At 48.8% G+C, this 141985-nt stretch overlaps 2 protein-coding genes and 1 non-coding gene across 3 annotated transcripts; all 3 read left to right on the top strand.

The window, feature by feature from the left end:
* Nucleotides 1-21548: 21548 nt before the first annotated feature.
* On the top strand, nt 21549-41021 carry UTP14A (UTP14A small subunit processome component). Its single transcript, XM_032428355.1, has 15 exons — nt 21549-21646; nt 22639-22714; nt 23918-23988; nt 25168-25232; nt 26886-27025; nt 27323-27478; nt 32605-32724; nt 32823-32917; nt 33514-33637; nt 33722-33799; nt 34272-34659; nt 36582-36988; nt 37772-37965; nt 38095-38194; nt 40584-41021. Exons 1-15 carry the CDS (start codon nt 21621-21623, stop codon nt 40854-40856), a joined length of 2313 nt encoding a protein of 770 aa, XP_032284246.1. The 5' UTR covers nt 21549-21620; the 3' UTR covers nt 40857-41021.
* Nucleotides 41022-72851: 31830 nt separating this feature from the next.
* TRNAK-CUU lies at nt 72852-72924 on the top strand. Its single transcript has one exon. It is a non-coding gene; the product is annotated as a tRNA-Lys (tRNA).
* A 7591-nt stretch (nt 72925-80515) lies between these two features.
* BCORL1 (BCL6 corepressor like 1) lies at nt 80516-140594 on the top strand. The gene is given in 15 exon segments (XM_032428326.1): nt 80516-80638; nt 97472-97603; nt 102220-102310; nt 102548-104101; nt 104103-105824; nt 110507-110672; nt 112009-112089; nt 114086-114475; nt 118426-118649; nt 122691-122912; nt 125024-125190; nt 126119-126264; nt 133609-133686; nt 134867-135020; nt 138528-140594. Coding segments are annotated over 14 exon segments (5364 nt in total). The 5' UTR covers nt 80516-80638; nt 97472-97517; the 3' UTR covers nt 138811-140594.
* Nucleotides 140595-141985: the final 1391 nt, after the last annotated feature.

The raw sequence follows: 141985 nt of genomic DNA, 5'->3' as shown, positions 1-141985 counted from the left end.
AAATAATTCTTTTATATGACTGTAAAATATAATGCAGTGAAATATAAAGTCACCTCCTATAAATTACTCTACCTTGGAGCTGTTTGGAAATATTTTCTTCTATTCTTAATTAAGCTAACTACAGATATCGGATACCATGGCCCATATTATCAAACAAGTACTAGATTTTTATGTTTTACACCATCTTTCTTAGCATTAGCAACAAATTGCTAATCTTAATATTAGTAATAAATAGAATCACAGATCATCACTGAAGAATAAAAAAGTTTTTTTTCTATCATATAGAGGTAGGCCATTGTAGGGATTAAATTAAGAACATTTAAAATTATCTCCATCATTGTGATGGTCTATTAATTGAACATCTTACCACGGGGATTTATCATGTTTAAGTGTTAGGAGCTTCTTTGGAATACTTCCCAGATAACAGAAAATGTCCGTCTTAAACACGGTGATGGAATGTTGATGGGGTAGTGTAAAGGACTGAAATGGGAGACTTTCAAAGATCTGTGTTCTGATATCAGTTTTGCCACGTCTAAGCTTCTGACTATAAGTAAATCACTTTACGTTGCCTCACTTTCATTATGTATAGAGTTGGGAATATTTACCCTAACTACCACCTTGGGATTGCTGTGCAGATCAAAGGTACTTACTAAACATTTATTTATTTACTTCTTTATACCTTATTTCCCTCTGAAAGGGTGCCACTAAATTTAGAGGTATAAAAGCAACATCCACAACATGGAAGATGAAAATAAAAGTTAAACAGTTTTGCAAGAATTTGTGACTAAGAAAAACTCTAGCTTTAAGCTTTCTAACAGCCAGCACAAAGAAGGAATGAGCTACATAGCTCTCATTAGTTTTGTAGATGGAATACACAAGTAGTGAAAAAGTTTTCCTCGTTCCCTAGTTCCAAGCTCTGAAGATAATTTGTCATGAGAGGTCTTATAAGAAGGTGCAATTATTTATTGCAATAATCAGAGCAAAAATGAGAGTTTGGGATCCTTCTTTGTTTAATACTGAAATATGTATTAATATCAGTATTTTTAAGTTTAGAATTCATAAAGCAAAAAATCAGTAAAACAATATTTAGTATATTTCAAATTTTTAAATGTCTAAATGTATTACAAAATATCAAGAAATACCATAAAACATAAACACAGATGTTGCTATAATCAAAAAGACAGATAATAACAAGTATTGGCTAGGATATGGAGAAATAGGAACCCTCATACACTGCTGGTGGGGATGTACAATGGTGCAGCCACTTTGGAAAACAGTTTGGCAGTTCCTCAAAAGGTTAAACAGAGTTATCATATGACTCAGCAATTCTAGTCCTACGTATATACCCAAGAGAAATTAAAGCCTATGTCCAGGGGCGCCTAGGTGGCTCAGTCAGTTGGGCGTCCGCCTTTGGCTCAGGTCATTATCTCAGGGTCCTGGGATCGAGCCCCACATTGGGCTCTCTGCTCAGCAGGGAGTCTGCTTCTCCTTCTCACTCTCCCTCTGTGCTTCCCCCCACCTCAAATAAATAAATAAAATCTTTAAAAAAATAAATCCTATGTCCACATAAAAACCTGTACGTGAATGATTATTGCAACATTATTCATAATAGCCAAAAAGTGGAAGCAACCCAAATGTCTGTCAACTGATAAATGGATAAACAAAGCGTAGTATAGCCAAACAATGGAATATTATTCAGCAATAAAAAGAAATGAAGTACTGATATATGCTACAACATGGATGAATCTTGAAAATAGTAAGTGAAAGAAGGCAGTCACAAAATACCACATATGGCACAATTCCATTTATATAAAATATCCAGAACAGGCAAATCCATAGAGACAGAAAGTAGATTAGTAGTTGCCTGGGGCTGGTGGGGCCAGAGGGAGGGTAGGTGATGGGGAGTGACTGTAAAGGGTACAGGGTTTCTTTTGGGGTGATGAAAATGTTCTAAAATGGTGATGGTTGCACAACTCTATGAATATACTAAAAAACCACTGAACACTTTAAGTGAGTTAATCATATGTTATATGATTTATATCTCAATAATGCTGTTATTAAAAAATAATCTTATATTTACTGAAATAACCCTTAAAAAATGAAGGCCTCACAGAAAAAGACATTCCCGGGAGAAAAAAAAGCCCAAGAGAACTAATTGCTATCAGACCTGCCTTATAAGAAATTTTTGGAAGTTCATCAGGCTAAAAAAAAATAATAAAAAAATTTTTAAAAATTAAAAAAAAGAAGTTCGTCAGGCTGAAGAGAAATTGTAACTTGAACCCACACAAAGAAATAGAGCACCAGTAAAGGTAATTACATAGGAAAACATAAAATACAATGTAAACATATTTTTCTTTCCTTCTCACAACTGATTTAAAAGATATCTGCATAAAACAATAATTATTAAAATATTGGTAGATTTAGAATATATAAAGATAGCACAAAGGAAGGGAGAGGAAAGGAAGCAATATTAAAGCATTTCTGTACACTACCAGAAATAAGTTAGGATTAATGTGAAGTATATTTTTTTTGGTTAAGATGTATATTGTAATCCCCATACCTACCACTAAGAAAATAATTCAACAAAGAGAATAAATAAAGAGAATTAAGATGGCACACTAGAAAGCATCTATATAGTGCAAAAGTAGGCAGTAAGGAAGAAATAGAGGAGAAAAAATACACGAGGCATAGAAAATAGCAAAATGGGGGCACCTGGGTGGCTCAGTCTTTAAGCATCTGCCTTTGGCTCAGGTCATGATCCCAGGGTCCTGGGATCAAGCCCGCATCGGGCTCCCTGCTCCACGGGAAGCCTGCTTCTCCCTCTCCCACTCCCTCTGCTTGTGTTCCCTCTCTCGCTGTCTGTCTCTGTCAAATAAATAAATAAAATCTTTAAAAAATAAAAATAAAAAAATAGCAAAATGGTAGTTATAAATAATTACATTTATATGATAATCAATACTTACATTAAATGTAAATGAAATAAGCATTAAAATAAGAATAGATGATCAGACTAGATTTAAAAATGGGATCTGGGGCACCTAGGTGGCTCAGTGTCAGTTAAGCGTTCAACTCTTGATTTCAGCTCAGGTCTTGATCTCAGGGTCACGAGTTTAAGCCTCACGTTGGGCTCCATGCTGGCGGGGAGCCTACTTTAAAGAAAGGGGATCTAATTGTATGTTGCCTAGAACAGATACTTTAGATTCAAGGCACAGATACGTTGAAAGGATGGAAAATGATACGCTGTGTGCAAACCGTAAGCAACCATAAGAGAGCTGGAGCAGCTATCCCAAGGCATTAGTTTTCTATTGCTGTGTAACAAAGGACCACAAATTTAGCAGCTTGAAACAATAACCATTTATTAGTTTACAGTTCTGCAGGTCATAAGACCAGGCAGGTTCTCTGCCTAGGGACTCAAAAGCAAAAATCAAGGTGTTGGGCAGACTGGCTTCTTATCTGGAACCCCTAGGGAATAATCTGTTTCTAAACAAACAAAGCATCTGCTCCCAAGTTCAAAGAATCTGCTTCCAAGTTCAGGTTGTTGGCAGAAATTCCGTTCCTGGCAGCCATAAAACTGAGGCCCCCATTTCCTTGACACATGGTCCCTACTATCTTTAAGCAAGCAATAGAGCTTTAAATCCTTCGTGTGCATTGAATCTTTGTCAACCTAATTTAGCACCAGCCAGGAAAAAAACTTTGCATTTAAAGGGTTCACCTGATTAGGTCAGGCCCACCTAGACAATCTTTGTATAAGATTAACTGACTTGGGGCTTTTTAAAAAAAGAATTTTTTTTTAACATTTTAAGTAAGCTTTATGCCCAATATGGGGCTTTAACTCACTATCCCAAGATCAAGAGTCACATGCTCTACCGACTGAGCCAGCCAGGCGCCCCTGACTTAGGACTTTAATTACATCTGAAAAATTGATCACTTCATAGCAGTATCCAGATTAGTATCTGAATGAATAAGAAGGGAACAGGAATCTTGTGGAGCCATCTTTAGAATACTGTCTACCACAACTAACATCAGATAAAATAGACTTTAACACAAACAGTGTTACTAGAGAAAAAATGACATTTTATAGTGATAAAGAGTCAATTCATCAGGAAGACATAACAATTATAATACACACCTAACAAAGAAGCCCCAATATAAATGATTCAAAAACTGAAAGAACTGAAGGGAGAATAGTCTCTAATATCTTACTCTCAATAGAACAAGTAGCAATGTCCACAATAACCAAAATATGGAAAGAGCCCAGATGTCCATCGACAGATAAATGGATAAGGAAGATGTGATACACACACACACACACACACACACACACACACTGGAATATTACTCAGCCATCAGAAATGAAATGTTACCATTTGCAATGATGTGGATGGAACTAGAGGGTATTTTGCTAAGCAGAAATAAGTCAGTCAGAGAAAGACAATTATCATGATTCCACTCATATGTGGAATTTAAGAAATGAAACAGGATCATAGGGGAAGGGAGGGAAAAATAAAGTAAGATGAAATCAGAGAGGGAGACAAACCATAAGAGACTCTTAACTATAGGAAACAAACTGAGGGTTGCTGGAGGGGAGGTAGGTGGAGGGAGGGGGTAACTAGGTGATGGGCATTAAGGAGGGCACTTGATGGAATGAGCCCTGGGTGTTATATGCAACTGATGAATCACTAAACTCTACGTGTGAAACTAATAATACACTATATGTTAATTAATTGAATTTAAATAAAATTTAAAAACAATTAATAGAACAATTAGAGAAAAAAATCAGCAAGGATAAAGAAGACCTGAACAACACTGTCATAAAATTTACTCTAAATGATATCTATGGGACATTCCACCCAACAACAACAGAATACACATTTTTTTTTCAACTGTACATGGAACATCCAATATTGTTTATGTTTATGGCCTATCATAGGCCATAAAACAAGCTATAATAGATTTTAAAAGATTGAAATTTTAAAATATAATTGAAATCATACAATATATGTATCTGACCACAATGGCATTAGAAATCAATAATAGAAGGAAATTTAGGAAATCCAGAAATATTTGCAAATTAAACAATATATTTCTTTTATTTATTTTTTTTTTTTTAAAGATTTTATTTATTTATTTGAGAGAGAGAATGAGAGACAGAGAGCATGAGAGGGAGGAGGGTCAGAGGGAGAAGCAGACTCCCTGCCGAGCAGGGAGCCCGATGCGGGACTCGATCCCGGGACTCCAGGATCATGACCTGAGCCGAAGGCAGTCGCTTAACCAACTGAGCCACCCAGGCGCCCTAAACAATATATTTCTAATAACCCATAGGTAAAAGAAGAAATCACAAGGGTAATTAGAAAGAAATCTGAACTGAATGAAAACCAAATCACAATGTGTTAAAATGTATGAGGTAGAGCTAAAACAGTGCTTGGAGGGAAAATTATAGCTTGAAATTATAGGAGAAAAGAAGAAAGATCTCAAATCAATAACCTAAGTTTTTGCTGACAATGAATCATGGAACACTACATCAAAAACTAATGATGTAATGTATGGTGATTAACATAACATAATAAAATTAAATTTAAAAAAAGAATCTAGAGAAAATACAGCAAACTGAGCCCAAGGCAAACATAAGATGGAAATAATAGAATAATAACAGAAATTGCAAAATATCAACTTCATGCAAATGTAGGTACTACAGAAGAAATAGAAAAGAAAAAATACATGAGACATAAAATAGCAAAATGGCAGTTATAAATACATTTATATTATAATCAATAATTATATTAAATGTAAATGATATAAGCACTATAATAAAAATAGATGATCAGACTAGATTTAAAAATGGGATGGGGGGGTGCCTGGGTGGCTCAGTCAGTTAAGCATCCAACTCTTGATTTCAGCTCAGGTCATGATCTCAGGGTGGTGGGATTGAGCCCTGTGTCGGGCTTCTCGCTCAGCGGGGAGTCTGCTGGAGTTTCTCTCTCCCCCTTCCTCTGCCCCTTCCCCCCTCTCTGTCTGTCCAAAATAAATAAAGAAATCATATTAAGAAAACTTTGGGGTGCTGATAATAGAGGTTTTCAGTAGTAGGGCTCAAGTTGTTCCAAACAACCATAGACATTTTATTATGGGAGTAAGAAGAAGGAGGAACACAAGTAAAGTTATTGAATCCTTGTAGGCCAGCCCATAACTAGGTTTCTTATTTATATGGCCTTAGCTAAGAAAGTGGATTTGAAACTTCAGAGGTCTCTAACGATATGTTGGTGGAGTTGTAAAGTGTGTTAGAAATATGCTCATATTAAGGTGGCGGGCCTGGCAGTTGGGTTGTTGGAGGGTATGAACTGGTAAGTCTATGTAAAGATTAGTGGTATTTGTGTGTAATTAAAGGGAAGGAGTGGTTGTGGTGGTCATGGTCAGAGATGCAAGGTGGGAGATTGTGGTGGATAGGGGGAGGAGAGTAGTAGAAGGCACTTGGGAGTGAATGGTCCTCTCCCCAGGAGGTCCAGGGGTTGACTGATAAGAGGCAGGTGTCTCCTGGGGAAAGCAATAATCTCCATTACTTTTTAGAATGACACAGATAGTAGTAACTGCTACCAGATTTCCCTTTAGGCATGGGAGTATAGGAGTGTACATTTTAGCAAAGAGCAAGGAGTATAGCAGGATCATGAGCTCTGCAGACAGTGAGTTCAGGAACATAATAGGATCCCTAATATCAAAGGAAGAAAAGCAAAAATGTCCTAGGTCCATTTTGTGCCTTAGGAGAGGCAGTTCATGCGCAGTGTTTGTTTGGAGGTCTTAGCGCCTAGGGTGAAGTTGTCTCCAGCACAGGGAGTGAAGTCATCTCTAGTGGTGAGGTCTTGGATTGAGGCAATGTTGTCTGAAGTGATGTCATCTCCAGCAGTAAGTTCCTGGACCAGGGCAATGTCATCTAGGGACTTGGGATATACTTTTTAGGGGGATACCCACTCAGGTTGATGTGGGTCTTAACATTTGCCATGTTTGGTTGAAACAATGGCTTACTTGGAGAGTTGGGCCTCCAGATTATAAACCAATGAAAGTATCCAGACCTGTGGTAAAAGACTACAATCACCAGCATGGCGTGCAGCTACACTTAACAGGCTTTTTATTTGGGGTGGAAGTTTAGGTTCAAATGGGTCATATATCAGATGAGCAGCTGCCCTGCCTATGGAACAATCTATGGTTAATGGGTCCTAGGAGAATATGCACCCTGGATCTGGCCTCCAGCCCCTATGGGATGGAGCAAGATCAAAATTTATAAAGATTGGTTAAGGCCTGGAGTAAGACAGAGACTCATGGAGACTGAAATTTGAAAAGGAATTGTTTGAGAAGACCATTATGTCTCTTAGTTAAACAGGCTATTTGGGACCTACTAGAGTCATAGAAGTTCTATTGAGCGTCTTTTCTAAGAGCGAGGAATTGTATATTTTAGGAAATGAAATGTTACCTTGGTTATTATTATTGTTTCTAACTCCAAAGGTAATGAGTGTCTTGGCAAGGCCTTATATTTAGAGGACATGGGTCCTTTTATATTTTGGGTGTCTATGAGGCAAGAGACTCCCAGAGTTCTTTAACCTGAAAGAGACCATTTTTAAGGCAATGCCCATCAGTTTACAATAAATGTAAAGATAGTACCATTCCTTGGCTGGGACATCCAGTGTTAAGATGACTGCCTGAAGTTTGGCTAAGTGTGTTGTTTTTGGGGTCCCGCCTTTCATAAGGGATATCCTGGCTAAAGGATGGGAAGCAGCAACATTTCACTTAGCTCCATCACGTATGACAGTCAGCAGTGCCATTGGGCTGGTCTGTGCTCTCTGTTGTTGTTCACTCAGTTAATCCCAGGGAGTTTCCGAGGTATCCAAGTGTCTGGGGGAGGGGTGACTTCTTCTAGCACCTCGGCATCTGGCAAGGGACTGAGGACAGGGGAAGCCTCCTGCAAGTAGAATATGTCAAAGGGCCCAGGTGTGGTTGCGTCCTGTTTTAAGAAGGCCTCTATAGCTGTGCCAAGTTTGTGGGATGCTGTTTCCATGACTCAAAGTATACTGGGCAGCAGAGTATGTAGGATCACACGCTCAGGTCTACGAAAGCCTCTATTTTTAGGGAGGCCTGGTAGGTAGCCAGTCATTTTTGTTTGTTTGTTTTAATGGTGTATAGTATAAGATTAGAGGGGACAGTTTCTTGCACCTGAAGCCTTTGGTCAACTTATGGCCATCAGAAGCGGCCCAGACTCCAGCAGGTACAAGAAGACATTGCCAAAGTGTCTTTGGTGAAGGAGCTTGGCAGGGGGAGGGGGAGTGACTAACAAGAGTGCTTGTCGATTTTAATTTGGGAATAAAATTTGTAAATGAGGAATATGTTGTCATCAGAACCCAAGATGGACTAAAAGATGTTGGACTAGTATGTCCTTAATGAGTGTTTAATGAATCTCCTTGGAGGAGGGTTATCAATGTAATGTCATACCTGTGCTCCTATAGGAAGGTGGATGTAGTTAAGATCTCGTCTGTAGGGTGCCTGGGTGCCTCAGTTGGTTAAGTGACTGCCTTCAGCTCAGGTCATGATCCTAGAGTCCCAGGATCGAGTCCTGCATCAGGCTCCCTGCTCAGCAGGGAGTCTGCTTCTCCCTCTGACCCTCCTCCCTCTCATGCTCTCTCTCTATCATTTTCTCTCTCTCAAATAAATAAATAAAAATCTTTTTTTTAAAAAAAAGATCTTTTCTGTAAAGACTGTGTGTGATGGCACGTCTGTTGAGGTGCCCCATGGGTAGCCTGGAGGTGTATTGTGTCCCTTCAGAGGTAAAAGCAAACTGCAGCTGAGAGGCTGTTGAAATCAATACTGAGCAGAAAATGGTAGCCAAATCTATAAGAGCAAAATATTTGCCAGTTGTTCACTGAACAGAATTAGTAATTTTAATAATATTGGATGTCTGGTGTGGGGGCCTTGATGGATGGGACCACAACATAAAGACAGTAGTGATCTACCATGAGGAATACCCGCCCACACACAACTTTTTTATTTTCTTTAGATTTAAGAACAGGCAAAATTGGGCTGTCAAAGAAGAGGCAGTGAAGATAATCACCCCTTTATTAATTAGATTTTATATAGTGAGTTTTAATCTTTGATCCCCTTGTTTTAACTTATATTGGGACAGGTTAACTATTTTAACTGGGGGTCTATGGGGTTCCATTTCATTAAGCCAATTTGTAAGTCTCAAAGACCTACTTTAATTTTAATTTACTATTTATTGTATCAGACCATGTATGTCCAAATGGAATATTTTAAGTCAATGCATATTATAATTTTGGAAACTTAGGCAAGGCTATAAGCATCTCGGAATCTGGCAAACCAATTTTTTTCTTCACTTTATATTTAGTTACCTTCTTAAGATTATAGGGGACACAATGCTTAAGTTCAGTAGGATTCCCAAATACAACTATAATTTGAGCCCCATCTTGATTAAGTCCATAAAGGTCTTATCAATTGATGTATTTCAGCAAAAGTTAAAGTTAATTTAGAACAAAGGTTGTAGAGGCACAACAGCCAATCAGCAATCCTTTTATCATTTAGTTATATAAATTCTTTAGTACGTAAATTTTGGACTTCAAACTGGATGAAATTTGGGGCTTTGTTTTAATTTAGTTATATATATATTACATATATGGATACATATACAATTCATCTATTACATACTTATATTAAAATCTTATATAGGTGTACATAATTTCTTTTTTTAATTTAATTTTATTATGTTATGTTAATCACCATAAAATACATCATTAGTTTTTGTTGTAGTGATCCACGATTCATTGTTTTCGTATAACACCCAGTGCTCCATGCAGTACGTGCCCTCCTTAATACCCATCACTGGGCTAACCCAACCCCCTACCCCCTCCCCTCTAAAACCCTAAGTTTGTTTCTCGGAGTCCATAGTCTCTCATGGTTCATCTCCCCCTCCGATTTCCCCCCCTTCATTTTTCCCTTCCTTCTCCTAATATCCTCCATGCTCTTCCTTATGTTCCACAAATAAGTGAAACCATATGAAAATTTACATCAACATGGATGGGACTGGAGGAGATTATGCTAAGTGAAATAAGTCAAGCAGAGAAAGTCAATTATCATATGGTTTCACTTATTTGTGGAACATAAGGTATACATAATTTCTTAATTACATTTTATTTTCTCCCCCTGTATCTAGAAGTTTGTTTTAAAATCATTAAGTAACCTAGGGCTGGGGCACCTGGGTGGCTCAGTTGGTTAAACATCTGACTCTCGAATTCGGCTCAGGTCATGATCTCAGGGTTGTGAGATAAAGTCCCACATCGGCTCCATGCTGGGTGTGAAGTCTGCTTGAGATTCTCTCTCTCCCCCTCCCTCTGCCCCTCCCCTACCTTTCTCTCAAATAAAGAAATATATCTTTAAAAAATATAATAAAATCAATAAGGGTTGGGGCGCCTGGGTGGCTCAGATGGTTAAGCATCTGCCTTCAGCTCAGGTCACGATCCCAGGGTCCTGGGATCGAGCCCCGCATCGGGCTCCCTGCTCAGCGGGGAGCCTGCTTCTCCCTCTCCCTCTGCCTCTCTCCCTGCTCATGCTCTCTCTCTCTCTCTCTCTGTATCTCTGTGTCTCAAATGAATAAATAAAAATCTTTAAATAAAAAAAAAAAATCAATAAGGGTGCCTGGGTGGCTCAGTCTGTTAAGCATCCGCCTTGTGCTCAGGTCATGATCCTGGGGTCCTGGGATCAAGTCCTGCGTCGGGCTCCCTGCTCAGGGGGGAGTCTGCTTCTCCCTCTCCCTCTGCCCCTCCTCCCCACTTGTGCCCTCTCTCTCTCTCTCAAATAAATAAAAATCTTAAAAAAATAAAATCAATAAGTAATCTAGGGATAGTATTATGTTTGTTAGACCTGAATTTGCTCAGTACATAAGGTTTAAAATTCCCCCTTCTTTCCCCTTGGGCTTGTATCTGCCTAAAACTGCAGTCTTTTTTTCTCCTCTGTTTTAGACTTGTAGCCACCTGAAGCCACAGTCTTCAGTTTTTGTCTCCAGCTGATAAGAGGGAAAGAAGGGAGAGAGAAAGGACCTCATGGCTCTAAGCAATCTTTCTCATTGGGATCATCCCTGTCCCCATTTAAGCTTTTTTTTTTTTTCCTTTCAAAATGACCTGTATTTCTAGGTAGCTAAACTCTCTCCCCTTTTTTTCTTTTGGAACCTAAGTGTGTCAAACCAGGGAAATCCGATTTGGACCAGTGGACCAAGCTGTCCAAGGTAAGTTGATAACTAGTGAATTGGCAACCACTATCCAAGACTTTAGAACCTGAGACTAAATGAGGAGCGCCATGGAAGCGCATGCCTCCGAGGTCCTCCTTGATTTAGCTGGAAGATCATGGCAGTATTCAGCAGATGTATCATGAACCAGTGGCATCCAGAGTGCCAGCATGCCAACAGCCAGCCACACCTTCCCTGGTAGCACTCACTGTTTGGTAAAGCCAGTAAGCCAAGAGCAGTCTAGAAGCAAGCCCCCTCCATTGACCCCTGAGTCACCTAGCTCACTGTGCCAATTGTTCTATGCCCAGGTCTTAATTTATAAAGGTGACTGTGTGATAAGAGGGATAGGTTTAGGCCACTGACTTAATTGGGATTTCTGTGGGAAAGGCAAGACAGGCAGTGTGAACAGTTTAGGAATGGCTAGTTTGAATAATTTTGGCAGTCTCTAAACTATAGGAATATTCTCTAGTTGCCTGGTACCTGGCCATGGAATGATTAAGGCAAAGGAGTATTGCCTCTTGTTTCTAGAGGAACTGTAAGTAACATTAAAATGTTCTTTCAATGGCATCGATCTTTCCATGTTGCCACTCAGTAACCTTTATAAATTAAGACCCAGGCACAGAACAACTTCACACCCATTAGGATGGCTATTATTAAAAAAAGAAAGAAAGAAAGAAAGAGTAAACAAAGAGTATTAGCAAGGATGTGGAGAAATTGGAATGCTTGTGCATTGCTGCTGAGAATGTAAACTGGTGCAGCCACCGTAGAAAATGATACGGCAATTCCTCAAAAAATTAAAAATTAAGGACAGAATTACTGTATAATCCAGCAATCCCACTTCTGTATATATGCCAAAAAGAATTGAAAGCAGGGACTCCAACAGATATTTGTACACCGATGTTCACAGCAGCATTATTCACAATAGTCAAAAGGTGGTACAGTGGTCTGAGTGTGTCCCCCAAAATCCATATGTTGTAATCCAAATTCCCAAATGTGATGGGCCCCACCCACATTGGTAGGTGGGGTCTTTGGGAGATGATTAATTTATGATGGTGGAGCTCTCATGAATGGGATCAGTGTTTTTATAAAAGAGATCCCACAGTGCTCCCTAGCCCTTTCCGCCCTGTAAGAAAACAGAGAAAAGGCACTGGCTATGAACCAGGAAGAGGGCTTTTATCTGACCATACTGGCATCTTGATCTTGGATTTCTAGCCTCTAGAAATGTGAGAAATAAATTTTTGCTGTTTATAGGCTACCTAGTCTGTGGTATTTTGTTACAGTAGCCCAAATGGACGAAGACAGGTGGCAGCAACCCAAGTGTCCAATGACAGATGAATGGATAAACAAAATATGGTGTATATATATATATACAGTGGAACATTATTCAGTCTTATAAAGAAGGAAATTCTGACACATGCTACAATAGGGATAAACCTTGAAGACATTATGCTAAGTGGAAACAAGCCAGTCACAAAAGGACAAATATATGATTCCCCTTATATGAGGTACCTAGAGTAGTCAAAGTTATAGAGACAGCAACTACAATAGTGGTTGTCAGGGGCTGGGAGGAAGAAAAGCAGGGAGTTATTGCTTAATGGGTACAAGAGTTTCAGTTTGGGAAGATGATACAGTTCTGGAGGTAGATGGTGGTAATGACTGTGCAACAATGCAAATGTACATTATGCCATTAAAAGCATACTTAAAAATGGCTAAAATGGTAAATTTTATGTTATGTATATTTTACCACAATTAAAAACAAATTCTCAGCAAAGTCAGAATAGAAGGTAAATTTCTCAAACTGAAAACGGACATGAGAAAAGTCTATAGCTCACATCATAACATCATCATAGTATCAATTGTGAAAGAGTGAACACTCTCCCACTTTGATTGGAAACAAGTCAAAGATGCCCACTCTTGCCACTTGAATTAAGCACTGCACTGAAGATTACTATGCCAGTGCAATCAGGAAAGGAAAAGAAATAAAAAGCATCCAGATTAGGAAGAAAGAAGTAAAACTGGCTTTTTTGAGAGATGACAATCGCCAATATAAACTCAGACGAAATCCCCAAGAAAAGTGCTACTAGACTAATAAGTGAGTTTAGCAAGAATGTGAGATAAAAGATAAATATAAAAATAAATTGTATTTCTATATACTAGCAATGAAAAAACTGAAAATGAAATGAAGATAATTCTATTCACAATAGCATCAAAGAAAATAAAACACTTAAAAATAAATTTAACAAAAAAGCGCAAAACATACACAAAAAACTATAAGAACATTGCTGAGGGAAATTAAAGATCTATATAAATGGAGAGAAATTCCATGTCATGAATTGACTCAGTATTGTTAAGATGACAATTCTCAACAAATTGATCTATAGGGCGCCTGGGTGGCTCAGTCGTTAAGCGTCTGCCTTCGGCTCAGGTCATGATCCCAGGGTCCTGGGATCGAGTCCCACATTGGGCTCCCTGCTCAGCAGGAAGCCTGCTTCTCCCTCTCCCAATCCCCCTGCTTGTGTTCCTGCTCTCGCTATCTCTCTCTCTGTCAAATAAATAATCTTTTAAAAAAAATTGATCTAGGGGCACCTGGGTGGCTCAGTCGTTAAGCGTCTGCCTTCAGCTCAGGTCATGATCCCAGGGTCCTGGGATCGAGCCCCACATCAGGCTCCCTACTCTGCGGGAAGCCTACTTCTCGCTCTCCCACTCCCCCTGCTTGTGTTCCCTCTCTCGCTGTCTCTCTCTCTCTCTCTGTCAAATAAAATCTTTAAAAAAAATAAAAAATAAAAAAAAATTGATCTATAAATTAAATGAAATCCCTATAAAAATTCCAGCAGGCTTTTTTTTTTTCTTTTGCAGAAATTAACAAGCTGAAAAAAAAAAAGAAATTATCCAGCTGATCCTAAAATGTATATGGAAATGCAAAGGATCCAGAATAACAAACATGACTTTGAAAGAGAGTCAATGGGAGAATTTTGTCTCCATATTTCAAAAGTTACTATAAAGTCAATTATCAAGACTGTGATACTAACATGAAGATAGAAATATAGATCAATGGAACAGAATGGAGAGTCCAAAATGAACCCTTATATTATGGTCAATGATTTCTGACAAGGTACCAAGGCAATTCAGTGTAGGAATGACAGTCCTTTCAACAAATGCTGCTAGGACAACTGGATATCCATAGGCAAAAAGATACATTTAGACCTTTATCTCACACCACACACAATAAATGAACTCGAGGGGCACCTGGGTGGCTCAGTCGGTTGATCATCCGACTCTCGATTTCAGCTCAGGTCATGATCTCAGGGTTGTGGGATTGAGCCCCACGTCGGGCTCTGTGCTCAGCACAGAGTCTGCTTGTCCCTCTCCCTCTGCTCCTCCCCCCCCACTCTCTCTCTAATAAATAAATAAAATCTTTTAAAAAATGAACTCGAAATGGATCAGAGCTAAAGTAAAAGCTAAAACTATAAAACTTCTAGAAGTAAACACAGAAAAAAGTCTTTGTGACTTTGGGGTTTATTTCCTTGTGGCCATATGACTGAGGGCCATACCAATTTGACCTATCAACCAACTAAATCAAATTGACTTTTTTTAAGATTTTATTTATTTATTTGACAGAGAGAGAAAGACAGAGAGGAAACACAAGCAGGGGGAGTGGGAGAGGGAGAAGCAGGCTTCCCGCTGAGCAGGGAGCCTGATGCGGGGCTCAATCCCACAAGCCCAGGATCATGACCCAAGCTGAAGGCAGACCCTTAATGACTGAGCCACCCAGGCACCCCTCAGATTGACATTTATACAACACTCCAACCAACAATAGCAGAATACACATATATTTCAAATGCACATAGAACATTTACCTGTACATACCATATTTTGAGCCATAAAACAAATCTCAATGTATTGTAAAGGATTTACATTATAAAAAGTATGTTCTCCAATCACAATTAAACTAGAAAGCAGTAACAGAAAGAATATTTAGAAACCAAATAGCACATTGCTAAATAACCCAGGAAATGAAAGAAGAAATCAAATGGAAAATTATAAAAATTTTTTAACTGAGAGAAAATTTTTAAACAGTATATGAAAATTTGTGAGATGCTAAGGAGGCAGCACTTGAAGGGGATTTATAGCAATAAATGTCTATATGAGGAAAGAAGAAAGATTTCCAATCAATGAACTCCTATCTCCAGCCCCTCTCCCCTCCCTAGAGGTAAGGTCAGGGGCCCGACAGTTTCAACCCATTAATCATGGTTGGTTCCCTGGCAACTAGCCCCCACAATTAGGGTACTTAGGGGCTTTCCAGAAGTCACCTCATTAATAAAAAACTCAGGTGTGATGAAAAGGGCTCCTTAAGAATGATGAAAAACACTCCTATCACTCAGAAAATTCCAAGGGTGTTGGGAGCTTTTTGCCAGGATCCAGGGACAAAGACCAAATATATTTCCTATTATATCACAGGGGGAGATGGCCAAAGAGGGTACATGGTTTGTTCTTGGGGTGATGAAACTTCTAAAATTTACTGTGGTGGTGGTAGCACAACTGTGTGAATATACTGAGAACCACTGAATTCTACACTTAAAAAACAAAAAAAGAAGAAACTACTGACATATACAATAATCTGAATGGATCTCCAGTGAGAAAATCCAATCCCAAGAAGTTGCATCCTGGATGATTCTATTTATATAACATTCTCTTTTTTAAAAAAAGATTTTATTTATTTGACAGAGAGAGACACAGCGAGAGAGGGAACACATGCAGGGGGAGTGGGAAAGGGAGAAGCAGGCCTCCCACCGAGCAGGGAGCCCGATGTGAGGCTCGATCCCAGGACCCTGAGATCATGACCTGAGCTGAAGGCAGATGCTTAACCAACCGACTGAGCCACCTAGGCGCCCTATATAATGTTCTTGAAATGACAGAATTATAGAAATGGAGAGATTAGTGGTTGCCAGGGGTTAAGGAGGCAGTGGTGGGAGGGAAGTGGGTGCACTGTAAAAGGGCAACATGACTGATCCTTGCTCTGATGGAATTTTTCTGCGTCTTGACTATATCTCAATATCAATATCCTGGTTGTAATATTGTATTAGAGTTTTGCAAGATGTTACCATTAGGGTAAACTAGGTAAAAGATACACAGCATCTCTATATTTTTTTCTTACAACTTGTATGTGAATCTACAATTATCTCAAAATAAAATGTTTAATTAAAATGGCACCATGGATGTAAAAGCACTTAGTCTGTTCAGGCCGCTATAACAAAATACCACAGATTGGATGGCTTATAAACAACAGAAATATATTTCTCACAGTTCTAGAGGCTGGTGGTCCAAGATGAAGATGCCAGCCTGGCTGGGTGAGAGCCCTCTTCCTGATTCATAGCCTTCCTTCTGTGTCCTCACACTGCAGAAAGGGCAAAGGAACTCTCTGAGGGCTCTTATAAAGTTGCTAATCTCATTCATGAAAGCTCTACCCTCAAGACCTATTTACCTCCAAACTGACCCACCTCTTAATACCATCACCTCAGGGATTAGAATTTCAACATATGAATTCACACCATAGCAAGCACCCTGCAAACTCTAAAAATTATATACAGGCAGACTTTGTTTTTATTGTGCTTCACTTTATTGCACTTGACAGATATCATGTTTTTTACAAATTGAAAGTTTGAGGCATCCCTGTGTTGAGCAAGTCTATCAGCGCCATTTTTCCAATAGCATTTGCTCACTTGGTATCTCTGTGTCACATTTTGGAAATTCATGGCAATATTTCAAACTTTTTCATTATTATTATTTGTTATGGTGATCAGTGATTGATGGTTTCTTGAGATGAAAACTATTCCTGGTGAAGATACTGTGAAGATTGTTGATGTGACAACAAGTGATTTAGAATATTATATCAACTTTGTTGATAAAGCAGGGGCAGGGTTTGAGAGGACTGACTCCAATTTTGAAAGTTCTGCTATGGGTAAAATGCTATCAAACAGCATCACATGCTACAGAGAAATCATTTGTGAAAGAAAGAGTCAATCGATGCAGCAAACCTCATTGTCTTATTTTCAGAAATGGGCACAGCCTCCCCAACCTTCAGCAACCACCACCCTGATCAGTCAGCAGTCATCAACATCAAGGCAATACCCTCCACCAGCAAAAAGATTATGACTCACTGAGGCTCAGATGATGGTTAGCATGTATTAGCACCAAGCATTTTTTAATTAAGGTATTTACATTTTTAGACATAATGCTATTTGTACACATAACAGACTACAGTATAGTGTAAACATAACATTTATATGCACTGAGGAACCAAAACATTCATTTGACTCACTTTATTGCAATATTCACCTTATTGCAGTGGGTCAGGATCCAAACCCGCGATATCTCTGCATGTACAAATAGTTATTACTATGCATCTTTTATGAGAATGAATAGCATGGAACTATTACGGCTTTATTCAATCATTAATTCAAAAAAAAACACTTATTGAGTCCCTTATTATTGTTCAAGGACTATGTTAGATGCTGCAGGGCATACAACATCATGAATTTATGGTAAAATCACAATTGTTGCCATGTTGCAAGTTTTGGCTGAGCCTGGGTCATTTTTGTGAAATATAAGTCAGTTAATATGTAAACATACTTGTAGGGAGAAAACATTATTTTATTTACTGATAATCACTAATAGCCATTGTTGAGATCAAAGGCTCTTAACTAATTATCTTTCACAACTCCTATAGCCAATTACATGCTTGATATCTCCACTTAGGTACCTTGCATTCAAACCTCAAAAGTATTAAACTGAACTTGTGGTCTCACTCTCCGAATCTGTTCCCTCCATCGTTAGTCTTCTACATCTTAATAGTCTACTGTACTTGTTCACGCCAGTAATGTAAGCATAATCTTTCTCTTTCCCTTACCTCCCACATTCCTCTGGTGGGTCCATCAATGACTCCATCTCCTATTGCAAACCACCACCATCTCCTGCTGTACTACACAATAGCAGCTTCCCGACTGGTCTCCCTGCTTCCACTTGTGTCCCCTCCCACCCCAGCCAATGCATTCTCTGCACAATAGCCAAAGTGTTTTTAGTAAAATTTACATTATGTCACTCTCCTACATAACCCCTGCATAACAAATAAATTGTGGCCCATTTTATGTAGAGTAAAATTCAAATTCTACCATGGCCCTACAAGACCTGAATCCTGCCCATCTCTCCATCCCTCTCTGTTATATTTACCTTCTTGTTCACTACCATTCAGCCACAGTGGCCTTTCTGTTGCTAAAATATAGCAAGTTCTTCACAGCCCAGAGGGCCTGAGTATACATTGTTTCGTTGCCCAGAACGCGCTTCCCTGTTCTCCACAGTGCTGGTTCCCTCTCTTCCTTCAGGTCTCAGCTGAAACGCTGCATTGCTGTTTCATAATTCTACATAAGAGGGAAATGGGGCAGCAATTTGGTTAGAGCTGGAGAAGGGGAGTACCTAGGGAACTTGCCTCAAAGCTGCATTTGCATAGCAAACACACTGTCTTTACTTAGATTAAGTATAGATCAATAAAAAATGTCAATGTTTTCTTAAAATGCTTTTATTCATACTTTCTGTAAGATTAAGAGAACATCATCTGTCCATAAAAATATAATTTGGGCCCCACATCAGGCTCCTGGCTCAGCCGGGAGTCTGCTTCTCCCTCTCCCTCTGCCTCTCCCACTGCTCATGCTCTCTCTCTCTCTGTATCTCTGTGTCTCAAATGAATAAATAAAATCTTTAAAATATATATATATAATTTGGAGTGCCTTGGGGGAAGCGGCAAGCAATTCCAAAGAGGTTGGAGAGGTAGACAAAGACTAAAGAGATTTTTTTAATTTTATCTTGAAGGTGATGAGGGTCTATTTGCATCTTTTCAGTAGGGTTGTGACATGATCAGACTTACAGGATTGAATGAGGAAAGACTAAAGACTGAAAAGTCAGTACAAAGTAATTATTATAGCTAACATTTATTGAGCATTTAATGTGACAGGTATTATTCTAAGGGCTTTCCATTTATTCGAGTGTTTTATGTATATTAATTCATTTAATCCTCGCAACTACCCAATGTACTATCATACCCATTTTTTTTTTTTAAGATTTTTTATTTATTTGCGAGAGAGAGAATGAGAGACAGAGAGCATGAGAGGGAGGAGGGTCAGAGGGAGAAGCAGACTCCCTGCTGAGCAGGGAGCCCGATGCGGGACTCGATCCCGGGACTCCAGGATCATGACCTGAGCCGAAGGCAGTTGCTTAACCAACTGAGCCACCCAGGCGCCCCTATCATACCCATTTTAAAGGTGAGGAAACAAAGGCATGGAGAAGTGATTTACTCGAGAATTACAAAGCTAGTAAGTGGCAGAGATAAGACTCAAACCCAGAGAGTCCAGTTCACAACTCATGCTCTTCAATATGTTATAATGCTCCCCTTCACTATAACAGTTTTCAGCAGTACCACACGCTTGAAATTGCAAGAGTCTGGTGGATGATGATGGGAAGGTGGGGAGATATTGGAGAGAGATTTGGGAAGTCAAACCAACAATATGAAGATCAGGGGCTCCTGGGTGGCTCAGTCGGTTAAGCAGCCGACTCTTGGACTCTGGATTTCAGCTCAGGTCATGATCTTAGGGTCGTGAGATCGAGCCCCAGGTCCGGCTCCGCAATTAGCGGGGAGTCAGCTTGAGATTCTCTCTCCCTCTCCCGCTACCCCTCCCCCTGCTTGTGTGCTCTGAAATAAATAAACAAATCTTTAAAAAAAAAACACAATATGAGAAGCAACTGTGAAGTATAAGGTAGAGAGGAATCAAGGATGACTCGCAGACTTTTGACTTGACCAACTAGTAGTTGATGGTGCCAGTCATAGAGATGGAAAGTAAGGACCTCTGGTGGAAAAGATAGAAGTTATTAGACACTTCATGTTTGATGTGCCTGTGGGACAAAAAGGACTGGCAGGAAGCCATCAGAGATACTAGTCTGGAACTCAAGAAAAAGATCTGAGCTAGACATATAGATTTTGAAGTTCTCATACAAGTGTTAAAAGCTTAAGAAGAGCATGTGGAGGGGCATCTGGTTGGTTCAGTTGGTGGAGACTGCGACTCTTGATCTTGGGGTGATGAGTTCAAGCCCCACGTTGCATGTAGAGATTACTAAAAAAAAAATTAAAAACTTAAAAAAAAAGAAGAGCATGTGGAATAGACAAACAGGCTGAGAACAGAGCCTGGGGAACATCATCATTTAGGGAGTAAGTACAGAAAAAGTATCCAGCAGTGAAGAAGTTGGCCATGAAGCTAAGATGCCAGGAGAGAGGGGTGTCATGCAAGCCCAGGATGGAGTTCAATAACGACAAAATTATCTGTAATCCCTCTAGAAAGTCGGTCGTATGAAGCCATGGAACATGTCTGTTTTGTGCACCAGTGTTCCCCCTGGCACATAGTAAATGGTCAAAAACATTTCCTGAATATGAATAAGAAAGCAAACCAACAGCATCAAATACCACACAAAGTTCTGGGAGGACAAAGACTGAGTGAGAAGTGTCTGTTTTATTTAGCAACCTAGGGTGTCACTGAGGATCTTGTTCAGAGCAGTTTCAGTGGAATAGTGGGGCAAAAGCAAAATGGAAGTGGCTTAAAAGAGATGGCAAGAACGTTTTCGTAGAGATTATTTTTCTGCTTTTTAATTAAAAAAAAAAAAGTCTTAACAGTTGATGGGAGGTAAGGATGTTGCAGCCACCAACACAGCCCATTCTTGGAAGAACCTCTGTTACCTACGGCAGGAGGAACCTGGAGCTGCAATTACAACGGGACACAAGACGAAAGGGGATTTTTCCTTCGGAGGGGAGGAAACTTGCTTCGTTCACCGCCGAATCTCGGGGGCCTAGCACAATGCTGGCCACTTCACTGGCGTTCGAGAAAGCCTCGAGCTGGCCGGTGCCGGACTCGCAGGACTCTGTGGAACACGGACGGGCGCGGGAGCCTTTACTTTCAGATCAGGCAGCGACAACCAAGGCTCGGCCGGTCCCCGACAGCGCAGCGCCCTCGCCCTAAGCTCACCCACCTTGGGCCACGAGGAAACCACGAGCCGGGAGCGCGAACCAGAGATGACGGGGAGGTTGGGGGAGCAAAGCTCCGCCCGCTGACAGGCTTTAAACTCCAGTGTCCGGGACTCCTGCAGGCCCCTCCCGAAGCGTCTCCGGTTTCTTGCAAGCCTTGGGGCGGGGCGGAAGTGACGCGACACGCAGCGCGTGATTGGCGGAAGCAGAAATTGCTTTGCGGCCGGCACGGAAATTCATTTCCTTTCGGCTTCCGCTTGTGGCCCATGTGAGAGACAGGCTGCCGAGATGAACGTGGTCCGGGCTGCGGAAAGGTGAGGGATAAAGATCGGAGCGGGGGGTCTGGGTGTCGTTGGGGCCGGGTCCCCCGGCTTTTGAGGAATGGAAGCCGCCTTTTAACAGACGACAGTTGTTCCTCTTCCAAGACCTCACCATTCATTACAATTTCCGCGATAACATCCTTGAAAAGTCCTTCTGATTTAATTTAATTCACTCCCTCCGCTCCCCAGCTTTTTAGCCTCATCCCTGTTGGTCCTGATGCGGCCTCTCCCTCTCTAGCTAATTTGTTGCACTTTCCTCATCACGTGACTCCCTTTGCTGCTGCCGAGGCGCGTTCCGACTCTCGGTGTCGGGAGTTCCTGCGTTATAAATTCCCCTTATCTTGGATGCCTTGTAAATGTAATGGTTGTAATGGTTGCCTTGTAAAGATTGGTACATACTGTTAGGTAATAGAATCTATAACTTGGTTCAGGGTACCAGTCTCCTTAGTTAAGTACCTACTTTGCCGAGAAGGCCCCAGGAAAAACTGTTAACTCAGCTGCTTTCGTCCAATGCCCCCTTTCCCCATTCCTGGGAACAAGTGATCGACATGTCACTTTTGAGTAAGCTGCACCTATAAAGGTGTCTTCCATTTGGAGGATGCTTAGAAATATTAATGGTGAAACTGCCTTGCCTCAAGGGCCAGCAACGGTGCCTTCTGTCACCTTACCTAGAGTCTTAACATTTTTACAGCCTCCCGGAGGTCAGTGGAAAATTCAGTACCAATAACTGAAGAGGGTTAGCTCTTTTTCATTCCATGCAATTCTGTAGGGGTGTTACCACCCACTGCTCACCCCATGGGGATGATGCCTGACTTCATTCTAAATTTAATGTCTTGACAAATCTCTTAAGTGTCCACATTGCTTGGTTTGTACCTCTTCCAGGGGATAGGACCATTCTGTGCTTAAATACCGAAGTTATGTTTTAGAGATTGTTGTAATAGAAGTTATTTCAATTGATAATATTTCTCTTTTATCTCCTTTAACAGCCTTCTGGCTTTAAGCCAACAGGAAGAACTAGAGGATTTGTCCAAAGACGACCCCTTGAGCCCCAGTGAAGATGAGGTGGGTGACAGCTGCTAAACTGCCTTCTCTGGTTCCCCTTCTGCCTTACAGTTACTCGACAGAAAAATGGTGGCAACATTGTTTATATTTTTTTCAGGTCTTGCAAATAAATTACAAGTAGTCATTTAGTGTTTCATGTATAAGATATTGTATTTAGTGCTATGGGAATTTGAAGACTGTATAAGATACACTGTTTTCAAGTTGCCTAAGTATAGTTGAGTATATAAGACCAAAACACATGATCTTCATTATATGATTTCCCTATTACCCAAGTTTGGATTTTTGTAGAGGTATTTAATTACAAATCTTCCTCAATTTAAGATGGCATTACATCTGATAAACCATCATAAATTGAAAATATTGTAAATTGAAAATGCATTTAATGCCCCTAACTACTGAACATCATAACTTAGCCTAGCCCACCTTAAACTTGCTCTGAACACTTACATTAGCCTGCAGTTGGGCAAAATCATCTAACACAATGTCTATTTTAGAATAAAGTGGTGAATATCTCATGTAATATATCGACTACTGTACTGAAAATAAAAACCAGAATGGTTGTGTGGGTGTAGAATGGTTCTAAGTGTATCAGTTATTTACCCTGATGATTGTGTGGTTGACAGGAGCTGCAGCTCACTGCCACTGCCCAGCATCACAAGAATCATATCCCATGTTGCTAGCCTGGGAAAAGATCAAAATTCACATTTGAAATACAGTTTCTACTAAACACCTGTCACTTTCTCACCATCATAAAGTCAAAAAATTGTAAGTCAAACCATCATAAGTAATGGACTGTCTGTGTCTGACTGAAATACACATATACGTAATTAAGCTGGCGCACCAACAAATGCTATAGGAATTCCAACTCTTTATTCTCTTGACAAAACTACTGAAAGTTTGTGTTTTTTTAATGTGAATGTTTCTGTGTCAGATCATGCTATATATTCTATACAGAAACATTCTCATAGCACTTTTCTTCTCAAGACTGATTAAGAGAGAGGCATGACATTAGCTACAGATCACTAGGCACTATGGTCTTTATGAGGAAGTTTGGCTCTTGAAGCCGTTCTTTGTTTGAGCTTGAATGCCTGCACACTAGACCTCATCTGATTCCCCAATCCTCCACTGACCAAAAGAACAAGAGATTTCCATGCTGTCTTTTCCTTTCCCTTATTCTGATGGTTTTTCCTTTTCTGTGTCTAGGGGGACATTGATGGAGAGAGAAAGCATCAAAAGCTTCTGGAAGCAATCAGTTCCCTTGATGGAAAGAATAGGTAACACTCCCGTCCATTTGAACAGGTTATAATTATAGCTGATTCCATGAGACAGATCTGCAACTAACATTGAGTGCTGGGGCTCCTGGCTTGCTCAGTCATTTGAGCATCTGACTCCTAGTTTCAGCTCAGGTCATGATCTCAGGGTCCTGGGATCAAGCCTGAGTTGGGCTCTGCACTCAGCGCAGAGTCTGCTTGTCCCTCTCCCTCTACTCCTCCCCTGCTTGCTGTGCTCCTGCCGCATGCTCTCTCTATCTCTCAAATAAATAAATAAAAATCTTTAAATAAATAAATAAAGTCTTAAAAAAAAATTTATTGAGTGCCTAAGACAATGAAAACACAAGTGTCAGCATCATTATTAAGAGCACATACTTTAGAGACACACTGTGTAGGCAAATTTTTATCCTCTCGGGGCACCTGGGTGGCTCAGTTGGTTAAGCGACTGCCTTCAGCTCAGGTCATGATCCCAGGGTCCTGGGATCGAGTCCCACATCGGGCTCCCTGCTCAGCAGGGAGTCTGCTTCTCCCTCTGACCCTCCCCCCTCTCATGCTCTCTCTCTATCCCATTCTCTCTCTCAAATAAATAAATAAAATCTTTAAAAAAAAAAAATTTTTTATCCTCTCTGCACCTAAATTTCTTCAACTAGAAAATAAGATTAATAACATTACCTACCTCAGAGGGTCATCATGACATTTAAATGAATTAATAAGCGTAAAGATCTTAAACCAATGCCCAGCATATAATAAGCATTATGTAATTGTTTAGCAGTTATTGTGTTAGGCCTTTGTGCATTTGAATTCTTAATCCATAATTATAGTCTTTTGAAGCATTGACTAGGAACTACTTATCCCCGTTAGAAAAGTTAATTGACTTGCCCCAAAGTCATTCTGCTCATAAGTGGCAGATCCAGGATTCAGATCTAGGTATGTTTGAATCCAAGTCCAGTACCTTTTCCGCTATGCCTACCTCATATTGCCTTGTGTTTTTGAGTGGCTGAGTCTACATTAAGAGATGGTTAGAAAACCAAGTCCAGGTTAGGAACAGATTTCCTGGTTTCTTTGTGACAAAACCTGATTCTAGAAGAGAAATACCTGAACCAAAGCCTTGTTTGAAAACAGAAGTGCTTTCCCCAGCAAAACGTGGGGAAATGTACTATATTCTGCTTTGCCTGATTTCAGGAGGAAATTGGCTGAAAGATCTGAAGCTAGTCTGAAGGTGTCAGAGTTCAATGTCACTTCTGAAGGTAAGTTAACAAAGGAAGCAATCTGTTCGTGGAGCTTATGGAGTTAAAAGCATAATGGTCACTTCACCCCCACCCCCCTGGAACTGTTTTTGATATGGTTAATGGATCATACCATAAATACTTACCTGTGAGTGGGTGAAGAAAGACAGTTAGATGCCCTTGAGTTTCTTCCATTTCTAGAAGAAAGCCTTAAAGGCCACAGTCAAGGTCTCCCACCAATGAGCTACTTCTAGGGTACAGGGACATGAATGAAGGCAGCTACCTCTCACTAGCTTAATCACATTCATGATTTTATTTTTATTTCAGTTCTTACAGTGCTTTGAGTTTGGACAGGCACATAATCTGCTGGAGCTCAAGAAGTCAAGTTACTTACTCAAGGAACTTCGCCTAGTAGAATGTTTCTCAACCTCTTTTCTGTATTGTTCCCTGAGAAGCCTTTTTAGACTTTTTTTTTTTTTCATTGCCTCTCCCCCTCCCCACTTCCACCCCCACAGCCAGGAAATCAGATAACAAGGAATAAGATTTTTGTTGGATAGAGTTGAGCTTTGGAGGAACACCAGAAGTTGGGAATATCTTTAAGATTTTTTTTTCGGGGCGCCTGGGTGGCTCAGTCGTTAAGCGTCTGCCTTTGGCTCAGGTCATGATCCCAGGGTCCTGGGATCAAGCTCCGCATCGGGCTCCCTGCTCTGCGGGGAGCCTGCTTCTCTCTCTCCCACTCCCCCTGCTTGTGTTCCCTCTCTCACTGTGTCTCTCTTTGTCAAATAAATAAATAAAAATCTTTAAAAAAAAATTTTTTTTAAAAAGATTTTTTTTTCACCACTCCCCCACCTCCAGAACCAATTTTCGTCCCTTGAGTGGGTGAGTGATAATCGCCCCTAATGCGAATACATGATCTAATAAATTGCAGAGTTGGGATTTTAACCTGATACGAAGTCTAGATGCCGTATCTTTTTCACCATATTCACAATTTAGGCAGCTCCAATGAGTTACAGGCTTCTAGTAACCACTAATGTAACTCCTCAGAACAAATAACAGTGTATTCTTCAAGCTTATTCATTCAACAAATACTTATATTTCTACTATGTATCAGTTTCAGGACAGTTTAATAGATACTGGGGCTACAATGAAGAATAAGATGGGAGAAACGCTTCATGGAGTCTAACATTCTAAGGGAAGATCAAGGGGGGAGATAATAAGGATTAAAACCTGGTGGTGCAGTAAAGTGACTGAGTGGCTGCTTTAGTTTGGCTGGGCTGTGTCCTTTAGAATGATGTGATTCCAAGTATAAAGGGGAGCCACTGGGGGATTTTCAGCAGGATCCTGACATGCTGTGATTTACAGTTTCAAAATACCACTTTGGCTGTTGTGTGAAGAATGAAGTGCAGTGAGGCAAAAGTAGAAGCAGAAAGACCAAGAGAAAAGCAAATGACTTTTTAAAATAAATAATTTTCTCCTCTCTTCCACCCTTCAACACATTTGGGAATGTAGGAAAGCGATGGTGTCACTATGGAGGTTAAAGTAAGAGAATTATTCGTGCTTCCTCCCTACACATTGGCCTGTCTACCAGCATTTTCTACTGAGGTGTCTCCATATGTTATATTGAGATTTTTGCCTCACTTCTCAGTCTGACCAGAAAGTTTGGCCTTTCTGCAGGATCAGGAGAAAAGCTAGTCCTTTCAGATCTACTTGGGCCTGTTAAAACTTCATCATTGGCCGCTGTGAAAAAGCAACTGAATAGAGTCAAATCAAAGAAGACTGTGGAGTTACCCCTTAACAAAGAAGAGGTTGAGCGGGTGAGTTGTAGAGAAAGTGGTCTATTAAGGGGAAGAAAGCGGACTGACAAGGAAAAATAGGGTAAGAAGGGAAGGTGGGGGGAAGCCTGGAACATGGGGAGAGGGGGAAATTGTGATTGCCATGGAAAAGATTAAAACGCACCTCAGAGGGACTGCATCCTGAGAAGTAAGCAAGAGCTACTCTCTAGCATACTGACTCTTGGGCTGGGAAACATTGGCCCCTGATTCCCTGCTGGTCCTTTGAGTTCAGTGCTTAATTTTGTGGCTCTTTCCTTTCGTGTACTTTGCCTGTTTCAGATTCACAGAGAAGTGGCATTCAATAAAACCTCACAAGCCCTCTCCAAATGGGATCCCATCGTCCTGAAGAACCGGCAAGCAGAGCAGCTGGTTTTTCCCCTGAAGAAAGAGCAGTCAGTCTTTGTTCCCATCGAACATGTGCTCAGTGGCTGGAAGGTGAGTGCCACACCAGGAAACTGCACGTTGGCAGGTGAGATTGATGGGATTGGACCTGGTAAGCCAAGACCCCGGCTGCAGTCTTTAGCAGTCAAGGAAGGGAGAGAGGGGGCAGCAAGACTCATGGTCAGTCATGCAATAGCCAGAATTGCTCTGTAGTCACCCTTCACCCAATTGTAAGCACACAGCACATGGTTATGTCCATGTTTTTGTGTGAAAGCATCTTTGCCAGTAGAGAGGGAACAGAGTCCTGTTTTCTTTTTCATACCCCAGTTTTTAAAGCTGCATTCTGATCTGGGGAAAATCAGGAACTCAGCAGCATTACTGAGCCGTAGTAGGATGACATCTGAGCAGTAGAACCAGTTTGCTTTTAAAGGACTACCACATTAACAAATAATGTATCATGAGTCATGACTAGAAGTTTAGCAAGTAGCTCATTATGACTCCGAGCTGCAGAAAATAAGTTATCTTAGAGCTGGGTTGTCCAGACACTAATCCCTGGCAAATTTTGTATTCATCTGAACTAAAAAAGATAATTGTGAGTATGATGGATATAAAGTTAACCAGCTCTTCTTTACTATGAGGCTATGCTTTCCATTTTAATAGCGTTAAAATAGCTTTTCTTTTATGAAATGATGGGACTGGGGGTGGAATGGTAGTTATGCCCTTGTTGGTAATCCTGTGTTCGTCCCCAAAGTCTCAATTTTTAGTCTGTGAACAATTTCCGAACAATTAGACTTCCTTTTCCAATACGCCATTGCTTATGGAGTTTGTAATGGGATATTCTGTCTTAAGTAGGAATGGTGAAAAACAGCAGTGCCCAAACTATGGATAGATGCCCTCTTTATGCTTCCTCTCTGCTTCCTAAGAATCCAGAAATAATAGTGTTCTATTTGTCAGGAAGTTGAGCTAATTAATGCTAATCAAAGTAAACATGGCTTGCTGCCGTAGCTAGACACTGAGCAAGCCATTGCTTATTACGGGGATAAGCTCTGTTTCAGATATTGTTGTTGAAGTCACTACCATTCTCTTTCTAGGATGCTTCCTTTTCCACAAGAAAAAGAGATCAGGTTTAAAGTGTGGCTGCAGGATGGAAGGGAGACTTTAGGAAAAAAAATTAAGAGGTAATACAATTTGTAGGATTCAAAAATAAAAAGTATAGAAGATATATTGTGAAAAGTCTGACCCCACCTCTGTCCCCCATCTGCTCATTTTTACCCCCATACTCACTCGGAAATAACCACTTTTGTAAGTTTTTTTGTTGTTGTTAACCTAAGAGTTTCATTGCTATATTTGTGTTTACCTCGTTTTTTTAATCAAAAGAGTAGTAGCACGCTACTACACATTCTTCTGCACCTTGCTTTTTCCAAATGACAGTGTCATCTTGGAGATAGCTGGAAAATGCCTAGTTGGTTATTAAACATGAGATGGTGGAGGAGTAGGTTACATTAAGAATGGTACAACCTTTGCTCTCCAGAACCACTGTGCAAGACAGAGTGGAGCCCCCCCCACCACCAAATGCTATACATGAATCTACCATTTATTCTAAGATTCATTTTTTTAAAGATTTCATTTATTTATTTTTGCGAGAGAGAGGGAGTGAGAGAGCACGTGTGCATGCACATGAGCAGGGGTATGGGCAGGGGTATGGGCAGAGGGAGAAGCAGACTCCCCACTGAGCAGGGAGCCCGATGTGGGACTCGATCCCAGGACCCTGGGACGCTTAACCAGCTGGGCTACCCAGGCGCCCTCTAAGATCCATTTTTGAGAAATTAGGCCAGTATGGCACAGAGCCGTAAGGAAATGCTTAGGTCAGGGCGTGCTTTCTGGTTAGCAACTGAGTTCTCTTCTTATAACCTAGAATGCAAAGTACCAAGGACTCCAGAGATTAAGAATCCAAAAAGTCTGCACTATAGTTTTGGCCCAGCTTCCGAAAATTCCATTTCACTCCAAGAAGATTTAAATGGGATAATGCATGAGAAAGCATTTGTAAACTGCAAAGTGCTAGAAATGATGTAAGGTACCTTCCCAGCCCCTAGCAGCCTACACTAGCGTTACCCAAAGTGTTCTCCTCAAAACCCTAGTTTCTCAATACGCCCTCAAAAAGGTGGGGTTCCGTTGCTAGAAAATGTTGCATGCCCCTGCTGGAAATTGGCAGTTCATAATATACACTAGCATTTAAAAGGCTATGAGAAGACAGTAAAGAAACCTCTTTGACTTACTCTAACCCAGAGTGTACAAACGAAAAGCAAATAAATTTAATTTTAAACCTTAAAAAAAATAAAGTAAATGTTGTTAGTTGATGAGGAATTTGCTTTGGGAAGAGCTGTCTCCACTGCTGCCTCTGTACTCTTACCTTCTTTCCCTACTACCCTACTGAATCTTCTCTCAGAGGGTATTAGTGAGAGGCCTCTGAATCGCCAAATCCCAGGCCCTCTGAGGCTTCAGCCTATTGGACGCTACTGACACATCACATTGGTAAAAAAAAAAAAAAAAAAAAAAAAAAAACAACTCTCCTCCCTTGGCTTCTGTGATGACATAGTCTGATTTTTTTTTTTTAATCTATCTGACTTTTCCTTAGTTCTTTTTATTATTGCTCTGTAAATTCCATGGCTTTTGGCTATCACCCGTATATACTACAGATCACTCTAGATGCCTTCTTCTGAGCTCCAGTCCCATAGTCCATATGACCAGCAGGCCTCGCCTGGATCTCCCATATGCAACTTAAACTTCACACACAACAAAGTAAGCTTGGCATTTTCCTTCATTCTGTAACTGAGTCAACAGCATAACTCCCTACCCTGGTCCCTTAGGTTGGAAACCTCAGCCATCTGATTCTTCTTCCCCCTTTTCCCGCTCCTCCCCCCTTAACTGCTACCCCTCCCCAGCCCACATGGTGGGCTACTCCTGTAAATTTTCTCCGTAATAGCTCTCAGATTCCTGGTTCCTCTTCTCATTTTCACCTGTCATTTGGCACTTTACATATAAACCCTTACATGAGCGCCAGGATTTTCTTTCCAAAACACAAAACTGAGTGTCTCCTGCTTAAAATCCTTCAAAAGGCTTACTTATAGAACAAGACAGAAGTGCCTTTACTTATAGAACAAGACAGAAGTGCCTCGTGTTTTAGCTACACTGGACAAAACATTTTCCCTTACATATCTCTCCATATATGTGTTTTTATTTACACTCATCTCCATCCCCCCCGCCCTTACAGAATTGTACTTAATGCCTCAAAGCCTAATTCAAAAAGTCCTTGCCCAAGCGTAACCCACCTCCTAATCAAAATTATTGTTCCCTTCCTTTGTGATTGCTCCGATGGACTAATATGTGACCCATTATGTTGCCAGTGGTACCTGTGTCTCTTCCCTCTGAAAGGCTCTGAGCTCTATGAGGACAGGAACAATCTTAATCAATTGTGTATTCCTAGCACCCTGCACAAGTGCCTGGAATGTAGCTGCAATCAATAAATGTTTGTAAATTGAATTGGAGGTAGATTACAACATTGTAATATAAATCATTTTGTAGCCTGTGATTGATCACTACTGCAAATACTAAAAATGGAAGAACATGCACCTTTACCATTCAGTAGAATAGGTTTATGGTTAAATCAATAGCGCCGTGTAACTTGTGGTGATCTGTGTTTATGCATTTGTCCAGATATTTGTTAATACCCACCATGATGTATATGGCTGTTGAAGAAAACCTCATATAATACATGTGTGAGGTTTGAAACTGGCTCTGTTGCCTAGGGCTATCTTTGTGCCTTGCCAAAGTGGACCATGGCATGATCAGCCTGATTATTTTAACCATCTACACAGTATCAGTCAAGGAGTAAATAGCATCTTTTGTTGACATGTGAAGTTAACTGGTTCAGTCCATTCATTTCATATATATAGACTACGTAGCATGCAAAGTTAAATGGAAACTAAGGGATAGGAACCAAAATTAGAAAATGACTAGAGTTGGGATGCCTGGGTGGCTCAGTCATTAAGCATCTGCCTTCAGCTCAGGTCACAATCCCAGGGTCCTGGGATCAAGTCCCACATCGGGCTCCTTATTCAGCAGGGAGCCTGCTTTTCCCTCTGCCTGCCGCTCCCTCTGCTTGCGCTCTCTCACTCTCTCTCTGACAGATAAATAAAATAAAATAAATCTTTAAAAAAAAGGATTGAGAAAATACCTTTAAAAAAATGACTAGAGTTAAATTTGAACTGTCAGGAAGCTAAGACCTCCCCCTTTCTTCTAGAAATATTCTTTAAAGGAAGCTTATAAGAGGGCACCTGGGTGGCTCAGATGGTTAAGCGTCTGCCTTCGGCTCAGGTCATGATCCCAGGGTCCTGGGATCGAGTCCCGCATCGAGCTCCCTGCTCCTTGGGAGCCTGCTTCTCCCTCTGCTTCTCTCTCTCTCTCTCTCTCTCTCTGTCTCTCATGAATAAATAAATAAAATCTTTAAAAAAAAAAAGGCTTGTAAGAGTCTTAAATTCCTTTTTTTAAAAAATATTTATTTGAGAGCGAGAGATAGCGAGAGTGAGCATGAGCAGGGTTAGGGCAGAGGGAGAAGCAGACTCCCCGCAGAGCAGGGAGCCTGATGTGGGGCTCCATCCCAGAACCCTGAGATCATGACCTGAGCCGAAGGCAGAAGCTTAACCTACTGAGCCAGCCAGGCGCCCCCGAGTCTTCAATTCCTAACTTAACAGTAATATACATACGTACTTCAAATATATGTAATACAGGGACCATTTTGTTTTGCCACTATCAGAACTGACAGTTTGGTACTGCTGTCCCTCCGTCCTGCCAGCATTTACCTTAAGGGCATCCTGCTTTGATATTTAAGAGAATGGTATTCTGTTTTACATATTTTGGTAATCTGAACAGAGTGATCCCCTCAGTAATATTAGAGAGTAGCTTTAGAATCCCCTTGCTGAAGTTGTCTTAAATCGGAAGAAAATGAGGTTTTATCTACACCACTGAACAGCGAGACTGGAACCCTTTCTCTTACTGTAACAGCCAATCCTTTCCAGTTTGTGATTCCCATTATAGTATTATAAAGTAGATGGTCATAGGATTGTAAACAGGGACGCCAGGAGCATGGCTTAAGACTTAGAATGTTCTCTTCCCTCCTTAAGGCAAGAACTCCCCTGGAGCAGGAAGTTTTTAACCTCCTCCATAAGAACAAGCAGCCAGTGACGGACCCTTTACTGACTCCAGTGGAAAAGGCCTCTCTCAAAGCAATGAGCCTGGAAGACGTAAGTGTAACAGGCCCTTTGATACATCCAGACGTGTTCTGTTCCTCCCAGTATTTGCCCTCAAGCCCAGGAGTCACTGTGAATGTCATTCATTGTAGGCTAAGATGCGCCGAGCAGAGCTTCAGAGGGCCCGGGCCCTGCAGTCCTACTATGAGGCCAGGGCTCGAAGAGAAAAGAAAATCAAGAGCAAAAAGTAAGGAGGCCCCTATTGAAGTGGCCACGGGTGCCCTGGAAGAAAGTGATATGGCTAATCATGAGTCCATAGGAAAGAGCCTTTGACGTAGCAACTGGGGTCATGTGGAAGAGGTCCCAAATAGGAGTGACTCGCATTTTTTTTTTCTCAGTCCAATCTCATAGTTTTGCCTGCTTCGGTAGTGCCCTCTCCTCTGGCTTTGGCTTTCAATCTTGGTTTTGCTAAAAAGAGGACTGTTCAATTACTTTCTCTCCCTTCCAGGACATCACGGAGTGGTTCTGCAGAATGAGCTCTGAATTCTACAGCTGTTGAGGCCAGTAGGGCTTCCTTCCTGCCTTTTTGCCTCTTTGGAACTTCTACTCTTGCCTTGCGCTCTAGAAGCAGAGGGGACTCTTTGCCCTGCAGAGGTGTGCCCCTGGGGGCTGCAGGGATGGAGAGGCTTGCCAGACCTCTCAGGTCCCAAACTGGTTCCCTGTAGTCAGCCAGCTCTGTGATGTCCTTTCTAGCCCCTGCATAGGGAAACCCCTTGGGGAGCGGGGACACTTTTGTGTGTGGCATCAGTGTTTCAGCTAAATCTCTGCCCTCTCACTCTACAGGTATCACAAGGTTCTGAAGAAGGGAAAGGCCAGGAAAGCCCTCAAAGAGTTTGAGAAGCTGCGGAAGGTCAATCCTACCGCAGCATTGGAAGAACTGGAAAAAATTGAAAAGGCCAGAATGATGGTGAGGCTGCCTCTTGCCCCCCACCCCTTGAACCGGCTTTCCCCCAGAAAGTGGTAAGAATCTCACTCTGCCCTTTCTTTCCAGGAGCGAATGAGCCTTAAGCACCAGAACAGTGGGAAATGGGCCAAGTCAAAGGCAATTATGGCCAAATATGACCTGGAGGTAAGAGATCATCGGGGTGAGAGAAGAGATGGAATTGGAGGACAGAAAGGAAAATCAGTCCATAAGGATGCTAGCAGAAGCAGAGTTGGGGAAGAGCCCTGAGGAAGAATGGAAAACCAGGATTCTAAAAAGGCATCAGAAAATCTCTAAGGCAGAGAGGAAAAGAACCAGGAACAAGGTGGAAAAGGAGAGATGAAAGGGAAACAGCATTGAAGGCAAGTCCAGTTAAAGGGGAGAGGAGCTTTTTTTTTTTTACCTTGTTTCACGTGTTGATTTCCTTGAGGACAAAGAATTTGTCTCCCATATTATTCCATAGCCGTTAACACAGTGGTATATGTGCAGTTTAAACAGTAGGCACTGGTAAGAAATACTTAAGTCAAATTGAGAGGAGGCAGCTTTACGAAATGAACCAGGCAAGGTGTCGTTGCAGTCACTAATGACAAGGCGCTCGTGCTGTGACTCCTTCCTCCAGGCTCGCCAGGCTATGCAGGAACAATTGGCCAGGAACAAAGAACTGACGCAGAAGCTCCAGGCGGCCTCCGACAGTGAGGAAGAGGAGGAAGGTGTGGAGGAAGAGGGTGAACTTGTCCCTGATGCAGTGAATGAGATCCAGATGGATGCCAATGGACCGAACCCGTGGATGCTCAGGAATCACTCCAGAGGCACAAAAGAGATCAAAGTCCAGGACCCTGAGCAACTTCCGGAGCCTGTGGCCCACGAGGCTTCTGAGAATGAGGAAGAAGAAAGACCAGGGGCAGAGGAAGAAATTTTGTTGAATGAATTTGAGGAAAGGCGATCACTTCGGAAAAAGTCTGGGCTCAACCAGGACGCCGAGCTGGTGAGCAGACAAGAGCCAAAAGGTAAGTTGTGGTGGACTGGACTGAAGAACTGCCCAGTGCTAGTGCTGTGGACGGACCGAGAGAGGCAAACTGTCCACGCAAACGGCTTCTGAGTGATTCGGCTCTAGGGGCTTTCCAGAGAATGCCGTGGGTCCCTGAAGAGAAGACAGATTCATAATAACTGTTTTTCTTCAAAGGCATTTAATACACAGTCATCTGCATGGCTGTACAAGGTGTATTCGGATATGTTTTCTGCTCTTGAGGGCCTATGGTCATCAGAGACAGAACCTCTCCATCCTTGAAGTAAGGGCAGGAGCTAACATGACTGGTGCCCACAAACCAGACCCAACTGCATGTGGTAGCACGGCAAGTCCGAAAGGCCGTTCGTACCCACAGACACAGGCGGATTTTGAGGCATTATGAAATTTCGAATTACTGTTGCAGTTTCCGGTTTTGTTTGTAAAGTAGGAGTGGCATTTTTAGCACTTCACGATGTTGGCTGATATGTGCGAATGTGGGATAAGACTTTCTTGACAGGAATGAAGGACTCCACAGGCTACGTGGCAAATTAGAATTGTCACCCCATGCTCACACTCGATTCGTCTATTATATTTTCTGTTATTTTCAAGAGATTTCATATTAACAACCTTAGCACCCTTGAGACAGATCAGAAAGCTCCCATTCTGGGGAGAAAGTCTGCTCAGGAAACTACATTTAGAAATCACTTGGCTATCTGGGCAGATTCTTGGGTCTGATTTTATTTCCTATAAAAATAATGCATTCAGATGATGGCAAGAATCTGTTTTTCCATGAAAAACAATATTTTGAAAGAGCTGTCGTTTAGAATGTATCATAGGACCTTTACTTAGGGTTCTCAGCTGGAGAGTTCTGGGATTAATAGTTACAAGCAGTCACTTCCAAGAGGCCTTTGGAAAGCACCACCGCAGGCCAAGACCATGGGGGCAGTCTTTATACGACCCCAGGACACCAGCCGTATGGTCCTGAGCTTCCTCAAAAGCTGATCCTCTTGCTAAAAGTATAGAGCAGTTGGTTGTGTGGTATGAAAGGTGGATTTGGATTTCCTTGGATGAAAAATTAATAGAATGTTCCCAAGTCTTCAGGCAAATAGCGTCCTAAAATAGTGGGAAGTTGTGGACCCCAAATAAAATGAGCCAAGGACCTTGATCCTTATGGAAAAAATATACATGTGTCCAAAGGGCAGATTTAAGTAGCTTCTCAGAGGCTTCAGGCCAAAGCTAGGGAATAGGATGGATAAACTTGGGAATGGAGGCAACTCGAGTCAAACAAAGAAGAGTTTAGACGTATGTCCCTGCCATATTTCCCTCAGGGCTCTCAGAGCCTAGTGGTATTTGCTCAGATGTTGCCGGTGACTGGAAAATGCCAAGCAACCTGACTTGGCCACAGCAGATTATGAAATGCTGCTTTCAGATAAAACAGTGCTGGATTTGGTTGGGACAAAGAGGAAATGACAGCGTAAATTACAAATGGTAAATCACATTTTTATAAATTACAAATAATAAATTACAGTGACGTTGCATTCAGAGGCTACCTGTTAAAATGGCTTTTTTTTTTTTTTTTAATTTGGGACTTGGGGCCATCTCTCCAAGCGGGGTTTACTGCAGGGGGAAATTAAGCCACAGTTCCAGTTAGGCAGTGAGTCACTGACATAGCTGGGACTAGGACCCAGGACATCTGCTTCCCAACATGCTGCTTTTAACTACTAAACTCTATTGCATGCTACTTGATAGGCAATGATAGTGAACTCTCCAAGAGATCTAGCGAAGGGAATCCTCTCTTCCCTGTGGTGCCGAGCCCCATGAATGGGAGCACCTAAATGCTCGTTGTCGAGTGTGCTCAGTAAATGCTCCTTGGCAAGGCAACTTCCAGCCTCCTTTTCTGACCGCTTTCCTTTCTTTCCCCAGATTCTAGCAGCCAGGAGGTGCTGTCTGAACTGAGGGCACTGTCTCAGAAACTCAACAAGGAAAGCCAGCAGTCTGGAAAGCAGAACGTGAGTTCCGTGAGGACAGTTCTGGCAGTCCAGAGAGAGGAACCTACCGAGGCAGAAGAGGAGCCCCTGTTGTTGCAGAGGCCAGAGAGAGCACACACCATGGAGGAGCTAGAAGAGCTGGGCAAAGAAGGATGTTTTCAAAATAAAGAGGTCCCCAGGCCTGTGGGGGAAGGGCAGCAGTCGGAGAGGAACCCAGATAATCAGCCTGGTGCTCCCAAGGAAAAGAAAAGGAAGGAGCAAATGATTGATCTACAGAACCTCCTGACCACAAAATCTCCTTCTGTGAAGTCTTTGGCAGTTCCCATGACAGTAGAGGAGTTGGTGAGCAGAGCCAGGGGCGTGGGCCATTGTGGGGGATCCGAGCTGGTGCAGAAAGTGTCCTTGCACGGAGAGTAGAATCAGGGAAGTTTTGTTGTGCTGGGGGCACATATCAGTAGTTGAAAGGCCCAGAACGGTAAGGGGCCACGCTGGTCCCGGTGACCGTTCAGTAGACACCACTATGTGAGTGCTGCCCAGACTCCCACATCTTAAATCCTGAGCCACCAAACCTTCCCTGGGGCGATTCTAAAACTGCCCTCAGAGGAAAGGAGGCATTCAAAGCTCTGACCAGATCCCAGGCAGGACAACTCAAAGGTGAGTCATTGAGCTATTGCCAAGGTTGGACTCTATTCACTGGGATCTGAAATGGTCCGAGACTGCCTAAGTAATTGAAACTGCTCGAGTGAGGAGCCCTATAGGGCCTGTCTTTTCAGGGATGTAAGCCGGAGGACACGCATGCTCTGGCCAGGCCGCTTGGAGCTCCTCCTCCTAACACAGGCCATTCCTTTCTCCATGCTGCAGCTTCCTTACTGAAAGTTTAAAGTTGTGTCATATGATAAGGAGTTAGGGATATTTACCCTAGAGAGAAGAAAATTAGAGCAGGATTGCCTACCGATCCCTTAAGATTGCAAGACCATCATTGTTCAGCGCTTTCCCCCTAGGGGGCGCTAAAATGTCACAACCCAAAATTCAAGCGTTCTTGCCCCGAACCACCACGGCTCTCCCACCACGGCTCTCCCACGGCTCTTAAGGCAAGCTGTAGCTCTCACTCTTGTTTCTTCCCAGGAAGATGAAGAGGAGAGAGATCAAAAGCGGATGATAAAGGAAGCTTTTGCCGGGGATGATGTCATCAGAGACTTCTTGAAAGAGAAGAGGGAAGCTGTGGAGGCGAGTAAGCCAAAGGACGTGGACCTGACTCTGCCTGGCTGGGGCGAGTGGGGTGGTATGGGCCTAAAGCCCAGTGCCAAGAAGAGACGCCGGTAAGAACAGGGAAGAAAGCCTGTCAGAAGTGCACCAGGTTTTCCCACTTCACCCTCATGCCTCCTCCCTGCCCTTTTGACTGAGTCCTTAATGCTCTTAGTCAGGCGTCCTGCCGTTCTGCTTTCCAGGTTTCTCATTAAAACCCCTGAGGGTCTTCCAAGAAAAGACAAGAATTTGCCAAATGTGATTATCAACGAGAAGCGAAATGTCCATGCAGCAGCTCATCAGGTGAGGAAGAGAGAAACCCTTTGCTGCCTAGCTCTCTTGCTTGAAAGGAATATTCTAGTGCTCTGTGGTCAAGAGGGATGTGTGATCTTGACCACAGAATCAAAGCTGTTCTCTTTATCACTGACTGGCTCTGAGATGAATAATTCCAGATCAATTCTGGTGTTTTAATTTCTGACTAGGAAGAGGTTGAGGCTTAAAGGAAAATCTTGGCAACAATGGTGAAGCCCCCGAATTTGCGTTTTCAGCTAGCACCCCAGATAATTCCAATGCAGACAGGTCTCACCAAGCTAAGAATTACCATTCCTCAGGCTTGTATTTGTAGTCAAGGTAATGTTGAGAGGCCATAGGTTTGAGCTGCATCTTAAGAAAAATGAAGACAAACCGGTACTCGTTCAGGACAGCCAGTGGAATTAAAATTGTGTCCAATGACAAGCCAGGGATATTTACCCAAGAGAGAAGCAAACTGGAGCATGGTCATGGTCTTCAAGTATATTGAAGGTTGTCATGTGGAGTGCAGTCACATAAAGTAGCAGTTAAGGGAAAAGCAGGGAGGGAGTTCAGTTAGAGGAGAAACTCTGGGGCTGGCTCAGTCGATAGAGCAGGCGGCTCTTGATCTCAGGGTCATGAGTTCAAGCCCCACATTGGGCATGGAGCCCACTTTAAAAAAAAAAAGGAAGAAAGAAAACTTTCCCCTGCTCCACAGGGAGAATGGGTTGCCCTGGGGATATGAGTGTGTGTAGAGGGGACTCAGGAATGAGACTGGACTCGATGACTTTTATGTTCCCTTCAATTCTGAAAGTCTGTGACCCTGAGACCTGTCCCCAGCCAGTATAATATTGAAATGAGTTGTAGTTTTTCTTCTGAAAAAGAGGGGGAACTATTTAATAGGTACAAAAGAGAAGTAAGAAATGATCATTTCAGTAATACTCTACTGCTCTTATTTTGTGAACCAATCCCTGCGGAAATTGAATTGTAATCCCAGTTGGAGATCTATAACCACGAAAGAGGCAATGATCAGGCAGTTATAGGATAAAAGAGAGAGAAAAAAGGGTTAAAAGGGTGCTTCACCAGGACAGGAAGAGCAGTGTGGACCTCAGTAAAATCAGGAGTCTTGCCTTTAAAAAAAAAAAAAATACAGGGGCGCCTGGGTGGCTCAGTCGTTAAGTGTCTGCCTTCGGCTCAGGTCATGATCCCGGGGTCCTGGGATTGAGCCCCGCATCGGGCTCCCCGCTCGGCGGGAGACCTGCTTCTCCCTCTCCCACTCCCCCTGCTTGTGTTCCCTCTCTCGCTGTCTCTCTCTGTCAAATAAATAAATAAAAAGTCTTAAAAAAAATAGTCACAGTAAACTGACAGTTTTCCAAGAATCTCCCTGATTTTCCTCATCTTTTTAATAAGCTATAGACTGCAGGTCCCAGCATGCAGTAGAATAAAGTGTGCTTCAAGCTGAAGGAAAAAAGAAAAGCCTCCCAAGGCTGAATATTTTGCCCAGGTGTTTTTTTTCTCTTTATGTGACATGCACAGATCTAGGCAGCAACCCCACTAAGACAACACATTCCCTTAACCTAAAGAAAATCTGTGTCCTTTACTACCACCAGGACCACCCAGCAGTATCAGCTTCTCAAGTGTTCCACTGAACATCTCCAAAGACTACTGATTATAACTTCCTGATTTTTCTGCTTACATTTTCCCCCCCTTCTTCTTTGGCCTTCAGGGGAAGTGTTTAAAGATTGTTATTTAAATGTCTGAAGGTAGCGCTGTTTGGAGTGGAGAAGAGTACCTTAGACAAGGAAAGGAACCCTAGGTTCCGTTCTCCCTCACTGCTCATAATTTACTTGGGTAAATCCTTTCCCCTCTCTACGCCGGATTCTGAGGCCAAGGGAGATGACCTTTGCCATTATCTAGGGCCTTCCAGCTCTGACATTCTGTGATGCCAAAAAGGATGAAGCTAACTAAGCATCACAGCCTGGTGTAGTTCAGGATTCATGGTCAACCTCTGGGTTCTTTAAAACGTCAATCCTGTGTCTCAAGGAGAAGAAAGCAAGGGATTAAGAGCTCAAAGAGGGTAGGAGGGTCACAGCATTCACAGGGACCCACAAATGCCCAGACGTGTCTTGTGGTCACAGTATCGTATATTTCAATTCCGATTGTTGGGTAAGCCAGCAGGGTGTCTAATCCCAATTAGTCCCCTCCACTCCCAGATGTCCTCAAGCAGATTGGAACTTTTAAGGTTAGACAGGGGCATTTGGGATGCCTTGATGTCTCAGTAGCTTCACTCACTGCAGCCACATAGAACTGTGGCCTGGCACTAAACTACCGACCAGTTGCCATGCGAGTTTACCAACTATACCCCAGGCCGGCTCGTGACAAGTCACTCTACTTTCCTTTCCAGGTGCGGGTGCTTCCATATCCATTCACGCACCATCGGCAATTTGAAAGGACCATCCAGACCCCTATAGGATCTACGTGGAACACGCAGAGGGCGTTCCAAAAGCTGACTATGCCGAAGGTTGTCACCAAGCCAGGTCACATCATTAAGCCTATAAAAGCAGAGGATGTGGGCTACCGGTCTTCCTCCAGGTCGGACCTCTCTGTCGTACAGAGGAATCCAAAACAACTCTCCATACGTCACAAAAAACACCTGAAGAAAAACTCTGTAGATTGAGTTGCTGCAGGATTGACATCTTGGTGCCCAGAACTAGGAGCCCCAACTGCTCCTCCATTGGCCGGGTTTGACTCTGAGCTGCAGGATCCATTCCCAGACTGGCTTAGCACACTGTGAGTGTAGTTAAGCCACATTTTAGAAATAAATGCATTTTTATCTATTTAACTGGAATGTATTTTATGTTGTCACAAGTAAGGACACCTTTGGGTGCTCCCCATGGCATTTCTCTAGTCACATTTGTCAGAGAAACCTCACTTTCTCGCCAAGGATTATGTAGTTAGTCCTAAATTAAAGTAGAAATTACCAGAGCCTATGATCTTAAATACATATCAGACATGATCCCCTAGAACACACTCGAAGAGTCAGGGATAATGACTAAATACCGTATACTCTTAACCTCTGAACCTAAAAACAGCATGCACGAACCATGCACTCGTGCCCTCGGCTGGTTTTGGGGCGGTGCTGAAGCTGGCCGTAGCTTTAGTCCAGCCGCTACTGTTGTTCTCGCCTGTGAGCCGCCGAGCTCGCAGGGCTTGCTGCCTGGAGTAGTTGGCACTTCTTTTCTCGCTTTTTTTTTTTTTTTTTAGATTTTATTTATTTATTTGACAGAGAGCAAGAGAGCACAAGCAGTGGGAGTGGCAGAGGGAGAGGGAGAAGCAGGCCCCCTGCCCAGCAGGGAGCCCGATGTGGGGCTCGATCCCAGGACCCTGGGATCATGACCTGAGCCGAAGGCAGACGCTTAACGACTGAGCCACCCAGATGCCCCTTCTTTTCTCATTCTTAAGACAATTTTTACCTTTACCTTACAGATGAGGTAGATGAGCTTCCAAAAGTAAAGCTCTGTTCCCTTTCCTTCCTAACTCAGGACCAGCCTCTCACTCCAACTGCTATATGGCAGTTCACCGGGGCTTCTCAGCTCTGGAGAACCTGCCTGTCTTTGGTTGACTATATTATATATACAATATGGAAAGAGCCCCTACACCTGAGATTTCTAACAAGGAATTGGAGAAACTTCTTAAGATTCCAAAAGGACATAACCACTACTGTGCTCCACTCCCTGGCCCTTTTAGTCCAAGATGTGGGTTCATTTTTGTGTGTATACAGAGCCCTCTGAGAATTTGGTGGGAGTTATGAACCCTCCCCAGAAAAATGTACAAACATGTACACTATTTTACATACAGTTTGAGGAACTTTACAGACATTTGGAATTTCTGGGCCAAAAGCTCTGCAAACTCCACGGAGTTTTCTTTTGCAATCCTCCCCCAAATCGATATGGCCCCGGTTTTCAAGCACACCACTCTCCAGATCCGTTCCAAAATGTTTAGACCTCAAAGGTAACTAGTCCCGATACCTTTATTTTATAGGTGAAAGAATGCAAAGTAGAGTGATATATCCAGTGTTACACATTAATGACTGAGTAGGCACTAGGAACCGAGACTTAACTCTAAAGCCAAAAGCCACCCCATAAATTTCTATGAAACTCCCGATGGTAGCTGCGAGCCCTTAATATCATTGCTTATCCTCTCAAGAGCCAGCCCAGGGCTGGGAAGGGAAATGAGTATGTTGATCGTGTTTAGAGCCCAGGTTGTATTTTTAAGTTTTCCATTGGTTTGAGATTATCCTCGATCTACTTGCTGGTTGACACTTAAGTAGCCAGTGGGGGGATGGGGGACCTGTGCCCACTCCTGCCTCTGTTTGAGAGACCATAACCTTATCTTCTCTCTTTTGCGCACAAAGCTGCCACCTCTGTCCCACCCACCCCCCAAATTGAAGTGCCCAATCAAGTGCCCCCAGTAAACGGCCAATCCTCATCTACTTTCCCGGGACCCTCCTCAGCTCCGGGTGCTCCCCGCGGCACAGGAGTGATGCAAGCGACCCCATCCTTCAAAGGCGAGGGCAGGCGCTGGAACGTGCTATAAACGACGCCCACTCCCAGGCTTTCAAGCCCCCAAACGGATTCGATTGTTGTTTCGTGGAGCTTTTTTTTTTTTCTTTTCTTCCTCCGAACCTCCGAAGTGTTCTCCCTTCCCATTGGCCAAAGCTGCCCCTTGACGCCACCCTGGCCTTGCTCGCTGATTGGTCCATTCTGGATGTGCCCAAGCCTTTTTCCCAGGGTGTGGCGCCCCCCCGCCCCCAACAGGGTTCTGACCCCTGGCTCCTCCCTTCCCCCCCCAAGCCCCCCTCTCTGTTCCGAATGGTACCGCCCTGGCTCGGCTCCCCCACGGCCCAGGCCACTGCCCTTAGGGCCCCCGGACGGGGCGGGGCACGCTGGGGACGGGCAGAGGGCGGTGGTGGCGCCTTCCTGCCGAGCCCGAGGCCGCCCCCGCCACCCTTCTCCAGCCCTCGTAGGTCCCACTTTCCCCTGGGCAGTTTTCGTCCTGCCATGGGAGCCCCGTCCCGTCTGTGCGGGTCCCCACGGTGGTCTTTTGGTCATCCCGACCAGCAGTGTTAAATCACTGCCCTCGGCGCTCCACGCACGCCCATCCGCCTCCACCCTCGGGTTCTCGCAGCACTCCCTTTCCCCGTGTCTGCTCACCCTTCCCCTCCGGAGCCTGCCGAAGCCCCGGCCCCCCTTCCTCGAGGACTGTCCATCCCCAGGATCCCCCTCCCTGCGTGTGGCCGTTCCTCCCAACGGCCTCCCCTTCGTGGCCTTCCCTCCCCTTCGTGGCCAGCGTGGTGGAGCACTCCCGGCCCACCCACCCCCCTTTCTCCGTACCCCCGCACTCCCTTCTTATGTTGTCCCTTCACGTCCCTCTCTAAGTCCCTCCCACACCATGCTCCCCCCTACACTCATACCCCTCCCTCCGAGGCGTCCCCCGGCGCCCCTCCCCTATCCCCGCTTGTCTATGCCCCTCCCACCCACCCCGTCCTTTTGTCTCCTCTTTGGTCTCTAAGTCCCCCGCCCCTCCCTCACTCCCGCCCTCGCTCCCCGCGAGCACGCTCTTATCTTCCCCAGGTCCCAGCGCCCCGCCCCCTGGCCGCGCCCCGCCGGCCCCCTCCCTCCCGCGGCCCCATCTCCGCCCTCCGCGCTCCGCCCTCCCCCCCGCGGCTCCGGCCCGCCAGGCCGGCCGACCTCCCGGGTTCCCGGCTCGCTCCTCCCGCCGCCGCCGCCGCCGCCGCCGCCGCTCCCCGACCCACCCTTCCCGGGCCAGCGGCTCGCGCTCCCGCGCGCTCCCCCCGCACACGCGCTCCCTCCGCCCCGCCTCGCTCGCTCGCTTGCTCGCTCGCCCAGGCCCTGCGGCGGCCCGGCCCGGAGCTGCACGCAGCCCGCCCTCGGGGGAGCCTCGGCGCCCCGGGGCCACGGGCACCTCACGCGCGGGTGCACGACCCGGGAGCGCGAACCCGGGCCGGGTCGCCCCTGCCCAGCCCAGCCCGGCCCGCGGAAGCCGCCCGGAACGCAGGCGCCCGTCGGAAGTGTTTGGGCGACCGGGCGGCCGCGGCGCCTCCCGCAGCCCAGGCCTGGCTGGAACGCCCGTGGCGACGCCGCGACCGGACCGCCCGAGATGGTTTTACACGAACCTCCTCCCGGCTCCCTCCCCAAACCTGTGTCACCTAGGCGCACCGCGCGTACCTGGGACGCGAGGCTGGAGGGACGAGGTTGGGGGGAGGGCTGTCCCGAAAATTCCGCAAGGGACCTCAGCTGCGGACCGTGAGGCCCGGCGGGGCGAGGGCCGGTGACACGCCCGGCCACCCAGGCAGAAAAGGCGAGCCCACTCCGAGCGCCCGGGCCCTCGCCACCTGGCCCGGGTCTCCCCACCACTCCGCACAGAGCGATGTTGCCTCTGGCCCTTTGTACTGACCCGCGTGGAGGACCAGCATAAACCTTCAATCCGGGGTTGGGGACGCCGCTCAGGTGGACAGAAAACCCAGCCATGTGCCAATAGGCACTTTAATGTCTGTTCGTTGATGCTCAAGTTGACCATGTTTCCTCTGCTGAACCTCTTCTGGGCCCTCACTTAGTCTTATGTATTTACCCACCAGACTGGAAGCTCTTTGAAGGGGGCCCTGTTAGTCGCTGTGGTTCAATCAATGGATCCCTTGTGACTGGCGGACAAGTGTGTGTGTTTGTTAACCGCCGGCCTTTGGGATCTGTGTCATTATTGTGTGCCTTAAGGTTGTAAACTTGGGAGGGCCAGGACCGGGTAAAGATTATTAGCTCGTGCCAGGCACAGCATGATGCCCAAAGAGATGGGCCATGAATGTTTTTTGACTGATGGAGCTAATTATGGAGGAGGCAGATGCTTACCTTCTCCTGGTCCCCAGAACTCCCAGTTCCAGAGCTGGTTGTCCTGAGTGAGGAGGAAACTAAGGGAGCTGCCTGAGCTCACTCCCAATCCGAGACTGGGTTGCTGGGGCCAGATCCCTGTCGCACTCACTATCAGAACCCACGGTGTGATGTGACTTTCTAGTACTGGGAATGGGTTTGCAGGGAGCCATAAACTCTCCACTTTCACTCCCATCAGTTTGCAACTGGATCGGGGAGGAAGGAAGTAGCCGGTTTTTTCTGTGTGAAGCAGACTGTCCCATATAAGGATCAAACCTGTAGTTCTCTCATCCATGTCCCCCAAGGCCAAGCTAAACCCCAATCTGTCAGAGGCAGGAGGCTGCAAAGAACTGGACACCCACCGTCAACAGCAGTTAACTCCAGGGGAGGAGGGACAGTGGGAAGTGCCCCTTCCTCCCACTTATGGATGCAAGATTCACCCTGTACTTTGCAGCGGCTCATTTGTAACCTGGTCACTTTGAGAGTCATTCCAGCTTCCTGCCCACCTCACAGCCTGTCCCCCAGGTAGACAGGTCCTCTCTGTCTTTACTCAGCCCTACACTGCCTTCACCCAAGCCAGCCTGCTCTAAGCGGACATGGTCAGTGATCCAAGCAGAAACTGAAACAGTAACAATTGGACAGTGTCAAGAGACTCGGGCAGAGATGCCTCGGAGCGCCCGGCCTCCTCCTCTGCCTTGGCACAGATGTTCTTATTGTCCTGGAAAGAAATAGGAAATTCCCTCCCCAAGCGTGGAAGGGGGGGGTGCTCCAGGGCTTAGCCCCCAAGAACAGAGTTGTTGGCCCAGCCCAGCCTCTCTGCCTCATTATTCAAAATAGGACTGTCACCATTCCTCTTCCTCATCCTAGCCAAGGCTGGCTCCCTGGGCCATTTGTCCCCCTCACCAAGGAGATTAAGGGGAGTGGGACTAGAGCTGCCTGAGAAGATTACTAAAATCTGGGTGGTTCTCTTTAGGGACCGTTAGCCCATCAAAATACATATTTGGAAAATGCTCACAATTAACACTGGGAGAAAAACAGTAAACACAGTGTCGCTCAACAGTTTTGTTTTGTTTTGTTTTGTTTTGTTTAAATGCTAATGGCCTCAAATGGGGAGCAGCATCCATCAGTTAAATAAACAAGCCATTAGACTGAGACTAGAAGTGTCAACACATGACTAATCTACTAATTGTGAGCTAGTGAGGAGCAAGGCTGCAAAGCATGCTGGAGACTGGGGAGTACGCAGCTGCAACGCCCAGTATGTGGGCTTGGGAGCCAATAAGTCCTGAGTTTGAATCCTGCCTCTACCAGTTGTTAGCTGTGCGGCCTTCTGCTTCTTGTTCTGTCCAGTGGGGACACTAGCAGCACCTACACTGCAGGGCTGCTGTGGGGATGAACTGAGATGCTCCAGGTTCTGGCTGCTGAGCCGGCCGCCTCGCAAGTGTTCAAGGTCTGTTAGCTGTCATGGGTAACAGTAAAGTACCTAGGAAATGGGAGACATTCAAAAAACGTCAGCAATGGGGCGCCTGGGTGGCTCAGTCGTTAAGCGTCTGCCTTCGGCTCAGGTCATGATCCCGGGGTCCTGGAATCGAGCCCCGCATCAGGCTCCCTGCTCGGCAGGAGGCCTATTTCTCCCTCTCCCACTCCCTCTGCTTGTGTTCCCTCTTTCACTGTGTCTCTAATCTGTCAAATAAATAAATAAAATCTTAAAAAAAAAAAAGTCAGCAATAAAGATGAAAAAGAAATGACTTATGGTTGCTAGATATGAGCCATTAAAGGTGAACGTGGACCCCTAGTGGGACCCCTGGTGTCCCCACATCCTCCCAAACACAACTGGCAAAGGGATGCTTTTGGTTGGTTGATTCCAACTTCTTAGGGCCATCCCTTTAACCAGCCCTTAAGGATCACTGTCCTGTGCCAGGGTTGCTGCATTCCGGGGCCTTCTCTCCTGACACCTACCTAAGAAGCTTGGGTTAAGCTGGTCCTTGCAGGTGAAGAGCAGCCCAGCAGCATCCTGGGTATCCTTCCCCAGCCTGCCAGACCTGTCCTGTAAAGAATATTCTGGACCGTTCTTGACTGCTTCTTTCCTGTTGTGTGTAGAGACAGGTGGGAATCACAGTATTGAGAGGGGCCAGGGTGAGGAGGAAAGAGGGCAGAGAGGGGTACACGGGACCCCCAAGAGAGATAACTGTGACCTGGACAGAGTGGTTGGTCTTTGCTTCCTTGCCCCACCCTCTCCTTTTGAAGCTCACTGCCTTCCCTGTCACCTGCCAAGAAGGTCGGTCCTCAGCCAGATGGAGTCTCCCTCTTCACTTGCCAGCCCTGTTCTCCTTCACTGACTCTCTGCTCTGCCCTCATCCCTTCCAGTTCGGAGAGTCTTGCTCTTCACCTGGAAGACCGGTAAGTCCTAGTGTAGATAAGCCTCTCTGCACAGGTAAAGTGTTCACCGTGGCTCAACATACCACCTCCTCCCCGGGGCTTGTAGTGCAGAGTGGCCTCTTTAACTTGAAAAAAAAAATCCTCAAGGTGCCTAGAAAAGAATGAAAACAGAGCATGGCGCTTTCTGGGCCTTCCACAGACTGAGGTGGCTTGGGCGGGAGAAAACTTCCACTCTTCATTGTCCATCATGCTCTGTTTTGCCTGCTTGTATGTTCTGCCTTGAACTCAGGCCCCTGAGCAGACTACCCAGACCCCACCAGGCCCTCTCCTCGGCCGTACTGGACCTGGAGTGCCCCCCCCCACCCCGGCAAGGAGGTTAAGGAGCTTCTCCACCATCCACATCTCCCAGCTGAGCCCTGAAACAGGCCCCTTCCTGGCTCTGCACTTAACCAGCAAAGAGCAGGTTAACTTGATCAATGAAGCCCTCTCCACACTGCTTACTGAGTGCTAAGGGGTTAAAATGTGTTCTCCCTCCTGCCACGCCCAACTGGACTGCAGTTCTCAAAGCACACCAGTCACGTTCTGTTCCAAAGTCTGTGTGACTGGCACCTGTTTGTTCTCTGAGCCTGGACCACTATAACCAGCAGCCCCCCACCCCGTTCTCTGCAAATCAAATTATCTTTCTCAAACGATGGGCTGAACCGCGCCCCTGCCTCCAGGAAGTGGCCCACCCACTGCAGGTGAGGTCACCTTTCCCTCCAGCAGGGGTGCACTGCACCTCCTAGTCCTCTTCGAGGGCATCCTTGCATGTTCTGCCAGACATAAAAATTAGTTGCTGGCTGGCTTCTCTCCTATGAGATAAATGTAACCTTCTGCCGGACAAGAAGTGCTTCTGCTTTCTTTTATAGTTTGTTTCGATTTCCAAGCTACACAAACAAAGGGACCATGCAGTGAACCCCACACCTGGATTCCACAACCGTCAAGATTTTGCCACATTTGTTTCTGCTTCATGTTTGTGGCCCCCTCCCACACCCACCGTGCCTAGCACTGCCTTGAACCGTGCTTTCAACAAAGGAGCTGGGACTTGTTGGGAAATGGGAATTCAGGCTCGCAGGGCAGGCTCCTGGGGATGACATGGGCTGGGGGAGCGGGCAACCCCTGTAAAAAGTTGTCCCTGCTCAAGTACCTCTTACGAGCCGGGTGCTTTACAGTTTATCTCATTTCACCCTTGGCACAACCTTATGGGGTAGGTACTGTGATCTCCACCATACAGATGAGGAAATGAGGCTGAGAGGTGAAGGGTCCCCCAGATGGGCAGTGACAGAGCTGGGATTTGAATCCAAGTCCTGTGCCATTCTCGCTGGGCCATGCAGCCTCCCTCAAAGGGTGCCAAACGGGCTGCCACCTGCTCTGCTTCAGATTTACAGAGTACAAGACATGCTTTGTGTGTGCCCTTACAGAGTAGTATGCGTGCACACACGCACGCACACCCACGCAGGGAGCCGCGTGCTCACAGTAGGATTGTAAAATAATACACTGAGTTTTATCTGTGGGAATCAGTCTGCTCATTTTAGAAGTCACCCTTTAGCCCTGCAAGCATGGAGGGAAGTGCAGGGGGGCAGAGGGTTGAGCCGTGTGTGGGGGGGGCCCACGGGTTGAGGGAATTGGGGGAGCCTCCCCCACAGTCTCAGTCTCCTGACCCCCCCTTCTCAAAAGGGAAACAAAGTCTCTTTCCTCGCTCCCAGCTGTACAGTCCATTCCCTTCCGATCTCCGCAATGACCTTGTAACCAGCACCCTCCTCTACAGCCAGGCTGCCTCCCTCAACAAACATTGCTCTTGGCAGCCTTTGTTCTTTTGCACAACCCCCCACCCCACATAGATGCTTCATGGTGTTCCTCCAGTCTGGGCTACCCTCCCCACCATCCTCCAAACCGAAATTCTCCAAGTCCAGGTTCAATACTCCCCTCCTCCCAGAAGTCTTCCCTGATTCTGAACACCTCTCATCAACTTTTTCATCTGGTCTGATTTTTTTTTCTTTACCTGAATCTCGATTCTCTGCTCTCCTGCCTTGTTCTCTAGTTGTTTCTTGTAAGCTGTCTCCTTGACCACACTTTAAGCCCTCTGAGCTCACAGTTTCAGCTGCAGAGAAATAAAGGAAAGTCTTTCAAGAAAGACATGTGGTCAGCTTCCTTTTTCTTCCCATGGTCCTCTCGCTTCCTCCATGTTGTCGCTTGCGTTTCCAGCTCTGCTGCCGCTGGCATCTTCTCTACGAAGATCAGGAGGTAAAAAGGAGATTCACGTGTTGACCTTGATCTCTCCTTTTTTTTTTTTTCCTTCTTGTCTTTCATGTGCTCAGGTGGGTAGAGGGTTAACTGGGGTCTGAAAAGCCTTAAACCACAGAAAATTCACCCTGAAGCTACTCTCCAGCTTTGCAGGTCTTTTTGCCTGAGCATCTGTGGGAAGGAAAGCCAAATCTGTTGGGCATGTTAATGCTTGCAACACTACCTCGCATTTCCCTCCCCTGTATCTCTTTCACCTCCCCCAGCTCCATTTCCTTACCCCCTTCCTGCAAACTGCAACAACAGCAACAACCCACAAATGAAACAAAACAAAAACAATCTCTGCCACACACAATCACAGCTACAAAGACACAGTCCACTTTCCAGATTTCAGGAGGAGCAGGGAGGTGTTGGAAGACAATGTCCTACAGACCCTGAGGTTGGGCCACCTCATGCCACCAAAGGAATTCTTTCCACTTTAGCAAATTGCTGGGCATTGAGGGCTTACCTTAATCTTCGAGCAGTGACAGTTGGGATAGGTCTCCCCTGCCAGGCCGGGGAGGATTGAGAAGCAAAGGTTGAGCTCCCTTCCCCCCAACTTAAGCTGGGGTGGTGGTGAGCAGTGTCCTGGCCCTTAAAAAGGTCTAGGCTAAATGCCCAGCCTTCCAGTGGCTGTCAGTAAAGGCACCAAAATTGGTTGTAACTCTTATAGTTACCTCTGCTTCCCTCCCAGCTGAGCCTGGAACTAGAGATGCTGCAAGAACATTGTACCCAATTCTGTCTTGTGCATTCTCATATATCCCAAGGTTATGCTGCCCCATTGTACAGATGGGTGGGGGTGGGGGATTGAGGCATTGAGGGAGACAGGACTGGTCCAGTTATCTCGCAGGAAGGGAAATTCCTCTCTAGCTTTGGCGACCTCTTTATCCCTGGGGGAGTCCCTGTCACCTCTGCTAGGGCTCCCAGCTTTGAGGAGTTTGGCAGAGCTTCTGGAAATGGAGGTGAAGAGGGGATGGTCCATTCCTTTCTGTCACTCCAGTTCCTTTAACCAGGCGTCACGGGTCGCATCTTCTTTTCCCTGGATCTTTTCTGGAGCTCCTCCCGCAGCTCTCAACACTCCCCACCCCTGCGCCCCGCCCGTTTCCCAAAGGCCTTTCAAGAAGGGCCCAGTGCAGGGCCACTCCCTCCCCTGAGCTAACTTGGTGACCCAGGGAAAGGCTCTGGGCCTTGCCCTTTTGATCCAACCGGTTGAGAGCCCCAGATAGCCTCATGAACTAGTGAGAGAGCTGTTCTCAAGAGAAGCCAGACTCTCCCCAAGTCAGAAGGCTAGCTCTGAGCAACCTCCATTGGAGCCATGGACTTGCCCTTACCCTTCTAGTTAAAAGGTGCCTGCACCTTCCTGCCTATAAGAAAGTGTCTCCCTTGACCCTTCAGGCGAGGAGGTTGCACTGATTCACATGTATTCTGCCCGTCCCCCTTTGGAACATACAGATTTGTATAATGGCGGATGGAGAGATGGGGTGGAGAAAAGGCTCATTGTACAGCACAGATCGGAATTCAGGCTCTGGCCAGGGTTGGGGAGATTGGTCTGTGTGTGGAGTTAGGGCATCCATGGGGGCCTGGATTAACCGGGAGAGGGTTCAGCCTGTGGTCAGGGTTAGAACCAGTATTAGAAGTCAGGGCAGTTGTCTCATCTTCGAGGCATCCTATTCAAGAATGTCCAGTCCCTGTCAGGAACTGGGTTTAACTGGGATCCCTTGTTCTGAGAGGCACTGAAAGGTCCCTAGAGCGGGCCTGGTGTCAAGGAAGTCACTTCCCCTCTTTGATCCTCAACTGCTTCATCTAAACAATCGAGGAATCAGTTTTAATCTCCAAGGTTCCATCTAGTTCTGAGAATGTACTACTTTGGGTCTGTGAGAATATTTAAAAAGCTGTTCTATTGATCTTGTAGTGTTAAAAATAAGACAATGTAAGGGAAAAGAATCTGAAAACATGCAAAGTACCAAAAAGAAATGAAATACTGCTTTTCCCCCGTTAAAAATATTATCAAAGTATCCCATGCTCATTGTAGAAATTTGGAAAATACAGGAAACTATAAAGATCATAAAAAATCATTTGTAATCCCACCACATAACTTACCATCATTAACATTCCAGTATTTTATTTATATTTATTATATATTTTAAATAAAAATGGAAGCATGCTATGTATAACTGATCTGTAACCTGCATTTTTCATATAAAATGTACATTGCATTTTTTAATGTCAGTAACTATTTTTTGAAAACATGATTTTTAGAGACTCCATGCTATTATTCCAACCAATGAATGTGTCATAATTTATTTACCCTATCTTTTGTTGGGTGTTTAGGTTGTTTTCCCTTTTTCCATTATTATAAATATAATTCCTTGTGAATATCCTTTGTGCATATCTGATTTTAGGAACAACTGGATCAAGACATATGCATATTAAAATTTTATGATGGAACCTTTCAAACATATACAAAAATAAAATAGTATAACAAACCCCCATATACCCATCTCCTAGTTTCAATAATTATCAACTAATGGTTAATCTTGTTTCACCTATACCCTTACCCATTTCTTCCTACCTATGGATTATTTTTGAAGCAAATCCTGGACATCATGTAATTTTAGTATATGTATTTTAAATATCTGACACACAGTACCGAATTGACCTATCAAAAGATCTCGCTAGTTTACACTCCCACCAGAATATTCATACCAGCTTTATTCACAATATGCCAGTCACCACAAACTGGAAACCAACCCAAACAACTTATAGGTGAATGAATTTTTAGACATGGTACATTTATTACAACAGAAAACTCCTTAGTTATGAAAAGGAACAAACTACTGATACATGCAACAACATGGATGAATCTCAAAAACGTGATGCTAAGTGAGAGAAAGCAGACCAAAATATTATGCAGTGCATTAACCCTATTATATACATTTCTAGAAGATACAAATGAAACCATAATAACAGAAAACAGATCAATGGTTACCTGGGGACAGAGGTGGAAGAAGATGAAGATGTGGACTAAACAGGGGAATGAGCATAGTTTCAGGGGCGATGGAAATGTTCTGTATCGTGATTGTGACAGTACTTTCATGGGGGGATCTCTATGTCAAAACTCATTAAATTGTACCATTTAAATGGATGTAACTAATTATCCCTCAGTAAAGCCGATTCCCTAAACTGACAGAATATTATTTAAATAAATAAATATTATTAAAATAAATAAAAATGTATACATATATATTTGCTACCTTGATGAGCAAAAAAGTGCATGTCGAGGGGCGCCTGCCTGGCTCAGTGGGTAGGGCATGCCACTCTTGATCTCAGGGTCGTGAGTTTGAGCCCCACATGGGGTGTAGAGATTCGAAAAAAAAAAAATGTATCTCAATATGTGATTTGTGCTTCTTTAGTAATATTGAATATTTTTCCTAGTTCAGTGGTCATTAGTATTTCTTGTTTTGTGAATTGCCAATTCCTGTCCTTTGCCTGGTTTTCTAATGAGATGTTGGTCTTTCTCTTGTGGATTTGTATGTCTTCTCTATATCTCAAAGCTACTACAGCTTTGTCATATATTGCAAATACTCCTTGCCTTTAGGCCTTCTAATTTTGCTTGTGGCATTATCATTTTTAAAATACAGAAGTTTTTTTTCTTAAGCCAGACAGGGAAAGACAAATACCAAATGATCTCTCTAACACGTCGAATCTAAAAACAAAACAAAACAAGCTCATAGATACAGAGAACAGATAGGTGGTTGCCAGAGGTGTGTGTGTGGGGGGGTGAGGGGTAGGAGAAATGGGTAAAGGGGATTAAGGTGCAGAAGTTTTACATTTTTACATAGCCAAAACTATATTTTTGTGTCCTTTATTGTTTCTTGGTTTATCTCTATGCCTAGAAAGACTTTCCCTACTCTCAAGATCAAAGGAATATTCATTCACTTATTTTCTTCTAGGTTGCTTATGGTCTGATTGTTTGTTTGATTGATTGATTGTTTGTTTGTTTGTTTGTTTATTGTCATTCTGGACCAATCTGGAGCACAGTGAATAAACACAAGTTCCCATCCTGGGACCGTAACTCAGCTCCATCCCTTACTAACTAGCTTTGCAACCAAGGGCATCTTCAGATTCCGCCTCTATAAGGTGGGGATAAATAATAGTTTCCAACTTGCAGGGCTGTTTTCAGGATTAAATGAAATAATATATGTAAGGCAATTGGCCCAACACCTAGCACATAGCCAGTGCTCAAGAAACACTCGCGACTATAACTGGACATTTTTGGTTGTGGTTGCTCAGTACCCAAACACCATGATGATTTGAAGCAAATCTCTCGAGAGACAAAAAAGGTAGATAGATACTCCCCCTCCCTACCCACTGGCAGCTAAGGTAGTGGGGATGTGGCCCAGGGTCTGCCAGTCAGATGCTGTCTCTCCCTTTGGAATTTGGTACTTCAGCATACAGCACTGACTGCAGGGGAGAGCAGCAATTATTCCTGAAGGTCTCAGCAGCCCGGCCTCCAGAAGGGCAGCGGCAAGTCTCTGGAAGGGACCACACACTTACGGCATCCTGAGCAAGGCCGTCCTGTGGTGTGGTCCTGACTGTGGCTGCTTCCCTTGGTTCCTACTCTTTTCCTGAGGCTGGTTCTTTGTGTTTCCACTCACAGTGAAATCCCCAATCGCCTTCCAACAAACTCCTTTTCTGCTTCAGTTACAATTGGATTCTGTGGTTTGCAACCAAGAACCTGACTGATCAGGTTACTATGATTTAACTCTGGAATTTACTTTGGTAGGTGGCATGAGGTGCTAACTTCCCCCCCACACACACCCCAAATAATCGGATATCCACAAATCATTCATTAAATAATCCATTCTTTCCCCCACTGATTTGAAATAGGTGACATTTTCTATTAAATGAGCTCTCGCCCTTTGGGACTGTCCTATTGACTAGAATCCCACGCCTCTCCTAGAACCCCAGAGGGTTTTCTATACTCTTCTGTCCAAGAAAAGTGTCATGTTCTAGGACCCCAGGTTGCCTGTTCGATACTGAACCCTCTGGCCATACAAGGATTTCCCGGTCTTAAAAGCTGGAGGACTGTGTTGGGAGACGTGTCTGCTGGCTCTGGGTCGCCCTGCAGCAAGCCATGCCATCTATTTGACAAGTTTTGTTCCACTTTGGAGAAACTCAAAAGGGTTACAGGGATTTACCTAATGAGAAAGAGAAATGGCCCAAGACAAACACCCATTCTCAGCCACACCCTCCCTGGCTCCCTATTCCGTAACTCTCATTCTCACCCTGGGCAAGACTGAGGCGAGAAGAGGACCTATTAGCCTTCCTCCTGACACGGGAGCTTGATCTGCCCTCCAGAGGCCTGCCAGTGGCTCCAGTGTTTGCCTTCTGGCCTACTTTCTTGGTGACATCAAAACTGAGTTTGTAGGGCAGTCCTTGAGGAACCTCCAGCCCAGGCTTAGGGGGCAGGCTGGGGGCTGGAGAGAGGCAAAGATGCTGAGGGGAGAGAGGAGGCGTCCTCGGAGGTAGTGGTTGTATTGAGTTACAACAGGGGACCACAAGGTCTGAGAATGTCTTGGCTGCCCAAGGAGTGTATGATAGGGCAGGAATGCCCAAATGAAAGGACCAATCGCAATCAGTGTCTCCAGAAATAACTGGATCTGAATGGGGGTGGGGTGGAGGTGGGAAACGTGCTTCCATAACTGTCTTCAGTAAAGACCTGGTATGGCCAGGGTGGTGAAGGGTAAAGGATAAAGGAGACAGTAGGCTGGAAAGCTCTTGCTTTCCAGCTTTATTGAGCTATAACTGACATATAACCTGGGAGCTTTTAGGAAGGGACCAGAATCTACACAATGGACTACTACATGGCCGCTAAGATGATGTTTTTAGGGACCTTTTTTGATAACATGAGGAAATTATTATTATTATTATTTTTTAAGATTTTATTTTATTTATTCGACAGAGAGAGACACAGCGAGAGAGGGAACACAAGCAGGGGGAGTGGGAGAGGGAGAAGCAGGCTCCCCGCAGAGCAGGGAGCCCGATGTGGGGCTCGATCCCAGGACCCTGGGATCATGACCCGAGCCGAAGGCAGTCGCTTAACCGACTGAGCCACCCAGGCGCCCGGAAATTATTTTTTTTTTAAAGATTTTATTTATTTTGACAGAGAGAGAGAGAGGGACAGCAAGAGAGGGAACACAAGCAGGGGGAGTGGGAGAGGGAGAAGCAGGCTCCCCGCTGAGCAGGGAGCCCGATGCGGGGCTCGATCCCAGGACCCCGGGATCATGACCAGAGCCGAAGGCAGACGCTTAACGACTGCCAGGCGCCCCAGGAAATTCCTGTTATAACTTTAAGTAAAACTAAAGGGGCAAGTTATACAATGGTATACTGAGTTGAATCACAAACTGCATGAAAAAAATATGCATTTAAACCAAACGGGAGGGAAATGCACCCAGAATGTTAGCAGCATTTGATTGTTTTGGACGGTAGCTGTGTAACACTACTAGATCCCTGCAAAATAGGAAGAACCTCTTACGTACCAGGTTCCGTCTTGGCATTTAATTTACTTAAATATCGCACGCCTTTGCCCAACAACCCCGGGTGGCAATTTACAGGAAGGAAAACTGAGGCTCCCAGAGGCCAACTCGCTAAAATCCACACAGCTCAGAAGTGGCATCATTAAAAATTATTGATCAAAAATTATGTTTCTGCTATTCTCTAGTTTCCAAATTTTTGACAATGAACACGTGCTTTCTACCTTTTCCCAACTGTCCCTATCTTCATCTAATTAATCCTTCCTGGATTAGGAACAAAGGGTAGCAGTCTCTCCTGCTCCATAGAATCTGTGATCTCCTTCTTAGCAGAGCAGAAGCTCCTGGTGGGGAGGGACTAAGTCCCCGGTCCTGAGCATAGAGGAGTACACAGTGGTGCCAAACAGATGTCTGTGGAATAAAAGACTGAATGAAGGAATACATGAGTACCAGTCATGAACAAGTTAATTGGGACGCATGGGTGGCTCAGTTGGTTAAGCGTCTGCCTTCAGCTCAGGTCATGATCCTGGGGTCTTAGGATCGAGTCCTGCAACAGGCTCTTTGCTCAGCAGGGAGCCTGCTTCTCCCTCTCCCTCTGCTTGTGCTCTCTCTCTATGAAAAATAAATAAATAAAATCCAAAAAAAATTATTTAAAAAAATGAACAAGTTAATTGTGATGTTGTTAATGCTTTGTATATACAGAGTGCTTGGGGAGGGTTCCGCCTTTTCACTAGAATGTTGAGAAGGGTGCCATTAGGTCTAAAGTTTTCCTATGAGGCTTGGGTCCCTTTGCCTTGAGCAACTTGGCCAGCCAGCCAGCCATATCTCAAGTGATATCACTAGCCTTGGGAACTCCACGTACTGGGCCTGCCATCCAAGGCTTATTGCTACCAGGTCCCTCCCCACACTGAACACTGAAATACCCCTTTGTTTGTCAGGCCCCAGCTCCTAGCAGGCTGGAGGGGAAAGAGGTTTAAGGTCAGGGAGATGCTGGAATTTTAGAGCACCCCGGAAACCCCTGTAGATAACAGGAAGTCGACTGTGTTTTGCAAGCTAAAAAGGATAACAGATAAAGAAATTCACATGATTAATATGCCAAGAAGAAAGGACCGGGATGGCCAAAGAACACCTGACCTGCTTACAGGGACTTGGAATCTGGATTTCGAATCCCTGCTCAGTGACTCCACCAGTGAGGCCAAGCACATGATGAGAGGGCAGGTCAGGGCTAAGGCAAACCTCTGGGTGCCCCCTGTCCTCTACTCACCAAGTGGGTAGCCACCTCCTATCCCTGTGGGGCAGGGGGACAAGGAACAGGATAATGACTTCATTTCCTCCTGGCCTGAGCTTCCCCAGTGGAAAAAGTGGGCCGAGGAAAGTTTTCATTGAACTGGTAGCACTTTGGAAAATTATAGCCAATTCCCAGTAATCAGCACCAACAAGGGGCCAGCAGTAGGGTCTGCAATTAGATAAAGAAAAATAGTGATGTTTACAATTCAATTTGTTTTAAAACAACAGATTTACCTTTATAATTATGAACCAGTGCAGGTTCCTGCTAGAAGGAACTGGCCAGTGCTCCAGCCCTCCTGCTCAGAATAAGCCCTCCACCTGCACCCATAGCCCCGGGAATCCAGAGCTCTCCTCAGCCCTCAAGGCCTCCTTCAAATCCTACTTCCTCCCAGAGGCCTTGGAGTTCTTCAGTCTTTTCTCCTTCTTCCATACTCCCTCTAGCACTTTCGTTGCATTGAGTAGAGCCCCTTTCACAGTTAGCCATTTCTGTCTGTGATCTCCTCTCCCTGGAGAGCAGAAGCTCCCCGAAGGGAGGCCACAGCCTTTCCGCTGTGTTGTCCATCTCAGCAGCCCCCGGACCTAGCACGGTGCCTGACAGTGGGCTCCTGGCCGTTGCCTCATCTGTCCTTGCCCAGTGGAATGGGCTCACGGATTTGGAGGTTGGGGGATCTCTATGGTCTGGGAGATTCCGGATTCCCAGGACCCTGGGGGAAGCCCCTGCGGATAACAGGGAGTTGTCCTTCTTTTGCAAGCTAGAAAGGAGTATTTACCAGGCCTAATGATAGCTGATTTCGTCTTTCCAGGAGTGAGGAAGCCTCAAACCTAGCTGCATCGCCGTGAGACAGCGGAGCAACAAGGGGCCCCTTTGGCAGGAGGACGTGTTCTCCGGTCCCCATTCAGTCACTGGGCCCCCCAAGTGTGTGACCAGAGAGTTGAGGCTGGGGAGAAGAGGGAAAGGGAGGGGGAGGGCTGGGCGCGCCGCCCTCTTCCCTCCCGCTCCTCTTTTCTCTCGTGGTCCCCGCCGGCCTCCCTCTCGGGCTCTTTGTCTGTCGGTCGGTCTGTCTGTCGGCTTTCTCTCGCGCTGGCTCTCCGGAGCTCTGTTTCTGTCTCACTCTGTCTCTCTGTCTCTCTCCCTCCTCGGTTCACGTGACTGCCTGCTCTCAACGGCTCCGATCACCTCTTCCTGAGGCTGCACCTTTCGGTTGGTAACAGGAGACACTCGGGTGTTGGGGGCAGGATGGGTTTCCTTCCTCCGCTTTTTCCTCCTCGCCTTCTCCGGCAGCTCGGGCCGCTCCTCTCGGCTCGGCCTCTGGCCCTCCACCCCTCCAGCCGCTCCCAGCCCCCCTAGTGCTCGCTCCCCCTCCCCCCCCCCCCCCCCCCCCGCGCCGGGCCTCCCTCCTCCCCCGCTGCCAGCCCTCTTTGGGGAGGGGGCTTCGGCGCGGGGGACAGACAAAAGGGCCCGGACAGACTCGGGGGCACCCTACTGCAGCTCCCCACCACGTGGCCCCCTCCCTCCGGGGACGGGTGCAGCTCCCCCTTCCTCTCTCCAGCCAAAGGTCCGGGGAGTTCGCCTCCCCCAACCCCCGTCCCCGCCCCCCCATCCTTTCCCGGCCTTGTTCGCGCCAATCGCTCCGCCGCGGGTGCTGAGCCTCCGGGCGTCTCGAATACCAAGGAATGCACCGGTCGCCGGTGGGGAAGACGCTCAGAGGACGGAGGCAGCTCTCTCGGTTCCCAGGCTGGGGAACGGGCAGGCTGAGCGGGTTGGGGAGGGGAAGGGGGGAGACTCGGGCCCCGCCGTCGGAAGGTTCCTGGTCTGTGGGGGTGACGAGGTCTGCAACCTAAGGGAGCTTGAGTTTCATGGAAGAGACAAACTCTTTGCAGTACAAACTCAATAAAAAAGGACGAATCTAAAAGTGTGATGAAAGTGCCATGCAAAAGCAGAGCTGGACCTACATCTTCGTGAACTTCGGGCAGAACTAGATCGTGTTTCCCTGCCCACCTTGCTCAGCACTTAGTACTTAGCCCAGCACTGCTGCTCCCCATCCTACCAACCCCCACCGCCAAAATTTGGAATTAAACGTGAACTCTCTCGTCCCACACCAGGGTAAAATTTTAAACAAAGGCCATTTAAGATGGATCAGACAAGACATTTTCAAAGCTGCCTCACTGTGAATGCACACTTAGCTAGTGGCAAGAGCCATGGTACTAGCCTGGCCCTAGATACCCTGAGTATGCATTTTAGACCCTATGGAGGAACAGTTGCCCTGAGCCCCCCATTTGACCACCTAAAACCATTTTAGTCAATAAAACTCAATGCCCTTGGGGGATATTGCCTGTGGCCAGAGCCACACCTGCTGCACTTTAGGCATATCCCAGGCCCACCCCAATAACATACTGCCCGAATGCTGGGAGAGGATGGGTGCCAGATGGAATCCCATCTTTCCAGGATTTTAGGGAGGGACTTGAGCTGAGAAATGCCCCAGGCTTGACTGGTACCAGTTTTATTGCTTGCAATAAAACCTAGTAAGAATGGTCACCACAGCTACAATTTACTGAGCACCTACAAAGTGCCAAGGACGTAGTACGCATCATATTTAATCCCAATAACAGTCTCATGTGGTAGGCACTATAATTATCCCACTTTAACAGATAAAGAAACTAAGGCTCAGAGGAGGTAACTTGAAGAGGTCACACACCTGGTTAGGGGCAGAGCTGGGTTTGGAATCCAGGTCTGGCCGATGCACAAGTCCAGGCCCTAAACCACTACACTATCCCACCTCTTTCCCACAAGGAGTGATTCTAAAACTCTCCCAGAAGGAACAAGGACAATCACGCGCCAGGGCACAACCTCGCTGAAATTGGCTACTTACCAAAATGTGGGTCAACGGGGGCCCAAAGTCATCCTGCTGGCTTCGTAAATGCCACAGCCTCCCAAATAAAAGTCTAGAGCCTAGATTTCTAGCAGAATCCAAAGGACCTGTCCTATCTGACCATCCACACAGAAATCATCCCACTGTCTTTCTTGGGTAATGGTGAGATTTGCAGGATGCCAGGCCAAGAGTGAGCTTCTTGGAGGCAGTCTTATGGGGGGTGGGGGTGGGCTTGATAATGGACCCCCACTGCCCTACCCCCAGTCCTCCCTGGAGGGAGGACAAATAGGCCCATTGATTCGAAACTCTCCCAGAGGGCATTAGAGTAATGACTCTGGGCTGTGTGATGCCTACACCCCCGTTGACCTCCTGACTGACCCCTGCCCTGGGAGGTTCCAAAGGCCACAAATCTCTGTTGCTTGTGGGCCATGTGGTTTGTGGCTGTTTGTAGTTTTGGAAGGGAGGGGGAAACGACAGGGGTAGGGGACACTGCTTCTCACTGTGCTGGGCTTCCCGAGACAGAGATCTAGCAAGGGGCGGGCAGGGCCCCTTCCAAACCCTGCCAAGACACACTGCAACTACTGATATGGGCTCCATCATTTATTTTTGAAAGCAGCAGGGCTCTTGGCTCATTTGCATAAATGTTTGCACCGCCCGCTATATCTTGGTTCGGGAGAAGGGTACCAGGGCACAGAACATAATATACGTAACAGATTTGTAACTGGGCAGCTTGAGCCTGCTCCTGGCCAGGTGAACTAACCAGCCAGCCCAAGATGGCCCTTCACCTTCTGTGCCTACTTTTGAAAGCCCCTCTAGGTGCAGAATCCAGCACCAGCCATATGTAGCAATAGAAAGATCTTGTCCCTAAAGGGGTACTTCTAAGCCAGGTGTGCAAGTGGATGAGTATATAAGGAGCATTTTGACTTGAAAAGGGCCAGAGTCTGGACTCCTGATTTCTACTGTTCACTAAAGAAATACTTACTGAGTGTCTTCTATGTGCCGGGCACTTTACTAGGCACTGAGATAACATAATAAGTTTAAGACCCTGTCTCCATCATTGAAGTACTCCTAGTTGAGCATGGGTGACAGAAACATAATCAAACAACCCTGGCTTGGTGTGCCATCAGAGGGAGGATAAGAGAAGCCTGCTAAGGCAGCATTCATCTAGCAGTGGGAAGGAGTCTGGAGAGACTTGGTGGGGGGGGGGTGTGATTGCTTAAGGAGTCTTAAGCATTAACCCCCCCCCACCACCACCACCATCTCCAAGCTATGTTTTAACCTCTATTACTAACTCCCTGTGTGAGCTCAGCAAATGCTTAAGCTCTCTGGGCTGCCCCGGTTTCTTCATCTTCAAATGGGAGCCATAATTTGTGAAGTGGGCCCCTGTGTGTCCTGTGTGCCCTACTTCCCACCTTGCCTGGTCCTATATCAAACATCGACCCCCGAGGGAGATAAGGGCTTCCTCAAGATGCATGCAGACATCTGGCAGAGCTGGGGAGAATGGGGAATATCAAGAGGTGGTGGGAGCGGGAGATGCACCTTGCGCACAAGGGGTGCGGGCCCCAAAGGAAGGTGCGGGTAGAGGTGGGGATTAACCTCTATTCTGAGGCAACCATCTTTGTGTATCTAACCGTCTTTCCACAGCCCCTCTTCTCCCCCACCGTCTTGAAGCGGGAGCAGCTCTGGGGGAGGAAATCGGGTTGTTGGGGAGAAGGCACCTCAGGAATAGCAGTCAGGTGTCGCCTGCTTCAGCCCCTTCAGCCCCTCCCGCCCCTTGCTGTCCATCTTGAGGACGGAGGCACTGAGGGATCGGTTGTCCGTCCCGACCTCCACCCTTCAATGACTGAGATCGCCTTAGTTTCTCTCTGGAGCCGAGCATTTGCCCGCACTTTTTCTTTTTTCTTTTTTTTTTTTTTTAATCCCCAATGTGGCCCGTCTCTGGGATGGGGGTCACCAGTTCTGTTAAGTCTTCTCCCCGCTGAGCAGAGAAGGGCTTCCTTCTACTCATCCTCAACGACCCCCCTCAGGGCTTCGGGCGGGCGCGAGAGCTCGGGGCCGGCCGGGGCCGAGCCGGCTGCGCAGCCCCTCCAGGATTTCCTGCACTCCGCGCCGCGAGGTCTGCTCGAACTTCGGCCTCCGCCGAAGGCAACTCGGCTTCCCTTGAAAATGCAGAAACTCCCGGCCCACACCCCCGCCCCTCGGGCCGCCTTCTCCCCCTTCCCCCTCCGCCCCCGCCCCGGCGAAGGCTCCGCCCCGAGCCCTCGGCGTGGGGGCCTCCCTGCCACCTGCCCGCTGCCCATCCCACATGCAAAGCGTGACCGCCGGGGAAGGAAGCCGAGCGCGCGCCCACACCGGCCCTGCGCCGCGGCGACAGCGAGCTGCTCGCCTACTCCGTCCGTCTGCGCTTACCCAGCATGCACTTCCAGGCCCCGAGCTATCTCGGAGCTGCAGCCCCGGGGTCAGAGCGGCCGGAAGAAACAGGAAGTTTGGGACGGTCCTAGTCGTGGGGCCGGGAGTCCTAAACGGCAGGCCCTTAACTCCGCGCTGCCTCTCCCTTCCCCCGCCCCCTCCCTCTGGCGCACTTCCCTGGGGTCCGTTTCGGGGGCTGGCCTGAACTCCAAAAATCCAGATGTGTTTGGGGGTCATTCAAGGCACACTCCCAGGGTTCCCTTCGCCGTAGCATCTCCGGGCTTTATGGATCGAGGGGTGGGAGGGGGGAGGGAGTGCTCCCTTCCTGGTGGGGTGGTAGGCCCCGAGGGTGGTTCGCCTTCTGCCCGCGGAGAGGGAGAAAGACGCTAGATTGGGTGGCGGTGGAGGGCTGGAACTTAGCCTCCCACGGCCATCTCTTGGGCAGGTAGGGCGGAGGGTGGAACCTGGTGCTGAGTCCAGAGTTACTGTCTTCCCTCCCTCTGCTAGATAGCTTCGCTCTAATCTGCCCTCCACACTAAGGCTGTCCCATTATCCTCAGCAACCATCTCATTAACGGGCACTGCTGTTCACCAGGGGCACCGGGCAAGGGAGAGGGGATGCCTAATGCGACCCATTCCGGGGGCAGAAAACGCAAAGGGCATGCCCTGTTGGAGGTGATCTCCTTCCTCTCTGCACACCCCTTTGGCCAGGCAGGAAGGACTGAATTCTCAGTTCTCTTGGCCTCCCTCTCGGTCTCCATCTCCACGCCAAAATGAGCTACACCAGTGCCACGGGCAACCTCAGCTAGCCCCACTTGAGCCTCTCTTGGCCTGTAGCGGAGAGGCGTATAGGTCAGGGTGGATCCCAGTGGGCCATGTGGATCTTAGTATGCCACTGGCCAATCCTTTTCAGGTGCTGAAGACATCTTCCTAGATTTCCTGAGAGAAGGGGGGTGAGGAGAACAGGATGAATAGTTTGGAAGTAGGAAGGTGGAGGTAAAAACTCACTAGCTGGGGAGTGCTTGTGAGACTGTCCCAGACAGTTTCACCCCCAGGCCGAATTAAGTAGTCTTTCTACTATGCTCCCATAGCCTAGTAGGATTTATACCTCTATTATCGCATTGTATTGTAATTATTTGTTTCCATGTTTCTCCCCCTTGCTAGACGGTGAGCTCCTGGAGGGCAGAAACTATACCTTATTTATCTCTGCAGCTCCCTGCACAGATCCTAGCTCACAAAAGGACTGTTGAATAAATGAACTAGAAATGGAAGAGATTCAATTTGATGACCTCCAGGATCTCATTCAGCTCTAATATTCTGTGATGCAATTTAAACATGCACCCAGAGATGCACTGGCACATGTGTAAGACACACAAACAGAGCAAAGAGACAAACACCATCATGCCACAGTCCGGGTGTCAGTGTGAGACCACTCCTTGGAAAGTGAACAGATGTTACATGATGCCAAGTAACTGGCCTTTTGAAAATTGAATCTCCAAACCTAAACATCTAAAGTGTCGACAGCCAACATCACAACTGGTTCGGCTGATATTTTTTTTTCCCCACTGCCCTGACTTTTTAAGCAGCCATAGCCCTACGTGTAGAAAACAGCGAACATTCGGGCTGAGAGGGCCCTCTGAGATGCTCTGGTACAACACTCTTCATTTTACAGATGACAAGGTCCAAAGTCACGCAGCAGCAGAAATGTGAGTCCCGCCTTCTCACCACTTGGAGCATGCATATGTATGACACATGTGTGTGTGCAGACAACTGCCTGGATCTGCACAAGTGGCTGCTGACATGCATAGACGTGGGTGCATCCTCGCAACACGTGCCGCCACTGCGCCCAGGCACACCCTCCCCCAACATCCACCTAGCAAATGAGGACGGCCCCACCCCCCATGTGGCTGCTGATCTGGGAAGGGAGGGCAGGGGTCACCCTGGGCCTGGGCAGCCCTTCCCAGCGCGAGAAAGGGACGCCGAAGCCTACAGGTTTGCAGCTGTCATGTAATGTGCTCCGCTCGCCCAGCGCCCCTCGGCTCCCCTCCGTCTGCAGAGGGCGAGGAGAGGAGACATTCCGGGCTCATTCCAGCGAGCCGTGTGCACACTGCAGGCGTGGTATGTAAGTCAGCGGCGCGCTTCCCCGGGCTGCCTTACACTTCGAGGGCTGACAGGCAGCCCCCTCCCCCCAAACAAAACTCGTTACCCACCGCTGGCCTCTCTTCACAGGGGCACGATTAAGGCTTTTTCTCCACCTTCGCCTGCCCGCCTTTCCCTGGGGGGGATCTCCTCTCTCAGACCCACCTCTAGCTGGAAGCCGATGCAGACTTAACCCCCCACCCGCCTCTGGCAGCCCCATTACAACGTGCTCCTTTAACACTCTTGTGGATAGTTTGCACCCTAGTTGTTGGTGCCTACTCATTTTCCCCCATCAGGGTCCTCCCTCCCACCTCCACCCCACTTAACGGGTGCTTTATAGAGTGCTTTATAGCTTTCACAGCGCTTTCCCATATGTGTCTGACTTTATCGCTACCACAAGCTTGTAAGTCGAGTATTAGTACCTTCATTTCACACACCCGGAGACTGAAGCTCAGAGAAGATAAGCAAGCTGCCCAAGGTCACACAGCTAATACCCCGATCTCCATCTTTGACTACAGAGTGCACACTTTACCCACTCGCCACTCTAGTGCCCAGTTGATGTCCGGCTCGCCAAAGGGAGAGAGCCGCCTTTCTACTTCTTTTGGACCTCCAGGCTACCTGCTGTAGGACTGGCTCTGTACACAATGGGCATTCCAAGGCCTGGGTAGACAGACTGATGATACAAACAGCAAATCCTGGGATCTCCAGGAAGGGAAAGGCATTTGCCAGCTCTGGTGGTGTGCACCACCAGGGTCTTTTCAGCAGCCCCCACCCCTAATGTCTTCTGTCTGTCCTCACTTGCTCAGAGAGAGCAGTGCCAAAGCCAGAGTGGAGATCATCCCTAGGGGCGTAGACCCTAGCTCTCCCCTCCCCCTCTCCTTTGGGGCCTTGGAGAGTTCAGATCTCATGAATAAAGCTAATATTGGAACTGGTCGTATACCAGTCGGAGAGGGACTGTTCTCTGGATCCTTCTTTGCAGGGACGTATTGTGCCAATAGAATGCCCCGAGGCCCCGTCCCTTTCGTGCAGCCTGGCTCGAACCGAGGGCACCCCCTCCCTTTATGAGTCTCAGCTGATTTCCCTTGAGAGCCGCCCTGCTCCGCAGCCCCCCCACCACCAATCGGACTCCCTCACTGTACCTGGGCCCCGCCCCGACTGTCCTCAGGGGCGGGGCCAGCCCTAGGGCAGGCTGGGGCAGGAAGTGGTTGCAATTACACACTCCCGACCCCGCACTGGCTGCCTCGCCTGAGCGACGGTGCTAAGTCGGCTGGCCCCAGACGTCAGGCAGGGTAGGGGCTGGAAGAGGGCTCAGCCAGGGGCTCCTGGGCCAGAATGAAGCTCCTTCCCCTGATGGAAGGGAGTTTCCAAGGCTGGGGGAGGCTGGAAGCCTCAACTCTCTGCCGGTCACAACCAGGGATAAAGGGAGGGGGTCGTGGGTCTTCCTCCCCAGCCCAGCATGGCAGCCACTCAGCACCACCATCTCTTTTTAACCTGGCCACTAGCTAAAAGCAGCTTTCCCCTGCTGTTTGGCCCCTGCGTTTCGCGATTGTCAGGACAGCCCTGACCCCTCCTACCAAGGAGGACAGGCTTTGATCTTCTGCTGCAAACCACCAGAGCACAGTGGCTTTATACCCCCTATTACTCCCTAGCTTCTCAGACATTCCCATGTGGGGCCAGCACTGGGCTAGGTGGAAGGTGGGACTGGTGTGGCCATCGCTATGGGCTAAGTACCTTGTAGAGAGAGGGATAGAGAGTTGGAGAATGTTTTGCTGGGGTGACTTGAGAACTCTCTGGAGTGGCCTTTCTGAAAGCATCTTTAGCTCAGAAAATCGTGGCTACTACGTTAGAAGAATGAGGTAGAAGGGGGCTCAGTGAAGAGACTGGAGGAATGAAGAAGATAGTGAAGTACGGGAGGTAACGGGGATGAATGAAATAGGGTTTTTTGTTGTTGTTGTTGTTGTTTTAAAGGGGTCTACAAACCCAGTGGATACAATGGGGGCTCCTCTTTGCCCTTCACTAGGATCTTCTCTTGCAAGCCCAGGTTCCTTTGGTATGTCTGCACCCCGCAAAGCCTGCACTTAGCGGCTGCCTCCCCAGCTTTAAAGCCCCATTTCACAACCTACTAAAAGCTTCATGGCACACTCCTTTCCTTTTCCATTGAAACTCTCCCCTTCTCCGGGGCCTGCCTAATCTGCTGAGGTGGGTTGGTGCTCACTTTGGGGCTGCCCAAAAAGGAAAGTCTTCCCTCCCCATGGTACTGATTCTTGCAGAAGCTGGGGGGGGGGGGCTACTGATCAGCAGCCTTTTCCCTGGGGTTCCAGCTTCCCAGGAGTCTGGGAAGTCATAGGCAACTTCCACAGACAGCACATCAAGAGAAAGAGGGAAGAGAGAAAGAAAAAAGTGCAAAAAATCAAACCGGGGGCAGGACTCTTAGCCCTGCCTTTGTCTTGCTTCACTCACAGATGGAAATCACAATCAGAAGATTGTCTTTGGGGTTTTGTTGTTGTTGTTGTTTTAAAGATTCTATATATTTATTTGACAGAGAGAGAGCACAAGCAGGGGGAGCGGCAGGCAGAGGGAGAGGGAGAAGCAGGCCCCGCACTGAGCAGAGAGCCCTGGCCCCCTGCAGGACTCAATCGAATCCTAGGACCCCAGGATCATGACCTGAGCCTAGGACTCCAGGATCATGACCTGAGCTGAAGGCAGAAGCTCAGCCGCTCAACCAACTGAGCTAGCCAGGCACACCCAGAAGACTGTCTTTGAATATGACATGATGACAGGACACAGGATCAAATAAAAGAATAGGAATGGAAGTGTTTTGTAAACTATTAAGTTCTATACAGATATGAGGGATTACCATTATTATTACTATGCATTACAAATTTTCATTTTGCTCCCATGGATCTGGTTTATTCAATGCTCTTCTTAATAGAGGTACGTGACACAGACAGGTTAGCCTTGGGGCGTTTGAGGCCCTGAGTGAAGCATCGTGAGTGCAAGCAGCTTGTGTGTGTGTGTGTGTGTGTGTGTGAGAGAGAGAGAGAGAGAGAGAAATAGAGGGAGTGATTAGGTGGAACCCCTTCCCTCAACATTTGTTCCCTGGCAAAATGGGCTATAATGAACAAGAAGAGACTTGAAGGGGGAGACCTCACGAATCGTATGGCCAGAGAGGTCTAGGAGACAAGTCTTGTTTGTCTCTGTACCCTCAATAGCCGGAACAAGCTGGGGGAAGGAGCTCAAGCATCCAATGTCTGTGCATTTAATGACTGATGGAAGGAAATGAGGGAGGGGTGCTCCAAGCCTTCTGCCTCCTTTTCTGCCACTACAGTTCTGATCACGTGCATCTCAGCTCCTTTCAGCTGCAGGAGTCCTGTCCCACCAGCCCAGTCCCCCAAGTGCTGGTACATCCTTGCAAGTCTGTCGCAGCAAGTCACCATACCCCTGATGTCTCTGCCACAATAAGAAGGCTGGTGTTCAGAGGCCCAGCACACAGCCAAGGCCACTCACACCACACATGTCATTACTATTTGATTCTTCACAAGGCCTTCCAGACTCTTGCAAAGCCTCGGGACCATTCTGAACATCAATCAACCAAAAAACGGGGTCATGGATGCGGAAGCACTTTGTGACCAGCAAAACCCCATGCGAATGTAAGGGATTATTGCACTGTATTGCAAAAAGAACATTCTGATTCTCTGACAGTTGTGGTTATTTGGATTTTGGCAAACAGGAGTTTACTGCATTATAAAATGTGTGTGTTGGGCAGGGGATGTCTGTGCATGTTTGTGTTCAGTGCTAAGACCCACAGATACAAAGCTACCTGGCCAAATGGCACAAAGAGTCATTTAGATCATGCAAAGCCAGTATGGTTAAGTTAACAAGAATTCCCTGGCTCTCTATCTTTTTCGGTGTGCTTTCATATAGGTGCTCTCATCAGATTCTCCCTACAACACTATGCCACTGTTAAGTACCTCTGACTTGAGTTCAGTAGAATAAAGCACACAGTGAGCTCAGAGGAATCTGCTTTTGAGACTTGTAGGCTCTGAGAACTTTGCCTGGGAGAAATTTTCAGGCAGAGAAAAACATGGTCTGTGTAGGTCCTGGCAGGGCACTCCAGACACATGCCAACCTCGCTCCATTCTCTGGCCCCACAGAGCAGCTCTACAATGCTTCCATAATGACCTCCAGACCAAGAAGAAGGTTCTCTTTCAGTCATTCAATCAACATACATGTTTTGAGTGCTTTCTCATCTGTGCCAGGACTTCTGTTAGGCCCTGGGGCTAGAAAAATGAAGAAGCCTTCATCGCTCACCATCCCTCTCTCAGCTCTCAAGCAACATGTTTTGTGGCATCTTTTCCCCTTCAAGACTGTCCTTGATGTTCATTTTATTCTGCTGAGTGAATCCAGGGCTAATGGTTTTGAATCTAGTCTGGTTGTTCAGTCTCTGATGGGGCAACGAAGGATCCCTTTGGAGAGAGAGGTGCTCAGAACATCAAATGGGGCTCTTGGACATGGAGCACAGGTGTTACAAACTCCAGAAGAGAGAGCCTTTTTTTTTGTCCACACACTTGAAAAGTCAGGAGAAAAATTATGCGATCAGTGTTGTGTTGGAATAGCATTCTCACCTCAGGTTCTGTCAGAGCAGATGCTTTGGATCTGGAAGGTCTCTCCAGTAAGTCCAACTTAGGCTGTCACCTTTTGGGGGTCAGTTAAAGGGCTGTCTTATTGGTCCTCAGTATATGGCCATGTGTATCCTTGGTGGGAGAACTCTGGTTAGTTAACTAGAACATTCAGGCAGAATGACTTCCTAGATTTTGGAATTTTCTAGTTTAGTGAAGGGTAACCTCCAGCTCCTTTCTCGTTTAGCTTCTTGGTGTGGAAAATCTTTCTAACGTGCATGAGCCCATTTTCTAAATTGTTAGTAGAGTCCACTGAGCAACTTGATGGAACCTCTCTTTGTTGACTAGGCATCTTACAGGGATTTGTCATCAGTGGATCCCACATCAGGGTCTCCAAACCCATAAAAGCCTGGGAGAGAGTCTCTGACTTATGTCTGTATTTCATAAAGTCTAGAGAAACATAACCGCATGATGCTGCAGAGGTTAACTATAACATCAAGTGTTGTTGGCTTTAGCTGGAATTGAATGACCTCAGTGTGACTATCTTGGGATGATCAGAAGTTTTGATATAGCTTTATTTGTATCTGATACATGTTTATTTTTTTACTTTTTAAAAGTTTTTCATTTATTTAAGTAATCTCTGTACCCAATGTGGGGCTTGAACTCATGACCCTGAGATCAAGAGCCCCACGCCCTTCTGACAGAGCCAGCCAGGTACCCCATATCTGATACATTTTTAAATGGCAAATTATTACTTGAAAATACATCCTGTTTAAGTAGGTAAGTATTTTGAACACACAGGGTTAAGAGCCCAGACTCTGGAGCCAGACAGTCTGGATTCAGATCCTAACTTTAAAACTTATTAGCTAGGAATGGATAAACAAACTGTGGTATATCCATACAATGGACTAGTATTCAGCCATAAAAAGGAATGAAGTGCTGATACATGTTACAATGTGGATGAACCTCAAAAACATTATGCTGGGGTGCCTGGCTGGCTCAATCGATAGAGCATGTGACACTTGATCTCAGGGTCATGAGTTCAAGTTCTGTGTTGGGCATGGAGCCTACTTTAAAAAAATATGCTAAATGAAAGAAGCCAAAAACAAAAAGCCATAGATCATACGATTTCACTCAAATGAAATATCCAGAATAGGTAAATCCATAGAAATAGAAAGCAGATAGGAGGTTGCCAGAGGCTGGGGGTAGGGAGGAAAGAGGAGCAACCGCTTAACAGGTATGAAGTTTTATTTTGGGGTGATGAAAACATTTTGGAACTACTTAGAGGTGGTGATTGGACCCAGTTGTGAATGTACTAAATGACAGTGAATCTTATACTTTAAAATGGTAGTTTTTAATTTATATTATGTCAGTGAATCTGACCTCAATTAAAAAAAACTTAGTCGCTGGACAACTTTGGGCAAGTTACTGAACCTCTGTGTACCTCAATTTCTTCATCCGTAAAAGGGGGAAATAATAGTACTTAGCTTATGAGATTGTTATGAGTATTAAATGCATTACATTTGTAAAATCCTCAGAACAGTGTCTGGTACATACTAAGCAATGTATAATTGTGTTTAATGGGATCCATGAGGGGAAAGACATAATCAGACCCTTGGTAGTAACAAATTTGGGGACCTCTGGTAAAGATGAAAGTGGAAAAGTGCTCCATGTATTTCAGTGTGTAGTCCAAGAGACCTCTGGTTTCTAATTCTCAGTAGACATTGGAAATTCAGAGTATGAGGCACCACCCCAGACCTATTCAGGAAGACCCTGGGTGGGAGGGTGCCTTGGAATTTGAATTTTAACATGCTCCTCCCAGTGATTATTATGTATATTAAAGTTTGAGAAAATTTGGTGTGAGACTTTAGGTTGAATGTATGTGGAAGGCGGAATGTTGTTCTCTGGATTTAAAAAAAAATCAAAATCCCAGGTCGCAACTTATTTTTTGATCATCTTGTGACTTTCTTCCCAATTCTTCCTCTAAAGCCCCTAGGACAATTCTTCCTCTAGAGCCCCTTCCAGTTTAATGAGCAAGAACAGACACACAAGAATACATATAGGGGCGCCTGGGTGGCTCAGTCGTTAAGCGTCTGCCTTCGGCTCAGGTCATGATCCCAGGGTCCTGGGATCGAGCCCCACATCGGGCTCCCTGCTCAGCAGGGAAGCCTGCTTCTCCCTCTCCCACTCCCCCTGTGTTCCCTCTCGCTGTGTCTCTCTCTGTCAAATAAATAAATAAAATCTTAAAAAAAAAAAAAAGAATACATATAAACACACACACCTGAAATAAGAATGGTATATTTACCAAGTTATCTATAGCAGCAAAACTATGTGCTTCCTCCATTCGGTGAATGTTGGAAGTGCTATGCTGGGCTGTGTGGAGGACACAGTAAAACGTGGCCCTTGCCTTCCAGGTGCTGACAAGTTCTAAGAGACAAGATGGCTACTGAAAAGGCTGGGCATCATGTGAGTGGGGGATTTGAGAAGTGGTGTATATGTAGGGAATGGGGGTGTGGGAAACTGCATGCTGGGCAGTACTTGAGGGGACCCATGCCCCCATTGAACGCCTACTGTCAATCAGTCTCCAAGTATTCATGGAGTGCTGTTTGCTCAAACACTGCCAGGCATTGTGGGGGATGCTGCTTTCTATGGCAAAGTGCCTGCCCTCAGATGGGGAGGTAGAACTAAGTCACAAAGCACAGAAAATCACTAAGTGCTAAGCAGTACTTACCTACGGGGCCAAGAATTCAGAGGCAAAAGCATTCAGAGACAGCTCAGTGGAAGTGGGGCTTGAAGGATTTGGCCAGAGGGAAAGGAACTCAAGTGTGGGCACGTGGATAGGAGTGAGCATAGAGATGTGTTAATTCAGTAGGGTATCTCGGTCCCATGCCAACATCCCTGAGCCTACATAGAATCACCATCACAGCCAGAGGAAGTGGAATTGGGTGAGCACCCACTGAATGTGGGCCACTGAACTGGGTGCTAGTCTCAATATTCTTTAGCCTCTTTGGGGGAAGAGATAATAGTTTTGCTGAAAGGTCTTGCTAAATTTTATTCCATTCCCCTTGCCAAAAATCCACCTTTCTTTTTCTTTATGTTTAGGTTGTGCTTTTATCCCCAGGCTTGAATTAAGCAGGTGCTCCCAAGTTCTGAACTCTAAAAACTCCTCATGCTTGGGGCGCCTGGCTGGCTCAGTTGGTAGAGTGTGAGACTCTTGATCTCAGGGTGGTGAGTTCGAGCCCCACGTTGGGCATGGAGCCTACTTAAAATAAAAATTAAAAAATGGGGGCCGCCTGGGTGGCTCAGTCAGTTACGCATCTGCCTTCGGCTCAGGTCATGATCTCAGGGTCCTGGGATCGAGTCCTGCAATCGGGCTCCCTGCTCTGCAGGGAAGCCTGCTTCTCCCTCTGCCTGCTGCTCCCCCTTCTTCTGTACTCTCTCTCTCTGTCAAATAAAGACAATCTTTAAAAATAAATAAATAAAAAGTAGAAACTCCTCATGCTTAAAAAAAGAACAACTACTATGGGGTATCTACTAGGTGCCAAGCACTGTTCTAAGTGCTTAACGTCTGAGAACTCATTTGATCTTTATAACATTTTCAGGAAGTATTTATTAGCACCCATTTTATAACAGAAAACTGAGGCTCAAACAGAAATTAAAGGTCTAAGGTGATATTGCTAGGAAGTGGCAGAGCTAGGATTCAAACCATGTCTGTCTAACTTCAGAGACTGTGTGTAGGCACTAAATGGGAAGAGAAAGACTAAAGGAGGCTAAAACTTAAAACTGAGTCTTCAATGGGCAAGAAGGGAAGCCAGGTCTGGGCCTCAGTCTCCCCACTATGAAATAAGGGATTAGATTAGATCATCCATTCGGGGCGCCTGGGTGGCTCAGTTGGTTAAGCAACTGCCTTCGGCTCAGGTCATGATTCTGGAGTCCCGGGATCGAGTCCCACATCGGGCTCCCTGCTCAGCAGGGGGTCTGCTTCTCCCTCTGACCCTTCCCCTCTCGTGCTCTCTGTCTCCCATTCTCTCTCTCAGATAAATAAATGGAATCTTTAAAAAAAAAAAAAAAAAAGAAGAGTATTAAAAAAAAAAAAGATTAGATCATCCATTCATTCATTCACTTAACAAATACTTGTAGAAGGCCTACTCCATGCCATGGTAGGGGATGTTGGGGGGAGAGAAAGGAGGCTGTAATACACAATTGAGAAATACTGGGTCCCTTCATCCAAGGAAGTGGAAATCTAGTTGGAGAGACAGATAGGCAGAGTGTAGAAGTGCTTAATAGAGGGCCAAGCTCCGTATGGTGGGGGAAACCCCGAGGAGAAGTTAACTTCCATGGGGAGGGAGTGGGGGTCAGGGAAAGTGGCATGAAAGAACCAGCTTGAGTAATGGTTGAGTGGGATTTCAACAAGCCCAGAAGGGCATAGAAAATGCTGAAGGAGCAGTCCAGAAAGTGCTTGTCCTGTCCAAGGAATGGTGAGAGGGCTGGTTTGGTGAGAACAGAGGCTTTGTGAGGGACATGGATGGGAAGGAGGCTGGAGCAAGATCAGGGAGGGCCGTGGAAGCTAGGTGAAGGCTTATGGAGTTGATTTTGTTGCCAATGGGCAGCCAACGCCAGTTTTTGGGAGGGCAGATGATTTCTTAGTTTCTTCCATCTCTAACACTGTCTGTTTGATTAAAAACCTTATTAAGAGTCTTAGGGAGGCAGGGAGGCTTGACCTTGAGAGGCCTCTGGAGTGATTTTAGCCCCCTTCCTCATTTTCCCCCCTTTGGCTATAAAATCCAGAAAGGCTGTTAGTTGTTTACAGAGTTTAGTTTAACCAGACATGCTGTCTCCCCATCTAGACCCAGGGCTCTTAGAGGGCAGAGAACAGGCCTTCCTCAGCATGCAGTGGGCTGTTGGAATGCGTCTCCAGCAGCAACCTGCTGCAGTAGGGTTCATGCATTTGAGATATATGAAGAGCCAACAGGGGCGATGAATTCTCCCCCACGGCCCCTCCCAGGGCACGAAGGGAAACGCTATAGAGCACATAGTGTATGTAACTCATGGTCAGCCCTGCTTCACTCTTTCTTTCCTGAATTTGCAGGGTGCTTTCTGTACCCTTCACTCCCCTAGTCTGCTTTCAACTGCAGTGGCTTAAAATGAGCCCTTTGACAGTCCTAAGACTCTGAGTTCCAGCTCTGACTTCACCTTCAAATGACCGGGGGGTGGGGGGTGGGGTGGGGGGTGTGTGGGGGGGTGGGCAGGGGATGAAGGGATGACCAGAAGCTTCATATTCACTTCCTTCTGACACTCCAGCGATCTAAGCCACTGAAATTGTTGTCATTGTTGTTGTTGTCGCTGTCACAGGACTGGACTGTTTTACCAGAGACACAAGGAAGCCCTCTGATTTCAGAACAAAGCAGAGAATTGGAGCAATTATCCTATGAATTAAGTCAGAGGTTGGTGTGAGGCCTAAATTACCCCCACGAACCCCAAATGCCCTATTTTGTCTGGTTGGCTCCAGGAGGGCAGAGCCCAGGCCCATGTCACCCCTAGGTCTCTGTGCAAAGGAGGCTGGTGATGCCGGGGCTGATAATAGTAAAAACTTGCATGAGTCCAGTAGTTTACGGTGCACAAAATTCTTTCCCATCCACTATCTCATTTGATGCTCAGGGGTGTGCTTGTGAAAGAGGGAGGACAGGTGCATTGATTCCCATATTTTGGAGTTGGGAGGAAGACCCAAAACACAGTCCCTGGCATTGGGCGGGCCCTACTCAAATGTTAGGGCTTGCTTGAGGTCCCACTGCTAGCCATCGACAGGACAGAACTAGGATCTGGTTCTTAGAACTCTCCAAACAATCCTCTTTCCATCACACCAAGCTGACTCTCCGAGAGTCCAGGCCCAGGCCAGTAGCTGTTATTGATGGAAGAAACAATTATTTAAAAATCTGCATGAAAAGGAACATTTTGGCATTAAATGGAGGTGCTATACCATGTTGAAAAGAACTCTGGATGTGGGGTCAGGATTACTGGGGTTGAGTCCTGGTTCAGGAACTCACTAGCCATGTGACCTTGAGCAAGCCACTCATAGATGCTCATAGACTCAGTTTCCTCAATTACAAAATCGAGGGTTGGAGTGAGAAAACAAATGAAAGAACACAAGTGAAAGGGCTTTGTAGACATCCTGAGATTGTACAAAGGTATTATTACTATTATTATTATGTTGTGGTTCTAGCCTCAAATAAAATAATCATTAATCTTTACTCTTTTCAAGGTTTCCCACAGCTCTCCCCACCCTGCTCCTTGATTTCCCATCACCTCCTGTAGGGCAGGAAGCATGGCCCCCAACAGGAAGGGCTCAGAGAAGCTAGAGCTTCAGCCAGGAAATAACCATCTTGCCCCAATCTTCATTTCGCCAGATAAATGATGCAGCCAAACGGTGAGATAGAGATGAGTGGGGAACAGAGGTGTCCAGAATCCATTTCAGCCTCAAACCAAAGAGCAAAGTAGCCCCAAGGCCTAAGGCCCTTAAGAGAAGTGGAAATTTAGTAATTACCAGATGAATTAAAATCAGTGAAGACAGCCAATTTAAATCAAAGCAGAATTGCTGGGGCCTGCATTATCAGGCCCAATGGAGGTGATCCCTCACACCTTAATAATGCCTGTAGAATTCGTATGTTGATTAGTCTAAAGGAATCATTTCAAATTTTCACTTTCCCTTTGTGCAACTTAGGCCAAACATTTTTTAAAGTGTGTGTGTGTGTGTGGGGGGGGGATGCACAGGAGGGTGGGAATGGCCAAGTAAGACAGCTAGTGAATAAGTTCCCAAAGCAAAGTGGCAAGTGTTTGGTCCCCATTGCTGGCGGTAGATTTTGAGGCTGGTGAGGACAAGCCAGAGGGGTCATAGAACAGCAGGCCTTAGACAACAGCAAAGCCCCTGCTACCTCAGTGGCTTACCCTCCTCTGCAATACTCCTCCTTTAAACCAGGTGAGGGAGACATACCAGGCAAGTCTCACCTGCCATCTCTAAAGTCCTTCCAACTGAGAGAAGACACCCCATAGCTTAGAGATGGAAACTCTCTGGGCCTGGGACAAAGGAAAGGGGCAGGGAGGAGGAGGAGGAAGACATTAATCCGTCAGGGCTTCCTTCTAGTCCAAATGACCCTCTAGCTTCCTTAGTATAGATAAATATATAATAAATAATATCAATATATCTGCACATAAAGATTTTTTTTGCAAATTCCTGCTATTCATTTCACATTCCGTGTTTACAAAGCCCTGAACCCTCCAGGAACTGCCGGGCACCTCCCCTAATACCCTCTAGGCTGAGGCGATGCCTTTGAAGTCCCAACCGCGGGCTCAGGGTTGGAGCTGCTAAGAAACACCCTAAGACTGAAAGCAAGTCTGCCGGCAGCTTCAGCTCCTTCGCAAGCTGCTCTCCTCCTCGGAGTTAATGTAAAGTCATCAGAGTTCCAATGTGGTCCGCAGGCTTCTCAGCCCTTCAGTCTTGGGGATGGCGGGATGGCCTGGGATGTAAACACATATGAGGATTTATTCCTTTGGCCAGGCGGGGAGTCGTTAGGGTAAAGGGTAAGGGTCAAGGGGGCTCGGTTTGGTGACTGAGGAGCCTTGGAGGGGGGGTTGGTGGGGGGGGGGGGGCAGAAGCCGAGTTTTCCTCGAGCCAGGTTTTCGGCCCCCAAATCGTGCAGGCTTTCCCCCTTTACAGACCTTTCGTTTCCCTCCCCCTCCCTCAGGCCTCTCGCTCCAGGCACCCCCCCCCCAAAAGGTGCCTCCACGCCCAGGCCAGGGGCTGTCCTTTGAAGTCGGCCCAAGGGGTTTGCAGCACGCAAGGTTGCCACGAAGGGTGGGCCGCCCTGGAGACGCAAGGCGAGGCAGCGAGCCCCGGCATTTTCCCTTCCCCAGCACCTGTCCCACTTCGGCGCCGGGGCTGGGGCTGCGCCCGCGGGCGGCCTCGGTGCCCGAGCGCCAGAGCCTTGCACCGAGGTCGCCCGGGTTAGGGAAGTGGGGGGCCAGGGAAGGGGCGGGGCGTCCGGCGGGGGCGCCCCCCCCCGCATGCAAGACCCCACGCACCCCCCCCATACACGGAGGCTAAACGGAGATAAGAGAGTCACACATAAAGCACGAGCGAAAACGCTCGCTCTCCGACCCCGAGCGGCGTTGCTCGCCCCCCCCCCTTCCTGGAGCCGGGGGCTGGCGGGGGAAGGTGGCTCCGTTCTTCCCCCGTGGCCAGTGCGGGGTCTGCGGCTGCCCGGAGAGGTTCCGGCTTCCCCGGTGCTGGCAGGGGGAGCCCCGAGAACTGCAGGCCCGCCCCCCCTTCCTCCTCCTTCCCCCCCTCCCCCACGTGTCCTCCCGGAGCCCAGCGGCCTGATCCCAGCCCCCCCCGCCACCTCCCTCCTCCTCTCGCTTCGCCCGCTTCCCCGGCGGCGTGGAGAAGAGCAAAGTTGCGACAGCGGCCGGGGGGGCTCTGCCCAGGTGAAGGGGGCGCCGTGGGGGGTGGGGGATGGCGCGGCCCTGCGGCGGGGGCGGAGGGAAGATAAAGAAACTTGCTTTCCGCGGCCCCCACCCCTCGCGGGTTCGGATCTTGCGTGGACCGAGCCCTCGTGGCGAGACGCGGCAACGCCGCTGGGACCGAGGCCGGCACCGGGACCCAGACCCGGACCGCGCGCCTGGGCCGGCTCGGCGGGCGCAGGCAGCGGGCCAGGCCGGCACCCAGGCAAGGGCGGGGTAGGTGGCCATACACCGGACCGAACCGGAGACTCCGGTGGCCTGGGCGCGGGCCGAACCCGGACCGGGCCGAGTTGGGCGGCGAAGTAGGACGTGGATTCGGGGGCGGGGCGCGGCGGGAGGGGGAAACCAGGCCCCGCCGGACTGGCCTGGGCGTGGGGGCGGGGGGCGAGTTCGGGGCACTTGCTGGGCTCGGGACCGAGCGGTAGGGCGGGGCGGCGCTAGGGGCTGGGCCGGACCCGCGGGGAGAGGGCGAAGGGGGGAGCCGGGGGTGGAGTAGGGGCGTGGAGTTGCGAGCGGGGTCTGGCCTCGGCCGGGGGCGAAGGTAGATCGGCGGGGCCGCCAGCGGAGGGAGGGAGGCCCGCGGCAGCGCGGCGGCAGCGAAGGCCAGCTTCCGCGGAGTTTGTGCCCGGGCTTCCCGGGCTCGGGCCGCCTCACGCGCACAAATGGGGCTAGGGGACTGACTGGTAAGCAACTGCGAGTGTTAGACGGTGTTCGGCGGCGATTCCGGGAAAAGCAAGGAAAGACACCGTCTGCAATTATGCCGCACCCCCCACCCACCTCTTAGCATCTGGATTTTGCTCTCAGGGGGCCGCGGACCCTCCCCGCCACAACCCTTTCACTCTCCTGCGCTCCCACCGCCTCCCCCCTTCCTAGGCCATCTGACTCTCCTAGGGGTATGTGTTTGGGGGTGGACGACGGCGTGGGGTGGGGGGGGGGGCGGCGGTATACTCTCCCTCCCGCGGCAGCAGCCTAGTTCGTATCTTATTCCTACATGTAGCGTCGCTTCGAGTCTTGTGGACATTGGGGTTTAGATAACCTACCCCCACCCCACCCCCTCAAGCGATTTGATGGCTTTTAAGGAAAGGGAGGAATCCCTGGATTTCCACGCCTAGAACGAGGTTTGAGGATTGAGATTCACCCCCAGCTCACTTCCACTACCAACCCCTTTCCTTGTAAGCCATTTCCACGGGGATCCGAACTTTGGGGGGCGGTATTAATGTGCTTCTCTATCTCTACACAGGGTCGGCGTGGCCAAGGACGGCTAGTCTCTGAGGGAAAGTAGCCACCAGTCCAACTCGGGTCGCTCCCACTATTACTTCGGTGAGGGGGGCAACGCTGAGGAGATAATGGTGGGTAGGGACCCAGTATAAAGGAGGGGGCTGGGTAGTCGCCCCTGGAGGGACTCCGTTTCTTGTAAGGTAGGGAGAAGCGAGCCCAGGCTTCAGGGGAGGGGTTCTGGGAGGGACATGGGGGGTGGCGATGACGGGGGGGAGGGAAAAAGGGGGGAGTCACACCCTGCCAGCAAGGGGAGCTTCCCTCAGGCCCCTGGGAGAAGGGGACTGAATGTGTCTGTTCTGTGCTGCCCGGCAGGGGAGATCTGGGGTCTCTGGATTTGCACACTGGATCGGGCACCAGTGGCCTGAGAAAGTCAGGTCGGGGCATATGGTGGAGAGCCTTGGAGGAGAGAGACAGAAACCCCTGGCCTTGGCGCCCTGATCTTTTCCCTTCCTCAGTCTTCCCGTTCGAGGGGCATTGAGGGCTGGGGGCGTGGGGCTCTTGCAGCCCCTAGGATTGAGCGCCTCCGCCTCTCCTGGGAGTCTAGCTTTTTGCCCGGCTTGCTGCAGCCGCTGCTGCTGCCTCCCTCTCCGGAATCCGCTTGGTCCTCGCAGCGATCCCCTCCTCCTCCCCTCCCCTCCCAGTGTCACCGGGGCTGCTTGGCTCTGCCCCCTTCGCCGCCGCTTGCTCCCTGCTTTCGTCCCTCCCTCTCTTGCTCGCTCCCTCCCTTCGCCTCCACCTCCCCATTCCTCCCCCCCCTCGGCAGGTGGCATTCTGGGAGTTGTAGTCCCCTGGAGCGGCGGCTAGCGCCGCCCGCGAACCCCGCCGGACTCCACTTCCCGTCGAGCCCTGCGACCGGCACCCACTCCACCAGGCTTCGCTCGCACACACAGACACACACACACACCGCTCTCCCCCTCACTCTTTCGCTTGCCGCGGCTGCTGCCAGTGTGTGGCTCTGTCTCTCCTCCGCTTTGCCGAGCCCTCCCTTCTTCCTCTCAGTTCCTAGAGTCCGACCGCCGCCGCCGCCGAGAGAGAGGAGAAGGAGGTCGGTGGCGATAAGGGGCGGAGGGGGGGGCATCAGATCGGGGCAGTATTAGGCGGGTGGCGGCTCAGAGTGGGTAAGAGGGAGCCCGGGTGGCGGCCTGAGCCTCCCCGCGGAGCCGACCCGGGAACAGGTGCGTCTTTTTTTTCTCTCCCCCAACCCCTCCACCCCTTTTGACTCCCCGGCTTTCTCGTATCCCCCCCACCCGCTTCTTTCTATCTTAAGCCTTTTCCCAACCCTGTCCCTTCTTCGCCCAGCGGCCGCTCTGCTTGCCCCCCCGGGGGCGCCGTCCTCTTCGTGTCCCCGGACGTAGCGCTCCCTGGAGCTCGCTCTGTCCTCGCCCCTCCCTTCGGGACAGCTCCCCTCCACTTCCCACCTTCGTACCCCATCCCTGCCCTACCCTACCCCCTCCTCACCCCCTTCTCCCTTAGCCAGGTGAGACTTGTTCGCCACGATCTGAGAGTCCTCTTCCTGGCTGGGCGGGGGTCTCCATGGAAACGGGGGTCGGGTTGATCCTGGGGGGGAACCATTGGAATTACCCCACTCCTCAGAAAGGGAGGTGGAGGCTATGGTCTTGTTAACTACCTGGCCCTAACACCCCCCACCCCCCATCCAAGGATCCAGTGATCCGAAGGGAGGCTGGCCAGGAGGGCAGGGCGAGAAAGGGCTTGTTTTTTGGGGGGGGGGTGGCTGTCCGTGATGAAGTCTTGAAGAGACCTGGAGAAAATACCCTCCAACCTCAGAGGGGAGGTGCGACGGTTGCTCTTCAGGGCTGCTTTCTCCCCGGTGTTGGGGTGCGGGAACCGTAGGGTAAGGGGTACCCCTAGGTGGCGGCGGGGCCTGGGTTCGGGAGTGGGAGTGCTGTGATGGGGGCAGGGGCAATTATCCGAGTCCCTGGAAAAAAGGCGGGGGATGACTTCGGAGCGCCCTGGCTCCGCTGCCCTCGCTCTAGGGGCGGGGGCCGCCGGGCCGGGCGCGGCGGGGAGGGGGCTTAAATTGAAGGAGGATGAGATGGGGGCAATTCATACTAGCCCCGGCAAGCCAGGGGGAGATCCGGCGTGCAAGCTCTCCACCCGCTCCGCGCCAGGCCTGGAAGCAAGGGATCTGAGAGCGAAGCCGAGGGGTGGAAGGAGGGAGGCTCCGGTTACGGGGCCGGGTTTCGGGATCAGGGGCAATCCCCCAGCCCTTGAAGGAGGGAGAGGGATGGCCGCGAACCCCAGGGCTCCCCCACCCCGGGTCCTAAGGGGCGTGAGGAACAGACAGCAGGCCCAGCGGAGCTGGATTCGAGCGGATCGCGGCTGGGGAGTGGGGGGGCTTAGTGGTGGGCTTCGGGGGGAGCAGTCCGGCGGCGGGGCGGGCGGGCGGGGCGTGGGGCTCCGGCGGGCGGCGGGGCGGGGCCGGGGCGGCGCTGCTGCCGCCGCCGCCGCTGCCGCCGCCGCTGCTGCTCCTGCTGGGGCCGCCGCAGCCGTTGCTGCCGCCGCCGCCGCCGCTTCTGGGCGGGGAACGGAGGCCAAAGGGAGTCCCGTGCCGGGGCAGAGGGCGCAGGCGGTGCGTGGTGGGGAGGGGGCCGTCCTGGGGGCGGGAGCAGGCGGGGGGTGGAGCCCCCGACGGGGGGCGGTACGAGCCCGGACGACGACGACGAAGAGCCCCGGGGGCCGGGTGCATGGAGGACGAGGTGCTGGGAGAAGGAAGGGGGGGTGGGTCCCGCGACGGGCCTCGTGGGCTTGGCTCCTCGAGGTTCTGCTTTGGGACAGAGCCCTGCAGGGGCGCCCAGAGGCCCGGGAAGGGACAGGGAGGTGAATTGGACGGTGAGGGGGGCCCTCCTCGCCGGGGTCCCGCCGAGGGGAAGGCTGGGCCGGAGGGACGTCCGGGGTAGGGCTGGGAGGAGCCGACCGCACCTCGGCTGGGGATTTCGTGTTATGGAGGGGCGGGAGAATGTTGTAGGGAAAGATGTGGTCGAGGGGAAAGGCGAGAGGGAAACACACTGCAAGCCCGGGAGGCCAACAGCCCAGGCCAGTGGAGGTGCCCTTCTATTCCGCCCGCACCTTCCCCCTCTCCCAGTGCAAGCACTATGTTTCTGTTTTATTGTTTTGAAATTTTCAGTGTTGATTGTAGGAAGCTGTCGATGTCGTGATACTTACTCATTCTTGGTGTCTCCTAGAGTAGACAGTAAGGACAGGCGTCGCTTGGCGAGGATGCGTCTAGCCCAGGGTTTAGGGGCTCTTTACGCGAGAGTGGGAAGGGGGCCTGCTAACTTCGTGCGACAGCTGAATACTCAAGGCAGTTTGGAGGTCGTCCCGGTGGCACAGAGGTGGAGTACAATTGCAAAAATCTTTGGTAAGGCTTCTGGGGGTGCAGTTGTAGGTTAGTGTTACTCTGGTTGGCCTGGCTCTTTCAACTTAGAAGGCTATTTCTCAAAGTCACGCTGCTGAGACGCTGGGGAAATGAACAGGGGGAAGCGTTTGGTGTTGGAAGCAGATTAGGTTTATAATAAAATCCCAAGGTTGGAAGGGATTTTAAAGGTCATCTCGTTCTCTGTTTACCTGACCTGTCCTTGAATGTTGGGATAGAGGGAGCTTTATTTTGGGGGAGATGGAGCAGGGTTTAGGGGTACTCAAATTGGATGGCGATGTCACCATGTGGTACTGAAGAGGACAGTACGTAGGAAAGAAATTTGGAGGATTCCACTGGGGATTAAATGGGATAACCCAATCCCAAGAATTGAAGCAAAAGTTTGGGGGAGGAACCTGTAAAATTTTGATGGAGAGGCAAAGTTAGTAAGAAGGACTGGGGGAGCTAGGAGGAGCAGGGGACTTGGTGATTCAAGAGAATCTGAAGGTTGATAGAGTTTAGGAGGGACATAGTCGTTTTGAGTAAGCCATGTGGCTATTGTTACCAGACTCATCTTTTGATAAGGCAACTGGGGCCGCTGCCTTTGGGATAGATGGTGAGGACAAGAGGCACAGGCCATCAGGCACAGAGCCTTACTCAACTTGACTTTCAGCAGGCTGACCCTGTTACCAGCTATGCAGCAAGGGTAGGGTTCTTTCTGTCCTGGCTCTGAGAGTCATTGATGGAGGAAGGGGTTAAGGAGGACTGTTTCTTTAGAATAAGCCATAAGGAAAAGACAGCAAATTGTTGGGATAGGGCAGAGGAAAGCCAAGTCCCTGGCAAGTTCTTTTGTTGGAGTCTGGATTGGGCAGAGTGGAGGGGAGTTCCAGAGGAAATGGTGGCGGCACCAAGGGAACTCAGAGATCTGGCTGTTTTGATTGCCCAGAGCTGGTAGGGCATAGACTCCCAGTGGCCTAGACTTTTGGGAAGCAAAAGGGTTTCCTCCAGGGGTCTGTTTGCTTTATTCATGCTGTAGTTCACTCCATAGGAAAAAAAATGTTTAGTACAGGTGGCAGAAAATCTCACATGATGAGTCTGGATTACGGGTTTCAGAGAGGGGCTTCTTTTAGGAGAACAGAATTATGGGAGAAAAAGACTTGAATACTAGAAAGAAGGAAGGCAAAAAGAAAAGTCAGGAAGAGGGTTGGTTAGGCAGTGAAGGGGGAAGAAAAGTGATCATCCCTGGTTTCACATCAGGGCCAACTAAAGAAAAAGTGGAACCCTGAAATTTCCAGGCTAGGTTTTCCAAAGTAAAATTTGAAGAACCTTGAAGGCTCTTTACACTTTCATGCTAGAATCACTATGGTTGGTGCGAGAGAGAGGACGATCTTGGGTAAAAATAGGGTTGGAGAGAAACTGGCATGTAGGAAGGAATATACATATATTTACCCATAGGGATGTAGAGAATATAGAGATAGTATATAGGCTAAAAAATGCAGAATGTGAAAGAGGGCGGAATAAGGAGCCAAAGGAAGATATTTACTCACATGTTCAGGGAAGGTAAAAAGTTGCCTTTGATAGCTGTTGTCCTGGGAGGGCCCAGGCAGCAGAGGTTAGCTGAGATCCAGGGCTTATAAGTCTAAGCATTAGTTAGAAAATTCAGGCTAAAATAAGCGTCCTGGATGGGAGAAGGAATTCAGCAACCTAAGTAGAATGGCCTTGAAAGAAGCTGAAAGTGGGAATACACCAGTTTTTCCAGTCTGCAAGTGGAAGGAATCCTAGATATAGGGAGGTGAATTATGGAAATTCCAGAGTGAGACAGGATAAAGAACAGTGTGGCCTTAGAGCCTTGGGCCAGAATTGGAGGGTGGGATGGGCGCATGGAGGAGAGGCGCTAATCAGGGGTTGGGCATCTGGACTGGTTCATTGATTCTAGGCTGAACTCAATTTGAGATGGAATAGAATGGCCACAGTGGGGTAGAGAGCTGTTTTCCAGCGTCAGCCAGCATCTGGGATCAAGAGAGGAGGAGTTCATGGTTAAGTTGGGTGGGAAAATGAACACTAACTAGAGTGGAACAGAGAGCCCTGGGGAAAGTGGGCATTGTTGGGATAAAAGAGGACAAGCCACTGATGATTGCATAAGGGGGGGAGGAAGACCCTAGACCTTTGAGTTTTCAGAAGGAAAGGAAATTTCTTAATGCTGGAGTTCCAGTTAGGTATGAGTCTATGCTTGCCAGAAGGTTTAGGGCCAGGATGGCCAAAGAGGGAGGTAATAGGTAGTCTACCTTTCGGCCACTAGGATGCCGCTAGTACAGTATTTTACATAATCTCACATACTAACTAGGCTTTCTTAATGCCAGTTTTTGAATGGTTATCCTTAAAGTAATGTAGAAACTGTTCTCTTTCTAAATCGTACCCTTTCCCACTGTTATAACTTGAAAGCAGTCTTTCATGATGAAAACTTTCTTTGGTGAACTGAAGTTGAATTCTGGTCAAGAGTAAAATTTAACTGTGCTTCTATCCCCATAATTCAAATATGCTGTTCTGTTTCCCTCTTTTTCTTTTTTAAGCCGAAGCCACCCTTTCCCCATAAAACATTTAAAAATGGATAATTGTTTAAAAAGTGGCTGCAGGCTGCATGTCAAGGTCATATTTTCCCTGGTCAATGAATTGTGATGAATTTGAAGAGCGATGATTTATTATTTGTAAAATGTGGTAATTTTCAGATTTATTCTTTGAGAGTATGTGAGGCAGGATACGTCTTTATTTGGATTTTAAGAAGATCTTAAGTTAAGCGTCCGTGAAGAATTGAGAGTACTGAGGGGCAGCAGAGCTTTGTGTTTCAGGGTTCTTTACCGATTGTCGGCTAAGAAACAAAATTTGGTTACCTCACTGCTAAGGTATGCCTAGAAATCTTAGCGTTAGTGCCATTTAAGGGTACAGTCAAGTTTTGCTATAATGTTGGTGTCCGGGGATAAGGAAAACAAGCAGACTTTCATTTTTCCAAGTTCTATAGACTATAGAAGAGTGTATTGTATGTGACTCTGATCCCCAGGATGAGTCAGTACACTCTCTACCTGGATCCATGAGGTGATTAGGTGTCTTGTGATGATGAGGCTTTACTCAGTTTAACTTGGTCGTGCTTGTATAGGTTAGTATCTTGCAGTGGTTCTCAAACTTTAGCATGTCTCAGAATTACCTGGAGGGCTTTGGAGACATACTGCCTTAAGTTAGAGCCCTTGCTCTTCTACTTCCTAGCTACGTGACAGGAAGCAAATCACTCAACTCTCTTGAGCCTCAGTTTTCTCATCTATAAAATGGAGATGAAAATCCCAGTCTCACAGGACAATGAGAATTGCACAGATATCATCTACATGGCAGACCAGGTCCATAGTAGGAGCCCAATAAATGACATCTATTATTATGTTATAATCTAGTTTTTCTTATTCCATTGAGTCCTGTGACCTTTTATATTACGCTATGGTAAACATGGTGGCAGAATTAAAACTCTCAATGGCTCCTGAGCACTCCCCATATATCTTGATTCTCTGTGCTCTTTCTCCATATTCCTGTTGTATTAGTACATATTTAGCATTTACAATGTGGTAGGAAGAAATAGCTTGGCTCATCACTCCATTATTGCATCCACCTTTGAGGTGGAAGTGGCTAAGCTTCTTTAACAGCTGTGCTGTAACACTGCTCAGTATTTTGGGGCAGGAACTGAAGACTGTATATCCAGTTGAAACTTCAGGGGACATTTTGGGCCATGCTTAAAAAATGACCCAAGCCTAGTTTACTAGGGTGACATTTTAAAAAACCATTGCTTTCTGAAAAGGGCTGCTGTATTTAATTACGACTGGTTGGGCTTTCCAGATGTCTCTGACATCTGGAAGTTCTACAAAGGCTGGTAGATAGAGCCTGGGTCTTGTATGGCTCTATGACAAGGAGGTTCATCAGCAATTGGATTGGAGAAAACATGTTTCGAATAGCTCAGGTATCACCAAACCAAACTTCTGAACACTGAAAAAAAGATGGGCTATAAAATAGAGATCCTTTCTGCAGCCAGAGTGGATTTTGATGCCAACAATCAGCTATGCCAGTACAGGGAGAGAGTGATAGCAGGCCAATTTAAAACGGTAAATCAGTTAACAAATTAATAATTTCTTTTTGGCTTGGAAATGCGTTATTATTCTCTACCTGCCCCCCTACCCAGCAGATTCACCTTCCTATTTATATTCTGCTTAGGCAGACATTAAAATGAGTTGTTCCCTGAGTACACATCTACTGTAAGTGGCAGAAAGCTGTCCATAAGTTGGCTGGGTTTAAAAATTAGCTGTGGCTAAACCACGCTCAGATAATTGGAGGTTGACTTTGTTGTTTTGCCCTGGCCTGATTTTATTTCTGTGATTGTCTTTGTTGTGGAAGCAAGGAAAAGAAAGAAGAGAAAGTTTATGAGAGAGCAAGGGAAGTAAAAGGCATCCACAGACCCAGTGCTTTTTACGTGGGTTTCTTGGTTTCCGTATGACCTAGAGAGAATTTCAGTTTTTCCCAGTAGTTTAGCAAGTATTTACTGAGCATGTATTATATGCTTTGTATCATGCTAGACAGTATTGGGAGTGGCTATTAAAAGAAGTAGAAAATATTCTTGCTGGCCTTGGGGAACCTATAGACAGGTAGGAGATTGGGTCAGTACTGAGATAACTGTGTGTGTATACACACACACATTATATGTATGTACTATATATTATATATACACTATGGTGAGCATATATGTATATATGTACTATATATGTGTGTGTATATATTTATATATATGAGTAATTTATACAAAATGAGTTGAGCCCATAGTCTGGAGAGAGTAGAAAAAAATAGTCTGATAATGGCCTTTCCAAATATTTGTGTGAGAGGTCCAGGAGACTTTAAAAAAAAAAAAAAGGTAAAAGTTCGGTGAGGAGGAATCCTCTTTAGATGAAAAAATCCTTATCACGAATGCTGTGTACTGAAATGGAGACGCCCGAGGGCCACTGCCACAGTCCATGGCATGGAAGATACACAAGCATCACAAAAGGGATTCAGGTCTCAGATTGCAATGATTCAACTTTGGAGTGTGAAAGACACACCAAATATTCATATAGTTCTGCTGAATACCAAGACTGAGGAAAGCCAAATCTTAGTTTTGATCTAAGAGAAATGAGAAGTGCTAAAAAAACAAAACCAAAAATGACCCTAGTAACTTAGCATGCCATTTTGAGGTGGCTTTGCATTTTGAAAAGGACTGATTAATTTCATGGGGACCGCTTAGTTTTTCTGGATATCGGTGCCGTCTAGAAATTGTATAAAATCTTGTGGCTAGATCCTAGGTCCAGCATAAAGCTGTGATGAGGTGTTGTCCTTAAATGCAGTAAAATTACTTCCTTACAGCAGGAGATGGAAGTGGTATTTGAATAATAGGAAAATAGTATGGCAGTGGGTAGAAAAGCTAAACGAACTGGTGGTATGAAAATGTGAGTGAGAGATGAAAACTTTTGCTTTTTGCCTCCTTCATCGTTGGAATTGATTACCTTTGTTCCTTTTATGGGCTTTTGTACTCTTCTCAATTTTATTTTATTTTCTTATTTTTTATTTTATTATTTTTTTAAAGATTTTATTTATTTATTTGACAGAGACAAAGCGAGAGAAGGAACACAAGCACGGGGAGTAGGAGAGGGAGAAGCAGGCTTCCCGCTGAGCAGGGAGCCTGATGATGCCGGGCTCAATCCCAGGACCTGGGATCACGACCCGAGCCGAAGGCAGACGCCCAACGACTGAGCCACCCAGGCGCCCCTTTATTTATTTTTTAAAGATTTTATTTATTTGACAGAGAGAGAGCGACAGCGAGAGAGGGAACACAAGCAGGGGGAGTGGGAGAGGGAGAAGCAGGCCTCCCGTGGAGCGGGGAGCCCAATGCGGGGCTCGATCCCAGGGCCCTGGGATCATGACCTGAGCCGAAGGCAGACGCTTAACGACTGAGCCACCCAGGCGCCCCTATTTTATTTTTTTAAAGTAAGCTCTGTGCCCAGCATGGGGCTTGAACTCACGACCCCAAGACCAAGAGTTGCATACTCTCCCGACTGAGCCAGCCAGGCGCTTCCTATTCTCAACTTTAAGTAGGGACTCATTTATTCCCATTTTGCAGGTGATATAGTAAATGGACATAATGAGATACCTGAGATGGCTGGCAAGCCCAAATCCTCCCCCCCCCCCACACACACACCCAGTTTAGGCTGTGGATAGTAGACTATATCACTCTTCAAGGGTGTTGCTGCTGTGTGACTAGATGGCTCTGAATGGATTTTGGCAGTTTTTAAACATCAAATTGTCTCTGAATAAGTGGGGATCCAGCACTAGTGAGGAGATTGAGAAAGGGTATGGTTTGGATTGGAGAGGGTTGGGGTGATAATATTTGCTGAAGACCTAGCTCCAGGGAGATCGCAAGCCCTGGCCACTCCACTGAGATGAACGGCTAGCCTCCCAAGGTGACTACTTTGGAGGTAACTACATTCATTTGAATGAGTAAGTTCTCATGTGTTTAACAGATAGTTAAAAATTCTTTTGTATCCAGTCTCATAAATGTTTATAGGCCAGGTTTTTAAACATGGAGGTACCAAGGAGTCTGTGAAGGTGTCCACACTATAGCCAAGTGCGGGCAACTACTTAGTCTTCCTGGTAAATAGAGGAATTAAATGTATCTGGGAAGAGGATGCAATGACTCCTATAAGACTTATCCCTTGGGGTAGAACCAGTAGAAATATTTGGGTAGAAAAAAAAACCCCAGGGGAACTAGAAAGTGCTACAGTAGATTAGTCAGGCAGAAGGCTGGGATGAACAGTGCAGAGGGCCCCTTCCTCCTTTCAGTTGCCCAGCAGATTATTTCCAGTTGATTGTGTGTGTGTGTGTGTGTGTGTGTGTGTGGTGGTGTGTAGTGATAGAGGAAATTGTTTGCATGAAGGGGAGCAAAGTAAAGTGATTGGGGCATGTATAGGGACTCTTGAGTTTCAGGGAATGATATTTGGTTAATGGTAAGGAAAGGTGAGGGGATATAGATATTAGAGGGAAAGCCTGCGGAGAATATTAGAATACCTTTATATGGGAAATCATTAAATTAGGACAATTTTCACTGGGAGAACTTCCTCATTAGGAGGTGAGGTTTGGGATATATGATTAAATAGGGAAAACAGGAACGTTAGTCTCCAGTTGAGTCCACATGGAAGAAGGTGGAGCGGCAGGGAGGGTAAGGTCTGTGGTCAGGGTTCCATATCTAAAGCCAGGTAGAGTCATCCTTGTTGGGTACATGTACACTTTCCTATTGAAAACACTGATTTTCAGGGGCGCCTGGGTGGCTCAGTCGGTTAAGCATCTGCTTTGACTCGGGTATTGATCCCAGGGTCCTGGGATCATGACCTGAGCCGAAGGCAGACGCTTAACGACTGAGCCACCCAGGCGCCCCAAAATCTTTAAAAAAAAAAAAAAGAAAACACTGATTTTGAGACATCTTGACCTCTCTCTAAAGGCACTTCAGTGACTAGGTGGTAGTCCTGGCCTCTTCCCTTCAGCCCCAGGATCTAAATGTCAGTGGTCTCTTGGATCTCCTTGGGGGTGTCTTAGATGCTGCTTTTCCCAAAGTGGGGTAATGGACTGGCCTCTCCTTTGATTCTGTGAGGTTTGAATGTGAATGTCTCTGTCTTATGGGAGCTTTACCCAGAGCTCTGGATTTCTGTTGGAGCAATAGGTCCCAAAGTTGGTTTTCTTTACACATTAGTCATTGCTGACCCAACCCTCCTTCTTAAACTGTCTACTGGCCACGCCTATTCTCTTGAGGACAGACTCAGGGCCAGGCTTCAAGAAGAATATTTTCCGGCTCTTTCATTTTTTTAAAAATCATAATTGCTTCCAGGTCACCAGACAATGTGAACCAAAATAAGCCTGGGGGAGTACTACCAGATTTAGTTTAACTGAGACCTTCTTAATCTTGAATTTCTAATTTATTGGCTGGATGGTAAGAGTCCAACCATGAATAAATGGGCAGGTTTCATGCTACGCATAAAGGGCCTAGTTGTGTTCCATATGTTGCCAGCGCCGATTGTTCTGCACATAGGGGGTCTTTGGCCCCAGAGGAAGCTATGTGATTCTGGGGAACTAGTTCACTGGATAAACACCCTGGCCAGCCATGTTCAAGGTTAACGTTTTACCAAGGTAAAGACATTTTGTCAGATAGATGCTGTATTATCTCCTTCCGCGTCCTCCCTTCCTCATACGCACAAGGACCATACTTTTGCTTGTAATTGTTGTGAAATCTGCTTGTTTGGGCATCTACAGTTCAAAACAAAACAAAACCTGTCCACCCAATCGGTAAAATCTCCTTTGAGCTTTTAGTGCTGCCCATCCCCTATTACCAGCTCCCTCTAACCCTGACTTGGATTATAATTTGATGTTCTTCCCCTTTTGATAACATTCTCTCTAAACTTTTCTAAAATGTCTGTGTTCAGTGCTTCCCCACAGTGTTTCAGTTTGGCCCAAGATGGTGAAATATTTCAGGTTCCCCTATTTCATTTTTTCTCTCTTGGTTGTTATATTCTGTAGGCTTCTCTTTTATGCCTTTCACACCTGCTCTTATCTTCTAGCAGTTATTTTTTTTCTTTTGGATTTTTTTGGGGAGAGATCTCTACTTCATTATGGTTTGTCTTCTACTATCTGCTCACCCTCAGCTTAGCTGCTATTTTCACCATTTTAAAGTTATTGCTCTCCTGTTAGTCCATTTTCTTTTTGGCTTCCCCTGTTCTGTAGTGTGCTGATTATGTCTGACTGCCTGCTCTCTGCTGTCTGCTCGCTGGATTCAGCCCCTTGCATCTTGGTCAGTGCCTCTACTTAAGTGTGTGTGCATGTGCCTGCTAAATTGAGATGTTGTGTTTCTTTATTTTTTCAGCCCCTGCTGATCACGCATATGCTCCTTTGTTCCCACTGAGTTGGATGTGTCTTTCGAGTTTTTCCCCCCAGAGTGGGGATAGCTCACAGTGGTCCCACTGCCTTTCGGGCAGTGACCAGCATTTGATTCTGGGGCCATGCAGCTGTTCATTTCTTAACAATTACATGGTTGTGATATCTGGGAAAATCCTTTGAGGTATTTCGTATCCTTGTGCCCGTGCTTCCTGGGTCACTCGGGATTACCAGGTTTCTTCGAAGTTCCTTTTAGGACCTTTGCCTTTAGCCTTTGATGTGATGGTTCCCATCAGAGAGAGCAAGAGAAAGATTAAGAAAGCACACCACACATGAGTGCAGGCTCTGTGAGCAGAAGCAAGTCGGCACACGAGTGTGCACACCAGGGGAACCTACCAAGTGTGGTGTGTCTGTAAGGTTTTTCCTTTTTGCTCACCTCTCCTGAGAAGGAGTGTACAGTGGAGTGGTTGCTAATTTGATTAGACATGATGGTGATGAAACGAAACGCTAGGCCTCCTGGACCAGAATCTCCAGGGCTGGGACTTAGGAATCTGTATCTTGAACAAGCTGCTTGGTGATTCTGGCTTGGGAGACCTTGGTGTACATTGGCCATCTTGACTCCTCCCGTCCTGTGTGGGTACTGATGTCATCAGGGCCTCTTGGCAGTTCCTTTGGCTTACTCTCTGGCTTAGGAGGACCAGTCTTGCCTTCCTGTGTAGACCACTTAGCTCAGTGCCCTCTTGTCTGTGATATCTACCTCGCCTCCCCCCCTCCTCTGCAAAGGCTACTGTTAATAGCAGCAGTGGGCTCTACATAGGAAGAGGGGCTGCCCTGAGAAATTCCTAACAGAAAAGTGGAAAGCCAAGGTGAAGCAAATATTCTATCTTCAGGATCTTGTGAAAATGAGGGTGCCTCCAGGTAGTCCTAAAATGTGTGGTATTGTCTGGTAATTATCCTGGTTTTTACTTGGTTTTCTTTTTATTGTTGTTGGTATTGTGGTTTTGGGGGGGTCTAAAAACTCCTTTATTTAGGTGGTGATATTTTATATGTTCTGTTTTCAAATGCCAGGATTCATTCCCCCCGCCTCTGATTTCTGTCCCAGGCCCTACAAACAACTAATCCCTTCTAAATAGAACAAAAATAAGCCCAAGAGTGTAAAAGCAATGGTGACTGACTTATATCTGCTGCCTACAAGTATTCAGATAGGCACTTAAATTTATACTTTGTGTTAAAATTCATCTTATGCAAGTATGACCGCTTTCATTGCTTGACTCTTCTCATGCTTCATAGGGAGAAAAGATGTTTTAAAAGTACCTGGTGTATTGGTCAACAGGCTGAGCTATTGTTGTGTTTTGTTTTGTTTTGTTTTGTTTTTAAAGATTTTGTTTATTTATTTGACAGAGAGGGACGCAGTGAGAGCAGGAGCACAAGCGGGGGGAGTGGGAGAGGGAGAAGCAGGCTTCCCGTGGAGCAGGGAGCCCGATGCGGGGCTCGATCCCAGGACCCTGGGAGCATGACCTGAGCTGAAGGCAGACGTTTAACGACTGAGCCACCCAGGCGCCCCTTGTTTTGTTTTTTTAAGTAGGCTCAAACTCATGACTGTGAGATCAAGACCTGAGCCGAGATCGAGAGTCTGACACTTAACCGGCTGAGCCACCCAGGTGCCCCTGAGCTGTTGTTTCTTGAACTGGGATATTCCAAGATTCTAAGAAAAAGTCAAAACTTGATTGACCAGGATGTTCAGGGATGGGATGGGATCCGGGTGAACTGATTTGATGAAGCAGACAGTCAATCCATTTGTCTTACCCCTTGCTGAAATCTTTCTAAAATTATATGTTAACCCGTATAACTGTCTTAGTAATGTTAAGGATAATTTCCAGAAAAAGGTAAAATCATGAGTCTCGTACAGATATAAAAATGAACATGCATTAAAGATTTTATTTTACTCGTTAATCAACAAGGGAACCAGACAGATGTTAGAGCAGGTTCAAAGAAAAAGTCCAAAAGCACAAATTTATATGGAGTGAAGGAATTGAATTGCAAATGGAGGCAAAACTGGTTTTTTCCACAGTGGGGAGGGAAGTCAGTCCAAACTCTATGGGACAAGACAGAGTTTGCATATCCATCAGTTATCTGCAATTTACAGAGGTGCAAACCAGCTCAGAGACAATGAGCTATGCTGGAATGGGGCAGCTGCGAAGGGTGTGCTTTGGGCAGTGCGTGGTGCTTTCAGTGAAGTACAGCTTTCTTTTCTACAGTTACTAAGCCTGGTGGACACTTTTGGGGGGGTTGATTTTGCTTCTTGTAATCTCTCAGGGTCATCACCTCAATTTCTCATCCAGGATTCAGTTCCATATAACACTCATTTACTGAATACTTACTATCTCTAAGACATTACAGAGGAACCAGACACCAAAAAGACGGTATTTCTCACCTTAAGTAGCTTGATTGGTGGGGGAGACAGACATGCCACACCCCCAGCTAACCACACTGTGGAGAAGAGTAAGAATCTGTGCTGTGGGAGAGGTAGGGATGAAACATTTGAGGAGAACCAGAGAGGGAAGAGTTAACCGATCAGGGGCTGGGGAGATGACATGATGACATTTAAGCCAGGCTTTGAGGGGTGACAGAGAGAGGAGGAGGGGCACAGGAGAGGCCATTTCAGGGTGAGGAAACAGCGAAGTCCTGAAACTGGATGATTTGTTCAGGGAAAGGTCAGGAGCTGGGATGGCAGAGGCCACAAGGAAATAGCAGGATGTGGCCAAAGAGGAGGCCAGAGGAGGTTTGAGGCCAGGTCAGGGAGGGCCCGGAATGCTGTGCTAAGAAATTTGGGCTTGATTCTGAAGACAGGAAAGCTACTGAAAGCTTTTGGTGGCGGGGGGCGACATGGTCGAATTGGTGCTTTAGAAGATGAATATATTGTAAAATCAAGAAATTGGAGGCAGAGGGACCAGTTAAGAGGCTATTGTAATATTCTGGATGAGAGATGATGAGGGCCTGCATCAGGGTGGTGGCAAGAGGGGCAGAAGGAGAGGATGGAGATGGCATTATTAAGGCTTGACTCCTGATTGGCTGTGGGTGGCGATGTTGTGGGGGTGGAAAGAAGGAGTTGAAGACGACACCGCTGAAATTTCCAGGTGGGGGGATAGTGGTGCCATTAACTAAGATAGGAAACACGCTGGGCATGGGGGGTGGGGAGCGGGTTTATGGGAACAGATAATGAGTTCGGTTTGAGACACATTGAGTTTGAGGGGCTCGGTGGACATCCAATTAACAGCGAGTTGCTGGCAGCTGGAAATTCTGGTCTGGGTCTGAGGAGAGAGGTCAGGTCTAGAGATACAGATTTGGGAGTCTTTGGTGCGGGAAGGGGAGAGTTGTAACTGGGGGAGCTCTGGAGCTGGAGAGAAGGAAGAGCGGGGTTCACACGTCCCCCCTCCCCCCCCCACCACACACACACCAAGAGAGGTGGGGTAGGGGAGAGCCAATGAGAGCCAGACTGAGGTAGGGAGCCAGAGACAGAAGGAGGGCAAGAGAGACAGAGACAGAAAGACAAGAGAGGGAGACTGACGGCTGAGGCGAGGACAAAGAGTAGAGGGGAGGGGGACACAAGGGGAAGGAAGAAGGGAAGGAGGAGGAAGAGAAGGAAGAGATGAAGGGAGCCAGAGGGAAACCAAGGATGAGGAAAGAAAGGGGGGAAAGGACCTGGGCAGGAAAGGTGGGAGGGGGAGGAAGGTGGAGGAGCACAGACTGCGCCAAGAGAGATGGGAGAGAGGGAGGAGAGAAGCAAGGAAGAGGGGAAGAGAGAGACAGCTGGGAGAATAATAGGGGGAAGAGGGAGGTGAGGAGGAGTAGTAGAGGGGAATAGGAGAAGGAGAAATTGAGAGGGAAGGGAAAAGGGAAAGAGAGAGATGGGGGTAGGGAGGAAAAGAGGCAAGGGGAAGAGACGGGGGCTGGCAGAGGTGAGGAGAGACCAGGCAAGACCAGGGCTAGGGTTCTGGGGTGGGTGGAGAGAGAGCCTTGGAGAAGCAAGCAGGCGCTGGGTCAGGAAAGCCAAGAGAGGGGTAAGTACAAAGAAAGGCAAGGGCAGCAGTAACCTGTGCTTCGGAGAGAGGGAGGAGGGTGAGGACCAGGATGAGGATGGGGGGCTGCGGGGCTGTGGCTCTGCTGTCCTAGTGCTGCCTCCCTCCCTTGCTTGGGGACTTTGCACCAGCCACCTGGCCTCCTGGCTCTTTCTGGATCTTAGCTTGCAGCCTCCTGCCCTAGGACCTTTGCATAGATTGTTCCTTCTGCCGGGAATGCTCTTCCCCACGATGATACACACATGGCTCACCCCTTCGCTTCCTTCAGGATGTTTAAATGTCTCCTTCTCAGCAAGGCCTATGCCGGTTACCCCCTTTCAAAACTGTAGCCCATTCTGCGTGCCTCCCCCCGCCGACCATCACCATGCCCCTTAGCCTGTGTTATACCACCTTCTAACCTCCTATAACAGGAGTCATTTAACGTGTGTATTGTCCATCTCATCCCACGAGAATATAAGTTCCATGAAGGCAGGGATTTGGGGTCTTTTTTGGTAGTCGTTGAATCACCAGTACCTGGGACCGTGCTGGCACATAGCGGGAGCTCAATAAATATTTGTTGGATGAGCAAGTGCTCTTGTGTTGAATATGGGCAATCTCTGAAGGTTATATAAAGAATAAGCAAAACAAACCCCTGATGTGACTATATTGTACTGATTTACTTCTTGGGAAAGTGAAGAACAGCAGAAAATTCTGATCACTGAGGGTTCTGTTCAGCTGAGCTCCGATGAAGAAGACTTTTAGCTAACTCAGGACTTTAAGGGTCTCAAGACAAGCTCATTGGGTAAACTGCTTTTTCTTGATGCCTCATTTTCTCTAGAATTGGCAGTGGTTGTCAACAGCGACAGCTGGACATTAGCTGCTGAAGGGGGTGGTAGGTCATGGGGATGACAAGTCTGATAGAAAGGGACAAGGACAGAAATGTGTGGTTTGTGATGGAACATTGTTTTTTGTTTGTTTGCTTGTTTGTGGTCAGAGTACAAAGAGTATTGCATCTGATTTTGAGGGAGCTTTAAACCAGCTTAAATATGTGTGTTATATCTATATAACTCCCCAGTCGAAATCAGAATAGAATATTTTTGAAGGGCTTTTAAAGAAAGCATGTGCTTCCTCTGGAGAACTTAAATTGGTACGTCACTCAAATACTTCAGTACCCATGGATTAGAGAGTTGACGAGAAAAAGATCCCCAGTAGTCTTTCAACGCATTGTTCATATATGGGAACAACCCTCTAATTGTAGTTGGTTAGGCTAAATGTGTGTGGAAAAATATACTGTCATCTCGTTTGTCTGGAATAGATTGAATTTCCTCGAACACTCAAGCATATCTGTCTTTAAGATGATTTAAAAATCACTCTAGGTGATTAACAGCATCCTCGTCTCCATCCTGAAACCTATGGATTCCTGGAAAGCTGGTGCCCTCATCCCCGTTTGGGCCTTAATTTTCCATAGCAGGCTGGCTTGTGGGAGAGACCGCTTTACCATTTTGGTACTGTAATCGCCTTTATTTAAATGTTTCCCTGTTAAAGGTGGCTCAAGCAGCTGTCCCTGTTAGGAGTTTTGATTTTTTGGCCTTCTTTTTCCTCAGGGGGAGCGCGGCCACAGCAGGTCCTATCTGGTGGTGAGCGGCTGTCATGATCTCGACAGCCCCGCTCTACAGCGGCGTGCACAACTGGACCAGTTCTGACCGGATTCGCATGTGTGGCATCAACGAGGAGAGGTGAGGAGCCTGGGAACGTGGCCATTGCTGGCTCCCAGTGAGCAGTCCGTACTCACCAGAGGGGCAGCTGCGGCAGGGCCCTGGGAGGGACCCCAGGGGAAGAGGCTTCGGTTATTTCTAATTTTCCTGGGATGGGATGGAGCTGGGGCCGTATGAGTGGCCTGCCCTGCCATGCTGTCCCCGTTCAGATGAAGGTGAGGAGGCCAGCAGATGACCTTTTGCCAACTAACATTTGTCTGCTCATTAAGAACTGTCAGACTGTGGAGTAAGGGGAAGCTCAGGCGACTGCAATTTTTATTTGCTGCATCCATGTTCGGTGCTCAAGGATACGCACAAGATATTTTTGGTCCTTGATCTAAGCCTGGAAGAAAGGCAGTTTTATTATTCAGCTGTATACTGGGAACTGTTAGTGGGTATTCTGGTGATCAGCGCTTTCCTGCCTCACGAGGCTAATGACGATTCGCAGTGCGATCCTTATGAAGTATCTCAGGAAGAGCCAACTGCTTAATGTAGTTGTCCTACGGAACTGAGAGTTGGTGATGCCTGCCTAATCCGTGTGTGTTTTAAATGTTCTGTTCACCAAAATATTTGGTTGACCAAGCTCTGCCATTTACTGATCATGCCCCGTAGGAAGGACATCCAAAATGGCCTTCAGATTTTATATTTTTGACTCTCATGACCTTTGGCCAAAGAGAGAGCTATGTGTGATGGTTGCAGTGCCTCTCTCGTTTTTAGAAAAAGCATGCTTGCTGGTGTTCAGCTGTTGTTTCAGTCCATCGACTGTTTAAACTCCAATGCATCAGATCAGTCCCCTAGAACATGGACCATTACGGCTTTTCCCGGGATTCAAATCCGGTGTTTTCCTTGGGTGAATCTTGGAAGTGTGTGCGTAGCTGTGTGTGCATGTGGGAGAATGTGTGTCTTCGTGGGTATCTTCTTTTTTCTTCTGTTCTTAACAGGAGAAGTGTGTACTTGTCTGAGGTTCAGGTTAGGAGAAGAGACCTTTTTTTTTTTAAAGCCATTAGTGCCTAATAGTTTAATGTTCTCTATACTGAGGAACAAGTTAGAGAAGGACTTAAAAGGAATTTGATTTTAGAATATAAAAGTCAGGACTAAGGAAAATAAGACAGAATTCCTCTCAGATTTGCATAAGAAAGATATTTTCCTTTGCATGTAAGGTATGGCCTTAGGTAATGACCAAGAGGGGGACTGGGGAAAGGCAGGGTAGTAGTATTGATTTGCGTAAGCATTCACTCGCAACTTGGCAACTCGTTATAGGCAGTTGAGCCTTGGGTGCAGAGATCTGGACTAGAGCCTCTAACAAATCGGTGTACACACTGCCTTGGTTCATTGTCTATTCTAAATCCCTGCTGAGAAAGAAACAGGAAGGGAGCCCCAAACCCGCCTTTCCCTCTTTATGGACCTTTCTTGGGATGTTAAATTACCAAATATGCCTAGTGGTTAAGATGACCTTTTAAGCATTGTCACTTCTGATCTCATCTACCCTTTATTGTTGCCTTCCTCTACAGTCTAGGCCATGCTAGAGCTGCTTTCTGAAATGTGATCTCACCTTATTTAAAAACCCATCTTCCTCAGCCCTTTACAACATGTAGAACTTAGACATTTCGGGTGTAAAGCTGCACATGGGGGTTAACTCTTAAAACTGTTTGAGAAACCTGCCCGGCGTCATTAGATGCAGTTGAGGACCGATGCAGTTGCAGGGACAGGGACGGGCTTTCTGTGGGCCCCAGGTGGCTGACTGTAGTCACACCTCTGGTTAACTTTCTCTGTTTTCTCGCTTGCTTGCTTCCTTTCTTGTATCCATTCATTCCTTCATTCAACCAACATTTACTAAATCCAGCAGGAGCAAACCAACAGTCACGGGATGCTGATGGTGAGTGCTATAGAGTGGCACGCACAGGCCCTGTGGGAGTCTAGGTGCAAGAACGGTAGACTTCCTGGGGGAATAAGGGAAGGCTTTCCAGAGGCAGTGATATCTGACCCGGTGGCTTGAGGGATGAGTAGGAGTTTGAGGTGAGGGTTGGTATGTCCCACACGGTATGTTTGGGGAAGACCCTGGCTGGAATGAAGGTGGTCTTGGGGTGCGGTAGGACTCAGGCAGGGAAGTCTGCAGGGGCTGGACTTTAAGGAGCCTGATGTGTGTGGTGTGGTCAGGGCCCAGTGGGCACTAAAAAAGCTCTGGTTTGACAGTGGTGCTAGCCCTTCATAATTAGGAAAACAGCCCTGAAAGGTTATCGCCATTTCTGGTTTAAGTTCAACAAAGCCTGAAGCGCAACAGCCCAGGGTCATCTCTGCTGGGAAGAAGTGGTGGGATTGATTTTCAGTCCTGATTGAAGCCTGCTTTGACCCCTGCTCCCTCCTCCCTGCTGCCTGCACCCTCCTAACCTTGCCTGGTTGACCCACTTCTCTTTGTGCACCCCTCCCCTGCAAGCTATTCCTGTCCCAGGCTCCTCTCTCCATGGAGCGATTTAATGTTTGCTTAGCTTTGCACACCCCTCTCCTCAGAGAATTTGAAACGTGGCCACACGACGTTTTCCCAGAGCCTCGGGGGCTGGCACTCGGGCCCGGGCATGGCTGGGGTAGCCGGAACCGTTGCTTCCACTGCCACTGCCACCCCCAGAGTCCCTGGGCCGCAGGCTCTGTGGGTCTGCCTTGGAGGCAGGTGGCAGGCTTTCTGCGTTCAGTTCAAGGTGATTTTATGTGGGGTGGGACCCCAGCCAGGGCAGCTAGCTCCCCTCCATGTGGTCAGAAGAGGAAAGAACGGAAATAGCTAACATCTTTCCCCTGCAGCCCCTCAGGTGGGGTTGGCGAAGGGGGGGGGCAGTGCCCCTCGTTCCCCTTGCCACTGCCCTCCTCCCAAAGCCCTCACTGGCTGGTCTCATTGGAACATGCTTCTCCCCGGCCCAAGGCTGGGTGTAGGGCTGGCTTTTCTGGTCTCCCAGGAGCCGATGTCCAAGTATGTTTTCCCTTTCCCTCAGGGCCCCCCTTCCTCCCCTTCCTCGAGACCCCTGACTGCCTCTCCAGCCCTTGCCTGTCCTTACAGTCATCTCTGTTTGTCACCAGCAGTCATTGCCAGCAGTGGAACCCTCCCACTTCTGCCAGCCTAGCTGCCTTTTAAAGGGAACAGATCTCCACCCCCCTCCCCCAGTTCGTCCCTCCTGGAGCCCTGAAATGGGAGGGAGAGGCCTGCGGTGATCTCCCTTGTCTTTTTTGCTTCTCTTGGCCCAGGTACAATTTTGGAGTCCCATCAGTAGTGCCCTGTTCCAGTGAGAGGGAGGGAGTTCGCAGGACCCCTCCCCATTTTTGTGGGGGTGGGCTGCAGGCTCCCAGACTGTCCTAGACTAGGGTGGCTGGTGAGGCAGGTGCTAGCTTCTTCCCGGGCTGCTGTAGAGCTGAGGGCGAAGAAGAGGAGCAGACTCCAAGGCGGTCCACTTCCCCAGAGGTGCACAGAGCATTCCTGTGCTTCTCCCCCTCGGAGCTGCATCACAGGGCTTCTGCTGGAGCTTTATTCTTCTACCCAGACCTTCCACTCAGCCACTTACCTGGGCTCTTGCCCCAGTGGTATCCTCTCTTGGGCAGACAGTGGTGGGTTTTTGCTGTACCCAAAAAACTGAACTTCTAGTGGGTGTTTGTCCTCTCCTCAGCTTCACCCTCCTAGTCTTTTTTCCCCCCTAAGGTTCTTCCTGAAAACCTGGAGAAGACTTTTGGAGTAGGTTGGGGTTCAGTTAGGTTTTCCTCCTTTGCGACCCAGCTCTCTGGCCTTGAGCCCTTCCCTTTGCAATATACCAACTTGAATTTGGGGTCCGTGGCCTTGAAGGCCTCCCTTTGGGATGGGAGTGAACGTGGTGGTGCTGGGAGAACAAGGAGAGCGTGGGGGGCTGGCGGGGCATGGGATGCAGGCAGGAGGGCAGGTGCTGGCTGGAGCTCGGTGGTACTTTAAAATAGGGGAAGAGGTACCCCGGAGGGAAAGAAGTCGTGCCCTTGAAATGCCCCTCAGCACCCAGTGACCCGGTGGCCTCGAATCAGTATCATTATATGCGCTAATAAATGTGTATCCGCTCTAGGCAACCCCATCAGGTGAACAGGTGATGATTCAGATTTAGAACATGACACACAATGGAGGTGGCTATTTGTTTTAGAAAAGGATTACCCTTATGATACCTGCAGCCAGCTTCCCTTATAGACTTAAAATAAGATTGCACTTAAGAGAAAACCTGGTTTGCATGCCTTTTGAGATCTTCTGCCTTTTGGCAATGCCCAGTACCTCCTGGATGGTCACCTTGACAGGTAAGCTCGGGACAAAGCAGAGGTGCTGGGCCATCTTCCACGTTCCTGGTGAGAGCCCCAGAGAATAGGATACACAGCCCAAGGAGGGGAGTCTAGTCAGACTGGGCTCCTTTGCAGGAATTTGCAAAGCTGGGCTTGGAGGCTCCGGCCTGTGACCTGTCCCCCCACAATTCCTTGTGATTTCCTCCAAGCCACCAAGGGAAGTGGTTTTATGGGAACCAGGGCAGGCAGGAGGCATTCTGCCGAAGGTAGTGGTGGCCCAAAGACCAGGCCTCATGGCCCTTCTCTGGTTGTGTCTCCCATGCTAGAAGAGCACCTCTTTCTGATGAGGAGTCCACGACAGGTGACTGCCAGCGCTTTGGATCTCAGGAGTTTTGTGTCAGCAGCAGTTTTTCCAAGGTAAGGGGCCATGTGGCGCCACATGTCACCCGGCAAAGGGCGGAGCTGATGTGCCCCGTCTGCCATCCCAAGAAGGGGGGCAGGAAGGAACGGGGTATTTCCCAGGAGTTGCTGTATTGTGAGACAGAAATTGGGCGAGTCGCAAAGCGGGCCCGCCGCCGCCCACCCCGGGCCTCAGGATGCGTGCCCCGGCTGCAGAGAGCTAGCTAAGACGGGCACGCTGCTCTGTTGTTGCAGGTGGAGCTCACGGCAGTTGGAAGCGGCAGCAATGCCCGGGGGGCAGACCCAGATGGCAGGACAGCAGAAAAACTTGGGCACAAGTCAGAAGACAAGCCTGACGACCCCCAGCCACAAATGGACTATGCTGGGAATGTGGCCGAGGCCGAGGGCCTGCTGGTGCCGCTGAGCGGCGCCGGGGACGGCCTTGCGCTTCCCGCGGCTGACGGCGCCGCCGAGGCCGGCGACAGCCCGGCCGACTGCTCCTGGGCTCCCCTCAGCACCCAAATGAGCAAGCAGGTGGACTGCTCAGCAGCGGGGGTGAAGGCTCTGGACTCTCGGCATGGCGTGGGGGAGAAGAATACTTTCATTCTGGCCACTCTGGGAACTGGAGTCCCTGTGGAGGGAACCCTGCCTCTGGTGACCACTAACTTCAGTCCGCTGCCAGCGCCCATCTGCCCCCCTGCTCCCAGTTCGGCTGCCGTCCCCCCGTCTGTTCCGGATCCGTTCCAGGTTCCCCTCTCCGTCCCCACCCCAGTGCCCCACTCTGGGCTAGTTCCCGTCCAGGTTGCCACTTCAGTTCCGGCCCCTTCCCCTCCCTTAGCCCCGGTCCCGGCTCTGGCCCCGGCACCGCCGTCGGTGCCCACGCTCATCTCTGATTCGAACCCCCTTTCAGTTTCGGCCTCAGTCCTGGTGCCCGTGCCAGCTTCGGCTGCCCCCTCGGGGCCCGTTCCCCTGTCGGCTCCGGCCCCTCCCCCCCTCTCAGTCCCAGTATCAGCTCCTCCCTTGGCTCTGATCCAGGCTCCCGTGCCCCCTTCAGCTCCAACCCTGGTCCTCGCGCCTGTCCCCACACCAGTTCTGGCTCCCATGCCGGCGTCCACGCCTCCAGCGGCTCCCAATCCTCCGTCAGTGCCGATGCCCACCCCGACTCCGTCCTCTGGCCCGCCCTCCACCCCCACCCTCATCCCTGCCTTTGCTCCTACGCCCGTGCCCGCTCCCACCCCAGCCCCGATCTTTACTCCAGCCCCCACGCCCATGCCGGCGGCCGCACCAGCTGCCATTCCCACCTCTGCGCCCATGCCAGCCTCCTTCAGTCTGAGTCGAGTATGTTTTCCTGCAGCTCAGGCACCAGCTATGCAAAAAGTCCCCCTGTCCTTTCAGCCAGGGACAGTACTGACCCCAAGCCAGCCGCTGGTATATATCCCGCCTCCGAGCTGTGGGCAGCCGCTCAGTGTGGCCACACTGCCAACCACCTTGGGGGTCTCCTCCACTCTTACACTGCCTGTCCTGCCTTCCTACCTTCAGGACAGGTGTCTCCCTGGTGTGCTGGCCTCCCCAGAGCTCCGGTCTTACCCATACGCGTTTTCTGTGGCCCGGCCTCTGACTTCAGATTCCAAGCTGGTCTCTCTGGAGGTGAACAGGCTTCCCTGTGCGTCCCCATCCGGCAGCACCAGCACCCAGCCTGCGCCCGATGGGGTCCCTGGGCCTTTGGCAGATACTTCCCTCTCTACTGCTTCTGCCAAGGTGCTTCCAACCCCACAGCCTTTGCTGCCAGCCCCCAGCGTGAGCTCGGCCCCCCCCGCACCCTGCCAAGGTGCCAGGTGGCGGCGAGCAGCAAGCAGAAGGGACTTCCGTCACCTTCTCTCCCCTCAAGTCACCTCCACAGCTGGAGCGAGAGATGGCCTCTCCACCTGAGTGCAGCGAGATGCCCCTCGACCTCTCCTCCAAGTCCAACCGCCAGAAGCTTCCATTGCCGAACCAACGCAAGACGCCCCCCATGCCCGTGTTGACCCCCGTGCACACCAGCAGCAAGGCCCTCCTCTCCACGGTCTTGTCTAGGTCTCAGCGCACAACCCAGGCTGCCGGTAGCAATGTCACCTCATGCCTGGGCTCCACTTCCTCGCCCTTCGTCATCTTTCCCGAGATCGTGAGGAATGGAGACCCGAGCACCTGGGTGAAGAACTCGACTGCGCTGATCAGCACCATTCCTGGCACCTACGTGGGAGTGGCCAACCCGGTGCCTGCCTCCCTGCTGCTGAACAAAGACCCTAACCTGGGCATCACCCGAGACCCCCGCCATCTCCCCAAGCAGGAGCCCATCTCCATCATCGACCAAGGAGAGCCTAAGAGCTCCAGTGCCCCGTGCGGCAAGAAGGGCAGCCAGGCTGGGACTGAGGGACAGCCAAGCACAGTCAAACGTTACACCCCAGCCCGCATCGCCCCTGGGCTGCCGGGGTGCCAAACCAAGGAGCTCTCTCTCTGGAAGCCCACGGGGCCAGCAAATATTTACCCACGGTGTTCAGTCAATGGGAAACCCACCAGCACCCAGGTCCTGCCTGTTGGCTGGTCACCATACCACCAAGCATCTCTGCTTTCCATTGGCATTTCCAGTGCCGGGCAGCTGACCCCCAGTCAGGGGGTGCCCGTCAGGCCCACCAGCGTTGTTTCTGAGTTTTCTGGTGTGCCGTCTCTTGGCCCCAGTGAAGCTGTGCACGGACCTCCCGAGGGGCAGCCGCGGCCTGGGGGCCCCTTTGCTCCAGAGCAGGGCACTGGCACAAAGAACAAAACTTGCCGGATTGCTGCCAAGCCTTACGAAGAACAAGTCAACCCCGTCCTCCTGACTCTCAGCCCTCAGACGGGGACCTTGGCGCTGTCTGTCCAGCCTAGCAGTGGGGACATAAAAGTGAATCAGGGACCTGAGGAATCAGAGAGCCACCTCTGCCCCGACAGCACTCCGAAGATAGAAGGTCCCCAGGGGGCTTGTGGCCTGAAGCTGGCAGGAGACACGAAGCCTAAAAACCAAGTGCTGGCCACCTACATGTCCCATGAGCTGGTCCTGGCCACCCCCCAGAACCTGCACAAGATGCCCGAGCTGCCTTTGCTACCTCATGACAACCGCCCCAAGGAACTCATCTTGGATGTGGTCCCGAGCAGCAAGAGGGGCTCCAGCACAGAGCTTTCACAGCTTGGAAGCCAGGTGGACCTGGGGCGGGTGAAAATGGAGAAGGTGGATGGTGACGTGGTCTTCAACTTAGCCACCTGCTTTCGGGCCGATGGCCTCCCAGCAGCTCCCCAGAGGGGCCAAGCTGAAGTTCGGAATAAGGCCGGGCAGGCCCGAGTGAAACAGGAAAGCGTAGGTGTCTTTGCTTGCAAGAACAAGTGGCAGCCAGACTCGGTGGTGACCGATGGGGTGACCGAATCTCTGCCGCCCAAGAAGATGAAGTACGGCAAAGAGAAGGATGGTGAGGAGCAGCAACCACAAGCCAAGGTCACAGCTCGGAGTTCCCACGGACCCAAGGTGAGTGCGGGGCTGAGGTCGAGGGCAGGGCCCGCACACTGGAGGTCTGCTTTATCCTGCAGATGTCAGCCTCCCGCGGCAGTGTTCTTGAGTAGCTCTGTGAACTGAACTCCTTGGAAGGCTTGTGTAAAGTGAATAATGACCTGCTGTCCCCTTTCTAAGTCCCATTGTCCATATATGGTGTTTTAGCACGAGGAGGGGCCGGCTCGTATTTTGTAGGATGTGGGAAATGATTTGGTCCCTGAGGCCAGGGAAGCCATTGTCCCAGATGAGGTTGGAAAGCGGAAGAAGGGATTGACGAGGGAAATCAATTAATAACAGGCCCTTCCCCACATAACCATTCTTCCTTTTCCTTTTCTGAGATGACTGCTGGCCTTGAGAACTTGGGGTTCTCAACAGGGTCGTTCTCTGCACCACTGGGGGAGCCTGCTCAGGATATGCTTGGAGTTTTGTGGGGCCGAAGCCAATTTGGCTTCTGGGCTCATCCGCCAGTTTCCTATCCGCCCAAGGGCTTGGGGTGGCAGCTTTGTGTGTAGGCCCACTGGGAATTTGGTGTGCAAGGCAGGTGGGCATCTGGGTCTGGGTTCTTAACGGTGGCCGCGATCTAGGCAAAAAGGTGGGCCAAGAGGATTTGACTTGAATCCAGTGGTGTTCCAGAGGGGATCCAGAAGCCGCTGGTGATCCAAGGAGATTCTTGAAGCAGTTGAAGATAGGTCTTCTCAAAAATGTGGAGCAATTTAGGGGCACCTGATGGGCTCAGTCAGAAGAGCATGTGACTCTTGATCTCGGGGTTATGAGTTCGAGCCCTGTTTTGGATGTAGAGATTATTTAAGTAAATAAAAAACTTTTAAAAAATAGGGAGCGGGACGCCTGGGTGGCTCAGTCAGTTAAGCGGCTGCCTTCGGCTCAGGTCATGATCCCAGGATCCTGGGATCGAGCCCCACTTCGGGCTCCCTGCTCCACAGGAAGCCTGCTTCTCCCTCTTCCACTCCCCTGCTTGTATTCCCTCTCTCGCTGTCTCTCTCTGTCAAAAAATAAATAAAATCTTAAAAAAAAAGATTTTTCATTTTCAAATTGAATGTTGATATACACTAATGAACAGATTTCTAGCCAGAGTACAATGAATTTGGGTTTGTGGTGGAAGCTCTTAGTCTTTTTTGGACCGTAGAGCATTTTGGGAAACTGTAAGACCCTGTCCACAGAAACATGACCTCAGAATTTTGCCAGTAATTTCAAGGAGTTCATGGGCCCACCCCCTCCACAAAGCCCGCCCTTGGGCTCCAAATGAAGAACCCCAGGGATAGAGTTTGGGTGGGTTTTCTCAATGATCTCACAGCTACCTCTGTATGGCAGAGACATGCCAAGTAAGAACACAGGTCATGACATAGTAGAGCATATATATAGCATTTGCTCAAGTAACTGTGATTTGTCCTTGGTGGTAATAAGAAGAATAATTCATGTTGTTACATGTACTGTATGCTATACACCCGCAGACACACACACACACACACGTAGCCTATATACTATATGCCAAGTGCTTTCTACAGACGTCATCTAAGTTCATCCTCACAAGAACCCTATGAGGTGAATGCTGTACCCAATTTACAGATAAGAAGATGAAGGAAACAGACTGAATGGGCAAGTTACCCAAAGTTACACAGCTACTAAATGGCAGAGCTAGAACTCAGACTCTGGTCGTTGGCTCCAAAGTTCACGTCCATCTTCAGCTGTGCCACCCTGTCTTCTACTCTCCTTATGTATAACTGTTTCACTGGCCATTTGGCAAGTGTTTGTTGAGTAGTTACTACATGCTAGTCCCTCCCAGGCGTGAGCTACATCTTCAGGAGGGCGGTACAGCATTGTGGTGAGGAGGATGCTTTGTAGAGCCAGGCACAGTACCCGAGTTGAAGTCTTGGTCCTGCTTTTTCCTAACTGTGTGCTATCGGTCAAGTGACTTAGTCTCGCTGGCCCTCAGTTTCCTCATCTGTACAATGAGACTATAATAGTACCTCTTCCATAAGGCTGTGCAAAGATTAAATGAGATGATGTCATGAAGTGTCCAGAATAGGCAAATCGATAGAGACAGAAAGTAGAATTGTGGTTGACTAAGGCTGGAGGAGGTGGGGAAATGGGGATGGGGTTTCCATTTGGGGCAGTGAAAAAGTTCTGGAACTCCATGATGGTTATATGACTCTGCAACTGTACTAAAAGCAATGGAATTATAAACTTAATCAAATGAATTGTATGGCATATCTCAAAAAATAACATGTCAATAAAGCTGTTCTTAATAAAAAGTAAATGAGGTGATATATATGAATGCTTAGAACAGTGCCTGGCAGGTAGTAAGTGCTCAGTAAATGTTCGTGGCTGCTGGTTGTTATTGTTAGTATTACTAACAAAATAGACATGCTCCCTGCTCTCATGGAGCTTATGTCTTGCAGGCGACCTGATGACAGGCAGGCTCTGCCCTTTGCTCTATTAGATGAACAGTTCACTGGGCCCACTGACAGATGCCGAGGGCAGAGAATAAAGTTACGAGATCGGGGGCCTTGCAGCAGCCCTTCGCAGCTTCCTGTAGTGATTTAGCAAATGTCCATTTTTGGGGGAGAGTAAATAACTTAGATCTTTCTTTTCTTATCTTCTATTTTTCCGGAGAAAGAAACTGTTGATAAGCAAAGTCACATCAGGGCTTAATTCAAAACAGCCCCTTTCAGGGTATGGCCAAGAATCAGAATAGTCTCCTGTCCCCTACACCACCTGCCCCAAGGCCTCATGGAATCCTGAAGGGCTGGCTGAATCATCAGCAAAGAAAGAGTTCTGCTTCATCTGGTGCTGGGTATATTTTACTGTCTTCTCATCCTTTGGAAAATTCCTTGGAAAACCTTTCAAAACTCTGTTAACCAGAACATTCATCTTACACGGTCTCCCCATCCACCCAACTTTTTGCCTAAGTTGGGGCATGCAAATACATTTTTACTCTCGGTGCTGCCCTTGCAGAACATTTGGACAGAAATCCCTTCTAGATGTTCTGTTTTACTTGTTTTTGACTATCTTAGGAAATAAAAGTTAATGATCTGCACTTGAAAGAGCCAGCTAAAAGTGATATTCAGAAATAAATAGGACATGTTCAGATTTATGTGCATTTAACTTTATTCCCCCTGACTTCAAGTAGTCTTTCTCTGGCCATTCCTGAAGGTGAGATTTTAAGCGACGGTTCCCCATCTTTCTTTCCTCCCCAGTTCTTTCTCTTTCCTAACACTTTGATTTGTAGGAACCAGCAACAGGCAAAGGGGGCAACTGAACTTGAATTTTTAGCTCAGTCCTCTGCTGAGTAAGAAGCAGGAGGAAATCACAGTTTCGTAGGAGTCTTGGGAATTTGGTGGGGAGTGGTCACTCCCTATCCCTGGGGAATTGAGACACTTCCCCCCCCCCCCGACACCCCGGAAAATGTTCTATTGATAAGATATCGGCTATCCCCTTAGCTGGAGCTAGACAGTGATAACCTTCTAGGAGGTGCATGTGGGTCTGCTTAGGGGGAAAACAACTCTTCCTTTCTTCCTAGGGCCTGCTTTCATTGTTAAAACGTTTTGCTTATTCTGCACTCCCTGGATGCTAGAATACTAGAAATCCCTACCTTGCCCTATTTCTTGTTTGGTGGCATGGAGAGACCTCAGAGCTTGTGAGCATATGCAGCTGTGAGGTTGGGAGTGTCCTTGTGCTGTGCAAGCACGGCCGGTGTGCCTGTCCGAGTGAGCGAGTGAGCGGGGCTGAGCAAAAACAGTGGAGGACTTGAGTGGGGAAGGAGAAGAGTGAGAGCTGCTGCAGAGAGAGGCCCAGGTGGGGAGCCAGGAGCCCTAGGTCTCAGTCCCAGCCCTGCCACTTTGTCACCGCAGGCGCAAATGAGCTCATTTGCAGATTTGCCTGGGAAGTGTCAGGCGCCCCCCAGCACGCGGACGCCCGGGGCCGTGTGTTGCCCTGGACAAAGCATTTAACCTCTAGTCTTGGAGCCTCAGTTTCCTGGTCTTTGCAGTGGGGATGATATTAACTTCTGCTTTCAGGGTTGTCAGGAAGATCAAATAAAATAACAGAGAAGAAAACGTTTTGAGACGTTGAAAGTACTGCAGAGTATCAAGTGGCATTATTAATAATGCCTCGGCCTTTTCCTTGTCTTCCGTAAGTGCGGGCCAATGTGAGTTACTCCCGTGTCATGCCTTTCTTCTCGCCTTCGTTGAATTTATTACACACGGAGATAGACCGTTTTTCTTGAGTTGGCCCAGGCTAAGGATTGTTTTCAGTTGTTGGTGTCTGTACCATTTGCACTGAAGGTATTTGACCAGTGTGGTCACCCGACTTGCCGAAGAGGCATTTCTGTTTGCTGCCCGTCTCTATTGCTGTTTGGATGTAGAGAGCATGGGCCTGACTTTGTGCCTTTGAAAATGACTTTGGGTGTTGATGTGGCTTGTGAATGCAGCCTCCGTAGACCTGTAAAAATGATGGCGTGTGGATGTCTGTGGAGATTAGTTAGGGCACAGGGTTCAGGCCCAGAAAGCCCCTGCCCCGGGCCCCCACCTGGGCTCTGAGCTCTGTCCGTGTGTCAGAACGGGGCCCCGGACTTACCATTGGCAAAGCTTTCTTAAGAAGAGAAACTGATCTCAGACTTGACTCTCTCTACCTCTCCACAGTGCCGGAAGCCACCTAGTGACCCCCAGGAACCCACCAAGAAAAGCCCCAGGGGGGCTTCAGATTCAGGAAAAGAGCACAATGGAGTCAGGGTAAAGCACAAGCACCGGAAGCCAGCAAAGCCGGATTCCCAGTCTCCAGGAAAGCGAGCTGATGGCCACGAGGAAGGTAGGCTCCTCAGTTCCTCGCCCTCTGGGCTGGGCTGTAGAGGGATCCCCGTGGCAGGTCAGTGGCGGGTTGGGGGGTGGGGGTGACTCTGCACTGCCCAGAATAGTGAGACTTCCTCATTATGGAAAGAAGATAAAACTGACACCTCTGAAATCAAAGGCAAGGGAGAATGGGGCTTATTCTGTTCACCCTGGTCACTAGAATAAGGTACGCTCTGAGGGCCAAAGAGGGTGGTTTTCAGACAAACACAAGTCAGTCCTACGACAGAGTAGCCGAGCCATTACCCTGCAATGGGTCTAGGCTCAGAGAAGAAATGGGGTTCGTGAGGACTGAGACCAAAACAGCAGGACGGGGTTCATGACACATGTTTTTCTACCTTTGGTATATTCGAAAACTCCCATTATAAAAAGTTAAAAAATTAATACCCAGCTAGCTAGCCAGAAGCGTTTAGGGAAATCCTGAACCCTTATTTTTTTTTTTTTTTTTTTTTAAAGATTTTATTTGTTTATTTGATAGAGAGAGACACAGCGAGAGAGAGAACACAGGCAGGGGGAGTGGGAGAGGGAGAAGCAGGCTTCCCGCCGAGCAGGGAGCCCGATGCGGGGCTCGATCCCAGGACCCTGGGATCATGACCTGAGCCGAAGGCAGACACTTAACGACTGAGCCACCCAGGCGCCCCAATCCTGAACCCTTATTATCGAGAGACACGCAGTATGTTTGGAGTCGGGAGGTGTGCACTTGACCTGTGTGTTCTGCCACGCTAGTTCCTTGGTGCCCTCATCAGAGAGAGACACCCACGTGTTCCTGCGTACAGTAGCCTGTTTTCATGGCTTTGCCTGTCTGACCCGACCTGCCTTTTTCTAGTCTGTTCTTATGCGGCAGTTTTCCTTTCTCCACTACGCCCTGCTCCCATCTTCCTGCCTCGCCCAGTCCTCTACGATCCATTGAGGTTGCCCTCATCTGGGACCTGCTCCAGCTTAGTTCTAACTTTGTGGAGGTGCGGCAGCCTCACAGTCCTACAGACAGCCAGGCCTTCAACTTGCTGGCGAGCTGGCGAATCGATTCTGTACACAGCCCTTTCTGTGGTGTCAGCAAAAATGACCCAACTCCCAGTTTTCAAAAACCGCGGGGAAGTGCTCCTTCTCCAAGAGATGTACATAGGTGAGAGCAGCCTGAGGAAAGCCAATGAATGCGACGCCGGGAAAGACACAAATCCTCCCTTGATTTTTCCACCCGAGCCTCTCTGGGATGGGGGGGCGGGGTGTGGGGCTTTCAGTCCTTGGACTCCTGATTGTGATATTTCTACCTTCTGCCCTGAAACCACACGTCACTCCAGGTTCCTTGGAGAAGAAAGCAAAGAGCAGTTTCCGTGACTTCATCCCCGTGGTTCTGAGCACGCGGACGCGCAGTCAGTCTGGTGAGTGAGTCTGAAGCCACGGCCCATCTTGGCCCTTCTCTGCAGAGAGAGGTAGAAATCTGGTCGAGCGATTTTGCCATTGGTCCAGGTGGAGAGTTGAGACTTTGACTCACCATGCTAAGATGCCCAGCTCCTTGCAGAGACAAGAGAGCCCAGGGTGGGGAGGGGGAACACAGCCCACAATGTTAGGACTGCTTGCTTCACTTTTCCAAACAGGGCGTTTCCGAGCAGGGATTTGACATCTCTCGTTGGCAGCCAGTGGTGGAAGGAGGAAAGGCCTGTGCCACTCAGGAAAACCGGCCTACTCCAAGCTTTCGCATCTCGTGGTCAGTGGGGCCAGTCTCAGGCACGGACATGCAACCTTTGGACTTACTGCCCTGTGTGACAGGCGTCAACAAAATCGGCAACGGTCACTGAGTTGTCAGGGCCGGTGGAATCGCATTTGGCCCCCTGAATTTGTATTCAGTGTCTGAAGAAAGATAGCTCTTTCTAGCCCCCGCCTTTGCCTGCCAGCCTCCACGTTGGTGTGTAGCACTAGAAATGGTTGCCCTGCTTCACCCGTATTTCCATGCAGAGTGGCTAGAATGGGGAAGCAGGGCGCAGTGTAAACTCAGCTAGCTGACATTCTATTAACTGGCACCCTCAGCTCACGGAGAGCGCAGTGGTAATTGGGGCTCGTAATGACGGCCTGGAGGCCTCGCAAAATCCTGAAGTGTCTTCTGAATCATCAAAGAGTGATTACATTATGCCCAGTCTCGTTTTACTGTTAAACACATTGTACTGCATTTGATTCTTTGGAAATTGGTGATCCCTGTGTGATCTCTCTGGTGATTCTGTATTAACCAGAATATTAGATTAACCAGAACACGTCGTTCCTTGCCTGTCTGTATATGGAAATTTTGCTGGATATTTGCTGTCTTTAAACGGTCTGACTGACTTGAAGCTTTGGTTAAGGACTATTCCTTTTGCCTCAAAACCATTTCTTTTCTTCCACTGACCTCGCTTGTGTTTGGGGATTGTCGAATTAATAGCGAGTCCTTGGGAGAAGGATGGTGGTGTCTCAGAGCTGCTTCTGAAGAAGATCATCAGATCTGCTGTTGTGCTAAGCCGGGCCAATTGAGGGTCGTACTTTTGTGGTTAGCAGAGTTATGAAGGAAGGAGTGGGGATGAAAATGGCCTCTTGGCAAGATGGTGGAGGAGGGCAGGAAAGGTACCATCGTGCCGGGGTGCTGGGGAGAGGGGAGGGAAGTGCCTGTCCAGCGGTGAGGAGCCGCTGCGGTGGGGAGGAGGGGGGTGTGCAGGGAGAGAGCTCCACCCCTGGACTCTTGGCCACTTAATAGGAGGTGGGGTCAACGCGAGGGAAGAGGGCCTGGCCGAGGAGCATTTGGGCGGGACTAACCCAGGCTGTGTCACAGGAAAGGGACTCCTTGCTTCGCTTTTCCTGAGACTCTTCTTTTGTGATGATTCTGCTTGCCCAGGGTGGCTCTGTCAGTGAGACTGGTGGTCACCTAGCGAGCAGGGGCGGGGGTGCCCTGCCGATCTGCCCTCCCTCACCTGCTACTGAACCCTGATTTCCCAAAGGGCAGGGACCTGTGGCCTCCTCCTGCTCCTCACATAATGCTTGGCGCCTTGTAAGCACTAAGTAAGAGTTTGTGCAATGAGTTAAAGTCACAGCAACGTGGATGAGGAAGGGCGTGTGGCTTGGATACTCGATATTTGTGTGGTATATTGGACTCTGTAAAATGCTTATGGGCGGATTATCTCATTTGAGCCTCAAAACAGTCCTGTGAGGCCAGTAAGGCAGAGAACAGTGTCCCCGTTTTATAGAGGAGGAAACAAAAGTGAAGGAACTTTCCCAGAGCACACAGCTAATAACTGGCAGAGCCTGAACTTGAACCCAGACCTTCAAGCTCCTAATCCAGGGCACTTGCTTCGACACCATACTCTTTGTCCTTTGAAGAGGTCCCTGACCGTCCTCTGTACATCCCGCCCACAGGAAGCATCTGTAGCTCCTTTGCTGGTATGGCAGACAGTGACATGGGAAGCCAGGAAGTCTTCCCCACAGAGGAGGAAGAAGATGTGACCCCCACCCCGGCTAAGCGTCGCAAGGTGAGAAAGGCCCAACAGGACACGCAGTATCGCAGCCACCATGCCCAGGACAAGACTCTGCTGAGCCAGGGCCGCCGGCACCTGTGGCGAGCCCGAGAAATGCCCTGGAGGACCGAGGCTGCCCGGCAAATGTGGGACACCAACGAGGAGGAGGAGGAAGATGAGGAGGAGGGCCTGGTGAAGAGGAAGAAGCGGAGACGACAGAAGAGCCGAAAATATCAGACTGGGGAGTACCTGACGGAGCAAGAAGAAGAGCAGCGGCGGAAAGGGAGAGCAGGTAAGGCTGGCTGGGGATTGCTGCCTCAGCGAGCTGCTATCACTCATCCCCAGGCCACAGTGACTTTGGCTTCTGGGGACCTTCGGGCATCCTGGGTGTTCCCACCTCTGCCTTCTCTTCGCCAGCCAAAGGCCTCTACACCCATAGAAACCTGGTGCTGTGTGCTCCAGCTGCCAGAGGGGGTCACTCAACTCCAGGCCCCAGGCTGTGGCTTGGGGTTCAGATTGAATGAGTTTGGACTGACCTGCAGGGGAGCGGAGGACGTGAAGGCCCGAGCCCTCCAATTTCATATAAGAGTCTGAACCTCTGGGCAAGGCCACAGTGGCGTCCTTGGCATGTGACAACTCGATACCAGGGAGTTCTCTGGTTGGCTTGAGGGAGCTGGCTCTTGGGAGGCTGGGTTCTTTCTCCTAGAATCCTGGGTTCAAGAAGAAAGAGGCATTGGCTGCCTTTCTGGGGATGCTTCCAGCCCCTACACTAAAGAGAAGTACCAAGTTTCCTCAACTTAACAGAAGAACTTCAAGTAGAAGCGGGCACAACTTTGCTTTCTCGATTAAAGCTGCAAAGGTTCTTAAGAGGCAGAGTGAAGCTTTGAGGTGACCCAAGGTGCCATCAGTTTTGTTGGACCCAAGTTGGAAGAGCAGGCAGACCAAGGAGAAAACCAGGCTTTCTTTGGCTACGTCAGATGCTATAATATATAATCATGGAGGCACAGACTGTCACCAAGGCTAATATCAGTATGTTCTGCTAAGTATTGTTTGGGCCCATTTCTGGGTTTTTTTGGGGGGGGGCATTTCTATAGCAGATTTCTAGATGAGCAAAAAGTATGTCTCTGGGTTCCATAAGAGCAAATCTCTCTCTCTCTCTTTCTCTGACCTCTGCCCTTGAAGCAACATTTGATTGTCTCTGATAATGTATTTATCCTGCGCTGCTGGGAAATATCTACAGTCTCCCTATTATTGAAAACAGAATAGCTGCCTTCTGAGGGGGTAATAGATTCTGGGTTTGCTATAACGCAAACAAGGCTAAACCTCACTTCCAGCTCGGTTTAAGTATAGATGTATACGATACCGTCCCTGTACTGCAGAGGGTAAGGGAGCTAATTTTCATCAACTGTGGGAGAGGGTGGGGATGATTTTCCCTTTTTCCTGCCAGAGCCGTAAGGGATTGGTCAAGAATGAGGCATCAAGCCGTTGGTCTCAGCCACTTGTGTTTGGATGAAGAAGAGCTTTTGTGTCACGCAGTCTTCTTTACTGAGAGCTGGTTCCGTGCAAGCTTGGATGCTTCCTGTGGAACTTACTGGTTTGGAATCAGAAGGACCTTCGAGGTTATCTGGTTCCATTTTCCACCCAAAGCAGAGATCTCTGCAGCACTGTGGACAGGTAGCCTTTACGTAAACACCCCTGGGAGCATGGAGAACAACTGCTTGGCAAGGCGTCCTGTTTGATTTGGGGGCAGCTGCAGCTTTGGAACATAGTCATTCTCCCTCCGTGCATATGTCTAAGGGTTTTGAGTCAAGGCTGTTGGCTTTGGCTTATGGTTTGGTTACCTTTCTCCAGATCCTATGGTGACATCTTCATGAAGGGATTGCCTGGCAAACATCTCTTCTCAGGAAAGCTCTGATCCTTCCTATTACTGCCTATCTTTCAGGTTGACATGAGGGAGTCAGGCAAAGGCCAAACTAGACAGGTCACCTTACTTCTGTCTGAGCCTCATGGCCTTTCTGGTTTTTTAAGGATTTTATTTATTTATTTATTTGAGAAAGAGAGTGAGCATGAGTCAGGGTGGGGGGCGGGGTGGGCAAAGGCAGAGGGAGAGGGAGAAGCAGACTCCCTGCTGAGCAGGGAACCCGATGAGGGGCTCCATCCCAGGATGCCAAGATTGTGACCTGAGCCGAAGGCAAATACTTAACCGAATGAGCCACCCAGGCACCCTCATGACCTTTCCTTTTGTCCTGGACTTTGGTATCTCCCTCCTTGACCTGCAGAGGGGATAAGAATTGGCTCTGGGTTTGGAGTGGAAGAGCCACTTCCACTTACCCAGCTACTGCTTCCACTCTGTTTCTTTCCATGCTACTATGAAGTTCTTGCTCCACTGCAGCTGAATAAGCTCCAGAGCCTGCCCAGCCCTGGGTCAACGGGGTAGGGAGCTGCTGCTTTTCCTGTGGCGGTGAATGCTGTAATATGGCGTCCCCATGTTTCCTGAGGTCCTCCCTCACAAGGCACAGTTCTGTTCCTTCCTCTTTCGCCTCAGCCCAGACTTGTTGCATCAAAAGTCCCAGTTTAGAATGTTCTAGTTGGAATTGCCATTAGAAGCCATCTAACACAGCCGTTCTTGGACAGGTGTGAGGACCCACTGGTGGGTTGGGGCTAGTTGGGAGAAAGCGCTGGTATGATAACTGGCCTTCTAAGAGCTGTGCGTAACCTAGAGCCAATTCCTCATACTCTAGTGATGGCTCCCGCATCTGGATTTGCCATTGATAATGTCACATGTGAGAACACATGCCACGGTCAAGGGAGGCCAGCTAAGAATTCTTGGATCTTGCTTAACTCCCTTGGTTCACAAATTGGAGAAACTGAGGCTGCAGTTACTCATTTCCTAGACATACTGATCTTTTGTCATGTGTTCAGTCCTGTGGGGGAAATAAAGAACACATGGGCATGGCCCTCCCTAAAGAGCTTGCACTGCAATAATATGATAAGGATGCCTTCCTCTTTATAACACCTTATAAAGGGGCTTTTGTATATGTGACCTCATTTAATTCTCATACCAGTCCTCTGATGTGGAATATACCTTCTCCATTTTACAGACGTAGAAACTGAGACTGTGGGAGATTATGTAGGCAATTATGACTTGCCTCAAGCCAATTACACAGCTAGTGGCCAAGCCATGTGACACTAATATTAGTTAAGAGATAAGAGTAAACCCAATCTATCCCCCCTATACCTGAGGTTTAGGACTGACCTGTGGGATGAGGCTATTGGCAACGAAGTTCCCAGCGCCACTCAGGGATCCGTCTGGAAAGAGCTGTGAGAATCACAACATACTTTAAAAAAAAATTTTTTTTGTTAATTTATTTTAGATTTGGGGGGCAAGTGGGGGGAGGGAGCAGGAGGGGGAAAGAATCTCAAGCAGACTCCGTGCTAAGCGTGGAGCCTGACTCAGGGCTCCATCCCACCACCCCAAGATCATGACCTGAGCTGAAACCAAGAGTCAGCTGTTTGACCAACTGAGCCACCCAGGCGCCCCTCGAATCACAGCCACACTTTTTGAAACTAGAAAGTGCTTTGTCTAATGAGCTGTGGCTAGAATTAGAGATGTTGCCCAGTGTATCCCAGTGACTTGATTTCCAACCAGGGAAGGCAGCAGGTTTCTGTGACTGTCCATCAGCTAAGTAGGCCCAGGGCACCTTCTGGTTTCAGGGAGTTTCTGTGGCTTCGATCTTGGCGTCCTCAGAGAGTGACCAACCAGGCAGTCAGGTGGGTGGGCGGAGGCAATGAAGGAAGACTTCTCCGTTTACGCCCCACCCCAGTATACTTCATGCTTCGCTTCAGCAGAGCTGCTAAATTTGTTTTCATACTAGAATGGAGAAAGAGACAAAGCCGATGGGGGAAAAGCTGAAAAGAAGGTTCTGATTTGCTCTGGGCTATGGGGAAATCCTTTTAAAATTACCCTCATCTTGGGGACAGCCAACTGGGCCGCCCCCTGCTGGCAGGGCTGGGGGTTGTCACCGGCTTGGAGAGGAGAGACTTGGATGTTGAAGTACAGTGTCCACTTGAGAAGCGTTTAGTGGCATTGTTGGTACCACACTAGACACTGGTAGCTGATCGTTACACAGCTCAGCACTGAGATTCGACTCCCCAAAGCCTTCTGATTCATCGTAGAGGAAGGCATTGCTTTTCTGTGTTCCATTTCCCTGACATCCATTCTTTCCTGTTTCTTGCCTTCAGATTTAAAGGCCCGTAAGCAGAAGACTTCCTCCCAAAGTTCGGAGCACCGCCTCAGGAACAGGAACCTTCTCTTGCCCAACAAAGCCCAGGGGATCTCGGATTCACCAAACGGTTTCCTCCCAAATAACCTGGAGGAGCCAGCCTGCCTTGAAAATTCAGAAAAGCCATCAGGAAAACGAAAGTGCAAGACCAAGCACATGGCAAATGTCTCAGAAGAGGCCAAGGTGCGTTGCCAGTGAGGGGAGTTTATGGGAAGGAAGCGGGCTAGGGTGGCAGGCTTTCCACAGGCTCCTTGAACAACAGTCATCTGAGTGAGTGAGTAAGTGGATGAGGAGGACCCAATTAGCTCATATTTATTAAAGTATTTTGAAGTAGTTCCAGAAGAGTTGGGGGTTACATTTGAAGAATGGGACCTAAAGTTATCAGTTAACAATAAGAGTCTGCAAACTCTCAGGTTTGGTTCTTAATGGCTTTTCCTCAACAGCTCTTGGATCTCCTTTGAGTTAGGGAAGAGTTGAAGAATATGGCAGGATGTTAGCCTGAATAGCTTGTTAACATCCAATCAAGAAGCTTTTGTCTGGGCTTAACTCCCTGGAAACCAGTCAGAGAGTTTTCTGAATCAATCAAGGTAGAAAACAACTTGTAGAAGCAAGGATGTTGATGTCCAGACAAAGGTTGCTTGAGGGTAGGCTGAAGGAGTTAGAGCTGCCCTCCCACTGGCAACTCACCAGTTCCTTTGCTTCTCGGGGAAGCAGAGGAGCAGGTAAGTGGGCACTCACCAGTCAGTAGCCAGGCCAGCATTCTAGAATCCCTGTTCATAATTGACATCTTTTTGGGGGTTCTGATGTTCACATCATTGGTTTCAGGTTCCACATTATACCATTTGCAAAAAATCACATGGTCCTCAGTCCTCAGGTGAGCTTTACATTTGAGAGAAGCGAAGGTCCAGGCCCCAATGTCATTGGCAACCAAAAAAAAAAAAAAGGTCATAGTGGTCTTGTTTGGTGGTTGTGATTTTTCCAGCTCTTTCCAGCTCCAGAGCAGGGATCCCTGAGTGGCACTGGCAAAAGGCGGGAGACCCAGGTGCTCGTCTCCCCCTCCTTTTCCCTTCCCCCTCCTGGAATCTGGTTCCAGCTCAAACAAGGTACTCAAGCCTATTTCCTCATCTTTAAAAATGGAGATGATACTCCATGTCCTTTCCATCTCACAAGGGTGCTTGGGGGAACAAAGGAGGCAACAGATGTAAAAGGCTTTGATCACCGTAAAGTGCTCTTTGAGGTTGGTGTACATTCTTGAGCTTTGGGTCGAGGCAAGGATGGGAGGACAGAGGCCCGGAGTGGCAAGGTAGCAGTGACCATTCCCTCAGACCCCCGGAGGGGGCGGGGCCAGGGGAATAAAGAAGTCTGGTCTGTGCTGAGGGCTCCGTTCACGTGGTCGTTCTTAATTCCCACAGTGGCTGTTAGTAGTCCTCGTTTTATGGTGAGGAAACCGAGGCTCCGGGAGGCTAAGGGACTGGCACGAGGTTACTCGGGGTCACGAGTGACAGAGTCAGGACGGGAAGCAGGCCTCACTGCCTCGGCTCTTCCCGTGTGCCTCCACCCCGTCAATGGGTGGCTTCTGTCTGTATCCGGGAGACGCTGGGGGTGGGAGCAGCCAGGCAGGGACACACTGCAACACTGAGAGGCTCTGGTGAAAGGTGGGCGTCCCCCTCCTCTCCCCCCTGCTCCTCCCCAGACACTCAGATGGCCCTGTCCCACACAAAGGTGACTGACTGGCCGCCTGACATTCAGCAACACACGCTGAGAGTTGTGTCTGGTTATTCCGCCTGGCAGTGTGTCTGCAGAAATGTTCCTCCCAGAGAGGTTTTGTCCCTTCACAGGGCCTCCCTTTCTCCCTCCCGCCTTTCTTTCTCTCCCAGTCACCACCACCTGCTCTGGATGCCCCCATGGCACGGTGCTTTGTAGTGGGAAGCGGGGCGGGGGGAGGGCAGGAGACGTGCCTGCGACACTAAAGCTGGGGCATTGGCCAAAGGCTTCTTCCCACAGGGGCTCTGAGCCAGGGAGGAAGAGGGGAGGGGGCCCCCATTTGTTCTTGCTCCTCCCCCTCTCAGGCAGCCTCGCTTGTCTCTGGCGGCTCTTGCCCCCGGAAGGAGAGTCACCCTTTGGCTCCTGGCTTGGCTTAGCAAAAACCTAGGCACTTTACCCAGCATCCTCCAGTAGTGCCATTTTCTACCTCTGTCCTCATGGTAGTAGAGCACCACTCTACACTCCTCGGCAGTGCCTTCCTGCTAGTGACTGGACCTCTCTGCCCTTTGGGGATGGGGATGGATAACAGCTCTGGTTGTCTGGGGATTTACCAGAGGAGACAAATGCCCTGGGCTCTGGTCTTTTCCCTGCTGCCATCCCTTCCCGGGCTTCATGATTTTCTAGGTAACTTTTCAGTCTGCCCAGGGCTCTGCACAGAGCTGGCTTGAATCAGGTCAACAAATATTTGTTGTGATGATGTGTCCAGCCCTGAGTGAAGTGCTGTAAGAAATAAAAGTGAAGATGACAGTACGAACCCTGCCCCAAAGGAGCCTCAAACCTAACAGGGGAGGCCAGACTTGCCCATGAAATAGTGGAAGGAAGTCAAAAGTCCAGCATCAAGTACCAGGTTATTTGTTTCAGGCTAGGTGCCCTGGATATGTGGAGAAGGAAAGCTAGAGTATTATAGAATGTTATAGAAGACATAGGATTTCCGTGAGACCTTGGTAATACTCTGAGGGATTTGGATAAATGGTATGTATTAGTTGTCTCTTGTGGTCTAACAGATTACCCTCAAACTTAGCTCAACGCAACAGCAAACATATTATCTCCCACAGCTTCTGGTGGTCAAGGGTTCATGAGCAGCTTAGCTGGGTCTGCCTTGGGGTCTCCCATGAGGTTGCGGTCAAGGTGTCAGCCAGGGCTCCATTAAACCGAAGGACTGACTGGGGCAGGAGGGTCCGTTTCCAGTGGGGCTCCCTCGCATGGCTGGTCATTGGCAGGAGACGCCTCTTTGCCTTGCCCTGGGGGCCTCTCCAAAGGACTGCTTGAGTGTCCTCATGACGTGGCAGCTGGTTTCCCCCAGAACAAGTGATCCAAAAGAGAGAAAGGCTGAAGCCACATTGTCTTTCAGGAAGTGGCCTTGGAAGTCAAACACTGTCACCTCTGCACTCTCCTGTTGGCTACACAGGTCAGCCCTGTCCAGTGCAGGAGGGGGCTACATGAGAGCACAAATATCAGCAGGGGTCATCAGGGGCCATCTTAGAATCTGATGAGGGCAAAGTCTGCCCTCTGGTCGCCCAATGATTCATGTCCCTCCCACACGCAAGGCAGACCTACCTCTCCCAAGGCCCCCCAAAGTCTTGTCCAGTTATGACATCAGCTCCCAGTTTTTAATTTTTTTTTAATTTCATTTATTTGAGAGAGTGAATGAGTGAGAGCACGAGTGGGGGTGGGGGGAGAGGCAGAGGGAGAAGCAGGCTCCCTGCTGAGCGGGGAGCCAGACTCGGGGCTCCATCCCAGGACTCTGAGATCATGACCTGAGCTGAAGGCAGACGCTTCACCGACTGAGCCACCCAGGTGCCCCCAGCTCCCAGTTTAGAATCTCATCATCTAACTTAGGTCCAGGTGCAAATGAGGCTCCTTGGGTCTGGTTCCTGGAGCTCCGTTCCTCAAACACAGTTCCTCTAACACTCCCCACATGAAGAGCCCACAAGGGAGAAAGTGAGGCTCAGAGAGGTTGGGCCTTAACCCAGGTCTTGTAGCTAGTGGGTGGCAGAGGCAAGATACCAGACCTACGTCTGTCTGAGTCTTGAGCCCGAGTGCTTTCCACCACCCAAGGCGGGCATGAATGTGATCTAGGGCCATGGTGTGGAGGAAGGTGGGAAGAGGCTGGGGTAGGTTAGAAGGCGGGTTTTTACTACAAGAGTGAAGGCCTTAGCAGCTGTGCCTCTTCAGTCAAAGATAGCTGTCTCCACTTCTCTTTACTCTCAGTTTGCTTTGCTCATTTAGAAACAGGACTTGTCAAAACCTCAGCAAATGGGGATTGAGGCAGGTAAAGAAGGCAAGCGGAGTGCTTGGGGGAAGCTTGGATGTGCCCTCGGTCTCTGATTTCCGATCCCTTGGTCATTCGTTGGTTTATGTGGTTGAGGATTTGAGCCCCTCAGCATCTGCTGTCTGGGTGGGAGCGGATGGGAGCCTGCGCTGATCCAGGACCCCCCCCCCCCAATCTCTGCTTTCCAGGGCAAAGGTCGTTGGAGCCAGCAGAAGACACGATCTCCCAAATCTCCCACCCCAGTGAAGCCCACGGAACCATGCACACCCTCTAAGTCCCGAAGTGCCGGCCCAGAGGAGGCCTCCGAGTCACCTACAGCCCGGCAGATCCCCCCAGAGGCACGTCGGCTCATAGTGAACAAAAACGCGGGCGAGACCCTCCTGCAGCGGGCGGCACGTCTTGGCTATAAGGTAGGGAGAGCCCCAGCGTCTGTGGAGAAGCTTCTCCCCATTGGCTCTTCTGTGGCCTGGGCTTCAACGCCCCCTGGACTCCTTCTATTGCCCAGATGGTCTCTGGGGCTGCCTAGCTGCTCTCCGGGAGTGTGGGTACGCAAACTCATTTGAATATCAATTGGGGATGAAAAGAATTGAAATATTGATAACCCAACACATTCCTAGGCCAGAAACGGGGTTTCGATGTTGTCTTGAGCTTTGCTTTGTGGCGGCTCCCTCACTCAGAGAGGAACAGGGGTGATCATCACTCACTTCACACCCTGCAGCTTCCCCTCATTTGAGCTCCCGTGGGGGGAGAGTCAGTGGTGTGTCGGCTCCCCGCCCTGACACTGCTTCCCTAGGGGGTGGAGAGAAGGCAGGAAAGGGAGCTGGCATTTATCGAGCACCACTTTGGTCATGTTAAGAGCTCTGATTACTTCATATGATTTCATCTTCACCACTGACCTGTGGAGGTAGGTTTTATTCGCTCCATTTTACGCATGAGAACATCAAGGCTTAGCAGTGCTAAATGGTGTGTCCAAGACCATTCAATTCTTAACGTATGTATGAGTCTGAATTCCCACCAGGGTCTTTTTGATTCCCAAGTGCCAGGGTAGGGTGGAAGCCTGACTCCGTGACCATGATAAAATGTTTTCGGACACTTTTGTTGATATGAACTCCTTGACCATGTATCTTTGCCCACCACACCAATTATTTCCTAAGGATTTGCTCTTAAGGGTGGAACTGCTGGGTTTTAGAGTAGGCCTTGATTTAAGGCCTCCGATCCCTATAACTGACTCATTAAAGACGGTCGCACTCCCAGCCAGGCTGCTCGGCACAGGAGAACTACCTTGGCAGTGGCTCACTGGCGAGCTGCCCATCTTTCTTGAGCGCCTGGTTTGGGGGCCGGGATAGGTGCCAAGAGAGATCTGAGGAAAAAAGATGACCAACCCCTGCCCTCAAGTGTAATTTTCTTTTACTTGGGGCCAAACCAGCAAGTAGGAGACCACAGGAGAACCAACCAGGACAGGACAGGAGCAGGTGGGGCAGCCTGTCAGGGGAGGGCGGGAGGAGCAGTCTGAGGCCTGAGGGAAGAGGCCAGCATTGTCTGCATTGGTGAGGAGGGTGGGGGCCTTGCGCTGTCCTGAGTGCAGGGAAGGGGATAGTTCCTGTCCACCCACGAGACCGCACCCCCCACACCAGCACACACTCGCCTGCTGGTTTGCGCACTTTCTCATTTCTCACTCATTTGCTCCAGCCGGCTAGCCTGTGAGCTAGCTGTCAGTCAGGGTGCCTGAGCCACCTGTGTCCCCAGGGCCTGGGAGAGGGCTGGTAATGGGCCCCTGGTACTGCTGCCCACGTCTTCCCCTCAGAAGAGGGGCTGCCTCTCCCCTCCCCCTCAGCTGGTTCACCAGCTTCATCCCAGACCAGCTGGGGTGCTTCTAGTCCTGGAGTCCTGCCTTTGGTCCTGTCGTGTAGCCCAGGGAGGCTAATCATTACTCTGTGAATGAATGACCACACTGGGTTATGCTCAGAGCAATCCTGATTTGAGGGGAGGGCTAGAACTGACTGCCCTGGGATAAACATGCAGGGATGGTGCTGAAAACAATTAAAACTAGCCTCCAGAGATAGAACTTCAACCAGTTTTTTCTTCCTTGCTCTCCAATTACCACCAGAGGCCGTGCTTGCCGCCACATGCCTCGTTGCTCTGGGCTGGTACTGTCTTACAAAGGCCCGGCCTAGGGAACCGGTGCTCGGGGAGTTGAGGCCTGAGAGTTTGAGCTCCAGGTGGGCAGGTGAGCCTCTCTGCAAACCTCACCCCAACAACCCACACCCAGATGAGTGAGTATCCTTGGTCATAAGACGTGTCTCCCCACTTCCAAGGAACTAGCCCAGAGCTCAGGCCCTGGCCATGGCACCTCAGGACTGACTTCGTTGATGAAAGATTTTGAGACTTGCCCGTTATTCCCCGGGATAAAGTGCAGGCTCTAAGACTTCCTCTTTGGACATTTGGAGAGCTTCGAGCCTAACTGGGGTGATCTCAAGAATTAGGCCTCTCTTTGCTCATGGAGCTGTCCCTGTCCCTACAGGACGTTGTTCTCTACTGCCTCCAGAAGGACAGTGAAGACGTGAATCACCGCGACAATGCTGGCTACACGGCCCTGCATGAGGCCTGCTCCAGGGGCTGGACTGACATCCTGAACATCCTGCTGGAGCACGGGGCCAACGTGAACTGCAGCGCGCAGGATGGCACGAGGCAAGAAGGCCGCTCCCCCGCCCCCCCCCCCCCCCCCCCCAGCTCAGCCCCTCACTCCAGAGAATTTGCTGCAGCCTGGACCTTCGCAGCACGGCAGGCCTTGTCAGGAAGTGTCTCAGGAAGCCGACTACAGACTGCAGGGGGAAGCGGTTTAGGGCAGGGGTGGACGAGTTCCTGGCCGGCCAGCCCACATCGGTTACTAAGGAGAGGTTGGGGTTATTTAGGGATCATCCTGTCAAATGCAGCTTTACCAGGAACACCACTCAGGCGTCCCTCACATCCTCCCGGTGGTGCATCTGTCTTCGGCAGAGTCTTAGGCTTTAGGAACGGGGAGGCCCACCTTAGGGTCACGTCCCAGATTTGATTCTTGATTTGATGTCTGTACACTTTAAAAAAAAAGACACCTGCTGTGTCTTAAAGAAACTGTACCCATTCGCCTGTATCAGAGGGCCTACTTCCTGGGCCACATTGAGACATGAGCTGCTTACCAAGTAAGGGGACTTGGGTCAGAGGACGCAGGCTTTGCTTGGCCGCCACCTAGTGTGTGGAACCACTGTGCTCATCCCTGCTCCAGGGTGGTCATCCAGATCTTTCTGTTCATACCCCCAGCATCTGCTTTAAGTTTATCCTCAGGGGGGCCCGTTCTCTCCCAAACTCCAGAGCAACCAGTGGGGCTACAGTGCACCTTAGGGACTGTCCCAAAATGTAGGGAGAACCTAAGAGAAATGGGAGGGAGGAGAAAGAGGCAGAGAGAGGAGAAGGAAGTGGGGACATCTGATGGTGGGTACAGTTCAGAGGTGGTTCCTCTACCCTAACTCTTACCCGCATTATTCTGGGCTCATCTTATGTTACCTTCCCCTGAGGAAGTAGCCCGGTGCTAGACACCCAGGTTCCCATCCATTGTCCTCACCCTGTATCACCTCTGCAGGCCAGTTCATGACGCGGTGGTCAATGACAACCTGGAGACCATCTGGCTCCTGCTGTCCTATGGGGCTGACCCGACACTGGCCACCTACTCGGGACAGACAGCCATGAAGCTGGCCAGCAGCGACACCATGAAGCGCTTTCTCAGCGGTAAGCGCAGCCCAGGCTTGAAGCCGTCATCCTTGGGGCTGGCCTCTCATTCCTGAACTCCTGAGGAGGTATTCTTCACCTCCCTCCGTCTCAAAGAGCTCCCATGAGGGGCGTCAGCCCTCTTTACAGGCTTTTCTTGAAGTGTCTCAGAAATCTCTATGCACTTTAAAAAGCCCAGAGGTCCACTTCCTCTTTCTTATTCCTGTGTCATGAGTGTCCATATCGCATGCATCCTCTTCAGGGCCATGGCAGCCCACAGGGACCCATTTCCCAGTGAGGTATGTGGGGTAGGCCTCCTTGGGAGACAGCGGCCCCACTAATAGATTGAGCTGTGGGCAAAATGTGTTGACCCCTGTTCTGAGTGGGATGTTAGTTACAAAGAAATGACACTTAGCGTTTTGCTTTTGTCTTTGTACTTTTTCCTTGTTGGTGGTCAGAGTGGAACCCTTGGGACCCCTCCTGATGCTGTATTTCTTTTTTTTTTTTTAAAGATTTTATTTATTTTAGAGAGAGCTTGTGCGTGCATGAGCGGGGGGAGGGGCAGAGGGAGAGGGAGGAGCAGGCTCCCCGCGGAGCAGGGAGCCCTATGCGGGGCTTGATCCCAGGACCCTGGGACCATGACCTGAGCCGAAGGCAGACGGTTCGCTGACTGAGCCGCCCAGGCACCCCTGATGCTCTGTGTCTCACAGCCCCTGCCTGTGGTAACTGACGTTACCTCGGCGCCTCCCTGTCCCTCGTTCTTCCTCCCTCACCTGGCCCCTCGAGAAAAGTGCCTGGTGTTCAGGCCCATGGCAAGAGCCACAAGGCAACATGCATTTATTTTCTCATTAGTGGATAGCCACTGTTTGTCTGAAGTTCGATAGCACTACCGAGTTGGGCAGCAGGGCAGAGGGAAGGAGGGAAGTCTAGTATGGGCATGCTCACTGGGAATCTGCTCAGACTTGACCGAATGAAGGAACCCCACCTCCTTAGTGACATCACAGCTCGGCCCTTGCTCTAGCAGTTTCTTCTTCAGACTGCCAGAGCGCTGGGCAGACCTGAAGCAGCTACCAGTCATCTTGTTGCCCCTCTGTGGAGGCTTCCATGTTTGTGGTTGAACCCCCCTCAGAGCAGGAGCCCACAGGACCAAGGGTTTGCTCAAGGCCACTCACTCTCACCCAGGCTGTGGCCCTCATTAGTCCTAAAGGCCCACCTCCCCGAAGATACAGTTCTGGGTTCCCAGCCAGGGGATCATTTATTTCTTGAACAAAGGTTAACTAGATAGCTGATGATGGAGGGAGAAACAAAGGAACATGAACTAAAGGTCCCCACGGGAGGAGGACTAGGTGGAAAGCACTCCCTCGTACTAACAAAAGCTGAAGGGGAAGTGATGGGAGGCCATGGAGGGAGACCTTGACCCCTGCTCAGCCAGCCTCCATCCAGCCCCCAGTCAAGCCAGCTAGATCCTGCAGTCACTGGTCACCGTGTATAGGCCTCAGGCCTCCCTTTGGGACCCAGCCCTTCTGGCTAGGGGCAGGACTGCCTCTTCCCTCCTCGCAGCTCTGGGGTCCTGGGCCCCTGTCCGTGAAGGGCAGAGCAGTTTGGGGATGCTCATTTCGTCATTTGCCCTGGGCTAGTGATGATTCTTGTTCACTTTGACTGCACTGTCATGGAGGCACAGGGCTCAGGGCAAGCCACCCTTTGTGGCCTTTTCTCCCATACCATGTGCCACGTGCACTGTCTTACGCACACACATACACACACACACACACATCTGCCCTCGACGATTACCAGGAGAAGCTGGCACAGATGAACACCCAGAACTTCTCAACAGGATAAAAACACTGCATGAAGCTCTGTCTCTGATCAATAGGTTTAATCCAGGGGCTTCTCCTGGGGCTAGAAACTGCCCTCCCGAGGGTCTTGGGGCTCTCTGGATCCAAATAAAGCTATCTGACCACCTTAGTAAGCAGACAAACTCTTTTCTTCCCTGACCCCTTCTCCAAAATCCCAAAGGAATCCAAATGTTGAAACCATTTTCAGTAGTTAAAAATTTAGAAACAAACACATTTTTCCCTCTCATTTCCATTAGCTAATCCCAACCACTAGCCAGCCTTTTGATGCCTTCTTAAACTAACCCAAATGCCAGCCCATGTTGCAGAGTCAAGAGACTTCTTTTCTTTTTTTTAAGATTTTATTTTTAAGTAATCTCTGTAACCAACGTGGGGGCTCATACTCACCACCCTGAGATCAGGAGTCGCATGCTCTACTGACAGAGCCAGCCAAGTGCCCCAAGAGAAGAGTTTTCTTAATTCTGGCCCTTGGTAGCCTGTCCAGGCCAAACACCTTCGTTCAAATCTTAACACTGCTTCACAGCCTCGTAGGCATGGAGCTTCAGCGCCATAATGGGGGCCAGGAACTGAAGGGAGTGTTGGAACAGGGCCACCTCTTTTCCATGCAAATATCAAGTGCCCATCAAAGGCAGATCTCCGGCCAGCTGTTTGGGACAGTGCCGGCAAGCCAGGCTAGGACCTTGGCCCAACACCCTGGGGAGGCAGGCACGGGCAGCAGTCAGAGGCTCCTGGGAGAGGGGACTTGGGCCCAAAGTTTGTTTTGGGGGGATGAGACGATAATACTCAAGCTTTTTTTTTTTAATTGAGGTGAAATTCACCTCATCTAACCATTTGGAAGTGAATGGTTCAGTGGCACTTAGTGTATTCACAATATTGTATGCGAGTCATCAGGAGCTTAATTCCTTGAACCTCGTATTTTTCTCTCTTTTTGAATCCCAGCAGCCCCCCCCCCCCCCCCCCAGCAAATCTCACGGAACCACTGCACAGGGCGGCATAGTGGCTGTAGAAGGCACCCTAGGCTTGGAAGTTTGGGAGGCGTTTCCCCTCACTGCCCCCCTCCCCAGCCCCTAAACCTGGATGCATTTGGGTGGACTTCTGGATTTATTAATTTTTTTTAAAGATAAGTTTATTTATTTATTTGAGAAAGAGAGAGTACATGAGAGGGGGGAGGGTCAGAGGGAGAAGCAGGCTCCCCGCTGAGCAGGGAGCCCGATGCGGGACTTGATCCCGGGACTCCAGGATCATGACCTGAGCCGAAGGCAGTTGCCTAACCAACTGAGGCACCCAGGCGCCCCTGGATTTATTAATTTTTTTTAACCTTGCCTATCTGGCTGAGGTATTTAAAAAGCTTTTTGCTTTTCATCCCCAAGCATTTGCCTGACCAGACTCTCTGTAGATTAATTGTCTTCTTCCTCCCCCGGCGGAGATCCCACTGGGCCAAAGATGAAGGCGAATCCTGGTAGGCTGCGAAGGGCTCCATTTTCTGCAGGTGGAGAAGATGAGCACGAGCCTCGGTGTTGCTCGTGGTGTAGAGCTTCCCTCTCTTTGCATGAGGCCCCTGTTTTGGAAAAGTCTGGGAATCGAATCCTCTTTTAAATACACAAAGGAATGTCACTATTTACAAATATCCTGGAGTGAATCCTTTCGCATCTGGGTTGTAAGTGTGGATTTTTCTTTATTGAGTTGGCTTAAAGTGAGGCCCATTTCTCCTGAGATCAGGAAGGGTATGGCGGCACCCCTCATCCGTTCACTCATCCGTGTGCTTATTGAGCCCCCTGTTGGGTTTCAGGTACTGGAGGTCAGGCAGCAGAGCCCTTTCTCTTGTCCTCAGGCTTGGAGCACCAGCCCATCCAGACTCTCGGAGAGGCCTTTGGAAGACCTTCTCCTTGGGCCAAATTACAGGCAGGCATGTGACCGATTTGCCTTTGACCCTTTGAAGAAAAGAATAATATCCAAGCTAGTCAAGGGAAAACAGATTCGTGTCTCTGCTCTGTCAGAAGGAATGTGGGGGCCGAGGGGAGTTGTTGCAGTTTGGTTTGGAGCATCCGAGGAAATATCGGCACTGCTTTTTCTTCCACTGATGAAAGGGTTAGCAGTGTACCCCCTCGAGGTCACGGAATCACAGGTTTTGTTTTTCCTGCCGGAGACCTCTGCCATACGACCCCGTGTTGAAGACTGCTTGTTTTTGGTTTTTCTCCCCTTTCATGTCCCTTGGCTGGTGACTTGGTTGGAGGACACGGGGAGCTACGGTATGGTGGGACCCTGGGAAAGAGAGAAACTCTGATTGCCAGGGTGACCACTCGCACTGAGTAGTTAAAACATTTTCTTTTGTGGAGACGAAATTCACAGAGCATAAAATCAACCGCTTGGAAGGGAACGATTCAGTGCCGTTTCGTGCGTTCACAACGTTGTGCAGCCACTGCCTCTATCCGGTTCTAAAACATGTTCATCACCCCCAAAATGAAAGCCCACACCCACTAAGCAGCCGCTCTCCATTCCCCCCCCCCCCCCGGCCCGGCCCCCGGCAGCCACCCATCTACTTCCGGTCTCTCTGGATTTGCCCATTCTGGACATTACATGTAAGTGGAGTCGCACAACACGGGGCCTTTTGAGTCCGACCTCTTTCACGTAGGGTCACGTTTTCAAGGTCCGTCCACGTGGTGGCATGTTGTAGTACTTGCTTCTGAAGGCTGAGGAGTATGCCACCGCACGGCTCTGGCACGCTTCGCCGCTCACCGGCTGCGGGACGTGCGGGTGGTGCCCTCCTGCTGGCGGTTGTGGCCGGTGCTGCTGGGAACACGTGTGCGCGCATGGGCGTGAGCACCTGTTTGCAGTTGTCGCGGCCACGTACCCGGGAGCAGGACTGCCGGGCTGAGGGCACTTCTTGGAGGAGAGGAAAAGTGTAAAGGACTGGACGTGGTGGGCGGGGGCAAGGGCCAGTCAAGGGAGAGGCAAGGCACTCCTTGTCCTGATTGTACGCGGAGGCGTGTGCGGCGGCGGAACCGGAAGCCGCACCGTCAGACCGGCTGTGGAGCTGCTTCTGGGGCGCAGCTCGCGCGCCTGCTCCACGGCCGCATCTCTTTCTGACGATTCACACCGGGCTGCCTCAGAAAGGCACATTCACCTGCAGGGGGCCCAGGTTTGCTGGCGGCGGGGAGAAGTAGCGGCCTGTGCCATGCCGAGGGCTCTGAAGGCAGGCCCTAGAGAGGAGCCCCAGGAATGTGGTGAGCGAGGGCTGCTCCGCCTGCCGGAGTCCCCGTGTGACCTCCCCGGGGGGCAGGGGCAGCAGTCATCGGGACCTGTGTGGTTCGGCCTGCTGGTTAAGCAAGCGCGCTACTTTTGGTCTCACCTCGTGGTAATTCCTCCCTCCCTTTCTTCCCCGTGTATTTATCGCGCTCCTACGATGTGCCCGGAACTTGGGCTTATTAGGCCATGGGGAGAGAGCGATGAGCAAGGCAGACGTGGTGCCCGCCTTCTGGAAACTTCGGCTCTCACACCTTCCTCTCTCAGGACACCTAGCACAAGGCCAGGCACAGAATGGGCACCTACCTAACTGATGCTTCTGGCAGAGACTCCTTCCAAGTCTCAAGGGGCACGGGGTCCAGAAAAGTGCCCAAACGGCCAGTCGTGACCTCCGCGTTGTTTTGCCGAGTACATAGAAAAAGATCTAATGTATGTGACTAAAGGTTTCCCACTGTAGCTGCTCAGCCATTATTTTGAAAGCTCTCACTGGCTGCTTTTTCCTGCCAGAAGAAAGCTGTAATCTCCTAGAAGGTTGCTAAAAACTTATTTCTTTCAGTAGCTCACAAGAGCTAATAGGCATTTTTGCTGAGAGGATGTGTGACCCAGAAGGGCAGGCTGTTGGAGTGCGGTGGTGCCTTTCACTGGGGGAGACTAGCTTCGGGCCTTCAGGAGGGGCTGCCGCCTTCCCCCTGGGATTTGGCTCAGCGAGGGCGCCCTCAGGTCGCCCGTGCCCTTTGGACTCTCGCCCGTCCTTGTGCCCAGGTGTCGCTTGAGGCCAGGTAGCACGCATACAGAGCTAAGTCAGCTTGCCAGCAGGGCTAGGTAGCATATTGGCAGCCACGGGGCCACAGGCCCACAGATGACACGGTTGAGTTTGTCATGAAAACCTGCTTTTTGTCCCCACGGGGTTGCGAGGTGAGACAATCGCACAGATGCTGCTTAGCCAGGAAATAAGGAGGCGGGGCGGCGACCTGCTGTCTGTCCTCGGGTCAAGTAAGCAGAGGTGGTTTAGAATATGTTTATTGTGGCAAAATACTTAGAGCAAAACATGTACGAGTTTAACCATTTTGAAGTGTACAATGAGTGACATTAAGTACATTCATAACGTTGTGCAACCATCCCCGCTGAGTTTCCGAACGTTTTCATCACCTCAAAAGGAAACCCTGTGCCCATTAGGCAGTCACTTCCTGTTCCTTCCGAACTACCAGTTTGCTTTCTGTCTCTCTAGATTTGCCTGTTCTGGACATTTTATATACATGGAATCATACAGTATATGGCCTTTCGTGTCTGGCTTCTTTCATTCAGTGTAATGTTTTTAGGGTTCATTCATGTAGCATTCAGTGTAATGTTTTTAGGGTTCATTCAGTACTTTGTTTTTTCTTATAACTGCATAATATTCCATTATATGGCTAGACCATGTTTTGTTTAATCAGCTTAACAACATTTGGGTCGTTTCCACTTTTTTTTTTTTTTTTTTTTGGCTATTGTGAGTAGACCTGCTATGAACATTCATTTGTGTATAAGTTTTTGTTTGAACACCTGTTTTCAATTCTTTTGGGTATATACCTAGGAGTGGAAGCAAAAGGTTTTTATGAGGATAAACGGCCCTCTCCCCCATGTTTTCCAAAGATGAAACAGAAGGAATTATGCTTCCTTATCTTACTTTGGATTGGAGAGGTCCTGACTGGCTATATGAACACTGTGACCTGCAGGGGGAATTGAAATCTTGGGATAGGTCTAAGATTCTGCTCGCAGAGTCCATTCCTTACACCACTAAGAGCAGGGATCCCAGACCTAAATGCCTTTGGGCTGATCATGGAGGAGAGCAGAGCAGGCTGGGTGGGGACAGTTGAGCCGGAGAACGCACATGTCGCCTCTCCCTCCAGCCAACTGTTGACATGCAGGAATGCGGGATGCCGTGTTGCCAGATTTTCTGATTTTTTTTTTTTTTCAGGAAAAGTTGGAAATCCGGATTTTTAGGTGAAATCTCTCAATTTTAAAAACTTCAACGTTAATTAACTTTTTTTTTTTGTTGTTTAAAACACTGGGCCAAACTCCAGGTGGTCAGTGGGCTAGACTTGGCTCCTGTCTACTGGTTGGCAACCTCTGATTAACAGCAGGAAATGTATCTCTCTCTGGTAGCTCCCAGGCCCTCTTGTGGTCCTTCCTTCCCTTCTCCCGTCCTCCTAGCCCTCTGTGGACGTACTTTGTGTCTAGATCCTTCTCCAGCCTACCCTCCTTGTCTCACTGCCTTCTCTTCTTTCATCAGATCACCTCTCGGATCTTCAGGGCCGGGCCGAGGGTGACCCTGGCGTGTCCTGGGACTTTTACAGCAGTTCTGTGTTGGGTAAGCTTGGAGTCGGATTCCTCCCATGCTTGCCTATGGCTCAGAGATGGGGGATTGCTTTGGGTTTCATGGATTCTTCTCAAAGACAGGAGTGAACCTGTGGAGGCAGCCTTTCTCCATCTGTTAGTAACTTACGGACCCTTTCAACCCAAACCCTAGCCCATGCTCCCCCCAGACTCAGATGCCACAAAGCCACCCCTCATTAGCCCTCTCCCCCTTCTGCCCCGGGTATTGTTTTCCTTCTCTGTCCCCCAAGGGCCCTTCTCCTCCCTTGCTTTGTCTTAACCCTGCCAGAAGCCCCTGTTGTGCATCATCCTCTCTTCTGGTGTTGCTCACACTGGCCGCTCTCATTCCCTCCCTGCCCTGCCCCTACCGTGCACACTTTCTGAGACCGCTGCCCTCTCCCGAGCCCTTAGCCTCTGACCCAGGCTTTCCTCTCTTGGAAGAGTCTTTATCTGTGACCCTATCAGCTCACAGTCGTCCCTTGGGCCAGGGCTGCAGATTGGGGGAGGTGGCCACCCCCGAAGCCCTGGGGAGGCTGGAGCAGGAGAAGGTTGGGATGGAATGAAGTGAGCCACACCCAGACATGCCGGCTGGGGAAGGGAACTGGCTGAGCGGCCCCTCTGGGCTTCTGAGGGCCCAGCAAGCCCGGCAGGTGTTTTTCTACCTTGCCTTTGACTGCTGGTAGTATCAGCAGGCTTCATATCACCTGGCTTTATTCCAACTGAAAGGTGGAGGAGTATAATGAATTTCTGGCCACAAAATAATGTCTCCCAGGGATAGAACTTTCATGGGCCCTCCCAAGGGTGGGAGCCATGGGATCAGCGAGACTGGGCCCCGACCAGGGGTCTGTGGGCTTGTTGTTTATCTCCTAATCACCCACCTTCAGGCCCCTTTTCTTTTTTAAAAAAAAGTTTTATTTATCTGACAGAGAGAGACACAGTGAGAGAGGGAACACAAGCAGGGGGAGTGGGAGAGGGAGAAGCAGGCTTCCTGCGGAGCAGGGAGCCCGATGCGGGGCTCGGTCCCAGGACCCTGGGATCATGACCTGAGCTGAAGGCAGATGCTTAATGACTGAGCCACCCAGGTGCCCCCAGGCCCCTTTTCTTGTTGGAGCATTTCTTTTCTTCAGTTTTGTGCATGTAGCTAAGTCCTAATATCCCATGTGCTCTCCTTACAGAGGAAAAAGATGGCTTTGCCTGTGACCTCCTGCACAATCCTCCCGGGAACTCTGATCAAGAAGGAGATGATGTGGAAGAGGATGATTTTATGTTTGAGCTCTCAGACAAGCCTCTTCTCCCTTGCTACAACCTCCAAGTGTCAGTGTCCCGAGGGTAAGTGTCTAAGAGATCTCCAGGAACCGAGTGCCAGGATCCTGGCAACTCCTGGCCTGCCTCCCTGGGAAGGGTGGAGCTCTCCAGAAGGAAGCCCAGACCTGGCGAGCAAACGCTGGAGCTCGGGGAAGCTGACATATGACCAAGGCCAGCCTGACTTTCCCGCCCTGCTCAGTTACCTTCGGAACAGAGGCTGTAAGCTCCGGATGTATTGACTGTATGTCCTTCCCAAACCCCAAATCTAGATTCGCTCTCTGAAGGATTCTGCTTGCTGTTCCTGGGTGTAAGAGATGATCTGGGAGATATTTGGGCTGATGAACTATTAGAATCTCTGGAACATTTTTGTGGTTTCTGGGAACAGCCAGACAGAATATTTGAAACTGAGATTCTTGGAAAAGCCGCGACATATGGTTGCCATGGCTGCTGGGGTCCTTAAGGAGCCCACGGGCTGCTTTCTCGGAGCGTTTGTGTTGACGAGATGATGGCACGGGCACTGTCCTCTCAGATGACTGTGGATATTACTAACGGGTGTCACCCATTTTCGGAGACTAGAATATACCTGACACCATTAGACCGAACCCGGTTTAATCTTTACTTGATGATCCAGAAGGGAGTTGGTCGGCCTGCGGGGCTGTGGTTCTGGTCGGCTTTCACCAGATGGCAGCGTGTGGCCGTGCTCCTTAGGAGGATGCTGGATGACCTGTGCTTTTGTTCTTAGCCCCCATCATTCAGTATTTTCGTCTTCTTGGTGTCTTCACATAGTTCAAATACCTTTGTAAACACTCTTAAGGATACTTTTCCTTTGATATTTATTTTTAAAGTACCCGACCCTGTTTTTGTTTAAAAAGTGATGGTACATGAAGCGCACACGGCAGAGAGAGGGGAGGACGGGGGATCGGGAGCCCTTCAAGTGAGTCCCTCAAGTTGACGACTCTAACCATTGGGCCACAAGGCTCTGTGCATCCCTTCCCCCAGGGCCTGATAAGAATAAAAATAGCCTATATGATGACACTGGTAGGGATCAAGTTTCAGGGGCTTTTGGTCCTAATTCTTCTGGGCATCAGCTGATCCCTGAGGGCGGGGCAGGGCCTCTGGGCTATAGTATTGCACAGTTAATTAATTCCTTCAGAGTATTCAGCACCTCCTTCTCTGAAACAGGATCTTGGGCCCCAGGCAGTAAAAGGACCAGGGTAGTGTGCATCAGGTGTGGACGGAACACGGGGAAACCGAGGGCCACTGGCCACGCAGCGAGCCAGGCAGCGAGCAGGTTTTCAGCTGAGAGCTTGGTCCGGGCAAAGCTGGGTCTCCTGCCAGTCCAGCCTCCTGTCCTCCCGTGCCTCTTTGGAATCTGCCCTTCCCCACAGCTGCAGCACGATGGGAAATACAGATTCTCCAAGAAGTAGGGAGGGTGTAGGGGCGCCTGGGTGGCTCAGTCGGTTGAGCTCCTGACTCTTGGTTTCGGCTCGGGTCATGATCTCTGGGTCATGAGATCGAGCTCCCAGTGAGGCTCTGTGCTCAGTGCTGAGTCTGCTTGGGATCTTTTCCCCCTCCTTCTCCCTCCCCCTCTGCTCCTCCCTCCACTCGCTCTGTGCTTGGTGCTCACGCACACACTCTCTCTCTCAAATAAATAAGATCTTAAAAAAAAAGAAGTAAGGAAGGTGTAGAATGATGACCCTGAGGCCCTGCAGGGTTCATAACTGCCTTCGGAATCATCAAAGCAAAGCTGAATTCTTATTACCAACTGTTCTGAGGGCTCTCTTCCATTTTTTTAAAGCGATGGTCCAAATGTATGGTATCTATAGTCCCTTCCTCTGAACCCAGAGCACTCCCATTTCCTGATGGTGCGAAAAGAGCATTTACCGTCCCTGGGAAGGCATTGCATGTTCGGGAGAAGGGTGTGAGTCTGGGCAGAAGTGGTATGTGGTGTGCAGAACAGTCCGTCCTGTACCCGTGGCTTCAGCAGGTGCACCAGGCAAACCCCGAGGGCCAGAATACAGCCTTCAGAGCATCTCCAGGCTAGTGGAGGAGACAGACGAGTATACAGTCAGTTCTAATAAGAGACAAAATAAAAATGTCGCACAGTTGAGCAAGGTGTCAAGTGAATGATGGGAGTTCCAGTCCACCCTGAGCCCCCATTCCTGTGCCACGGAGACAGCAGTTTCCATTGCTTTTGTAGCCTTTCTGAGACAGGCTGTGTTTGAAGGATTATAAAGGGGGTATGAACCAAGTGCCATGGGACAGTGGGAGATGGGACGAGCGACCAGTTTCACGGGGGGGGGGGGGGGGGGGGAGACTTCACAGGTGATCTGGCATCTGAGCTGGGCCCAAGAGGCTGATGGAGGGCATGGTACAAGCAAAGGCTAACAAGTTCAGGAAGTTCAGAAAGTAGGGCTTGTCCTTCATCCAATGGCTGGCACTTGGTGGGGTGGGGGGATACAGTGTGTGTGTGCGTGTGTGTGTGTGTGTGTGTGACGGGGGAGACTGGGCTGAAGAGGTTGGATGGGGTCATGTTTGAAAGGTCTTGCAATACAATATCGTGGTAAAGAATTTGGAGGCTTGTTTTTTTTTTTTTTTTGTGCTGGAGGTATGGAGATCCATGGAAAGCAGTTCCAAGCAGTTCAGGGAATAAGGTCGGATTTTCTTTTTAGAAAACGAATAGTAAGAGAGGATCCAGCGAGGGCGGGTGGGGGTGCAGCCGAGTGACTCTTGGAAGAGGGCAGCCAGTTGGGAGGCCGATGCGGCCGCTGGGAGCCGGACAGTGCCACGGGAGGAGGGACCGCCTTGGAATGGGGCCCATTAACGCGGGGATGCAGCGTGTCTTCCTGGTTTGGTCAAAGGGAGGAGCTGTGGCCCCTGAGCGGCCTCTCTAGCACCCCTCCCAGCTGTCCCCAGGCTGCCGCCCAGTCGGGTGTGCTCTGCAAAGTCAGACTGGCTGTAATGTGAGCTCCCGCCCTGCAGAAAGGACGGTGCTGCCGCTGGAGAAAAAACTTGTCTAATGCATTCCAGAGCCAAAGAGAAATGCCTTTTAGATTACCCGCAGTTTAGGCCTTTCTCCACGGCTCCCCGTCTGTTGGGGAAGGTCTCAGAGAACAAGGGGGCAGGGGAAGCAGGAGTGAGAACAGGAAAGGGAAACCAGACAGGGGAGCAGGGGTCGGGTTGGGGGAAGAACTGGTCCCAGCAGATGGTAAATTCCAAGTCGCGGGGTGTGGGGGAAAGCCTGGGGATGCCTGCTCTGAGTTTTAGGTTCTGGAAGGCCCCTTTTCCCTCCCGCTCCCACTTTTTGGGAAGAGGTCAGTCACGGGTTGAGTGCTGGAGATGGAGCTGAAAGCGGTTCGGCCACTGGAGGGAACAGGAAAGTTTTACCTCAGCGACACCCAAGGAGCCCATGGTTTAGTTTGGGGGCGGGGTAGCCAGACTGGCAGCCTTCCTGGGCCCTCCGGAGTGTTCCCGGCACCCCACTGCTTCCCCCCAACCCCCTTCCCTAACTCCTACTCTTGCCTCTTCCAGACCCTGCAACTGGTTCCTCTTTACCGACGTCCTGAAGAGGCTGAAGCTTTCCTCCAGGATCTTTCAGGCTCGGTTCCCGCACTTTGAAATTGCCACCTTGCCCAAGGCCGAGTTCTACCGGCAGGTGGCCTCCAGTCAGCTTCTGACCCCAGCCGAGAGGCCCGGAGGCATGGACGACAGATCAGCCCCAGGCTCCTCTGAGACTGTGGAGCTGGTGCGGTACGAGCCCGAGCTCCTTCGGCTTCTGGGGTCTGAGGTGGAGTTCCAGCCTTGGAACAGTTGACCAGGCCAACGGCCGCTCCCTTTTCTTCTTTCTCCTCCCCCACCCCCCGGGTCTTTCCCCCCCGCCGCCGAGCACCAGACTGCAGAATGAGGCAATAATACGGACCAACAAGAAGCCGCCTTATCAATGCCAGCATTAGTGACTGGATTTGTTTTTTTTTCCGGTTATGATTAGTTCTCATCTCCCTGTCATCGTCTTTGTTGTTGTGGTTGGTGATGGGAGTGGAAAGTTGAACTCCACATCTGAGGACAAGAGGTCCCGGGGATGGTGGGAGGTGGCGCCAGGGTCCATTGGACTGGCCTCCTTTGTGTGTGACCAAGACCACACCTGGGCGCTGGGGTGGCCTCGGCCTGTCCGGAGGAGAAATGAGAAAAGCCCAAATCTCTGAGCGACCCCTCCGTTCCCCTGTGTTCTTCTGTCTTCCATAGTATTTATTTTATTAGTATTTAATTTGTATTGTTTCATTGGTTTCTGATAAGTCTGTATCACTGTGACGATTTGAGACAACTTGTTGTATTGAGGGACTTTCTTCACCTCCTTTCTTTGTCTTTCTTGATCAGCTCTGGAGCTGCCCCCTCCCTCTGACAAAGTGACTCCCAGGTTTGTTTTCACCCCACTGGGGAGGGGGCAAGAGGGGCGGGGGGAGGGGGGCCCTGAGGACTTGTGACTGATGAAGGTGGCTGGTGCTGGCCTGGGGCTGGGGGGTTGAGGGTAATCCTGAGGCTTTGGTGCTTCCCCCCCTCCATTTTTCTGTTTCACCACCTGCCCTTTGCAGCAGCCCCACTATCTTGAGATTAGTGTTTCTGGGGAGAGGTGGATTGTGAGGGGGGCGGGGTTAATGGGTCACTCTATTTGGGGAGAGTCAAGAATGGGCCTGAAGGCTAAGGTTGCCCCCTCCTCACACTTCCTTCACTGCTCCCCTCAAGAGTGCACAATATGGGCTTGTACCCACATCTCCACCCCCCTCCTCCAGCCACCCCACCCCCTCCGGCCCTCACCCTTTCTCGATGCTGAGCCTCTCAGCTCCCAGCCCTTGACCCTCACCTCTCCCCCTTGTCAGACTCAGTACCCCCTTCCTCTCTCCTCCCTGCTTCTCCCTCTGCCCCCCATTCTCCTTTGGAATCTGCAGAGGGCTCTGGGACGGATTGCCAGATGTGAGATCCAGGCCTCAGCTGTTTGCTAGGCAAGGGCAGGAGGTTGGGCTCCGTTCCTGCCAAGGGACCTGGGGCTGACTGTGGGGCCCTGCCAGGCCTCCCTCCTGGCCTCCTGCGCTGGGTTTGTTCTGGGAGAGAGAGGGAGAGAGGAGGAGCTGGGGGGGGCGGTTCCCTGTCCCTGCCCTGCTCTGTGGCATTGTCTTTCCTACTCCTGTTCTTATTTTTCTACCAATTGCTATTTTTTCCAAACAATCCTTGTAGAGAGTATGTACCATCCGAAGGCAGGAGGGCCTCGCTGTGGCCGGCTCTGGTTGGAGATGGTACAGTTTTATTGTACAGGTGCTAAAACAACAACAAAAGAAGAAAATGGAAAAAAAAAAAAAAAAAAAAAAAGGCAAAAAAAAAAAAAGCCAGTTTGAGGGTGGGACAATCTGTTCTCTGGAGACTCCTGACCCATGCGGGAGCATTGGTGGTTATTTTCTTTGTATTGTGTTTGTTCTTTGTTCCCAGGGGGAAGTTCTAGGCCCCCTTCTGTAGGACTGCTCCCCACCCCCACCATACTGCCCAGTTGGTTTTGAACAGCTGTTCTCCCTTTTTAAAAAAAAAAAAATATATATATATATATATAAAGTTGAGGGGTTTTGGGTTTTAATTTTTTGGTTTTGTGGGGGTTCATGGTATTGTGTGGTTTATTTTATGTTTGCCTTTACCTTTTTGCATTTGGGTGTGTATTCTGGCTGCCCTTTATGTTTCATTTTAAGCAACTGGCTGTGGAGTCAAAAACACTTGCATACTGAAAAACCTGTGTCAGGGCTTCTGTCTCCTGTCTTTACTCTTCTCCCGCATTGGCTCTTCCGTGGTTAAAACAGATGGGCGTCCTGATGGGAAACCCCTGATCCTGCCTTGCAGTTTGGGTACCACAAATGAGGACAAGGTGGCGGGGCTAGTGAATATTGGGGCCACTGGGGCAAGATCTGGAAAGAAAAGGCAAGGCAGGGGCACATCCTGGTGGGGTGCGGGGACAGGGAGCAGTGGGAAGAATGGACTACCTGCGTCCGTTGAGCCGTGCATGTGTGCGCACGCGTGTGTGTGTGTGTGTGTGTTGCTTGTTTGCCACAGGAGTAGCAGGACCGGAAGGAGGAGCCCTCTTTTAGGCTATAAGGAATGACCCTCTTTAACTCAAGGAGATCACCTGCCTGCTGGCTCCCTTGCCCTGGGCCACCCACATCTGCACCTGAGCACACAGTCTTCTCACTCCCTCACTGTTGTGCCCGTGCTCCCCCTGCCCACCCGCACAGTGCAGGCCTTCCATGGTTCTGGCTTCCTAAGAGCCAGCTACTGTGGAGGCAAGATGCCCATCCTGGATTTTACACCTTTTCTTCCCACTTCTGAAAAGCAGTGGTAGAAGCTCCAGTTCCTTCTGACTGCTGGCTCCAGAATGGGCCTGTTACTGGTTGAGGGGAAGGGGATGTTTGATAGGTCTGGGGTGTTTAAGCTATATTCTTAGGACCTCTCCCTGTGGCTTAAGTCTCTGGGGAACCCTGTCAGTGTACAGGTGAGGGGATCTGTGGGTCTGGCCAACTGGAGGCTAGCCAACCCCCGGAGTGAACTGTGAGCTGCCCTTTGCTTAAGCCCCAGGTCTTTCTGTCCAGGTGGAGGAACATCCATTCCTTTGAGCCACAGCATTAATCTTCCTCATTGGCCTTTGCTTACCCACTTTCTGATCTTGATGCTTCATGTTTCCAAACAACCGCATAACAGCACTGATTTTAGCTCAATCCTCTGTTTGGAACTTGCAGTTAAGAAATCAGATATGTCAGTAGGTCACCAAAGCTATGTGGTGAGTGCAAGGATTCAGCTCAAAGGGATGGGCAAGAGCCCTGGGGTGGTTGGAAGGACTTGCTGGGAGAGGGTGCTCAGTTGACACTTCAGTAGAAAAACAGGAATTAGGGGTGGTAGAGAAGAGTCTCTGAACTGAGGGGACAATCGGAGCAAAGGCTTAGAGACAAATAAGAGGGTAG

This window comes from Phoca vitulina, unplaced genomic scaffold (genome assembly GCF_004348235.1).
Source record: "Phoca vitulina isolate PV1807 unplaced genomic scaffold, GSC_HSeal_1.0 scaffold39, whole genome shotgun sequence".
NCBI lineage: Eukaryota > Metazoa > Chordata > Mammalia > Carnivora > Phocidae > Phoca > Phoca vitulina.
Note: the sequence above shows the minus strand (reverse complement) of the source record. Positions and strands in the feature narration are given on the sequence as shown.

What these genes read in the sequence shown, in the direction of transcription:
- UTP14A (XM_032428355.1), top strand. Translation starts at nt 21,621, where the DNA reads ATGAACGTGGTCCGGGCTGCGGAAAG. An exon ending in GTGGTCCGGGCTGCGGAAAG is followed by an intron (nt 21,647 to 22,638) that starts GTGAGGGATAAA and finishes CTCCTTTAACAG; the next exon opens with CCTTCTGGCTTTAAGCCAAC. An exon ending in TCCCTTGATGGAAAGAATAG is followed by an intron (nt 23,989 to 25,167) that starts GTAACACTCCCG and finishes GCCTGATTTCAG; the next exon opens with GAGGAAATTGGCTGAAAGAT.